The sequence below is a fragment of the Muscardinus avellanarius genome (genome assembly GCF_963383645.1).
Source record: "Muscardinus avellanarius genome assembly, chromosome: 3".
Taxonomy (NCBI): Eukaryota; Metazoa; Chordata; class Mammalia; order Rodentia; family Gliridae; genus Muscardinus; species Muscardinus avellanarius.
The window spans coordinates 162,312,947-162,457,125 of NC_137788.1; the positions used below are offsets into that span (position 1 = coordinate 162,312,947).

General features: G+C 45.3%; 1 protein-coding gene across 2 annotated transcripts; it reads right to left on the minus strand.

Moving 5' to 3' along the window:
- Positions 1 to 3,914: 3,914 nt before the first annotated feature.
- On the minus strand, positions 3,915 to 117,944 carry OTUD7A (OTU deubiquitinase 7A; the record flags this gene model as incomplete). Of its 2 annotated transcripts, none has more annotated exons than XM_080693042.1 (11): positions 3,915 to 5,294; positions 7,461 to 7,545; positions 7,639 to 7,753; positions 21,058 to 21,207; positions 21,658 to 21,785; positions 27,506 to 27,597; positions 28,329 to 28,456; positions 32,149 to 32,250; positions 67,869 to 68,087; positions 78,489 to 78,671; positions 117,794 to 117,944. In XM_080693042.1, the coding sequence occupies 11 exons, from the start codon at positions 117,942 to 117,944 to the stop codon at positions 3,915 to 3,917; spliced, it is 2,733 nt and encodes a 910-aa protein (XP_080549168.1). The 2 variants fall into 2 exon arrangements, with proteins under 2 accessions (XP_080549168.1, XP_080549167.1); XM_080693041.1 differs by having other exon boundaries at positions 27,506 to 27,618.
- Between the last annotated feature and the right edge of the window lie 26,235 nt (positions 117,945 to 144,179).

Below are 144,179 nucleotides of genomic sequence, written 5' to 3' on the forward strand. Positions count from 1 at the left end.
CTTTATTAGACACATTGGAAGAAAAGAAAAGAATGCTGGTGGAACTTAATTTGTAGAGTCCCCACTAAGATGAAGGGGTAAAAAAAAAAAAGAATAACGTCACAAAGCAAGAAACCTCAAACACGTAGGAGATGCCTTCCACTTTTACTCTAACAAAGGACTCACAGAATGGGACTTACACACACTGGTTTGGCAGTATTTTTTTTCTTGCACAAATTTCCCACCACTGAGAGGCACAGCCCTTTTCGTCTTAGCTAATGTAAAATATATTTTGCTAGGTGAAGTTTGGTTTTGCAGTGTAGTGTGCAAAAGAAACTTATGGGTGCCGAGGGGGAGGTGGCAACATACCCAGGGCCTCACTGCAGATATGGGTGGGCACACACGGAGGATTTCCACACCCTGTTCACCTGGAGGGCACGGAGGGTCCTTTGATCTCATGCCACCAAGTTCCTGACACTGTGATGCTAGAATTTGTAAATTAAGTCATGTTGGAAAACATTGAAATTGGTAAAGTAATAGATTCAAATGATACGGGGTGGTAAGGAAAGGTCCACAGGAGCTTAGTGAATATAAAGTATTCATTTACGAGGAAAGGTGCAGGTACCCAAAATTCACACACAGGAAAAGGGAAATCAAACTTTCCATGAAGAAAGAACACACATTTCCACATCCCCACATCCTGAGGGCATTTGGACAAACGGCAAAAAGCATTTAAATTCCAAGAACCCACAGCAAAGACCTTTCCATTGCAACCCTTCCAAGGGACGGCTCTGTGACAATGATGGTGAGAATATTGCTCTGCGGCATGTTCTGAAAACAATATAAAAATAATTTCTATAATACAATTTGAACTTGGCTCGTAAAATTTCACTGTAATATTGCATAAAACCCACAAACAGAACACACTGAAAAACACCTTTCCTTAACAATACATTATTATTAATTTTTAAAAATAATTTACCCAGGTAATAATGCATGTGCAGGAAATGTGAAATAAATGTCTGAAACAACCTCCACAGGTGTTTGGAAGTATCTGAGATCTTTCCAAAAACTTGCTGTTGCTTAGAGACACCAACCTCTCCTTCCCAGAAAGGAAAGTGAGACCAGATCAGATGTTGAATGCTGCTCACAGGCAGGGTCTGTCACAGTACGGTGGGACTCATCTTCCCTTCCCTTCTCCACCAAGCGCTCCCGAGTCATAGAAAAATATCGGGAGCTACTTGGCCCCCATGGAATAATCACTAGACTCTAACGGAGTGCTTCCTAAGAAGCCCTCTGGCCAGGGACTGAGTCTAAAGATGCTTGTGAACCACACGGGGCTCCAGCAGGGTTAGGTCTCAGGCCACAATCTGCTCTCCTTGTCCCCATTAACTCCTGTTCAGAGGCCGAGTCCCTCACAAAGGGCAATGGTTATTCTGCAGTGATGTAGACCGAGCTGTAAGGTCGCTCAGCCTGCAGCAGGGATCAGTGCATCCCCAGGCTATGGAGCTGACCGTGACCAAACGGAGGGGCCGGGGGGCCTTTCTCTTGGGCTGAGGCGCCCGGGGTGGCAGCCAGTAGATGGATCCCAGGCTCTTATTCATGACACATCTGTCCTCAGATAGAGGTGGGTGGAGGTAACTTGGCAATGCAAGGAGATAGAACAGGTCACCTTTTTTTTTTTTTAATATTCTGCCTATTTGGAAAGTTTTCCTCTATTACAGTGCACTGTGTTTATTTATTTTACTTATTTTTACCTGGCAGAGAGCATGAAAAAGATCAACGATTTGCATAGCCAGTTTTGGATATTTCTAGTTGGCTCTTTTAACATTAAAAATATGAAAAAAATAACCCTAAGCAGGAGTTTATTTCTCCTTGACTTTGTGTGCACATGAGATTGGTTTCTGAATGTACGTCTCGGCATTTTTAAGGTTGGCTGTTTCAGCCTCCTAAGGGTGAGCGGCATGAATCCGGGTGTCTACACTAGAAGCAACACTTGCTTGAGTGACAGGTTTGAAGGGCGGAGCAGCTGCTCAGAGAGACATGATCATGATGAGATGCATCGGTCCAAAGAAGCTGCCACAGACCCTCTTGATGAGAGTTTGTTTAAAAAAAAAGTACATAGTTTTTTCTGAGTAACAAAAGAAACCCCAGTACTATTTAGGGACATGGACGTTAATAGATATCTCACATTAAAAGTATTTTCTTCAGCAAGAAAAGTAAAACTTTGAAAAAAGTCTTAAAGATTCTATTTAATAAATAATTTTGATCTAAGGAACCACTTATGCAAAACTCGAATAAGTTACTGAAAACTCCACAGGCTGCGGAATAATTAAAAACAAAAGAAATTACTCAGAGGAGATAGAGTGTTATTTTATTACAATTCTTCAAACAAGTAAAAAATATCCCCTCTCCCCATATATTTTTTAAATATTATTTTTTATTTTTTGCTTTTGCTGCTCTTTACATCAGGGGGGTAACGCATCCTTTTGCAAGGAGAAGCCAGCTCTCTGGCTTCTGAAGAGATGGCCCCTTCCTGCATTTTCTGAGGATAAGCCAGGTGCTTCCTCCTCCCTTTCTTAGGATTATGGTGTGTGTGTGGGGGGGATACTATAAAGCTCTTATGGGCTTGAAAAATATTCTTTTGTTAGTGAGGATGTTACCTCTCTCCTTTCTCTTTCCCAGAGCAAAACTGTTCCTTCCCGAGGCAGGTGAGGCTCCTCAGTGTCCTTGGCCAAGAATGGGGAGTCTCCAGAGGTAATATTGGAAAAAAGAGGCTGCGTATTGCTGCTCGGAACTGGGTAGCTAAGGACACACACACACACACACACACACACACACACACACACACACACACACACAATCTTAATTTCCTCAAGATGGGTAGGAGGCACCGGAAAAGAGACCGCTCGGATATCGGGCTGTTCCCTCGGCGTCTTCTGGAGCCAGGGACAGGGGCTGGCCATTCCTGCCCTGTGGACACCCCAGTCACAGTGCGCCCTGTGGCCTGGCCGGGCCCCGTGGGGCTGGGGGGCGGGCTTCCTGCAGCCCCTCCCCTGTGTGTGGCCGGGGCGGGCGGCTCCGCAGCCACCCAGCAGGCCAGTCCCTGGCCCTAGACTGTCACCTCCCACGGGCCCGCGACCGTCTGTAATGGAAGTATCTTCGAGGGGGATGTGAGCAGGCTGTCATGTTTGCTCCTACGCGGGTCGGTCCAGTCGTGAGCACAAGGGCCTTGCTTTCGGGGTGCCAGGCGTCTGTGGAACGCTCCTGTCCCCCGAGCTGCCCGCACGGGGGTCCGCGCACCTCGCCGCGCCCGCGAGGTAGGTTGTCGTGCGGTTCTACGCTCGCCCACTTGCATGGCAGTGTGAGTGTGGCTCGAGGGGGGGCGGTGGGAGGAGGGTCTACTCATGAAACGGAGCCGCGTGTTCCTGCAGGGCCTCGGGGACCGCCAGCACGGCAGCCACGGGCCCCAGGCCGGTGGGGGGCCGGAGGCGGGGCCCCTCCAGACTCTCGCTCCTGGCCCCTGCGTGCTGCCAACCGCGACACGCGCGCGGTGACCGCCAGACCTGGAAGGGGTCAGTCGCTAGGCTAGGGACAAAAGAACGAAAATGAACAATCAATAATAATAGCCTGTAAAACACTCCCTTCTAAAAACAAAGGGCTGCGAATCTCTTTATTTTCTCTTATCGAGGAACAAAAATACTCTTGCAATGGCTATTGAGTTCCCACGGACGAGGCAGAGGCTAGGCTAGCCGACTCAGTTCCCACGGTATGACTTGATTCCTATCGGTCTACTACCTGAGTGGCGTCAGGAGGTTCAGGCACCATGAGGGACGTTGGACCGGACACTGCGCGGCGCCGACGGGCGGCGCCGCCGGGCCCTGCGGTGGCCGGGCGCGGGGAAGCCACCGACGCGCCGCGCACGGTCCGGGCGCTCAGGGCCGCGGGCCGCGCTCGCGCCGTCGCCGCAGCTCCTCGCGGTAGCAGCAGGAGCAGTAGTGCTCGGTCTCGGCGCGCCCGTAGAAGGCGCAGTTGTCCCGCAGGCAGCGGCGCTGCGCCGGCCCGGGCTCCGCGCGCCCCCCAGCGGCGGCGGCGGCCGGGGGCGCGTCGGCGTCGGCGAACTCGAGCGCGTCGCGGGCGGCGCCCGGGCCGCCGGGGCAGGTCGGCGGCGCCAGCGACTCCACCGTGTTGACCGTGCGCAGCGCGGCGGCGGCGGCGGCGCGCGCGGGGCTGTAGCTCTGCGAGGACAGCGAGCGGTTCTGCTGCGGGTAGGTGGCGCACGGCCGCAGCGCGCCCACCGCCGGCGCGCACGCCTCGTCCCGGGCCGCCGCCTGCACGTGGATGACGCTCTGGCGCCCCGCGCCCCGCCGGCCGCCCCCGGGGCCCGGCGACGCCGCGCCCCCCGCCGCCGCCGCCGCCCGCGCCGCCCGCGCGCCCCCGGGCCCCGGGCTCGGCCGCTCCCGGAGCTTGAGCACCAGCTGCGCGGGCGGCGCGGCGGGCGGGCCCGGGGAGGCGCGCTCCGGCCCCGCCCCCGGCCCCGCCCCCGGCCCCGCCCCCGGCCCCGCCCCCGGCGCGCCGTCGGGCTCGGGCCTGCGCGCCGGCCGCTTGGGGGCGCTGGCGCTGCCCGCGTGGCTGGCGCTGCCGGCGGCGGCGGCGGCGTCGCGGCGCCGCTGCTCCTGCTCGGCGCTGAAGCGCTCCTGCGCGCTGCTCAGGTAGTAGCCGATCATCTCCTCGTGGAACTGGTGGCGGTGGCTGGTGAGCAGCAGGCCGGCGAAGATGAACTTGCGCTCGCCCTGCATGGCGGCGCGCAGGATGCTGAGGCTGAGCTTCACGTCGGTGCTGTACCTCCAGGCGCCGCCGCGCTCGGCCGCCGCGCGCTCGGTGGGCGACGGCGTGGTCTTCTCCGACGGCGCCGCGCCGGCCGCCGCGCCCGGCTCCTCCTTGCTGCCCTTGCGGGGCTTGGCCTTGCGCTCCTTGGCGCGCTCCGCGTCGCCGCCGCCGCCGCCGTGCTTGCCGCCCGCCGAGCCGGCGCGGCCCATCTTGCCGTGCACCAGGCCGCCCAGGCCGCCCATGTTCTTCTTGAGCTTCACGCCCAGCGTCTTGCTGAAGCTGCCCAGCTTGTTGGCCACCGAGTCGGCGCGCGTCTTGTCCTTCTCCTTGCGCGGCTTCTCCTTCTCCTTCTCCTTGCCGTTCCGGTCGTTATTGCTGTTGTGGTTGCTGCACACCGAGTCCCGGTCCGAGTCCAGCGAGTCGGCCAGGGACTGCACGTCCTCGCCCGCCGAGGCCGTGGGGGACTCGGGCTGCGCCAGGGGAGCCTGTGCCGAGAGAGGGAGGGGGCGGTCAGGCCGCGCCACGGCCCCGCGCCGAGCCTGCGCGCCTGCGGCCTCGCGGTCCAGCCCGCTTCGGCCCGGGGGTGGACCGGGCGGGGGGGGGCGGGTGCTTATAGGAAAGGGGCCGCAGAGCCGGACCCGGCCTCCGGCAGTGAGGCAAAGGTTTGCAAGTCGGGCGTGGTGGCGCATGCTTGTCATCCCAGCATTCGGGAGGCCGAGACAGGAGGATCAGGGTTTGCAGACAGCCTCGGCTACTTGGCGAGGCCCTGATTCGAAATAAAGAATAAAAAATAGGGCTGGGGGAGGTAGAATGCCCCCGGGTTCCATCCCCGGTACTGCAAAAAAAAAAAAAAAAAAAAAAAAAGTGTTCGCAGAAGGCCGAGCGCCTTTCTGAGTGCAGACATGGGCTGGCCAAGTAAGGGGGCGCGGGAGGGTGCAGCAGCCCCCTGGCTCTGACCTCCCATTCCTGGCCAGGCTGCCTAGTGACCAGACCAGATGGAGGCCCCGGGTCTACACAAAGAAGTCGCAGGCCTTCAGAACCTCTGGGAACATCACCGCCTGGGTTCGTGATGACGCGACGCTTCAGGGGTTCCTTTCTTAGTTCGGAAATGGGAAGTGCTAATTTGAGAAGGATTCTGAAATAGATCTGCGCTCAGCAGAAAAGATGTTCCCAGAACGAGGCCTCTTGTGTGGGTGTGGGGTCAGGCGGGGAGACTCTGGAAGGAACACATTGGGTGACGCCGGGAGGAGATTCAGCCAGTCAGAGGAGGCCAAAGGCACTGCGGGAAATGGTCTCGGCCAATCACGGGGCAGGAGAGGAGGCGTGGGGGACACAGCTCCTCCTGCTGCTCCGCAGAGGGGCCTTCCTGGGCGAGGGGAGGATTTCCGCCCAGGGTCACCCTCCCTGGAGGGAGGCGAGGTCCCTGAGGACAGCAGCTGGGTGGGTGCGCAGGAATTGGCACAAGCCTGACTTGGGGTCCCCCCCGCCAGCCTCCCTCGTTGGAGGCTGGGAGAAGGCCAGCTGCTCTCCACTTTATTTTTGAACCTTTCCACCCTAAGCGGGCCTGAGAAAGGAGTGACCCCTCTGCGGCCAGGTCCCCCAGATGGACGGGCTGACAGAACAGGCCTCACCACCTTATAGGCAGAACCCCCTCCCCCCTCCCCCCCCCCCCGCCCCCAGCGGCCCTGGGTTTGAAAAGAGCCCAAAGGCTTATTGGTTTGCCTGTAGAGGGTGGGAGCTTGGTGCCAGGAGGAGCTCGGAGCAGACTTGAGGAACAGGACCCTGGCCAGGGGCTTCTGCGGAGAGCTCTGCATCTACCTGAGCCCCCACCCCCTTAGGAAGGCACAGGGCCCGCTCATGGCAGGGCAGAGCTCTGCTCAGGATCCGGGGCTGCTGCCATCACCCGCCAGCGCTGGAGCAGCCTGGGGGAGCCCTCTGAAGTAGGGGCGCACGCTGAGCAGTGCCGGCGCCCAGGCCCTGCGCTGTCCCAGCCCGCCTCCTTTAGCCTTGCTGAAGCGCCACACCGGACGCCTCGACTTTTGCCAGATCTTTCCCCTGGAAGTTCTCTGCTGAGATTACAAAAACATCAGCCAGTCTAATACTTAGACCGCGAGGTCTGCCCATGCGGGCCGGGCCGCGCGCACCGCCCCTCCCCAGGGCGGCCGCTCTCCCTGCGGTCCGCGAGCTCCACCCGCCGGGCGCCTGGGGCGGAGGGAGTGGGGGAGAGGAAAGGGAAGGGGCGGGCACAGAGCCCGCCCTCGGTCCGGCTTTCCCGAGACCCCCACACAGCTCATAATTCATTCCGCTCCTCCGCAGCACGGCGCGTTGATCTCCGGGAGCTAGCTTTGTGTTGGGACTTGCCGAGGTTTGTTTTCTGAGTGGGCGTGTTTATTCCACTCTTGTACAAAATAAGGGGACAAAAATTCCCCTCACCGGAGCGCACGCTCGCGTGCACGCATATACACACGCACGCACACGCACCAGGTTCAGTAGGAGCTATCTGGAGCCAGAATCAGGGTGGCTTTCCAGCGTCCAGCTGGGGCGGGGCGCGGAGCCCCTGGAAGGACGCCCCGGGCCAGGCCGCGCTGGGCAGCCCGCTCGGCCGCCCGATTGGGTGCCCACGCTCAATTGGAGCTCAGTTGGGAGCTCACCCGGGTCTCCGAGGGGATCCGGACCCACGTCACATTCATGTAGCTGTGGAGGAGGTTCAGCTTGGCTTCAAGCGACAGGATGAGGCTGGCGAGAGAGGAAGGCTTAAGGAAAGGGCCGAGGTGGTCGCCCGCCCACCGCCGGGAGCCCCGTCCAGCGCCCGGGAGGGGAGGGCCTTACTGGGCCAGCCGCGCGTTGTCCTTCTCGTCTTTCCCCCACTCCCAGTCCTTGCCCGGGTCCACGGCGAAGTGCAGGGGCAGGAGCTTGTGCTCAGAATCCGTCAGGGGGATCACGGCTGGAACAGAGAGAGACACGGTCGGTGCCATGGCGGCGGGAGGCTGGGAGCCCGGCAGTGCCGGGGGGGGGGGGGGAGCAAGGGACCCGAGGCCAAGTGCGCGGGTGGTAAGCGAACCCCATGGAGATACACACACCGTCATGAGTGGCGCGCCCACCGGTGGGGGCCCGGCGCAGAGGGTGTGTACAGGTGTAATTGGGACCCGCTAGGGGCTCCTGAGCTGCTGGCAGGACCAGTGAGACCCCAGTGATGCAGCCAGCTCATCCCCAGGGCAGGAGCATCCTCCAAAGATGAGGAGCAGGTGCAAGTGGAGGCACGCAGCCTGGTTGTGTCTCCTCGTGGGGACACGAGCTCCCGGGTGTCCCACCGCAGCAGACGCCCAGCCCAGGGCCTCTGGCCAGCTGCTTTGTCTGGCCAGAGCCCATGATTCATGCCGAGGGTCCCAAGGCCACGGCAGAAAGGCAAGTAAATACACGCAATAGTTGCTTTTCTGCAGATTGGCACACTTGACTCAATGCTGCCCTCTTGTGTTGCTAACGAGAAAAAGCAAGCAGAAATAATCTCTCCCTCCTGGCACATCATCTCCACTCCACAGAAGAGAAAGGCAGGCTGGCTGATCAAGGACCACCCCTCCTTTTCATTTAATCTGGGCAGTGTGATGGTGTCTGCCTTGGAGGTCAGGGGCTGCCCAGCCCGTCTCCACCCCAGCCTGCTGGACTCTGCGCGAAGTGGCCGCCCTTCCCAGGGAGGGCTGCAGGGCCGGCTCAGGAACAGGACGCCCTTGGGCGATGCCCAGGACACAGGAGCTGTCCGGAGGCTCTGTGAGTCACCACACAGAGGGTGTGGCCTGGCTCCCCACCCATGGGTTCTGGGGCAGGGGCTGCCTAGCAACACTATTTCCCAGCCAGGCTGGGGCAGTGCAGCTCCCCGGGTTTCAGGCCCCCATGCACAGATGGCCAGTCCAGGAAGAGACTTGAGGACTACACTTGAAATAAACACCCCTGTGGCTCTTAAAATCAAATTTGTCCTAGATAATAGCAACATGTGAGAAGCCGTTCTGAGCTGCTCTTGGAAAGACCGGTACAGCTCCATTTCCCAAGCCCCTCATTGGCGAGGGCACAGGTGCCCTGCTGCAGCCGTGGCTGTGGGCAGAGCTCTGTGGGAAGAGCTGGGGATGTGGCCTCAAGTGGGGGGCCTCTCTCCCTTTTCTCCATCCCTCCCCGCTGCAGAAGGTGATAGGAATCTCCACTTAGAGAGGAGCCATGCCCATCAGGAACATCTGTTTCAGACTTTTATTTGCAGGGGAATTCAACTTCCTTAAACCACTATGATTTTGGTTTCTTTGTTTCAGATTAACTACCTGAAGGAGGACAGCTCCACCTCCCTGTGGCCCTCAGTATTGGATTATCGGGGCTGGGGATTTCCTCACAAGTTGAGCGGGAACCGATTCCTAGGCCCGTCCACTGCCGAGCGGACAGCTGATTACACTGGGACATGCTGTTTCCTGCCCTCCTACAAGGGCCGGGCAGCGGCTCTGCCGGCCCAGGTCTTGTGGGGTGAAGTCTAGTCCTGAGTGTGAGGGACATGCCTGCGCAGGATGGAAGCTACTCAGGGGTAACAGGACTCATTTGTTCTCTGCAGAAGGTGAGCTGTAGCCTGTTCTAAGTGCAGGGCGGCAGGGCCCTGGGAACTCAGGGAGCATGCAGACTGCGGAGTCTGAAGCACAGGCCCTCTGCCTGGACATCCGTTGCTCTGTATGGCCCTGGCCCTCACCCCACACTGAACTTTTCCTGCTAGAAACCAGGCCTCAGCCAGAGAGTGCAGGAGTCACCAGGCAGGGTGTCCCTTGGTGGCAACGGCCTAGAAAGAGCAAATGCTTTTTAAAATAAATCCCAAAAGGTGTTTTTGGTTTGTTTGCATTTTAAATTAAAAGCTATTTTTTCTAAGAACTCTTTTCTATCTTTTCGTCTGGGAACATATATGCAACATTTCAAACTAGCTCGAGTTCACTTGTAGTACTTATTTTTTTTTAAATGGATATTTCTGTTTGAGACATAAAATGCCATCCCACCATTACAGTGATAAGTCTGAAAAGCCGCAAATTGACAGCTTGCCTTTAATCCACCAGAGAAATGAAATCACAGGGGACACAACTAACTGGAAACCTAGGGAAAGACGAGTGCTTCTAAGGAGAAATGTCTGGACGTGACCGTGAACTTAAGAGGGCTTGACTCAGCTGGACCCCAGCAAAAAGAAGCCAGCTAAAATGGGAGATTGGTAAAGGAAGAGTGCAGGGAAGTGAAATAGAACAGGCCCCAAGAAGGTGACGATATGAAGAAAATTCATATGCACTTAGAGGAAATTCACTTGCACTCACCTAACCTGGTGCTCACAAAAAAGATCTCTATGAATTCTATGAAAGTGTCTGCCACACAGCATCCTCTGCTGTCTCTACTGAGGAATGAAAACTCCAACTGCAGAAGGTAGGGTCACAAACACCAGGCACATGAGGTAATGTTCTGTTATTCTGATCGAGCAAGTCCGTCTGTGTTCTCTGAGACGGGGTAACCTTTCTCAGCCTTCTGGAATGATCCAAACCTGGATACTAAAGACCCTACAGAAAGAAAGGAGTGCCTATTTCCAGGAATAAAAGTGATTTACCTCCATCTTTATTGTTCTATCAAGATGTCTGGCTTTCTACAAAAACTATGAGTAATAAGACAAGAAAACAACAACAACAACAACAAAAGCACTCTAACAGTAAATCAAGAGGGTGACAAAATAAGGCTTAGCTATGACAAAATAAGGGTGTTGACACTATCGGGGAATTTAAATCAACTCATGGGTAAGTTAGGACCATAGGAAAGGTGGATACCATGCAGGATATGATGGTTAACTTCAGCAAAGAGATTAAATCTCTAAGAAAGAACCAAAGAGAAATTCTAGAAATGAAAAGAAGGAAAAATCCCACAATAATAGAAATGAAGGATGGCTTTAAGGGGCTGGTCAGTTGATGTTATACAGCTGAGAAAATGATTTGTGAACATCAAGATAAGTCAACTGAAATCACCCAAACTAAAATATCAAGAGAAAAAACAAGGGAGGGATGAATATTAAAACAGAACACATGGGAGCTATGGGGCAATAACAATCAATGCAAGATCTATCTAAATATAATCCCAGAAAAAATGAAAGAAAAAAAAAGCAGAAGAAATATACAAAGAAACAATAGCTGAGAATTTCTCCAAATCAACACCTAATGCCACTACAGCTTCAAGAAGCTAAGAAAATATCAAGAAGGAAAAACAACGACAGTAAAAACTTTCCTACATAAGCACCTTTTAAACTTCTGAAAACCAAAGCAAAATAGAAAAATGCTGAAGACACCCAGAAAAAAGATACAGAGAACAAGGATAAGAAATACAGCAGACTTTTTGAGATAAAACTGGTGGCACAGAAGACAATGGAATGGCATCTTTAAAGGGCTGAGAGAAACACGAAACCTGCTAGTCCAGTCCCTCTGGGTTACTGGGGGTAGAGCTGCAGGTGGGGTCACAGCCCAGAGAGGGGACCTAACAGCCTCAGCCATGCGCCCGAGGCTCTGGGCAGCCTCCTCTGTCTTCATGTCTCTTGGGAGAGTCAGATGAGTGACCAGGAGGTGAATTCCGCTCTGGTGGCATCAGGTGCCAAGCATGCTTTTCCAGGAGAGGAGGAGAACGTGACTGACAACTCAAATGGTGTGTAGCAGATAAATGAAGCACGCTGAATTCTCTGGCATCATGCACACAGGCACAGGATGCAATGTTCTGTAGACACAGAATGAGGAGCCTCTCTTACGAGCATTTTGGCATGTTTTGGGGGTAGGTTTAAGAAGAAACTTGATTTTGTCACAATTTTTTTTAGAATTGAGGACACATTGGTGTCCTGGCTTAGAAAATATAGCCAAATGCCTGCCCTCCCTCCCTCCTTTCCTTCATGAACTTACATGTGCATTTATTGCCAGACTGCTAGCTTCAAGTATGTTGGTTCAGCATAAGGGATGAACCTTTATCTTCTGTACATTTTGGTTATTTTTTTTTTTAAACAAGACAGTTTGAGTTTATTTCTTCTCTCCCTTTGGGTTTTTAATTTTCAAAATAAAAGCACTGGTGAGAGGCAATGGCTAAATTTTTTTCAAAGTGGCCATCAAGCATGTTTTACTATATGTTAAGAAAGTCTAATGCAGAATTCTAAATTAATTGAAAATATCAATCGTGGCTGAATTAGGAGTGACAGTACGATGTGGCATGAGGAGCACTGGACTGAGTTCCGAGGAGGTTGGGTTGTTCCCACAGCTCTTCCTACTGTCTCACGCCTCCTGCCGACTTCAGGGAGTTCAGCCTTCCCGAAGTCCTCTCAGTGAGGTAAGGGCAGCGGTTACCATGTTGGCTGGTCTCCTGGGTTCTTAGAACTCTGCTTCCTGTAATTTTCATCTCGTAATGAATCTTTGCTTTAACACAGCAATCACTAGATTGCAGTTGGTACCCAGGGGTGATGAGGTTAAGTCCTCAAGAGCATAGTGCCTGCTATGTGAGAGAATGCATCTGAAGGTGACTGGAAAAGCAGGGGGTGCAATAAAAGCGATGGAACTCTGACTTATTTTTTATTTTTACTTACTTTTGGTGCTGGGGATTGAGTTCAGGAGCATTCAACCTCTTAGCTATACTCCCAGCCCTATCTTATTTTTTATTTTGAAACGGTCTCACTAAGCTGCAGAGGCCTCACTAAATTGCTGAAGCTGGCTGTGAATCTGTGATCCTCCTGTCTCAGCCTTCCCAGTACCAAGATTAAAAGTGTTCACCACTTTTAATCACTGGCTGAGACAGGAGGATCGCGGTTCACAGACAGTCTCAGATACTTAGTGAGGCCCTCTGCAACTCAGTGAGACCCTGTTTCAAAATTAAGAATAAAAAATTAGGCGGGGGGTGTAGCTCGGAGGTCAAATGCCTCTGGGTCCATCCCCAGACCCGCAAAAAAAAAAAAAAAAAAAAAAAAAGGCTCCATGTTTGGAATAGACCATGTCAGTTTGTCACTGTTGCTAGAGAGAGGAGTATTGAGCTGACTGAGCTCCTGCTACAGACAAGTCTGTGTGGAAAATAGAAAAAAGAGGAAAATGAAGTCTCATGTGTGGTTTCCCACAGGTTTTAGCAAAACAGCCATTGAAATAAAGAAATGCACATGAGTACATCTATACAAAGCAAAAACTTCTTGTATGGCTTTTCCAGTTTCTAACAAGAGTAGACACTGCATATCAGTCATTAGAAATGGAGCCAGAGTCAGATCCCCACTAATTTCCATTTTTATTCTCTTCCTGGGGAATCTATTTCATAATAGAGCTGAAATTGAGGGCCCAGCCACCTCAATTCATGAATTAAACTTGCATTATTTGTTTAGGTAAATAAAAGAAAAAGCTAAGAATCCAGAATTTTATACCCAGCCAAGATATCTATAAAATATCAATGCTGGGCGTGGTGGTGCACGCTTGTAATCCCCGTGGTTGGGAGGCTGAAACAGGAGGATCACACGGGTTCGAAGCCAGCCTCAGCTACTTAGTGAGGCTCTCAGCAACTTAGTGAGACCCTGTTTCCAAACAAAATATAAAAAAAGGCCTGGGAGTATAGCCCGGAGGTAGAAAGCCTCTGGGTTCCACCCCCAGTACCACCAAAAAAAAAAAAAAAAAAAAAAATCAAGGAGACATAAAGGCTTTCTCAAATAGAAATGAGCAAATTCATTGCCTGAAGACCTGCACTAAAGAAAATGTTAAAGAGAATTCTTGAGGCAGAAGAAATATGGTACAAGTAGAAATTTGAGGGGACTTCCGGGAAGATGGTGACCGAGAAAAGAGGGGCTTAAGAGCCCCGCTAACAACCAGTCTCCATTACCACAAAATCACTGCTTTTCGTAGCCAGAAAACACCATCACCAGAGAAACAAAAAATCACCAGGCTCCAGAGAGGAGGGGGACTCAGAACGGAGCTCAGAGCCACAGAGGAGATACGCCGGCCTCATGCCTGAGGATGCGGCGGCAGTGCCATACTGTCAGCGGCAGCGGTGAGTTCACCGGACGGCTCCAGACCAATGCACTCAACAGCCCACCAGGCTCCAGAGAGAAGCGGCGGACAGCGAGCCGAGGGACTCAGAGTAGAGCTCAAAACCAGAGAAGAAATACGCCAGCCTCATGGCCGAGGGCATGGCAGTGGTGCCATATTGTCACCGGCGGCAGCAGCAGCGAATTCACCGAGTCCACTACAGCTCCATCTGCGTACTCAACAACAGTGAGTCAAATTGCGGGCCCCAGAGGAGAAATCCCAGTACTGCACTCCCAGGGACTTGACCCAGTGGGGGAGTGGCGGTGGCAGAGATATCACACCATAGGAGAACGCCCAACTTGGCACCTCCCATGGTCTAAAGCAGCCTCGATTGACTCCCAGGGTTGGAGACTCTGTGATACAACCCAGTAAAGGAGTAGTGGGGTCTGAGATACCACAGACTCGAGATCCAGAACACCTTAAGTGAAGTCATAGTGACCCAAGGGAAGAACCCAGAGAAGGCACAAACTTCCAAAATCATGGGAAAGAGGAATAACAATGGAGCAATGAATGCCCACAACCTCACAACATCAGAACCCGATAAAACAGAAATTCAGAGATTACTAGAAGATCAAATCAGGAAAATAACTGTAGAAATAACAGAGGTGTTTCGAAAAGAATTCAGAGAGAGCCAAAAAGAGATAAAGGATACAATTAATGAAGTAAAGGCCTCAATTCAAAGTACAAACAACTGATTAGACCACATGGAGAACAGAATCTTGTTCTTAGAAGATGAGCAATCCAAAAATGAACACATAGTTTCTAATCTAGAAAAAATATCTGAGAGCAGGAATCTGACATTGAAGAAATATGGGCCCATTTTAAGAGAGCTAACCTAAGAATAATTGGAATAGAGGAGGGAAAAGAAAGTGAAACCAAAGGGATCAACAATCTCTTCAAGGAAGTAATAGCAGAAAATTTTCCAAACATAGAGCAAGAGGTCGATACACAGGTCCAGGAAACTTATAGAACTCCCTTTAGACAGGATCAGAGAAGAGGATCCCCGTGCCACATAATTGTCAAAATGACCAATGTGGAAGCCAAGCAGAGAATCTTAAAGGCAACAAAAACAAAGGGCTAAGTGACATTCAGAGGCAAACCAATTAGAATCACTCCAGACTTCCCAAACCAAGTCATGAGAGCCAGAAGGGCTTGGAGTAACATATTCCAAACTCTGAAAGAAAACAACTTCCAGCCAAAAATTTCCTACCCAGCAAAACTTTCTATCAAATTAGATGGAGAAATAAGAAGCTTCCATGACAAACAGAAACTGAAGGAATTTATGTCTTCAAAACCAGCACTAGAGAAAATACTCAAAGAGATTAACTACAAAGAAGAAATAGGTAACACACACCAGAACCAGAGAAACAAGATTTTCCATCCAACAGACAACTAAGATTGATTATCTGTGGAGATTCATTATTTATGTTAGTCTTTTACCTATCTCTAAATTGTATTGTTTGCTTTGATTGTTGTTAATTTTTAGGATTTCTAGTTGGAATATGAACATACCTTCAGATATAGCGTTTGGAAATATTTTATCCCATTCTATTAGTAACTTTTAACTCTGTTTACATTGTCTTTGGATATACAATATTTTTTTATTTTTTAGGGAGTTTGTATACTCTTCTGTTGCCTGTGCCATTGAAATTATATCCAAGAAATCACTGCCAATTTCAATGTTGTGAGGTTTTATGACCCAGATTTTCTTCTAAAATTAAATTTATATTTAAAATTAAGATTTTAAAATTAAGATTTATATTTAGATCTTTTATCTATTTTGAGTTAATATTTGTATATGGGATTAGGTAAGGGTCCAATTTTATTCTTTTTCATGTAATTATTATTTTTCATCAATATTTAGTTAAAAGATTATTATTTCCTCCACCAAATGTTCATGGAAACCTTGTCAAAAATAACTTGACAATATATGGAAGAATCTAGCTCTAGGCTTTTATTTAAGTCCAATGGTTTATATATCTGTTTCAATTATTGTAGCTTTATATGGTTTGAAATCAGAAAATATATATCTTCTAGCTTTGTTCTTTTTCGAGATCGTTTTGGGTATCTAGAGTCCATATTCCATATTAGGATAGATTTTTTTCCTGAAAAATAAATAAATAAATATATGATAGTTTCACCTAAAAAAAAAAAAGAAAAAAATATTCTCTGGTAAGAAAGAAAGCAAAAAGAAATACTGAAATGTTATCTTTAAGTTATCAAAAGCTTGGTATCAGACAAATGAAACTGTTATGTGAGATTATCATTTTTAATTTTGGATAAATTGCTATAATACTAGATGTCAACCACTAAGCCAAGCATGGGAGGGAGGGATGGGGAGGGAACAGGGTGGGGATTGGGTGGGGGCTGACTGTGCATGTATGTCTACAAAAGTTTTTTTGTATTCCACTATGATGTATGAATACAGTGCACCAATAAAAAATTAAAAAAAAAGAAATTTGAACTTAAATAATTAAGAGCAATAAAGTGGAATAAATAAATGTGAAAATTAATTCATTTTCCTTTCTCTTTAATTGGCCTGAGATAAATGACTGCCTAAAACAAAGAATGTGCTCGTGGTTGACAGAAAAGTAAAATACTTCTTAATATAATAGCACAATGAATGAGGGAGGGATTAGAAACAGGTTGTAAGATTTTTATACAACACAGGAAATAGAAAATATTACTTGGTGATAGAATTATCATTAATTAAAGATGTTTAATATGAAAACACTAATAATTAAAACTAGAAATAATAAGTCAATAAATGGGGAAAACAAAACCATTAAAAACCTAAGTTAGAGCTAAATATGGTGGTACACACCTGTAATTCTAGGGCTTGAAAGGCTGAGATGGGAGGATCACAGGTTTGAGGAAAGCATCAGCAAGTAGTGAGACTCTCATCAACCCAGTGAGACCCTGTTTCAAAAATAAAAATGAAATAGGAATGAAGTATAGCTCAGAGGTAGAGTGACTTTGAGTTCGATCCCCAGTATCACACACACACACACACACACACACACAAAAAGGAAGAAAGGAAAAAGCAGCTCAATTAGCTAAAAAAATAAGACAACAAAAATAAGAGAAATAAGAAATAAAGAATAGATGAAACAAACAAAAGTTAGCAGGATGGTGGATTTTATTCTACCCATATCATTCCTATGATTAATTATAAGTAGTCAAAACTATTAGTTAAAATTGCTAGCTTGGATTTAAAAAGAAAAGCAAAATCCTTGTATTTTCTTCCTACCAGTACTCCATCATAAACATATCAAGGCATAGATAAAAGATATTCACTAATCAGAAGACAGCCAGAGAGGTCCATTTGAATGTGCAAGTACAGCCAAGAACAAGGATTGCTACTGAAGGAGAAGAAGAGCACTGCATAATGATAAAGGGCCAATTCTCCCCAAAGACGGAACGTGTGTGTGTGTGTGTGTGTGTGTGTGTGTGTGTGTGCGCGCGCGCGCATGCTTATAACAACCTTACTTCCAAGTCCAGGAAGCAAATACCATAGTCTCTCTTTATCTACACAAACAAGTGATTCTGAGCAAAAGTCACTTTGTTTTAAGATCGTTATTTAACATAAGTATGTTATAAAGTTTAAGTGGGATATTTAATAGTATTTGTAACATGTGAAGACAAATTATTATTTAAAAGGAGATTGGTTCTGTTTGTTAAAAATTAGTCCTGTAGGAAAAAGCATGGCCTGTGACCAAATATATTGGCAATAAGATGTTGTAATCAGGGTTGGGGGTGTAGCTCAGTGGTAGAGAGCTTGTCTCGCAGGCAAGGCCCTGAGTTCAATCCTCAGCATTGAATGAAAGAAAGAAAGAAAGAAGAAGAAGAAGAAGAAGAAGAAGAAGAAGAAGAAGAGGAGGAGGAGGAGGAGGAGGAGGAGGAGGAGGAGGAGAAGGAGGAGGAGGAGGAGGAGGGGGAAGAGGGAGCAGCAGCAGCAGCAGCAATGTATTTGGCTTGAGGAATGTTAAGCCACAGACTAGCATTCAATTTAACTATGATTAAGCATTAAATACAGATAAATAGCTGCTTCTTGGGCTGCTGGGTAGAAAAATTCTGGGATCTGCAGCTCATTTTTATAAACTTACTGTGTTGCTTCCAAGTGTCAAGAGGCAAAGGTTGAAAGCTGCTCTTTGCAAAAACTTTTTTCCCCCTCCAAACATCACATTTTGGATGTGCTGAGTCTCTGTTCCAGTAAGTGAACAGTGAAGCGTGGTGTGGTCCTCTGAGCCCCCATCCTGGCAGTCTGGAGCTGTCTGTCGGCTCCGCGGTCACCCCAGCCTCTCCCTTCCAGCTCTAACCAGTGGACTCTTAAGGGTTGCCACTCCACTCTCTGGGCTCCCAGAACGTGACCCCTGAAGGAGGCACCAGGGAAACTGTTGGGGCTCCTTGGCTTTGATGTGACCCTGGATGTGCCCCAGAGGCTCACGGGCTGTTTGCATTTAGGAGGGAAAGATGGTTTCAATAATTAACTGACATACTGCCTTTTAAAGAGAAGACTATTAACGGCATTAATACCTCTCATGAAGCAGAGCCTGCCCTGCCTCCACCTTTTCCATCCAACCCCGAAGGCTCCTTCCTGCTCAGCAGGTAGGAAATGCTGCTTATGCCAAGCAATCTTTGACTTGGGGTCTCACTTCCTGAACCTCCTGTCCAGGACTTGCATGTTCCCCCATCTCTATCCTCCTGGCCATGTCTCCTGTTTGGAAGCTCCCCTAAGTTCACCTACCAACCTGGCCCTGTAATGCGTCACGGCGGTGACCACTCGCTGGGGATACACCCTTCTTCACTTTCCTCCTCGGTAGAGTGGGGATAGGAAATGGGGAGAGTCAATCACCCTGGAAAGGACCTAGAACTCACCTGTGTCGGGAAGCCCATAGAATATGTAATTGTGAACAAGGGGGGTGCAGATCCAGCCTGCTTGGTGCCACCTGATGCCAGAGCCTTGAGCCAGCCTGTGCACAAGTGTAGCTACACACTCCACCCACTGATGGCAGTGGGGACGGGGCAAGGCTGTACTTGGGTTATTTGGAACTTTACCAAGAGTTAGTGGTCATATTGGAAAACCATGCCACCAGCTGTAACCATGCCAACACCTTCTGGGGTGTGTGAGGTGGCCGCACTGCATAGCTGTATCCTCCTGCTGTGGCTTGGTTCCTCCTGCTTTGGGGAGGTTCCATCTAGGTGCCAGAGCCTGATTGCTTCACTGTCTTCTCCTATAGCCATGCTGGAGTGCTTACAGGCTGAAGGGTGGCTTATTTCATTACACAGTAGTGCTGTGGCTTAGATCAGTTACCCCCAAAGTAGGGGCTCTGTGTTCCTGAGTCTCACACCCTCTGCCTCCCACCTGGCTCCTGCCAGGCTTGGTGGCTTTGCTGTCTGGGTGGCACACCCCAGTGGATTTGCAGAAAGCAAGGTCCCCAGTGTGGCAGGCTGGGAGGTGGGGCATGGCTGCAGCACTGGGTCACGGAGGCAAGGTCTTGGGGACTGTATATGTCTCTGGCTTGCTCCTCTTGCTCTCAGCTTCCAGCTGCCACGATGCTAGAGCAGCATCTGTCCACCCTGCCCTGCCATCATGGTCTCTGGCTTGGAGCTGGCCAACTGTGGACTGAACTCCACAACTGTGAGCCCAAACAAACATTTCCTCCTCTCGTCACAGAATGGAAAGGCTGACTAACACAGGGCTGGGGACAGCATCCTGGGTCTGAGGTCTGTTACAGTTAGATATAAAATGTCTCTGAAAGAGCGCATTTATTAATACTCAGGGTTGGTATAGTGGAGTAATGAGGGTCGTTAATCCCAGCAGCAATAACTCCATTGTGGTGGATTGACCTGGGTGGTACCTGGTAGATGGTAGGGTACGGATGGAGGAGGTAGATCCCTGGAAGTGCATCCTTGAGGATTATAGATGGCCCTTCCTACCCCAGCTTGGGCTCCGTGTGTCTCTCTCTCTCTCTTTTGGCCTCTGTTTTGTGAGCACAGCCCGTGTGTCCTCTCTCAGCCTCCCACCATCTCTGTTCCCTAAGATCTTCAGTCCTCAGCCTCACAGAGACTGAGCCTGAACCCATAAGAAAATAAATCTTCTTTCCTCTAAGTTATGTGGTCAGATGTTTCGATCATGGCCACAGAATGCTGGCGGACACAGGGTTCCTGGCACCTGAGCTCGCAGTGGCCACGTTCGAGCTGCCTCTGCTGGGTCTGGGCTGGCTGGTGAGGCTCTTCTGGGCTGAGGCTTGAGGCCGGGCTGTCCCCAGTCTTCCCCAGGGGAGGAGGAACAGAGTCCCAGGCACTCACTAGGAGTGGTCACATCTGTCGCCCCATTTAACTGTCACGGCATGGTGCTAGAATTGTGCTCATCACATAAACACGTTCCCAGTGAATATTTATTGAAGGGATGGCCCTGTGAGTCACTTTACAGAGGTGGTAGGCAGTGGCCCTGGCCCTTGCAGGGTGTGCACAGGTGCCCACATGGAGCCCATTCTACTGGCCATGACAGACGCTTTTCCCCAGTCCCGGACCCGGCTCTTGAGACACCTGGAACCACAGAAGGCTTTTGTGACCCCTACTCGTGTGTCCTGAGCCAACTCTGGCCCACTCCCCACACACTCTCCTTCTGAATGGAACTTGAGCCTGCCAGGCATACTTGTGTCGTGGCGGTGGGGTTGCTTGTTTTCCAGAGCATTCTCAGATGGGCATGCCGTCCCTGAAACAGGGATTCTCAGGCACTCAGCACGTGCTCACTGGACTGAGCCTGAGCACGGCTGCTCATGGGTCAGTGCAGTTCACATCCTTGTCCCCATCCTGGGACCGCTGGGCTTTGGGCCAGTACAGGGTGCAGGGCTGCTCCTGCCAGTATACTCTTTGTGATTTATGTATCAGTTAAAAATTAAATTAAAAAACATATGTATACACGTAAAAGAGAACAAACACAAAGGCCACTGGAGGGGGGTGAGTCCTTTGGTCACCACTGCACATGAGATGCTGCCTTTAACACTGTTACTTTTAGTGAAACATTTGCACATGCAGAGAGGAGTTTATGCAAAACCCACGGTTATGTGCACAGGTGCACGCCCTTCTAAGGAGCTGTCCACACCCCTCTGCTGATGGCCTGCCCCTGGCTCTGCCACGCCCGCCGCACCCGCCTCTCAGCACGCAGTACCTTGCTCTCTTTGCTGGTCTCTCTGCTCCATGGACACGAGGGCTGAGAAGTGCGCTTGATCATAGGCTAGAACCAGAGGTGAGCAATGGCATCGGTTGGGAGGGACCTCCAGGGGCAGGTAAACCCCTCCAAATGGGATGGGTGCGAACGCTGCGGACACAAACCAGGAGAGGCGGTCGTGAGCAGCGGGCCTGTGAGCAGGGAGGCGGGTGCCCCGGGAGATGGCCGTGCTCAGCGCAGGCCTTTGCTCTCTCCCCCTCTGCCCGTCCTGACTCTACTACCCTTGTGCCCAGTGATTCTGCGCTTTATCGCTCCCTTTCTTTTCTCTTTGAGGGCTGTGTACTCTGCAAAGGGGCAAGAGGGACTGAGTGGTGAGCTCCCCTGGGCCTTTTGGGGGTCGGGCTGTCTGCCAAGCTCTGGGCACACGATGGGGCTCCCAGCCACCTGAGGCCATGGACATGCAAGATGATGGGCAGGGATAAAAAAGAATCGTGTGGCCGTGTCTTCCCCGGAGCTCGGCCCCTCCATGGGTGTGCGTCCGTCCTCTTGGGGTGTGGAACGCTCAGGGCCACGGTTGAGTGCATCTCCCGTAGGACTCACCCTCTCCACCCGAGTCCCTCAGCATCGTGTCTGCCACCACCACGATTGGCCGCCTTAGAATGTGGGCTAAGACGAAGACGTGGAACTCCTCCAGGCTCTCATACACAGGGTCCTCGGCGTTATCCACGCTGGGGAGGGAAAGAGAGCGAGCTAGTCACCGGCATATGCTGGGATGGGGATAGAGACCCGGCAAGGGTGTCTTGCAGCTCCTCAAGGGGCATCCACAAGCATGCCTTTCCAGGGGAGAGGGTGAGGGTGGCCTGGGAGAGCCAGTCTGCGGGAACGGAATAGCACTGTCTTTCCCTTCAAAGATCTCAAATGTAGCCAGGCGTGGTGGCGCACGCTTGTAATCCCCGTGCTTGGGAGGCTGAGACAGGAGAATCGCGCAGGTTCGAAGCCAGCCTCAGCTGGCTTAAGAGACCCTGTTTCCAAATAAAATATAAAATAGGTCTGGGAGTGTAGCCCGGAGGTAGAAGGCCCCTGGGTTCCATCCCCAGTACCGCAAAAAAAAAAAAAAAAACCCCAAAACAAACAAACAAACAAAAAAACTCAGATGTATGTCTCCAGCCGGGTGTGGTGGCACACGCTTGTAATCCCTGCGCTTGGGAGGTGGAGGAGACAGGAGGATCGTGCAGGTTCGAAGCCAGCCGCTCTGGCATAAGAGACCCTGTTTCAAAAATCTAAAATAGGTCTGGGAGTGTAGCCCAGAGGTAGAAGGGCTTCCAGGAACCCCAGTACCACCAAAAAGAAGAAGAAGAAGAAGAAGAAGAAGAAGAAGAAGAAGAAGAAGAAGAAGAAGAAGAAGTAGAAGAAGAAGAAAAAATGTATGTCTCCAAGACTGCGCTTTGTAGAGTCCTTTAGAATTCTCAATATTTCTGACAAAAAAGGCAGATATGAAAGAAGTACAACAAACAAAATGGCCAGTGAAATGAGAGAGGGAGGAGAGAGAGAGAGAGAGAGAGAGAGAGAGAGAGAGAGAGAAGGGGAGAGGGGAGAGAGGAGAGAGATAGGTGAGGAAAGCCCGGGCGCGGGTGAGGAGGTGAATTGGGACGCCCACTTGCTCTAGTCTCTTTTCCTTTTTTCTCTATCAGCTTCTCAAAAACCAAAGTCCTTTCAAAATGAGAAACAAACAAGCTGTCCTTTTCAAATGCAGAGCCTCAAAGTGACTATTTTCACCGTGACCCTCAAGGGAAGTCGCGGGTCCTTGTCCCTCATCATCGCTCTGCACGTGGCCCTCACTCCCCGGCTTGGGTTTCGCTCAGCTCTACGTCTGAATTCTCGCTCCATCTCCTAGAGGCTGTGGGACACCGGGGACTGACCTGTGGAGGCTATTTTTACATGTCCACTCGACTGGGCCATGGGATGCCCAGATGTCTGGTTAACCATTATTACTGGGTATGTCCAAGTGAAGGTGTCTCTGGGAAAGTTCGGCACTGGAATTGCCAATTTAGTAAAGCAGAGGGCATGGCCCAGTCTGTCGAGGGCCGATTAGAAAAAAGACCAGAGAGAGAGGCTCATTCTCTCTTTTTCTTTTTTCTTTTTCTTTTTTTTTTGCACGGGTCTGGGGATGGAACCCAGGGGCATTGACCTCCGAGCTACACCCCCTGCCCTATTTTTTTTTCTTTATTTTGAAACCGGGTCTCACTGAGTTGCAGAGGCCTCACTAAGTAGCTGAGGCTGTCCGCGAACCGCGATCCTCCAGGTCTCAGCCTCCCAAATGCTGGGATTACAAGTGTGCGCCACCACGCCCGGCTCATTCTCTTTTTCTGATGGCTGGAGCCGGGACGTTGCTCTGCTGCCCTGGGTGCTCCTGGTTCTCAGGCCTTCAGACTCAGGCCGGGGTCCACGCCACCGGCCCTCAGGCCTTCTGGACCATGCTGTATTGATGACTCTGGGTCTCCAGAGTTCAGGTAGCAGATCATCGGACTGCTCGGACCCCATCACCATGCATGTGTGTGTGTGAGTACAACACATGTACAATAGGGGATACATATTCACAATATATACCTATATGTACACATATACACATGCACTCCTCTACAATAGGCTATGTATGCATTTTTCTTTTTCTCTGGAAAACCCTAATATATATCGCAATCCTTTGAATCTCAGCTTTCTTATCTATACTTGGTAGTGATGACATCTTAGTAGCCCCACCTGATGGCTAACAGGCGCTCAATAGAATAACACTGTTCTCATTCCCATCTGACCACACGGACCTTTCCCCAGTCCTGGGGAATCCTGGCCCTCTGAGAAGGCCCACACGCCCTGCTCTGGCTCCACATCACAGGCTGTGCAGGGAAGCGGGGAGTGCTCGCCCCCTCAGGGCTGGCCTTTTCTTCTGCCTCCTCCTGGGTCAGACGTGGGTGGTGGTGTCAGGACTGGGCAGGAACACCTCTCTTGGGTGTGTGAGGGTGCAGGACAGTGGTCAGCTCTAGGCCTGCTGGCTCTGCCCTGGCTCTTTATGTACACACAGCCCTGTGTCCAGCGCAGAGCTGGGACTTGGAAGAACACCTAGAGGAAGGATTCAGCTGGGCCGCACCATGCGGAGGCTACAGCTGCACGGAGGCAGGAAATACTCTCCAACGAACCTGCCTCAGGATGGGCTGCGTGTGCCTTAGGAAACATCTCTCTGGGCAGGGAACAAATATGTGGGACTGGAAGGAGACAGCATAGAGGTGAGATCTGCCCCAGCCGTAAGATATGGTAACCAACCCGTGAATCCCAGGTGCAGGGACTTTCATACAAACATGAGACAATGCTTGGACCACTTTAGAGATTCATAAAGGCACCAGGATTGTGTGTTAGAAAATACAGTTGACATGCAGACCCTACTGATGAATGCCTTATGAGCAGGCATTTGCATCGGAAGCTTTTAATTACAAAAATAATTCATGCTAGGCATGGTGACACATGCCTGTAATCCTAGTACTTGGGAGGCGGAGACAGGAGGGTCATAGGTTCAACGCCTATGAGCTCAGCAACTGAGCAAGGCTCTCAGCAACCTAATGAGACCCTGTTTCCAAAAGAAAAAGTAGGGCTGGGGCTGAGATGCAGCTCAAAGGTGGAATGCCTCTGGGTTCAACCCCCGGCACTAACACACACACACACACACACACACACACTCACACACACACACACACTCACACACTCACACACACAGAGTGATTCATGATCCTGATCCAAAAGAAAAAAATTGCAGAAGTATAAGGAAGAAGGTCTAATGGGAAACAGGCTGAAAAACGGACTGGTGCTGTAAGCGGTGCCTTAGCATGCCCGGCACCACAGTGGCTGGCTGCTGTCTCTGAGCAGCTCCTGAGATATACCTGCTGCTGGGATCTGGGCCACCCTAAGTGCTGCAGACACCAGTCAAGACAGCATGAACCCTGTGCAGGAGGGCCACGGCAGGGAGGGATTTCACCCCCTGGAACCAGACATTCAAGACCCAGGAGAAGCCAGCCAGGAGGGCTCGGACACACAGGATGGTGCTCCCTTGCCCTGCTTTGTGAGCTGTGGCCCTGGCGGCTGCTCGGGCTGCTACTGTCTGTCTTCCTCCAGGCCCTCATCCCTCCTGATGAGAGAGGACAGCAGTGGGCCTGGCCTTCCTGTTCCCCAAAGCTGCTGGTCCCCATGACAGTAGGGCAGAGGACTTGTAGGACCGGGAAATATCTCATTCATTGCTCCTGACAAGGGTCGTTTTATCATTGCAATGGAAGCCAAGTTGCAGGCCCGGGGCCTGCGGTGAGACAGCTCAGTCTCCAGAGGTCCTGGGGGGCAGGGGAGGCATATGGAGGAGCATGGCGGCTCGTGTCAGATGGAAGGTGGGGAGCAGGGCTCCGTGGCACCAGGGCTTCCTTTCTGTGGGCAGAGAGTGCCCATCTGGTGCACCATCCCCATTCTTAGGACTCGAGGGTGGGAGGAAGAGAAGGTACAACAGAGAACAGGGGCTGTGCCACCACCGGGGCCTTCTTCCCTGCCGCCTTGCTCTTTCTGTAAGAAGGGAGGTGGGATATTTCCTCCACCCCTAGTCCCATCCGAGCCCCCAGGGCCCCAGGGAGCAGGCTGCAGGGGCTGAGGCTCTGGCTTTGACGTTGGATGGGTCAGATCAGCCATGGGACAGTGGCAAAGCCCCTTCTGGATGGGGGGACTCAGGGAAACTGGAGTGTGGAGACAGCTACTAACTGCTGTGGTGGCATGTGGGTGGGCTGCGCCCTCCAAGGTTGGAAGCTTGGTCCCCAGCGTGGCAATGTGGGAGGTGGAGGAACCTTGGAGGGGTAGGGACTAATGGGAGGTGATTAGGTCACTGAGAGATGCTGCTCAAGAAGGAATTAAGGCAGCTCTCCCGGGGCCCGGAGCAAGTTCTCTCTAGAGAGCTGTTATAAGCAGCATGCGTCTGGCTCCTCCCTGGCTTTGGTTCCTGCCATGTTTCACCAGCTCTGATGTGTCTGAGTCACTACTATGCTGTTTGGACTTTCAGGCTTTAAAACTATGTGCTAAATAAACCTCGTTTCTTCACAAGGACCCAGCCTCAGGTGTCTTGTTATAGAAATGGAAAAAGAGTAATATACGCATCATTCCTGTTGCTGTCTTTTTTACAGTCACTCCTCTACCCTGGCAGAGATACCCAGTTTGAATCCAGTCCTCCAGCACCTGCAAGACATCTGCCCAAGGCAGGTGCATGGACACAAGGAGGGAGGAGATGCGGGGGGCACCGGAGACTCATTAGGGCGGGTCTTAGGACGTGTGGGCAGGAAAAAGGCCAAGTTTCTGGGACTAACAGAATCTTCAGAATGCCTGAACCCAAACATGCAACTATGCTTGTCCCTAAACAAGAGGGACTGTGGAGGCTCACGTGGCACATGACTAAAACACAGTTACACATGACTGTGCAGGGCCTGCGGGCCTGTGCTTTTGTCTTCCTGGGTCTTAAAGGTCTGGTCTCAGAATGTAGTCCAAGCTGTTGCTGCTGTGGGCCCTGTTGGAACCTGTCCTCGAGCCAGGGCCTCAAGCGCAGGCTGGACCAGGAGGCCTCAGGCCTGCTGCCGTGGGTGAGGCGCCAGATGGCTGTGTCCAGGCTGGGGGCCTGAGGCTGGCCAGGGGTCGCACATAGTCCAGGAATCTCTGATCCTCGCATGGGTCTCCTCGGTGACAATGGTCACACTCCCTGGCTTTTGGCTGAGACCTTCCGGGGGGGCAATACCTTTGCCTTCAGGCTCAGAAAAGCATGAACCAAACGCACACCCTTTGAAACGCCAAGCTCTGTTGGGCCATCGCTTCACTCCCACAGCGGATCATTTGAGCTGAGTCGGCAGGAACACGCTATTCCTAATGTGCGCTGAATGTGCGAAGCCTCCGTGCCAGGGGCATGCTGAATGCTCAGAGTCTATCTGGGAAAGGCCGGGGGAGGGCGGGTTCAGCCATCCTTGCCTTCCTGTGACTCGAAGCCACAAGTCAAATAGGTACTTAGATGAAGAAAAGACCCAAACCCAGCAACGAGAACCTTCAGAGCCTTGTTTGTGCAATGGTAGCATTGGCCTGACCTCCTCCTGGGTCTCCCCCAGGGCCTGGCTATGCCCCGAGCCCTCCCACCCCCACTGCCTGCTCTGCGCGAGGAGGCCCGAGGCCCTGGGGCTGGGGCAGCCTGTGAGAGGCAGGTGCACCTCGCCCGGGGTCCAGCACTCCCCAGCTGTCCCCCGCAGCTTCTCCACATCCTTGTTTAGGACCTGACATTTGAAGGCTGCAGTCTCTCCACCTTCTGAAGTTTGGGGGTGCCACGTAGCTCTGGCCCCACCCCCTGTTGGCGGGGCACTCAGGGTGACCCTTGGGGAGAGCCGGGGTCTGCACTTACCCCCCGCCTGTGCCGCTGTTCTTGCTGAAGTGCGTGCGCGGCTCGCTGGACGCCAGCTTCAGCAGCTCGGTCCACTCTCGCTCCCACTCCTCCTCCGTGTACACCAGCCCTGACTGGCGCAAAGGGAAGCCGGGTCGGGGGTGGGCCACGCTGCCATGGGGGGCTCCTCACCCTCCCCACGTGGGCAGCCGTACCCCATCACTGGGTGACCGAGGCCCCAGCAGGATCCAGGCGGGACACCGTCAGGGGCCCCTGATGACCCTCTTTTGTTTGCACGATACATTTTCAGAAGCCCAGTCTCTAATTTCAGAGGTGTTGGAAGTCTATCCCTAGCACCGGCTGTCCCCGGGGGCATGAACACATGAGGATTAATCTCATGTGCTCCTGGATGGGCGCCGCTAGTAAAAGGCCCAGGGGCCGCTTCAATCAGGAGGAAGGCGACTGCTCTGTTAGAAGAGCCAGGTGCGAAGGTGCAGCGGGGACTCCTGGCTTCCCTCTGCACTGTGCTCATGCACAGAGGCTGGGCCAGGGGTTGTGCCTGGAAGTAGGTTCCCAGGGATTTACTTCATCCTTTAAGTGGGGATGCCTCTGAGAGTGGGGACGGTGGCTTTCCTATTTGCGCCAGTGTGGGAGGTATGAGTGGTCCTGCTGTCTACCAGGGTGCGCCACTCAAACTGCTCTCCACGGCTGTGGCTTAAAGGGGGCAGGCTCCACAAATCCCAGAAGCCATCTCTGCCTGGCCTTCTGAGATGGACTTGGACTGGGGCCACACGTGGGCTCCAGCCTGGCTTGAGCTGTGCCTGGCAAGGCCAGTGGTACCAACCTCCTTGTTCTGCTGTGTCTGCTGCCAGCGCCACCTCCGCTTCAGGGCCTCCCGCTCAGCACCAGTCCGCATCATGGTGTAGAGAGCTTTCCGTAAAACCAGGTCCCGGTCATGAAACCCCCACATTCCTGCAGCCAGGAGGCAATGAGGGGTACAAAAGAGAGGAAGGACATGAGGAAGGGACAAAGCAGAGGCTACCGGGACCACCACAACCTGCCAGGCCGGCCCTTACATTGCAGACACGAAGGTACCCACGGCACTTGTCCTCATCACTGGCTCCTAGACGCCCTCCCTTTGCCTGTGCCTCCCATCTGCTCCAGCGAGTGAATGGACAACGCGCCCCCATCTTAGCAAATCAACAGTGAGTGAAGAATGAACACTGCCCCTCTCCTGGGATCTGTGACCACCTGGCCTCAACCTTGTGGCTTTGCTCTAAGAAACCTAATGTTTACCATCCAGTTCTTGCACTTGGGTGGGAGACCTAAGTGATGTGTTCTCACTTAATGCCCCACACCACGATGGTTGGTAGCATCCTGGCTTCCCCATGGTTTGCCAGAGCTGATGTCGGCCATCCTAGAGCATCTCAGCGTCCTGAGAAGTTTCAGTGGATATGGCTGCATGTGAGCGGGTGAGGGCACCTGCCTCTCGGGGAGAAGGTCTTCCCTGGGCTGGCTGCTGAGGGCGGGTTAGAAAGGCACACCGGCTATCTCAGTACATGCGCTGGGCAGCTCAGATACAGTCAAGGAATCCAACCAATGGAAGCAGCACTGGTGAGAGGCACAGCCCTGGATACAGGAGAGAGGATGGGGGAAACCCATGCATTCATCCATCCACCCACCCATCCACAGTGCTGGAGGTATGCATGGCAGGGACTAAGACACATGGAATTCCTCAACTCTGATGGCATATGTTGTAAGAAAGGGGAAAGTGAGGCAGACGTTAACTTAGCACAGAATATACAACGTCAAGACCACCATGTGCGGCATAAACATCACTGCATACAAAGTCAACACCCCATGTGCAATGTCAACACCATGTGTAATATCAAAACTACCGTGTACAATGTCAACACCATCACATGCAAAGCCAACACCACCATCAACGTCAACACCACTGCGTGCAATGTCGAGACCACCGCGTGCAAAGTCACCACCACGTATAATGTCAACACCACCACATGCAATGCCAGTACTGTAAGGAGAGATGCAGCAGATGAAGACAGTGGTGCCCACATCTGTGTGATGGGAATGGATGGAGACATCAGAGCAGAGATTGGAGCGCATGCAGGAGGAAGCTGAGCTGCCATCCCAGGGAGAAGGAAGGGCCAGGGCCAGCCCAACCAAAGGGCTGGTCAGTCCATGGGGGGCATTTCACAAAAGGCAAGAGGGGAAGGTGGCTAGAGCCAGGACAGGGAGAACAAGGCAGAAAGGGAATGGACAGGCTCTTGTGTGAGCCGGAGCCTCTGGAGAGTTTGGCCCTAACTGCTATTTGTAAAAGCTCAGACTGGCTTTGACCCTTGGAGATGCAATAAACAAAAACTGCTGGGACCCCTCCCTCATGCTCAGAGCTGTTTCAGCTGCCTTTGGGGACTCTTGGGTGGTGTCAACCTCAAGGCTCTTCCTGGGGGGCTCTCTCTCACGCACAGGGTCTCCTTGTCCCATACATGTTTGTCTACAGGCCTCACCCTGAGATTACTGTTATTTCTACATGTGCCCAATAATCCCAGCTCAAGGTCAGGCCTGGCTGGCAGGTGTTCAACAAGTATTGTGAGTGGGTGTCACACTGACGCTTTGGGCTATTCTGGTCAAGTTTAGCTAAGTAAGCACAAAATAAGAACAAAGTATAGACAGAGTATCCTGTATCCAAAGTGCTTGGGACCAGAATTAATTTGGATTTGTTCATATTTTGGAATGTTTGCATATAGAAAATGAGATATCTTAGAGATGGGATCCAAGTCTAACTCTGAAATTCATTTATGTTTCATATATACTTTTTATGCACACACAAAGGCAATTTATACAATATTTTAAAATAATTTTTATGTGAAACAAAGTTTCAAAGTACAGAGTTTTCCATTCGGGCTGCCATGTTGTTTCTCAAAAAGTTTCAGATTTGGGGGCATTTAGGATTTTGGATTTTCAGATTAGGGATGTTTGACCCGAACTGGCATAAAGGTGCCTTTGAACTCCAAGATCGCTGCTGTGTGGGGGATTCTCAGAGGAGGACCTTGCAGTCCTGGTCCCTCCTGCAGATGGAGCAAGGCTCTAGGGAGGCCCACTGCTCCAGGCAGGCCCAGGAGGCCCATCATGCCATCCGAGACAGTGGCATGTGGCCGTGGCCCACCTGTGGTACTGACAGAACCGTGACTGTACACTGCAGTACCTGAAGGCCAAGGCCGTTTCCATGCCTGAGACCGTGCATGGCTGCTGTTGGACACAGACGGGTGATTTCTGCTTTTATATTCCTTCTCCAGGTTTGATACGAATCACGGTGAAATAGATCCAATAACAGTGGGCGAGTTGGTATTGTGATGAAATACGACCCAACTACTAAATTTATGTTCTTGAAGAGGAGGAGCATGGGAAGTTCTCCATAAAAACTTAAGGTTGACTACATCCCATATGTATGTGTAATTATTATATGTTAATTAAAATGTAGAAGATGCATTTTTTAAAAGTTTCAATGGGAGCCGGGCGTGGTGGCGCACGCTTGTCATCCCCGCGCTTGGGAGGCGGAGACAGGAGGATCGCGCAGGTTCGAAGCCAGCCATGCTGGCTTAAGAGACCCTGTTTCCAAATAATATAAAATAGGCCTGGGAGTACAGCCCGGAGGTAGAAGGGTTCCATCCTCAGTACTACCAGAAAAAAATTTTTTTTTCAATGGGAAATGTTGGATTCAAAACTGTGTGCAAGGTGGGGTCATAATTTCACTTGAGGAGCACACAAACAATTCAAAGACAAGATGCTAAAATGTTAAATGTGGCCAGCAGTGGATGGTGAGATTATTGATGTTTTATTTTCTTACCATGAAGAGTGTAGAATACATTTTAATGCCACAAAACAGGATGTGCTGGTTTTGTTGTGGAAGGCAGGGAGGTGAGCGGATGGATGCCTTTGTCTCCCTGCCGTCCTGTCAAGCCCACAGCATGTCCCCCCAAACCCTTCACAGTCTTACACCTCTTCTTTTTAGTTTTTTGTTTTAAAACAATGACTTTCTAGGTTGCTGAAAGTCTCACTGTATTGTTGAGGTTGGCCCGGAACCTGTGATCCTCCTGTCTCAGCCTCCCGAGTACTGAGATTACAGAAATGTACCACCATGGCCGGCTCTGCCTGTCTTCCTGTCAGTTCGCATTCATTACAGACTCTGGGCCCTCTGGGGCCCCACAACTGCCCACCCTCAGGCATTGTTCCCCAGGCTCCTGCTCCAGCCTCACCCTGCTCAGCCCTGTCTCTTAGCACATCATGGATCCCTACTCTGGGCTCCGTCTGTCTCCCTGTCTGGAATGTTCAGTCTTCTACTCTTTTGAATTGTTCAAGTCTCACTAAGGATCCTGCCCCCTGCAGGAATTCCGCTCTGATTATTCCAGGGCACGAGCTCTAATTATCATCCCTACAGTTTCTACTGGAGGCTCCTTCTCTCATGACAGGACTTTGATCACGTGCGTTCTGCCTCTCCACCAACACATCCAGTTAGTTAGCCAGAAGGGCCAGGATTGTTGGCTCCATCTCACGATGGCAGGGCTGGCTCTTCTGAGCAGATGTCTGTGCTTTAACCACCAGTGCGCAGGCCTGCAGCCCTGCCACTCTGCCGTGGAGCTTACCCAGCGAGGCGGCATGTAAAAGGCAGTTCCCATCCCCTGTCGTGGCCAAAGGAAGAAGCCGTTTACAGCTCGTGCACACAGTGGACCACCAGTTCAGGCGACCTGGAACAGAAGTTCACTTTAGAATAGAAGCCCAGAGAAGGCAGGGAGCCTCGGAGAGATCACGGACATCAGAGAAGGGCTGAGAACCTCGATGGAAAGGGAGCGTTGTGGCTACCTTCATTTCAAGCAAAATAAAGAGCAAAAATATGGGCAAATATAATAGCTTTCTCTCTCCTCTTGAGTTTTCTAAATTATATCTGATGGTAGATGTCTGTCTGTGTGTCTCAATGTAAATACAGTAAATATTTAAGACAATCATATTATGAGTGCTTGAAGATAAAGAGGCAAAAAGCTGGTAAGATTTATAGGTGTCACTAAAAGTGGTTAAATGTTAACAGCTGAGGGTACATGCATACAATGTGATACTTGGAACAGCCACTAAAAGGGCTGTACAAAGAGTGAGACTCAAAAACCAGTCCTATGAAGTCTCTTCCAGAAAAAAGCCAGCACTGTCTTGACATCAAAACCAGATAAAGAAAGTACAAGAGAAAAAGAGTGTAGACCAGGATCTCTTATGAATGTGCTGCAAATTTGCAAATTTTTACATTAACACTCAGAAGTTTATGCAAAGAATTATACATCATGGCCAAGCAGGGTTTATTCCAGATACGGAAGGGTGGCTCAATACTTTAAAATAAATCAGTTAATATAATTCACCATATTAATAGACCACAGAGAAATAAATCATGTGATTACATAAATAAAGAAAAAGCATTTGATAAAGCTCAGTTCTCATTCATGATTAAAAAAAACTCCCATAAAACCAGGAATTAGAAGGGAACTGCCTGGCCGGGCATGGTGGCACGCTTGTCATCCCCGCGCTGGGGAGGCGGAGACAGGAGGAGCACGTTGGTTCAGAGCCAGCCGCGCTGGCTTAAGAGACCCTGTTTCCAAATAAAAAAATTGGTCTGGGAGTGTGGCCCGGAGGTAGAAGGGCTTCCAGGAACCCCAGTACCACCAAAAAACAAACAAACAAAAAAAAAGAGAAGGGAACTGCCTTAACTTGATAAAGAACCTTTACCACCACACAGCTAACATAATACTTAACGGAGAAAGACTCAACGCTTTGCTTCCACGTGCGGGGAAAAGGCCAGGCTGCCCACTCTCACCACTGCTCTTCAATAGAGTGCTAAAAGTCCTAGTCAGTGAAATAAGTCAAAATAAAAACAAAAGATAGAGTTCACAGGTATAGATTAGAAAGGAAGAAATAACAATGACCGTATTTTCAGATGACTTAATAGTTTATGTAGAAAATTAATAGGAAACTATAAACAACTCTATAAGGGGCCAGGAGTGGTTGCGCATACCTGTCATCCCAGTACGTGGGAGGCTGAGACATGAGGATCACAGGTTTGATGCTAACTTCAGCAACTTAGACTTTTGACATCTTAGCAAGACTCTGTTTCAAAAATAAACAACCCGGTGTGGTGGCGCACGCTTGTAATTCCTGTGTTTGGGAAGCTGAGACAGGAGGATCACACAGGTTCGAAGCCAGCCTCAGCTACTTAGTGAGGCTCTCAGCAACTTAGTGAGACCCTGTTTCCAAATAAATTATAAAAAAATATAAATTATAGGGCTGGGGGTATAGCCTGGAGGTAGAATGCAACAAACAAACAAACAAACAAACAAACAAACACTGCTGGGGGTGTGGCTCAAAGGTAGAATGCTCTGGGTTCAACCCCCCAGTACCAAAACCAAACCAAATCCAACCGAGCCAAACAAAAACTCAAAACCTATCACTAATTATTTTGTCAAGGTCACAGGATAGGAGATGATTATAGAATTCAGGGGCCTTCTACCTCTGGCTACACTCCCAGACCGGTTTTATATTTTTTATTTGGAAACAGGGTCTCTTAAGCCGGCTGAGGCGGCTTCGAACCTTCATGATCCTCCTGTCTCAGCCTCCCAAGTGCGGAGATTACAAGCGTGCGCCAACATGCCTGGCTTAGTTTTTATTTTGAAAGTGGGTCTCACTGAGTTTCAGAGGGCTTTGCTAAGTTCAGGCTGGCCACAAACCTGTGATCCTCCTGTCTCAGCTTCCCAAGTACTGGGATTACAAGTGTGTTCCACTATGTCTGGCTACCTCAGCATTTTTCTACTTTATATTGGAAACTGGGTCTTGCTAAGCTGCTAAGGGTCTTGCTGACCTGATGGGCTGGGCTTGAGACTGCAATCTTCATGTCTCAGCCTAAGTACCACCATGCCTTGCTTTCTCAGCATCTTTCAGTTGCTCGTCTAAAGGAGATGTCTTGGGGGCAGGTGAGCAGAGATTTGTGTCTCATTGGGGAAGGCAGAGAGCCAGCCTTGCTATTAGCTACTCTGTGCAGGAGGCTGCCAGTGGATTATTTTTTGGACAGTAACCCAATTTGCTTCCCTGGAATAAATCCAGCTTGGTTGCAATGTACTGATTGATGCGTTCAATCTGCTAAATATTTTGTTTATGATTGTTGTCACGATAATTCGTGAAAGAGACTCACGGGCCTATCACTTGTCAAATGGAATTGGAATAGCCGAGAATACAGGTGGCTGGGTGCCAGGGCATCTTGGGATTTCAGGAAAAAGTGGCTACTAACCCCTCTGGGGAAAAGTTTATCTTTCACACTGCTGCCCAAAGTAAAACTGCTGGCTCTTTGGGACTCTTGATACACAGAGTCCCCTCGATGTGTTGCGGGTTTCCTGAAGCCTCCTCTGAGCTGAGATCCGGGGGTGTTCAGCTCCAGCAGCAGCAGAACTGGAAGCAGAGCTGTTGTCTGTTCACGGGGTGGGAATTGAGGCTCTTCTCCCAGCTCTGGCCAGTGCTGCTTTGATGGAGCTTGCTATATTTTTACTGACCCTTGGGCTATTTGTCATGACCTGGCAGCTTGGTCTGTTATGTGGAAAACGACAGACCAGGAGATTAAAGAGATGCCTTTTGGGTGCCACAGATGAGAGAGAAAATTGTGGCTACTGGTCCAAATGTCTGGGTCACTCAGGTCGATTACGTGGTGAGCCTCCGTCCTCTGATGAGTTGGCTTGGGGAGCATCTTCTGGACTGCCACTGTGGCTGCCTGGGCTCTGCAGTGGCACACAGCAGCACTCTCATTGTCAGAGGGGAGGAGAGCGAAGGCTCCCTGTTCTGATGTGGTGCTTGCTACTGCCTGCCATACAGGTGCTCCTTGTCTCATGGTGGAGGAGGATGGGATGCTCGGGAGGCTGCTCCCGCCCGTTCCTGGGGGACTGATTCTCAGCGCCATTGGCATAGTCTCACTGCTGCTCACAGGCTTTCAGGACTGACTCTCAGCGCCATTGGCATAGTCTCACTGCTGCTCACAGGCTTTCAGGACTGACTCTCAGCGCCATTGGCATGGTTTCACTGCTGCTCACAGGCTTTCAGGACACAGAGCTGCAGTTCTGGTATGACTGGTCAACTCTGAGCACACTATTACGGCCCGTAAAACGAACTCGGGTGATGCCTGAGGCTTTCCAGACTGCCTTTAGCCTGATGACGGCGTGCCTTCTGTCAAAAAGCCACCTAACAGTGGGTTGATGGCAGAGATCTTCAGTGGGGTTTCTACATCCCTAACAACTCACAGGTACCTAATAGGATTGGGGATTGAGGTGACCTTCTAAAAATAGCCTCAAAAAAGATCATGGATTAGTTGGGCACGGGGACATACACTTGTAATCCTAGGCTTGGGAGGCTAAACCAGGAGGATCACAGGCTCAAGGTTAGTCTCAGCAATTTAGTGAGATTTCTTTTCAAAATAAAAGATAAACTAAGATTGGGGGTGTAGCTCAGAGGTAGAATGCCTCTAAATTCAATCTCCAGTACACAAAGAATAAAAAACACTGACTGCTGTGGTCTGGATGTTTACCCCTCCTAAAATTCATATGTTGAAGCTTAATCTCTAGCATGCGGTGGTGGGCATGGGGCATCTGGAGGTGATCAGGTCATGAGGCCCCTGCCCTTGTAAATAAGATGAGAATCCTCTAAAAGAGGTGTGAGGAAGCCTGCCCGCCCCTTTCACTGTGTGAGGACACAGCAGGAACCCTCTGTGAGGACTGAGCCCTCGTCAGACACCAAATCTACTGGTACCTTAACCTTGGACTTCCTAGCCTCTTGAACAGTAAGCAATACATTCTGTTGTTTACAACTTACCCAGTCTAAGGCATCGGGTTATAGCAGCCTGAGAGGACTGGGATGCCGGCCCCCCCCCCCTCCCGATGTGCGCCTGTCCTAGTCAGCTTGGCTCTACAGCTATAGAGGCCATAGACTGAGTGACTTAAACAGAGACACTGATTCCTCTCAGTTCTGGAAGCTGGGTGTCCCAGATGGAGGCGTTGGCGGATTCGGCTCCTGGAAGGGGCTCTCCTCCTGCCTTGCAGATGACTACCTTCTCACCAAGCCCTCCCATGGGAGAGTGTCAGCGTTGGTGTCTCTTATTCATATAAGAACACTAATCTTGTCATGGGGCCCCACCCTCATGACCTCATCACAACTTCATTTTCTCCTCAAAGTTCTATCCCTAATACAATCATAGCAGAGTTTCAGGCTTTCACCCGTGAAGTTTTGGGGAATACAGTTTAGTTCATCCTAGTGCCTTAGGAAGGCAGCTCCTTCCCCGTGACACGTGGCTCTTCCACTAATCCCCTCCAGCTGTGCCTCAGGCAGAGCACAGGATGCACAGGGCGGGGTTATGGAGACCTGCTCTGAAGATCTGGATTCCATGCTGAGCATTTCTGGTCATGTCCCCTGTTTCATTTCCCTTCTGGCAACCCCCAGGCTGGTCTGCTTTGGACACCTTTCGAGAGTCAGTTCAGACCTACAAGAATCAGGCTTCGTTGTGGTTCAGTTTTATAGAAAATGCTTTTGTCTTTCTTGTTGATCCTCATGGGTGAGAGACAGGGTCATAATCATGGGCTTTTTCTTAAGAAAATGGTGAGTTATATGTCACATGACTGTGAACATCAATTTTTGAGAAATGGGAGAGAAACAACTCCAGAAAATTAAGGAGGACAGCCTTGGACCCCAGAAAGTATGGGCAGAGAGGGTAGAGTAATAATGTTTTATTTTTTTAGAACTAACCCTGGAGATTTCTGCATAAAGGAACATGTCTGGTATGTAGATCTCCCAAATGTTTGCAAATACCTTATATATAACAGGGTCCTGCTCCCCTCATCCAGGAGTCCCAGGCCATGTTAGCATCCTTAAAAACCATGGCAGGTTAGTTTATCAGTTTGTAATCAAAGCAAAAATTGCCATCAGGTATTTCACAGTGTTTCACACAAAGCAGACTTTTTCACTAGCTCATGAGGTACAGAGTTCACTATCCCGCCAGGACAGGGAGGTCTCACGCAATGAAACAGGGCCAGGGGAATATCTTGAAAGGCCAGGTATGCTCATGAAGTAGATGAAGCCTTACTGGGATGGGAAATCAACCCCAGTCCAGCAGTTCCCGAATAGAGTACAGTGACCAGCCACCACAGGAGAGCGCCTCTCTGGAGAAGCGTAACAGCATATACAGTCTACAGTTTTATACACAGGGTGTCAGGAAGCCGATCAAAAATTCCTGCACTTATAAACGACAAAGTACCCTCAGGATTATATGGGTGAAAAAAACGAGGTCTCAACAAAGAAAGCACGTAGGGGCACCAGATTCTGAGATTATCTTGACAGGAACTTTGAAGGAACTTGGATCAACATGCTCAAGGAAATAGGGAAAAAGGGTCTGAAGCTGTATTTGAACAAATAGTGTTTAAGAATTTTCCAAATTTGCTGAAAGACAGATTTTGGAAGGGCTGTAAACCCCCTTAGCTCAATCTGTCTCTTATTTTACATCCATTAAACACATCCAGTGTGCAAGAAATGGAATGAGTAAATGTAGCGGGGTCCCTATGAATATTCAACTTGTCCCACTATTGTGAGGAGATTAAATGCAAATTCTACCATGACAAGGCAATAGGAAAATGATTAAAAAACCAAAGATGAACTCTTAAAAGTAGAGAAAAAATATTGCTGGAGGAACAATATAATAGAGGCCTACATGCAGTGAAAGGGGACATGAAGTGTTGGATACATACAACCTTCTCTTGAGTCTGTTCTCAGCAAAATTAACCTTCAAAATGAGGAAAATAAAGTAACTTCTCAAGTCGATAAAGGTCATCTACGCAAAACCTGTTGCTATCATGATACTCAACGGGGTGATACTGAATGATTCTAATCTAAGTCAGGAAATAGTATGCAGTACTGATGAAGGTCGGAGTCAGTGCAAATATAAAAGAAGAAACTGAAGGCAGAAATACGGGGGAGGAATGAGTGAAACTGTATTTTTATTAGAGGGAATAATTTTATGTAGAAAACACTTAGCAAGCTAAAAAAAACCTCCTTGAGCTAATAAATGCATTCAAGTTTATCAAGCTCTGAGGCCACAAGGTCAACATACAAATACTTAGGCGTAAATTTGTTGAAAGATATGTGATATCCAGATTGAAAACCCAAAAGCACTTTTGAAAAAATGTGAAGACTTAAATGTGAAGAGATTTACTATTTACATAGATGAACTCCTTGCTGATAAGATACCAAATTCTTCCTGAATTGATTTATAGCCTTAATGTAACCTTAGTAAAAAATCTCAGAGACACATTTTTAGAAAGTGACAAGTTGACTCTGAATGTACATGGTTATGCCAATAAAATAAACAACCCCCAGCCCCCCAAAAGTGATTGGCTAATATAATTCTGAAGAAAAACAGAACTGAAACCCTTATAGTTCCAGATTTCATAACTTTTTTGTGTTTTTTTTTTTTTGGTGGGGGTCTGAGGATGGAACTCAGAGGCATCTGACCTCCGAGCTACATCCCCTGCCCTATTTTTTCTTTTTTCTTTTGAAACAGGGTCTCATTAAGTTGCAGAGAGCCTCACTAAGTAGCTGAGTTTGTCTGCAAATTGCGATCCTCCAGTCTCAGCCTCCCGAATGCTGAGATTGCAAGCATGCGCCACCACACCCGGTGTTCATAACATAATGTTATGATAATCAAGATATTGTAGTGTTGGTATAAAAATACAGCTAGATCTAATGGAATAAAACATAGAGACTAGAATAGGCCCATACAATTATGGTCAAGCAATTTTCTATGAAGGCCCCAATGGGGGAAATGAAACTATTTTTCAACAAATGGTGCTAGAATTAGTGGATACATGAAAAAAACTTTTGATATCTATTCTACACTACATATACAAATTAATTCCAGCTGGATCACAGACATAGAAGTAAAAGCTAAGCTTACACAGATTCATAGATCTAAATGTCAAAGTTACATTTTTAAAGTATCTCAGAGAGAAAAGAACAGAATGCTCTTGGGATACACAAAGAAAAAATACTACATTTGATTTCATCAAAGTAGAAAATTTTGTATCTGGAAGGCTGAGACAGGAGGATCACAGGTTTGCGGCCAGCCTTAGCTACTTAGCGAGGCCCTTCATAACTTAGTGAGACCCTGTTTCAAACTAAAGAATAAAAAAATAGCGCGGCTGGGGATGAAGCTTGGAGGTAGAATGCCCCGGGTTCAATCCCCAGTACTGCAAAAGAAAGTAAAAAGTTTTCATCCCTTAAAAATTATTATTAAATGAAAAGGAAAGCCTCAGATTGGGAGAAAATGTTCACTAGATATATATCTGAGAAAGAACTTATAACTGAGTATATTAAAAACTCCCACCAACCAATAAGAACCAGAACACCAACCTAATAAAAACAGGCAGAGGACTTTAAAAAGATCTATCACTATACAGGAATAATGAAATGAATAGTCAAAAAAGATATGAAAAAGATGCCCAGTATTATTAGTCATCAAGGCAACACAAAACCACAATCAGTCATCACTTCATGCCTTACTAGCGCAGGGAAATTAATAAGATTGACAACAAATGTTGGAGAACTTTCATACTTTGCTACCGGGAATGGAAAATGGCACGAAGATTTTGGGAAACCTTTTGCCAATTTCTGACAAAGTTAAACGAATACATATCCTATAACCCAGAAATTCCATTCCTGGGCATTTACCCAAGAGAAATGAAATAGAAGAAGACATGTACAAGAACATTCATAGCAACCTAATTTCTCAAAAAAGTCAGTTTGCTAATCTGGGATTGTATCTCTAAAATAAGAATCACTTAGTAGAGTTTTTGGGCTCTGTTTTCCACCGAATCTGTATTATTCTGTTTTCTGTTGCTGCAACAAATTACTAGAGGCTGGGAGCCTTATAAGCAAAACAGGTTATTTGGCTCTCAAGTTTTGATCTCAAGATCAGGCAGCCACATCTCTTTGGCCTCTGGCGAGGGACTCAAGGTTGGATGGCATCATGGTGGACGCATGTGTGAGAGGGAGAGAGTTGTCACATGACCAACAGGACATCAGAGAGACTCCGGGGTCAGGCTGGCTTGTTTGTAACAACTTGCTCTTATGGGAATGAACTAGGATCCCGTAAGTACATCAGACCTTCCAAGGGCAGCAGCCCCGTGACCTGACGACCTCCCACCAGGACCACTACCTCACATATCACCACACTGGGGACCAAGCTTTTAACACACGAACTCCTGAAGGGACGAATTCAAGCCATATCCAACCACAGCACCATATGACTCCCCGATTCCACGTTTGGGTATTTACTCAAGAGAAATGACAACAGATTTTGTTCACTAAGAAATCTGGGATTGCTTATTGGAAATAACCAGCCTAGTGACCTCAGGCTCAATTTTCTTGAGAATCTGGGCCAAGACATCCTCATACGCCCCTTTTTTAGGATGCTCCTGAAGAAGGTGCTCCACTCAAATGAGGACAAAAACCCAGAGCAGGGCACTCAGGGACCAAGGGGGGGCTGGGAGTGAGGCCAGAGAACCTCGGGAGGAAGCCATGAGACTCCTTTCTACCTGTGCGGCAGGAGCGCTGGCTTTCACAACCGCTTTTCAAAAGAGCAGATGTCTGGTTTCTCTGACGATGGTGTCTTACGTGCTATCTAACAGATCCAAACTTCATTCACATGTTGTTTCTGGGTAATATTAAGATCATTCAAGTTCATGAACCAAGGTTTGATATTGTATATAGATATATATGTTTATGTACTTAGGTATGAATAAATTTATGAATCAAGTTTCTGCATTGTTTCTAGTATTATATGTGATTAGTGATATGATTTTTTTTACATAAGGGAAGAAAAACAGCAATTTATTTTCAAGACCCCCAACTCTGTGAATTTCAATCAAATGAGAATGTTTATCATAGATTGCAGATATTTCCAAGGAGGTGTGGAAATATATTTCAGTTAAAAATACCTTTTTTTTTAAAAAAAAATAATGCTCTTAGGATTTGAACAATTGGAAGGATGTTTTATTTACATTTCTTTATTTCTTTTGTCATTATTAAGAATTTTTGTTTGTTTGCAGTGCAGGGGGTTAATGCAGGGCATCGTGCACATAAGACAAGTGCTCACCTAAGTTACAGTCACAGTCCAAGAGTTCATTCTAAGTAAAAGATTTTATTGCTTTCAAAATAGAAATAATGAAACATAAAGGCTAAAGGCTGCAAGTAGCACTTGAAAATGAAGACTCTCAAAAGTATATTTAGCTTAAAGCTGGCAAGTTATTGCCTAAATATCACATTAAAAAGTTTAATAAACATCATCAGTACTTGCATAAACTGGGTCCCTGTCTGTTCTTTAGTGCTTTGTGGATAAGATGCAGCAGTTTCATTTTAATGATAAGTGGTTTTATTCACATAAATAACTATGCCCTTAATTCTAAATGAAAACATGCATTAAAACTAACACTAGAAAATTAAATAGATAAGCATCTATAATAGAAAGACGCTAATGCTTATGTTAACAATTGGCCTATTCCTACCACCTGCACATCATCTTATTAAAGCTAGATGAGAAATGCAATTAAGACCTTTAATTAACGCCACTGCCGCATGGCCTGTTGGAGATGTAATTGGAAACGACATGCAGCTTCTCAGTAACTTCTTTTCCTCTAGGCTGTGAAATACAAGCTGTCTCACCTGACTTTTAAGAAGTCTTTTTATAAACATACAGGCTGGGAGGTATTAAAACTGTATCACCATAAAGTGGAACAAAATGACTAGATTCTGGCTTACAGAGGCACAACACTCAGCCGAGCGTCTGCAGTACCCACAATCCTGACACATCTAATATTCAAGCAGACGGGCCTCACGCATCCTTTGAATGGGATCTGAGCTGCCACTGGCAGCAGTCAGTGGGTGCAGGGGTGGGGTCAGGGCAGGGGTGAGGGTAAGGAATAAGCTAACCAGGCAGGTGGTCCCAGGAGCGTGGCCGTCCTCATAAGCTGTCCGGCGCCACAGCCTTCCCCTCCCCTGAAATAGCTCATGGGTTGGCAATGAAGCCTGTCCAGAGGTGGAGTAACTGAATGACGAGGGCTCTCATCTCACCCTCGGCCGAGCCCACCGATGGGGTAATGGATCTCTTGGTGGGTCAGTGGATCTGCAGGCAGTGAGGGTGTCACTGGAGGCGGTCGGCCACTGGGGGTGTGGCCTGGGAGCTACACAAGTCCCTTACCCTCTCCCCTTGCACTCTCTGCTTCCCGCCTGATGTGAGAGCAGCGATCCTCCCACACACGGCCACTGAGTATGCTTTGGAGCCAGCCTCCTGGCCCGAAATTCCTGAACCCCAGAAACCTTTCCTCCTCTCCATTGATCTTGTCTGGTGTTTTGGTAACAGCATCGGGAAAGCTGTTAAACACGTCCCTTCCTTACTGATGGAGCCCAGGTCTTTTCCCTGGCTCCTGGAGCGAGCATTGACAGTGTCTGAGAGCATCCATGCAAGGCCATTTTCCTTGCCCCGGATGCTGCCGGCATGGCCACATGCTGTCACTGGCCCCTTGGGAGAAAGAGGGACCCCGTGGGGGCAGCTACCAGGAGAGTGTTCATCCTTCAAGAGGGCCTTGTCGGGGTGCAGATGTGTTATCTGCAGCAGTGACAGCCACACTGCCCTCCGCAGTGGAGCCGCGCTGACCTGCTGAGGAGGGATCAGGGGGCTGGTGCACGTGCTTGAGCCCTGCCTGGCTCCCTGTTGTCACATGCAGTGTGCTCTCGAGATGATGAATTCATGGGCTAAGCTCCTGCTGGCTGGGGCAGTGTGCCACGGCAGGACTCACGATGAGTCAGCCACCTCCGTGTATGTGTGTGTGTGTGTGTGTGTGTGTGTGTGTGCGTGTGTGCACGTGGGGTGTACTCCTGATTTACAGAAATGGAAACTGAGGCTGAGAGAGAGCAAGTAAACTTGCCCAGGGTTGACCGCATCCTAACAGGAGCCATTATTCATCCAGGGCCAAATCAGGTCATGAGCAAGGCTGGTCTAACTTAGATAACATTAAGTTTGTGGCCAGCTAATTTTAGTTTGGGCAGTACTGGGGATTGAACCCAGGAGGATTCTACCCCTGAGCTAAACCCACAGAATAAATAATTCTTTATTTTTAAACAAGATCTCACTAAGTTGCGGAGGTCGCACTAAGTAGCTGAGGCTGGCCACAAACCCGGATCCTCCTGTCTCCGCCTCCCAAGTACTGGGATTATAAGTGTGCACCACCATGCCCGGCTCCTGGCCAGCAGATTTGAACTTCTTTGAGCCTAGATGATTTATTCTTTGAGAATGGAATAAACATATTCTTTAAGAAGGCACAGAGTGGGAGCTCGAATCTAAGAATATCTGAAATCAGACGCCCACCTTCCTAACAAAGTTCTGTAGCACCGGGGGTCACTCACTGCCCTTCTTGACTCTCACTCTCTTTCCCTTGTTCCTGTTATTCTATTTTTCCTACAAAAATGTCATGAAGCACTAAGATCAAACACCCATCACCCAGTAATGAGTGCCAGTCCTCAGGCTTCTTTGTTCCTGCTCATTCCCTTAAACTTAATAAAATTAAAACATTAAATTTATTAAAATTATTTAGCATAATGTTACTGGTGCATTGTAATTATACGTCATAAGGTGGTGTAGAGTGATAGGAACATAGTTCATACAACACGAGGCTGTGTGAATTCTGGACTCCACCAGAGTCCATCCTGGAACCCTCTGGATTCCACCCCACGGCCCTCTTTCCCTGGACATGTCACTGAGGTTGGTATTGACAGTTCTGTGTCTGTGCAGAGCATTATTTGAACTGTGGCCTTCATCATGTCTCATTCCCTCGTTCTTCTCTTGAAAAACAACAGTAAAGACAGAGCTGACGTTTCCTTTATGAGCCTCCTCCACTTCACCCTCGCTCCTTCCTCCCCAGAGGTACCACCAAGTGAATTTGGTGAGTTTTTTTTATCATATTGCATGAAGGCAGTTTTGAAAACACATTATACCTTCAAATCTCGAGATAAACAATATTATTAGATGTTGGTATATATGTGTTGTGCACAGTGTTTATTGCTCTGCCTCTGGTTCCCAGCCTTGGCCTCTCCTCATGTAGGAAGGGTGAGGATTCTTCTCCAAGTCTTGGGAACTGCTCCTCTCCTGTAGAGTCACTGTCCTATGGGTCTGTGTGTAATTTCCTTCCCTCCATGTTCTCCCCTTTCCCTCTCAGGCTTAGTCTCTCTGCCCCGCCTCACATTTTGGGATTTCCAGTGTCCGTGGGTAGCAGGGGCAGACCCTTACCCCTCTCACCCCTGCAGAGCATGCAGATGGGTCAGCAAGGCCCACCACTGTGGCTTCTCCTTACTCCAGCCTCTCTTCCCAGCACTGGCAGGATGAGCCAGGTCCCTGGGGCTCCTGGATCTACATTTGGGAGAAGTGGGAATTAGCTCCACTGGGGGATTCAAGAATGGAATATGAGGGTGGGGCTTGACAGCCTGTGCAAGGCCAAGGGTTCTACTGTACTGTACAAGAGAACGTATCATGGCTGTTCAAAAAGTAATTTTCATAAAATCCAAACAAATGAAAGGTAGGGGATACACCATAAAGGACACCGAAGAGACATAATACCAAATGCAACGCATGATCTTGACTGGGTTTTGAAATGAAACAAAAGCTGTAAAGGAGATTATGAGGTCAATTGAATACAGACTGTATGTCAGTTAGCAATACCGAGTTAGTTCTAATTTTCCTAAGAGTGAAAATGTTCTTCTAGTTATATAGAGAATGTCATTTTTAGAAGATACATGCTTCAAGGGCAAAGTGTTTGCATTATGCATCCAAGTGTTTTAGAAAAATTGTATGTGTACAGCTTAACAGATACACATGGCTATAAATATCTATATATCTGTGTATTTGTCTTCATGCATATAAAAAGATACAAGTCTGACAAAATTTTGAGAAGTGGTGATTCTCAGTGAAAGACATGTAGGTACTAATCTTTAATCACAAAACAAAGATTACCACATGGGTTTGTGCCACAGTTTCAGAGAATGGAGACGATTCTATCCCGGTGCCAGAGACAATTTCCATGTAAATTATCTCATTTGTCTTGATTAAGTTTAAAAACATCCCTGAATTCAGTTAAATACTCTTTGGGGAATCTAATGAGTACATTTACTAGTTTTGCTGAATTTTTTTTTGCTTTTCTATAGATTAAGTTGTAATTTTTACTTAGTGGTTATAACGTTCAAATTCTTGAGAGGCACAGAGCCCTGAAGCTTTCAGATGATTTCTCCCAAGTGTCCCATATCTACTCCTCACACTCATGGCAGACAGCATTAATAAATCACTGTGCTTTCCCTGGCAGACATGCTAATCAATCACCACTCTTTCCACAAAGGAGGTAGAAGAAGTGATTACCCTTCTCAACTCAGAGCTCAATGCAGTAATGGCCAGTTGTCTCAAGCTGACAATGAGGACTGAATGAATTATTCACCCATCAAGTGGGCTTTGGAAAACCTACCCTTACAGAACCTGGAAACAGAGTGTCTCCAATAACTAATTCTGCCACGGCCAGCAAAGCGTTTAGGCACAGGGGATCCAGGAGCTAGACTTCCCAGGTTCCAGTCTCTGTCCTACCACTTAACAGTGACTTTACCCACGTTATTTAACCCCTTCATGTTTCAGTCCTCATTTCTGAAAGCTGAGAATAACAGTACTGATCTAAAAAGAGTTTTCACGGCCGGGCATGGTGGCGCACGCTTGTAATCCCCGCGCTTGGGAGGCAGAGACAGGAGGATCGCACAGGTTCGAAGCCAGCCACGCGCGCTGGCTTACGAGACCCTGTTTCCAAATAAAAATGTAAAAATAGGTCTGGGAGTGTAGCCCGGAGGCAGAAGGGCTTCCAGGAACCCCAGTACCACCAAAAAATAATAATAAATAAATAAAAAGAGTTCTCATGAACATTATTTTATTTGATATTTGAAAAGCATTGTCACAAAGGATGTGTTTTTTGTTAAAAGCCCCAAGTCTTTGGTTGAATAAAGGAGTTATAAATATGCCGAGGAGTAATGAGTGAAATAAAACTTCTGGCTGAAAAGCATCCTCCCATCCAAGGTGCTCCTCAGGGTAGCACAACTGCTCTTGGAAGACAGACTCACAAGAAGCTTTCTTCAGGGCCCTGCGCACCTGATGTCGCTCAAAGGGAGGTCTGCTCCTGCACAGTGAGGCAGGGACGGAAAGTGGCAGGGAGTCCCGGAGCCGTACAGTGATGAGCCTTGCTGCGGTGTGTTTTGTTGAATTTATTAAAGGATAGGTTGACCACCGCCTGGAAATTTTGGATAAGAAAAGGACCTTCAGTATAGATAGCTTGTGGAGCACTGTTGAGAGGTCCCAGAAACTCAAAAAATTACACTCCCGAATGGAGTAGGCATCTAAATATGGTGTAGCATATCTTTTGCCAACATAATTTGAGTTGTCCTATTCAGAGAAAGAGTTTTTAAAGAAGATTGAGTAAGTCTGAGGGAAAAACAGTCATGTTAAGAATATATGCGGAGACCTGGCTGTAGAGGTATTGTTAGGGCTCACTGTGTCCCACAGAAACCAAAAGACAAACGTCTTCATGGTGCTGAATGAAAGTAACGAGCAGCCTGGTATACCATACTCAGCAAAAGGGCTCTTCAGACACCAGGGTGATATGGTGGTTTCATTACCAGTTCCTTAAGGTACTTCCATACTGAACTCCACAGTGATTGCATTGATTTACATGCCCACCAACAGTGTACTAGAATTCCTATTTTCCCACATCCTCACTAGCATTTATTATAGTTTGCATTCTTGATAATTGCCATTGTAACTGGAGTTAAGTGGAATCTCAGTGTAGTTTTGATTATCATTTCCCTTGCTGCTAAGATGCTTAACATGTTTTCCTATATTTGTTAGGTCAGGTATTCCACTTCTTGATATCTATCTAAGAGAATTAGAGCCAGAATACCACAGCGGTACATGCATACCCATGTTTACAGCAGCACAGTTCACAAGAGGCAAATTATGGAACCAACCTTGGTGTCCATCAACAGGTGAATGGATAGAGAAAACGTGGTTTATACACGCAATGGAGTTTTTCTCAGCCAAAATAGGAACAAATTTATGTAATTTGCAGAAAAATAGATGGAACTAGAGAATCTTTTGCTAAGTGGGATCAAAGGGACTCATAAAGCCAAAGGCTGTATATTTTCTCTCTTTTGTGACACCTAGAGAGAAGACAGGAAACAAAAAGGACTTCATATAAACAAGGAGAGAACCAGTATGAAGGGGACTGGGGAGGGGGTTGGGGAGGAGAAAAAGGAAGCTTGAGGTAGGGACCATTAGATAATGCTGTCCATACAGGAGGCATCTCTGCCAATTGCACTAACAGGAACAGGAGACGGAGCGTGTGGGGTGAGGGGGATGAGGAAGGAAACACAAGTGCGTGTGCTTATGTCTGTGTCACTTTGAACTTCGCCGTGATGAATAGTTACAACACACCAACAAAGGCACACAAAAACCAGAAACGAGGGCAAAGTGGCCGAGGAGCAGTGTGGAGACCCTCTGTGCCCCTGTGGTGCTGGGAGCGGCCCGAGCGTGGGGCTGTGGCCCTGGCTGCTGAGGGCAGGAGACATCCGGAGGCTGAGCGGCTGTGCACGTGACCATTGTGATCCCAGGGTGGCAAATTCACAGAGAAACACGGGGCTAGCCACAGCAAATGGTACCAGAGTGAGTGATGGGGATCTGCAGTGTCTCGCAGGAAGCTTTGGGAGAAGATGCCGCCTGCAGCCTGCCCGAATTTGGGGTGAAAGTGAAACAGTGAGCTGAGTTGGTGCCCTGCAAGGTGCGAAGACAGCCAGTGGATGCGCTCTCCTCTGTCAGGAGAAGTGGCTGAGGTTATGAAGCACTGGCAGGAATCCCAGGCTTGTGAGCAGACAGGAGGCTGATACAGCTGACACTGAGCGACGCTTCAGAGCTAGGGGACCTGGTAGGTGAAGAGCACGTGAGAAGTCCAAAATATCTATCGAGGAAGCCAGGTGGGGCGCCAAGTGCCTGCAATACCAGTCTTGGGAGGCAGAGACAGCAAGAAGGCAGGTTCGTGGACAGTCTCAGAAATACACTGAGACTCTCAGTAACTTAGTAAGATCCTGTTTAAAAAAAAAAGGGCTGGAAATATAGCTCAGAGGTAGAATGCCACTGTATTTAACCCCAAATGTCATCTCGCAAAAATCTACTATAGAGTGAAAGTGGAACCCCTTAATAAATTAGTGTGAAATGACTTAGTCCAGCAAAGCGGACTTAACTGAGAGGTGGATAGAAGACCGAAAGGAACGACGGTTAGCAATCCCAGAGGAGGAGACAGACCTGCTCTCAACACTGCTCTGGAAGAAAATACCCTTTAACTTCCTAAACACTGTAGGTAAACAAAATATGTATCTTGTCACTTTTTTCTTTTTAAACACTACCTTAATATTTTTAGAGTAGGCCCTAGGCTCTGCTATTCAGAACTTGAGAAGTTATCTATGGTAAAAAGCCAGTTTAAAACTTATGTAATTCAAGGATAACGTTGTTATCATCAGCCATATATAATATTTTAATTTGATTACAACCATCCCTGGGTTTGGGCAAAAATTCTTAATGATCTTCCCCTTAGACATAACTGGGAGTAGAGGGACGTGTTTGCTGGTTGTACCGTGTAAGATGAAACGCCGTCTTGGTTTTATAATATACTGCATTTGTTGGTGCTATTTTTACATAGCAAAGCAACAGCTTTACAGGGAAACAGGAAGCAAAGAGAATATTTTACTTCTTCATTAAAAAAATGAGGGTGCAACAAGGATATTTTAAGACTAATAAAAATGGAGAGAGTGAAAGCAGACTTCCAAGGAAATTCTGAAGGCTGGACTCCAAACAGAAGGAAGGTCTGACAGAAGAGAAAAGAAATGATAAATTTAAGCAAACACTGGCTGTGTTCAATGAGATTGAAGCACAGAAGTAAAATAAAGCAAAAATAAATTAGGGCCCAGGGTGTAGATCAGCGGTAGGACACTTGCCTAGTAAAGGCGCTGGGTTGCATCCCTAGCACTGAAAGAAAAGTTGAATAATTAGAACTAGGGTAGGACTAAAGTAGATGGCAGTGACTATATATCAAGTTACAAAGTGCTGCCTAGGGTCTCTGTATTGTCGGCACATACGTTAAGGAGTCAACATGTTGAATATTCTCAGATATATGAACGTTGTATATCATGGAGGAAAAAAAATGAGGTGATTAAAATTAATTAATTGAATTAAATGAATTTGAGTAGAGAAAATAAACTTACATAAGACAGAGACAAATAGAAATGCCACTAAAAGTAATTGCGTATTAAAAAACAAAAGCTGTCAAATCGATTTTTGAAAATGAATGAATTCTATGCAGTTGACAAGAGACACAGGTAAAATATGGAAAAACAGTAATAAATTGCATCGGGCAAATCTGAGCCTATTTAACTCTGCGTAGCTGAATCAGTATCACATAAACTCAAGGGTAAAAGAGCATCACTAGTGTTAAGGGACCACCCTTGATAGTGTTCAGCAGCTCAGTACATGAGTAAGGGGTTAGCTAAATTGTTGCACCTGATCATACAGCATTGTATTTACACGTGTTTAAAAATCTATAGAAATAAAAGGAGATATAGACAAGTACACAATAATAACAAGTTTTTTTGTGTGTGTATGTTCTGGGGATTGAACCCTGGGATAGTCTATCTTCTACGGCCCTCTTTATTTTTATTTTGAAACAGAGTCTTGCCGGCCTCAAATCTGTCAGTATCCTGTCTCAGCCTCCAAAGTGCTGGGATTTTAGGCATGCACCTGGCTATAACAGATTATAATGAAATTAGCTTAGTAACTGAGAGAATAAGTTAAAAAATTGATAAACATATAGATTTGAAAAATGTAGAGCTCTGTGTGTTGGTATATTCCTGGAGTGCACCACTAAAATTATATTTTAAGAAATAAAAATGTATTCAGGGGCCAAATGGACATATGTAAAATGATGCAGTCAAAATAGAATTGTATACATTCTTTTCAAACACACATGGAACATAAAACAAAAACCCAATCATATTGTGGACCATAAAGTGAAATTCTCAACAAACTTAAGATCATACAGATCATATTGTCTGGCTACAATGGAATTAAGCTAGATATCAATAATAAAAACATAGATAGACATATTTCAGGTATTTTTCACGTCTTTGCAAACAAAAACGTGCTTTTGAAATAATTGGTCAAGGAATAAATAAAATTAAAATTAGAAAAATGTATAACAACAAAGTGCTACATTTTAAAACTGCGATGTGACTAAAACAGTAATGAGAGGAAAATTAATAATCTTACATTCTTGTGATATAAAGAAAGGCTAAAAATTAGTGAATTAAGCAACTATCTGGAGAAGTTAAAAAAAAACAGTAAATAAATCCAAAGTAGAAGAAAGAAAATAGTAGAGATGAGAATTCAGCAAACTGTGGTTTAGAAGTGTATGGAGTGGAGGTGGGAGAGGGTAAGTGATAGAGGTCCTACGTGACCTGCCAAACCTAGATATAGCCCTTGATTATGAATATGAAACAACTACATTTTCAGACCAGCAAAAACAGAGGATTTAGGACTAGCAGGCCTGCAGCTAAAAATAGAACTGAAGCTATCATTTGCTAGGACAGTATAATGATTCTAAATGGGTGCCTGCCTACTAACGTAGCTTCAACATAAAGCAAAAGCTGATAGAATTAAAGGAGAAACAGAGAAACCCATAATTACAGTAGGAAACCTTAACAACCCCTTTCTAGAGTTGGGAGAGTGGAAAAATCTCAGAGATGATCTAAATGAGAAAATTAACAAACTTGATAAAACTAACATATATAAAACATTATATCTGAGGACGGAATTTTAACTTTTTTCTAGTGGACATAGAATTTTTTTTTAAAAAAAGTATGTCTAGAAGCATTTATTTCTTTAAAATATTTTATATTATGTTTAATTAAAATGTACCAATAAATATGAATAAATTTAAAAGATTTTTGGTCTTTAGGTTTTTCACAATTTTTTGATGGCAGAAAAGATAATTTGGGGGATAGAAAAGTCAAAATATATGCTAGACACATAAGTAAATGAAGAGTATATAATATAGTGGGAAATCTAGAGGGATTTATTTATTCATTCACTCATTTAGTTCACATAATTTTCAAACGTTTCTGGGCTATTCTGTGCCTGAAAAGCTAATGATATTGTGTAGTCCCAAGGGGAGAGGGATGTCAGGAATCCAGCATGGGGTGCTGCAAAACAATGTTTTTATTTCCTAGAATGTATTTTTTCCTTTTCTAACTAGCTATATAAAATCCCGTAAAGCCATTTTATCGGTACATTGTAATCATACATTATAATAAAGTTCAGCGTGCTAGAGACACACATGCACACAGCACTTGGTGAGCTTTCCTTATGCCTCCCACGCCACTCCCTTCCCTCACACAGAATCTCTATCAAACTATAAAGCAAATTCTAAATGCCTGAAACCATTTGTTGTATAGTCTCTGACTTTAGAACAATTAAGGTAGAAAAAAACCAAAACCAAACCAAACAAAAATTTTTGTGGACATTAAGCATTATGCTTCTAAGTAATTTAGAGCAGAAAAAAATTACCCAAGAAATGAGAATATGTTTTAATTGAATGATGAAGAATTATAGGAAAAACTGTAGGATTTAACTAAAGCATTACAGAGACAGACAGAAAGACAGACAGACAGACAGACAGACACACACACACACACACACACACACACACACACACACACTGAGTTATGGCTACATAGAATTGTATCATAGAGCTGAAGAAGATATAATACACGCCTTCAGCCTCTGAAGCCAGAACATCATATTTAACCCAAAAGAAAAAGATGGTAGAAAAAATAAAGGTAAGTACAATGATTAATGAAATAGGAAATAAATATGTAATGAAAAAGTCAATAGAGACCAAGATAGGTTCTTTGGCTACAATAACTAATTCTTTGGATAAAATAATTCCTACCAACAATATTAACAAATGAATAGGAGGGAAATTACCGAGTACTAACACTAAAAATAAAAAGGGGCCATTACCATAAATTTTATAGATAACCCAAGATAGTAAGAGTTAACATGAGTAAATTTGGAAATTTGGGTAGAACAGGCAAATTAATTGGAAACATTTAAGAATAATAGAAGAAAAAGTGAAAATTCTACATAGTAAAACAAACTGAATCTGTTACTTAAGAATACTTGAAACCACAAGCCACAACCACATGGCTTCACAATGAGTCTTTCCAAGAAGTTAAGGAAAAAATAATACCAATCTTGTAGAAACTTTTATAGAACAGAAACATAGAAAGGACCTTTTTTCAAGGTTAGAATATTCTTGATATCAAAGCCTACCAAGGTAATTATTGGAAATCAAAATTAAATACCAGTATCTGTCATAAACACAAGTATCAACATCCTATGTATATATCCCAGATATATAAAAGGATAATACCATGACTAAACAGGGTTTATCCCAGGAACGCGAGCTTGGCTAAGCATTTGAAAATCAATGTAAATCTACTAATGTAGAGAACAAAATAAAAAAAGTATATGATCATCTTAATAAATGTGGCAAAAGCATTTCATAGTGTTTAACTTAATTCATAGAAATAAAAATCTTGGCATCCTAGAACTAGAAGGTCATTGCATTAATCTAACATATAGTTTCTATAAAAATCCCACAGCTAATATATTTCATGTTAAAGTGATACAAATTTTCCTCTGAGATTGAAAAATAGTCAAGAATATCTGCTATTAGCTTTTCAATTCAAAATATTACTGGACACCCAAGCCAATAAACAAGGCATGGGGAAAGAAATAATAATAGTAATAAACTACAAAGATTGAAAAGAAAAAATAAAACTGCATTCTTTGCAGTTCACAGAGGAAGGACTTAGAAAGTCTAAAAGAAGTTACAGAACCCCAGAATGTTAGAAAGACGTGAGAGCACAAGACTAATCAATAAAAATCAATTATATTTCTATTTCCTAGTTGTTGCTGATTTTTTTTGGTAGTACTGGGGTTCCTGGAAGCCCTTCTACCTCCGGGCTACACTCCCAGACCTGTTTTATATTTTAGAAACAGGGTCTCTTAAGCCAGCATGGCTGGCTTCGAACCTGCGCAATCCTCCTGTCTCTGCCTCCCAAGCGTGGGGATTACAAGCGTGTGCCACCACGCCCGGCTGTTGTTGCTGAAATTAAAAAATGATAATGTTTATAATTACAGAAAGTATATCAAATAAATGGAAATAAATGTACTATTCAAAACCTATACTTTGAAGATATTCATAAGAAAAATTAAGGAACATATGATATCCATGGATTAGAAGATATAATCTCCCAGTTGGTGTACAAACATAGAATTTTGTTTTGAATTTACATAGATTAACTGTATATTGAATTTACTTAGATTCTATATAGATTGATTTATGTGAAAATTCAAAAGCTAAGAAAAGATAATTTTTAATTAAAAAAACTAAGTTGGAGGCCTACACAGTATTAGACTTAGAAAGCTATGGTCATTTTATTCCAAGAATAGACAGCAAACCAGATGAGACTCCCACTCAAATATATACCCACGTATTCTGTCTGAAAGGTTGCTCTGATATATAAGAGGTAAAAATGTTTTCAATAGCCGGGCATGGTGGCGCACGCTTGTAATCCCCGCGCTTGGGAGGCGGAGACAGGAGGATCGCACAGGTTCGAAGCCAGCCGCACGTGCTGGCTTAAGAGACCCTGTTTCCACATAAAAAAAGTATTAAAAAATAGGCCTGGGAATGTAGCCTGTGGGAGTGTGGCCCAGAGGTAGAAGGGCTTCCAGGAACCCCAGTACCACCAAAAAAAAAAAAAAAAAAAAAAAAAATGTTTTCAATAAGTGGTATCAGGTCAGGAAAGGAGAATATAATATTTTATTACATATACCAAATATAAAGGTTTTTTTTTAGGTAGACTTCAGACTTAAAGATCAAAGGCAGGAAAATATCTCTAGGTAGAAAAATATTTCTGAAAAACAAACAGAAGCTCTCAAAATAAATGGGGAAAAGGTAATTTTAGCTAAGATCTCTTGTTCATTAAAGTTTATCAGTTCAGTAAAAAGGCAAACCAATAGCACAGTTGAAGATATTTGCAATACACATTTAACAAAGTTTCCATATTCAGGATGTATAAGAAACCACATATCATCAGAAAAACAAAAACAAAACAAAACAAAACAAAGAACCTGAAAAGGCACCAACAAAAGAGAGTACTCACATGGTTGGTAACATAAAAAGTATTCAACTTCTATTACTTATCACACTGTTAGACTTCTCACACAATTACTGACATGAAAAGACAAAATAAAAACACAGAGCCACCAGAACCCTTGATAGTGGGAAGGCAAAGTGGTGCGTACACTTTGAGAAAATATTCGGAAAACTGTGATAGCGCTGAACTTATATAAATCTCCTGATTTCCAATATCACTCCTATTATGGTTTAGATCTGGAATGCTCCCCCAAAACCTCATGTGCGGGAAGCCTGGTTCTCAATGCAGCCAGGTTCAGAGGTGGGGCATGACGGGAAAGGGTGAGGCACTGGTATGGCCTTGAGGACTAAGACTGTCCCTCGCTGCGTCCTGCCGGGCGCTCTCTCTCTCTTCCTAGATGTCTTGAGCTTAGCATCTTCCCTCCAGCACACTCTGCCACTGGGATGTTTCTGCCTAGAAGGCAGCCAGCCATGGACAGAACCTCTGAAACCATGAGCCAAAACAAACCCTCTGAGTTGCTTCTGTCAGGTATTTTGGCCATATGGGATCTGAAAGCTAACGTGACTGTTAAGTATCTACCTTCAGAAATGTATTAACTGAAAACATGTAGAAGGATCTTCATGGCAGCACTACTTGTCACATCGAAAATTAGAATCCAGACAGGATGAACTAAATGTGTCCCCTCCAATCCACATACTAAAACCTTAACCCGCAGTGTGGCTGTATTAGGAGATGGAGTCTCTGAAGAACTTATTCACATTACATAAGGTCATAAGGGCAGGACCCTGATCTAATACAATTACTATCCTCATGAGATACAACAGAGAACTATTCCTCTTAATTCCTTCGCTTAGCTTAGGCACACAGGACAGAAGGTGACTTGAGGCTCCGGCTAGAAGGAAGTTGTCTACAACCAGAAAGACCGTCTTTACCAGAAACCAAACTGCTGAGCGCTTTGATCAAGACCTTACAGTCTCTAAAACTGTGAGAAAATAGCTTTCTGTTGCTTAAAGCCACCCAGTCTATAGTATTTTGTTATTAGGTTGAGCTAGAATGTTGCATTAGTCCATTTTTTTGTTGCCAATAACATAACAACACAGACTGGGTAAGTTTGAATGAAAAGGCGTTTAGTGTGGCTCATGGTTCTGGGGGTCCGAGGTCAAGGGCCCACATCTGATGGTGGCAGTCTTGCTGGCAGAATCCCAAGGCAGTCCAGAGCCTCACATGGCAGAGGAAGGAGGAATGTGCATATGTGTACATGTGTATATGTATCGCATGGTGTGTGTGTGTGTGTGTGTGTGTGTGTGTGTGTGTGTGCGTTCTGATATCTCTCTCTTCCATAAGGATTCAATCATGGGGGCTCCATCTTATGATTATAATTTCTAATCACCTCCCCTTCACCCCTCCTCCAAACACCATAGTTGCACTGATTTCCACTTTCTTAGTAGCTCCTATAGGGGATTACATTTCAACACAAGAAACCTTAGGAGGTGCACTCAAACCATATGCACACCATAGCAGATACCGCAATATATTATAGCACCAAGAATACACTACATTACACTTAACTAGGTGGGTAAAGCGAAGAAGCTCCTTGTTAAGTAAAAGAATCCAGAACTCAATCCACTGATGATGCTGTTTATATGAAATTCATGGAAAGGTAAAATCTATACCGTGAGTAGTTTGATCTGAGTCCTTGCTGTAAGATCTGTTCTCTTCTACACTTAAGGGTTTGCGCTGTTTTTTTCCATGTATATGTTATGTTTCAGCAAAGGGAAAAGGTGGAGAGGCGAGGGATGAGCTCTGGAGATGATCATGAGGGAGACACAGCTGCTTGTGTCTGAGAGGCAAAAGGAAAGAGCCAGGTGGTGAAATTTCTGGAACAAAGGCCTTTGGAAACCCCTAGATGCAAATATTTCTACTCTACATTATTATATTTATCATAAAGTACACAGAGTATTTATGAAATATTTAAGGGGCACCTTAGAGATTCACTGAGCCTATAAACCCCCAAGGTTAGGTCATAAAACCCCAAATATATATTCTGTCACTGTAATACACTTTAATATCACATTTTTCTTATTTCAGTCTAGAATTGTTGACAGGCTGGTTTTTCATATGTCAGAGCCACCATCGATTCTACTTTACATTCAGTCATCTAAAAGTTGTTTTCTATTCCTTCCTTAGCTCCCCTCTTCCCACACCAAACAACTTTCTGCTTATTTCTAATAATTAGCATAAAGAAATAATCATTTTTTTGGTGCTTTTTCTCCCCCTTCACACAAAAATAAAAATTACACGGGGGTAATTTAATAGCAAATGAAAGACATTTTTTGATAGTATGAAATATGCTCAGCCAGATTAGCTATGTGACTTGCTTCCAAAATTTGGAGGTAAACAGGAATCATAAAATGTAATTTTTAAATTTTGTAATGAGATGCTTTAGGTCTTTGTCAGGATGATGCAGTAAAATGAAGCCCACAGCTACGGAGAAATCAGCTCACCCTGCTCTACTGCTCTGAAGTGAGTGATAACGCATAATAGCCAGTCACAAAAACGGTCCTCAGACGTCTCCCTCGATGCTTTACAAGCTGCGCTGTAACTGCTGAACGATGTTTCTTACCATTTTCTGTACAAAGTCTCCAATTTGTGAATTATTTTGTATGCATGATGAACTAAACATTTTTTTTTCCATCTTGATCTGATTTGCTTTTCTTTTTATTTTATTTTTGGTGGTACTGGGGTTCCTGGAGGCCCTTCTACCTCCGGGCTACACTCCCAGACCTATTTTTATATTTTTATTTGGAAACAGGGTCTCCTAAGCCAGCGCGGGGCTGGCTTCGAACCTGTGTGATCCTCCTGTCTCTGCCTCCCAAGCGTGGGGATTACAAGCGTGCGCCACTACGCCCGGCCTGATTTTATTTTCAACAGGACTTTAGAATCAGTTCCCATGTGTAAAATGAAGGCATGTCAAACATGAAGCCCGGGGACCTCTGGGCTGTAATTTGTGGGGCCCCTGGCTGGGCCCCTTCTCTCTGCCTGTGTCAGATGCTCATGCTCATGTTCTCTGCAGTGTCCCTTGGCTGCTGCACTTGACCGTGCACTTTAGATCCGGCCTCTCCAGGAGGGCTTCTTTGGAGAACGTCTCTAGCCTTGGGGACCAACTCTTAAAAAAACCAAGAAGTGGTGGCATTCCTATTTGGAAGGCAGTGGTCTGCATAAATGGCCTGAGGGAGAGAGGACAGTTCCCAAGGCCCTGAGCTGGCCTGCGGTGTCATTGTGGCATGTGGACAGAAAGGGACGTGCAGAGATGGGCTTCGACCTGCCTCCGCCATTGCACAGGCCGCGGAGGCCTGGGCGGACTGTTTTGCTTATTGGGTCTCTCCTTCCATAGTGGCAGTTAGGTACGGCTGATGTGAGACCTGGAGATAAAGAACGCACCTGGCATGCAGTGGACCCCCAATACATGATGGCTGCAATTACTGAAAGCACAGCTAGCGCAGTGCCTACCCACTGCAGATGAGCACAGGCACGGCTCTGACGGTCAAGAGAGCCCCATAACAGCAAGGCTGCATGGAGGTGCAGAGGCATGACATCTTAAGAGTAGAAGTCAACCCAGCCACAGCATACTCTACCAACAAGCGAAACGGCTAAAAGTGACACATCACAAAATTGCGAAACATGATTTATTCTCTCCTTCTGGATATTTTAGCATAGCAGGGTCGTTATATTGCAATTAACACCATCACATCTGTGGCAGGCAGACGTCTATGGAGGTCTCAAGATTCCCATCTCCCGGAGTACACTGTGTAGTTCTCCCCTCTCGGGTGTGGGTGGGACCTGCTCCTAGGATGGGATGTCACTCCCGCGATTAGGTCACAACACAAGGATTAGGCTGCAGGGTAGGGAAAAGTAAGAGGACTTTGTGGATGTAAAGAGCTGACTCCCTTGATCAAAGGGGAGATTATCTTGAGTTGCCTTAACTTGAGCTCTTTAAAAAGAGGGTTTAGTGGTCAGAGAAAGAGGAGGTCAGAGGGATTTGGAGACGGCGAACAGAATGCAGAGGGCAGAGTAGAGAGGAGAGAGAGGCTCTGGGGCTTAGCTGTGAAGTCTAAGCTGTCACATGAAGAGAGCTACGGGACAAGCACCCAGTGCAGGTCGGCTCTCCCAGTGGCCGGTGGCAGACCCAGTTCTCCCCTCTTTTCACTTGTAATTCTCCAGCAGCCTGTAGCATGTGCTGGGCATGGGCCATCCTGAGTTAGGGAGGGACCTGGCTAGAACAGCCCTACTCTGCCTCACTCCCTCCTAGAAGAGTGTGTTCTTTAGTGCCTCGCCCAGTGACAGCTATCTCCCCTGAGGCATAAAACCCAGAGAAGGCTGCTTTGGGTCTTGGCTGCAGAGCTGGTGTGGCACATGTACATGGCACTCTGTCATGGCAGCATTCCTGAGCCTGGGGCTGGCTTGCCAGGACTCCCAGGGGCTGTGGCCCCTCGATGCCTAGCTGTATGTAACAAACCTACATTGTGTAGCCTCTTGTAGATGGGGGTGCTTGGTCTCTCCCAACTCAGGCAAGTGCACAGAGACCCTGCTTTACGCCTAGGACCCTCGGGCCATCTTGAGGAACTAAGGAGCGTCTCTGGTCAATAGCTAGCAAGAAAGAAGGACCTTGTTCTTTCAGCTGCAAGGAACCCAATTCCGCCATCAATCTGAAGAAATCTTAAAAGTAGATCCTCCCCTAGACAAGACTCCAGGTGAGGACTTAGCCAGATGACTTAGCTCCAGCTCTAAGGGATCTGAGCAGGGTTCCAGACCTGGCTAGCACATGCCAGACTGCTGACGGGCTGACCGGCCAGATGATACATCTGTGCTGTTGTAAGCTGCCAAAATGTGATTTGTTATTCAGTAATAGCAAAGTATACAGCCTCCCTTAGCCAGAGGACATTAAAGTAGAAATTCTGTCTATTCAGTTCTCATTCCTATCCCAGGAGCACGTAGGATGCAGTGTCTAGGATGTTTGCCTGCATCCTTGAAGCTAAGGGGAGCTATGCATGAAGAAATGTGGGCACACAAGGGCAAAGGCCTAGTTCCTGGGAGCCGTGCAAAGATAGCTACGGCCCTGGCTGGCGAGGACACGCACAGCAGGCTCACAGACAGGCTGCAGCCGACAGAGAGGCTGCGTGGGGGGTGGGGTGGCTTAGTGCATTGACTCAAGCTGGGTTCCAGGAGCTAAGACCCTTACCCAGTTAGGAACAGTCGTGAGGCTGCAAATCAGGTGTGATCCATTGCTCTGGGCATCGACCCAGCTTTGAAAGCACCTTTCCAACCTCTGGATAACTCCAAACAGCCCAGTGCCATCCCAGTGTCTCTAGCCAAAGTGGGAAGGCATCGGGTGGGCTCAGAGGTCAGGCTTCCTAGTCCTGGCTCTGACATCTCTCCATGTCATAACTCAAGAGCAGAAGAAAGACATGGGTGCTGGCAGGGTGACTATCTTAAAATGCCGAGCTCCTGCAACGAAGGAAACTGCAGGCAAATGCCACGGAGCGAGGAGGCTGGCAGTTCCACGATTCCACACCTGGGGAGCTATCAGTCACTTGTTCTGATTTTTCTGAGCAACATTCCTCAGCTTTATGCATGATAATAGGACCGATTAACTTGCATGTTGTAACAGATGGTCACCCCACCGTTTAAAGTAAGATGTCATTTCACTCAGCACCCACTAAGGTACTTCAATGACAGAAAACAAAGTGTGACAACTGTCAGTGAGAAAAATGAGGGATTTCTTGCCCGAAATGTGACCCCGTGATTCCTTATAGTATTCAAGGAACACCCTCCCCACTGGAGCCACGGTCCTCCCTCTCTGGGCACTGCCGTGAGCGCTGCCTCCCTGGACTTTGAGGCTTGGCTTGGATTATCTCTCGGATGGCTTCGGAGCCCTCTGGATCAGCACCTCGTGTTCCTTCTTTGATGATCCTTGTCTTGGTGGTCCTGGATAGCAATGGTAGTGTTTGACACACATCAGTAGCTCAGTAAATGTTTACTAGATGAACACACAATTATAATCCATGAGAACATGACTTACTCTTCTGGTCAAAATAGGTTATTTCTATTGAAAAAATGTTTAAAAAAGACATGAAAAAAGAAATACATATCATGCTATGGTTCAGTCTTTAGTACAAAAAAAAAGAGGAGAAAATAAAACATTAGTAAAGGTGCTACTCATTGAATATTTGGTCCAGCACCTTGCAGACAGGACCTCCGTTAATTTTCATAGTCACCCTACCAGGAGGGCTGACTTGTTCCTCTGTCACAGGTGAGAGTTGGAAGCCTCATGAGGATGTCTTGATGAGGATCAGGCTGTGACCAGTGCGGTGCTAAGACATGACCCCTGACCTCGGTGCCTCTGAAACCTGGCCGGGCTCTGAGCTCAACACTCACCAGGGCCCTGAGGGAACCGGGCGCCTCCAGGCCTGGCCCCGGCTCTGCTGGGAATGGTGGGTGGAGGCCCTGGAGGCAGACCTGGAAGCAGGCTGTGTGTGGTGTGTGGAGTTCTCTTTAGGAGCAAGGAATGTCCTGTTAAGCAGGAGGCTGATGGAATCCTCATGAAATAGAGGAAAGGGGGCATCCTATAGTATGGACTTTGAATGCCCCTTAGGAGTGCACGTCGGAGGCTTAATCCCCAGGCTCGGGCTGTTGGGAGGTGATGGACTCTCTAGGAGGTGGGGCCTAATGAGAGGAAGTCAGGTCATTGGATGTGTCCTTGGTGGGAACATGGGCCCCAAGCCCTTCCCTTCTCTCTGTTTCCTGGCTGCCATGAGGTCTTCTTTACCATGCATTCCCTCCCTGATATTCTGTGCCAAGCACCGATAGGGACACTGACTCCGGCAGTGTGGCTGGCCTATGATGCTCTGGCTCCTGTGCTAAGGACGTCCAGCATGGTCAGCCCGTGATGTCCCAGCCCCTGCTACTGGGATGTCTGTGCTTCATCTAGAATCTTCTTGCCTGGCGTCTGACTTCTCCGTATCAGCCATCATGGCTGCCTTCCATATTGACGGTCTACTTGTTTGTGGGCTTTCCTCTCCGCTAGAATTTAATCTCCTCCAGGGTAAAGATTTTCATCTGTTTGGTTTGTGGAGACCGTCTTTGACCTAGACAAGGAGCTCCCTGGGAACATGGCCCAGGTGTCCGCCGGGGGCTCTGTCTGTCTGGCAGCCTCTCTGACTTTCCGATGGAAACGATGAAGCTCAAGTTTTCAATTTGGACAAGGGCTCCCCGGTGACGGGACTGCAGCTAGGTTGGGCTGACTGCGAAGCCTGTGGACTGCCGTGTCTTAGGACTTCACTGGCAGAGTCCCTCCGGACCACTATCCTCCCACAGCAACAGGACTACACAGCACAGTTCTACGGTGTCCCCTAAAATGATTTGGAATCTATATTCCAGTCTTCTGTGTGTGTAATAATTGCCACATTACACAAATAAGCTTCTGCCTTTCAGCCCATGGTCAAACTGGAGAACTTCATTCCCTCTATGTGCATGGCAGTTAGCTCCCCATGAGGCCGTGGGTGGTACTTCCCGAGTGTAAAGACCTCTGGTCTCTACATTGTGTGTGCATGTGTGTTATTAGGGATCAAACCCAGAGGCATTCTACCTCTGAGCTATACCCCTAGCCCTTTTATTTCTTATTTTGAAACAGGGTCATGCTAGGTTGCTAAAGCTAGCCTTGAACCCAAGCTCCTCCTGTCCCAGCCTCCAAGTACTGGGATTACAGGTATGTGTCACCATGCCTGGCTCTCAGTCTTTCTTTCTTTCTTTCTTCCTTTCTTTCTTTCTTTCTTTCTTTCTTTCTTTCTTTCTTTCTTTCTTTCTTTCTTTTCTTTCTCTCTCTCCCTCTTCTACCCTCCTCTCCTCCTCCTCCTTCTTCTCTCTCCTCTTCTCTTCTTTCTTTCTCTCTCTCTCTCTCTCTCTCTCTCTCTCTCTCTCTCTCTCTCTGTACTGGGAGATGGAACCCAGGGGCATTCAATCTCCAAGATACACCCCATCTCTATTTTTTATTGTTTATTTGGAAACAGGTTCTCTCTGAGCTGCAAAGGGCCTCACTAAGTCGCTGGGGCTGTCCACAAACCACGATCCTTCTGTCTCAGCCTCCCGAATGCTGGGATGACAAGCCTGTGCCACCAATGCTCAGCTGTCTCAGTCTTCTTTCTTATGAATCCAGCAGTCACCTGATGGGTTCCTGGATTCTCAGTGGCTGGTCAGTCATTAAAGAATGAAACTGTTCCTTCTTCCTCTCTCAGAGGGTCAGTCAGTTTTAGGTGCTGGTGACTGGCACCATCTCTTTTTCTTGAGACTCTCATGGGCTGGGGGCAGATTATGCCTCTGAGACTGTAAGGCTGGGGGAAGACTGGTCTCCCCCATCTGTGGGATCTGTGGGGCTTCAAGGCTGTACCCCATCAGCATGGGGGCCTGATAGATAGATGGGGCTGCCCACCTGCCCCAGGTACCTGGGCAGACACCTCAACACCCATAGTACACAGCAACTGGAGAGGGTGGCTTCAAGCCCCAGGATGGACCATCTGGACTGTGGGTGGGCGGTATGAACTGAGCAGAAGCAGAAGCCATCATTGGCGACTTCTCTGGATCCCTGAGCCCTGGTCATCGTATAGTCATGGGAAGGGGCAATTCCCCACCCCAAGTCCTTTGACAAGGGTGTTCTTCCTGTCAGCCATGCTAGTTTAAATGTTCTTAGACAAGCGGATTATTTTCACCAGATATTTTTTCACAACTACCTTCCCTTTTATATTTTTATTTACTTTTTTGTGGTACCGGGGATGGAACCCAGGGGCATTCTGCCTCTGAGCTACACCCCCAGCCCTATGTTTTTATTCTTTATTTTGAAACAAGTCTCACTGATTTGCAAAGGGCCTCACTAAGTAGTAGCTAAGACTGTCCTTGAACCGCGATCCTCCTGTCTCAGCCTCCCAAATGCTGGGATTACAAGTGTGTACCATCAATCCCAGCCTCCCAAATGCTGGGATTACAAGCGTGTACCATCAATCCCAGCTTTTTTTTTTTTAATTTTGAATCAAGGTCTCTCTATTTGCTGAAAGTCTTGCTATATTGCTAAAGCTATCCTTAAACCTGCAATTCCCCTGTCTCAGCCTCTAATGTGCTGGGATTACAGGCGTGTGCCACCTTGTACAGCTTGGGGTTTTTCATTAAATATTTTGGAACACATTTAGCCATGGGTAACCATAACCTCAGAAAGTAAAACTGCAGGTCAAGTGGGGGGTCTTCCGTGTACAGAAAAAATTAACAGAAAAAGATACTCAAAAGAAGTACAGGTGTTTGTAAGTGAGATGGGGCTAAAAGGAGAGGCCCAGCTTGGAGACTTGGGCTGTACGTCCTTAACAGGACTCCAGGTTGCGAATGCAGCTGTGAGATTCAGCTGGGGCTGCTACCCGAGACACCCGCGGTCCTGACTCGACCGCCTGCAGGTCTGAGCTGCTCCTGGCTGCTCTTTCCCTCAGCTGCGAGCAACTCAGGAAAGTGTTTTGTTTCCTAACCCAGGCTAACTTGACCCTTCCTTATGAAGCGCAAAGCCTTTGTTTAAAATACTTTATCTGAATGAGTCACAGGGAAGCGTGGTGCAAACATCCAGTTTCTAGAAATTAGCCATCTATCACAGGAGTAGGCGATGAAGATTCTCTCCTGCTCTGCCGGCTCTCTTCAGACGCTTGATGGTTTCCTTTGCTGTGCAGAAGCTTTTTAATCTGATGCCATGCCAGTTATTGATTCTCAGATTTATTTCCTGAGCTTTGGGTGGGTGTTACTGAGGAGGTCCCTACCAGTGATGAGATGTTGGAGAGTGGGTGCTCTGTGCTCTTATAGCAATCGCAAAGTTTCTGGTCTAATTTCCAGGTCTTGGATCGATCTTGAGTTAAAACTTGTGCAGAGCAAGAGACAGAGGTTTAACTTTGTTCTTTTACGTAAGGGGATCCTGTATTCCCAACACCATTTATTGAAAAGGCTGTCTTTTCTTCTGAATATGTGTTTTGGCACCTTTATCATAAATCAACTGGCTATAAGTATGAGGGTTTACTTCAGCATCTTCTAGTCCACTGGTCTATGTGTCTGTTTTTATTACTATAGCTCAGTAGTAAAATTTAAAATCAGATATTATGATGCATCCTGCATGGTTCTTATTACTCAGAATTGCTTTGGCTGTTCTGGGTCTTTTGTTCTTCCGGATGTATCTTACAAACAGCCCAATCAAAAAATGGGCAACCAAAGTGAATAGACAGTTCTCAAAAGAAGAAATACAAATAGCTTACAAATCTATGAAAAACACGTTCAATATTTCTAGCAGTCAGGGAAGTGCAAGTCAAATATACACTGAGATTCCATCGAACTCCAGTTAGAATGGCAATCAAGAATACAAAAACTAGCTGAGCCTGGTGGTACACGCCTGTAATCCCAGTACCAGGGAGGCCGAGACTGGAGGATTGCCAGTGCTAGCAGCACAGTAACTTAGTGAGATTCTGTTTCAAAATAAAAGTAAAATAGGGGTTGGGGGTGTAGCTCAGAGGTAGAATGCCCCCAGGTTCAACCCCCAGTATCATCTGCTCAAGAAATACAAACAATAATAAATGCTGGCCAGGATGTGAGGAGATAGGAACTCTCACACGCCTTTGGTGGGATTGTAAATTAGTACTATTAAGGAGGTCAGTGTGGAGGCTCCTCAAAGCCTAGACGTGGAACCACCATATGATCCAGCTGTATCAATCCCTACTGTCATCCCCAAAGAATCACAGTCGAGTACGATAGTGACACATGCACACCTGTGTTTATAGCAGCACAATCCACAGAAGCCACGCTACGGAACAACCCAGGCAACTGTCTATAGATAAATGGATAAAGAAAACGTGGTGTATGTACGCAAGGGAGTTTTACTCAGCCATAAAGAGGAAATCATGTTATTTGCAGAAAAATGAAAGGAGCTAGGGAACGTTATACTAAGTGAGCCAAGTCGGTCTCAGGAGTCTGGGGTCATGGCTTCTCCAAGGTGGGGAAGCTAGAGAGAAGAGAGGAAACTAAAGGACCAGAGAGAGGAAGAAACGGACCAGTGGAGAAGTAGGAGGAGCTTGGGCTGGGACTTGAGCCAGGAAATAGTTCAAATAACATGGTGTCCATTGGTCATCGTTACCAATCTCACTAACATTTACGGGAAGGGAGGGGGCTACAGAAGGCCATACACCATGTAATAAGTGCGTGACAAGACTCTGTATCTCACTAGAGTGTTTAATTAAAACACATCAGTAAAATTATCAAGATTAGCCAGCTTTCACAGTGAGTGGCTTAGATTACTGCCAATCCCCAAGGAGTGTCCTGTTTGGGGATCAGTGTATGGTGTGGAGGTGGGACACGGCAGGACCTTGCGTGCCAGCCACGAGTTTGAGTTTGTTTTTGACAGCTGGAGCAGCGGAGAGAACAACCTGTCTACAGTCACAACATGGGCGCCAACACGGCGATGGGGTGCAGACCCTGCTCTAGAACCAAGCCCACCGTGGAGAGGCTCCCTGGGTCCTGGGCTGTCTAGCACAAACAAGGTATCCAAACTACCACCCTTCCTTTGCCTGGATACCTCACCTCCGGCACTTCCTTCTTGGAGAAAGCGGATGAGGCTGGCCCTTGCATTATGTGGACAAGCGGTGACATGAAACCCAGTGTACCCAGAAGTGTGAACCAGTCAAAATGCCCGGCACGTAAACTTTCTAAAATTTCCCATCTCTTCCCTGAAGATTCACACTTCCAAATGCTTTCCCTGAACCTGGGGAGGCTGCGGGGGGCACATCACTGAGCTCTCTGCCCTGGGTCCTGCCGCTGAGAGGCGCTGGTCACACTTGCCCAGAGGAGGAAGAGTATGGCTGGAGTGAGATTTCTCCTGCATCCTCTCTCTCTGAAGCTACCGCTCTTTCTGTAAAGCCACCCCCACCCTTCGCTTCTTCCCCGGCCAAGAGTAGCATGGCACCACCAGCTGATGGGAAGAGAATCAGAAGGCCCTGGTGGCCTGTCCCAGGGCAGAACATTGGTCCCCATGGGCTGAGGACTCGCTGGCAGGTGCTCCACTGGGAGGTGCGTGGCTGGGAAGAAAGGCGGAGAGTCGTGTACACGCGTGTTTGAGAAGCCCCTCATTAGGTGGTTTGTAACATTTATAATGCAGTGATAGTAAGTGAAATAGCTATTTCTTGGTTTCAGGAAGAACCCCTGCTCGTTATAGACATCTGCTTTGAGCTCATTTTTCCCCATGGGGCCCCAGTGATGAGATGTGAGGCTTGCTCCCTCACTGTCCTCCTCGGGCAGGTGTTGGGGTTAAGGAGAAGGAAGTCGGCCTCAGGCTGGAAATGTTGGGAGTGCCGGGGACTTGTAGCTGCACAAGGCGCATGCTGCTTGGCACACAGAGAACTTCCCCAGGTCGGCAGAATTTTGCAGACGGGCAGCAGAGGCTCAGAGTGGTTACGTACCTTGCCCATGGCCATAGCAGGAGGTGGCAGTCTCCTACTTTTCTTTCAAAGACAGGATCTTTGGTATCTTGTTCTATACCCATGGAGGAGATGGGGGGGCAGCAAAGAGAACAAGGGAAGAAGTGGAGTGTTCCCTTGGGCAGGGGTGAGGCTTAGGTACATGGGAAACAACTCAAGAAACCAGCACCCTGCTCATCAGCCCCACGTCCAGCCTGCGCTGAGCAAGGGCGCAGTCGGTCTTTAGCGCAGGTTTGTTTGCGCCACCAAGAATCCCGGTGGGAAACTGCCCAGAGCCAGAGAATCCTGGTAGAAAACTGCCAGCGCCTGGGAATGCGGATCTCCCCTCAGCCCCGGAGGCTCTGAGCGCCTGCCTGGCCGGCCTGACTCACCTGCCTGCTCCAGGGCGACCATGGTCGCCTGCTCGATCAGGTCCCGCTCGATGAAGCTCCGGAAGTCCTCGCTGTACACGCTCAGGTCGGGCAGCTGGAACGTGTAGATGGGCATCTCCAGGGGGAACTGCTCGCTGCTGCACTCGCTCGCCACGTGGGAGCGGGCCAGGGACACGATGGCGGAGCTGGCGTGGGAGATCCCCCGTGAAAGCCGCTTCTCTGCAGGGCGGGAAAGAGCCGCAGGGCCTCGGTCAGCGTGAGTGTGGCTCTGTGTGTGTACAGAACACCTGACACACCTGTACCCAGCTCTGCACATGCTATACAAACTCAATGGCATGCCCAGATACACACAAGCACACACGCACACATCACACACGTGCACACAGCTAGACACACATGTTAGGATCAAACACGCAAACACACATGTGCACACACATAAAGATACGAATGCACACACATCCACATGTACATCCACATACATTGTACACATACATTAACATGGTATCCAAAAGGATGCATAGGTACTTATGCACCCATATAACATATACATGACACACTCATTCATACCTGTGCACAGTACTCACATACATGTACACTCACATACACAGGTCCACATACACTAGGTGCTCATGGACACATATACAACATATGAACATATCCAAGTAAGCACACTGTTCTCACTCTACAGTACACATATACACATAGTTGTGTGTGCATATAACACACAGGGTGCACACCACATACACATGACTGCACACACACATGCACACACCCACGTCCTGCCCACCCCAGCCTTCTGTTCCAAGAGCTTTTCCCCTGGTGGATCAATGTTCCCGCCATCTTGCCGAGGTGTGGCCCACCCTCACATAAGTCAGGAACTCACCGGGGGTGAGCTGCGTGCCCACTGCACCCACATGTATCAGCACCACCAAAGGGCGCCGCACTGGCTTAGAGTAAGCTCTAACTCGTCCTGTCCCAGCTCTGAACATTGGGCGGGAGGCCTCTCTGTGTTTTCACACACTTACATGTTTAGAAGACAGGCTGTCTCACTAAAGTTGCTGTGATAAACACCCCAGGACACGGGCATGAATCATCACACGCGCTATCTTCTGCCTGTGAATTCCTCGGTCACAGCCTCCTCAGTCCGAGGGTCCCTCTGGCCTTGTCCTTCTGGGGCCTTCCCACCAACAAGCGACAAATACAGTGTGGATTTCCCTACTGTGCCGCGTGTGCCCTTGTTAGGAAGCCAGTCGCCTGAGCGTGTACGTAGACAGCTGGTCTCGACACAGCAAAAGCACATGTGAGTTCTTAAGACCTGTGTTTAATGGCTAACATTAATCTCAGCGAGAGTTTTTCCACACATGATGTGGGATTTCCCTCCCTGTGACAGTGAGTGGGTGTAATCATGGGCATTCCTCCAGCTGTATTTCTCTTATTCTGCTCAAGAACAGAGGATCAGCAGTATTTGAATACAGGAATTGCCTAGATCTGTGAAATTCCTAAGTACATTTCTCTTGAGTCCTGAGAACACCCCCTTCCTCCAGCTCAGCCTGCTCACTCGTGAAGACGCTTCTCTGAGGCATCCTGCTGACTGTATGCAGCTATGTAAGACCCCAACCCAAGCCTTCTTCTAGAACAGGGGCTTCCTACATTCTCATTTGTAAGACTAGGGACAGAAACAACATTGATGTGATTGGAGTCTAGCAGGCGGAGGCTTTTGAAACTGTGCAGGTTAGTTTTAAACCCAAAGCTAATGCTCGGAAACCTCATGTATTTGCCCAAGTCAAAGACAGAAAATGTATCAGCACGGATGGCTTTGATTCACTTGTCCTTTCATTTGGAGACAACAGGGTTAAGTTACTCTGACCGCAGAGTACCTTCTGTGTGCGTCTGGGAAGAGACCGCCCCATCTTTGGGATGCAGTGGAGATGGACACCAGATATTAGGGAGCCAGCCGAGGGGCCATGGACACCCACATCCGTGGGAGCTGCCCCGGCAGTGGGGATCTGCTCGCAGGGACCAATTCGTTCCTCCTGCATTTATCAAGCAGCACCTGCTTACCAGTGAATGAGACCAGCTAGGGCCTTAGAAGCGTGGTATTTTGTAGTGAACTGTGATGGTATCCAGCGGATCCAAACAGGAAATATTTGCATAATAAAAACCATATGATTAGAAATATATGCTCCCAATTCGAATATGCTTTTCTACACTCGTCTCCATGCCCACCACAGGTGGGTAATCCCTCTCTCCTCCTCCTCCTCTCTTTTTCTTTCTCTCTTCTCTCTCTCCCTCTCTTTCTCTCTCTCCCTCTCTCTTTTTCTCTCTCTCTCCCTCTCTTCCTTTCTCTCTTCTCTCTCTCCCTCTCTCTTTCTCTCTCTCCCTCTCTCTCTTCTCTCTCTCTTCTCTCTCTCCCTCTCTCTCCTCTCTCTCCCTCTCTCTCCTCTCTTTCTCTCTCTCCCTCTCTCTTCTCTCTCTTTCTCTCTCTTCTCTCTCCCTCTCTCTTTCTTTCTCTCCTCTCTCTCCCTCTGTCTTTTTCTCTCTCCCTCTCTCTTTCTCTCTTTCTCTCTCTCTTCTCTGCCCCCCCCCGTGTGTGTGTGTGTGTGTGTGTGTGTGCTGGGGATGAAACTTAGGGCTTTGAATACTCTAGGCAAGCACTCTTCCACTGATGTACCTCCCCAGTCCTGGTTCTTTAAACACAAATGCAGTGATCCTTCTTTTAGAAGAATAAATAAAACATTTTATGAGAATTACCATGTTCCAAGTTGTGCCCCAGAAAAACAGAAGGATGAAAGCAAAAAACATAGATGGAGAAGATACAGACCCTCTCACCTACTGATAACGCCAACTCAACACTGGTGACTGAGGCCAGGGAAGGATATTAACTCCATCTTCTTGTTGTATTTTTTTTTTCTTTTGTGGTACTGGGGTTTTAACCCAGGGTCATTCTATTTCTGAGCTAGACCCTTGTCTTTATTTCACTTTTTCTTTTGAAACAGGGTTTCACTAAGTTGCAGAGGGCCTCATTAAGTTGCTAAGGCTGGATGTGAATCTGTGAGCTTCCTGTTTCGGCCTCCCAAGTACTAGGATTAAGAGCATGTGCCATCATGGCCCGCTCTTTGTATTTCTGATGCTCAGGCATCTGGGCCTTGCTGACTGGGACAAGGCTGCTTCTCCCAGGGCCAGCTGAGTCTTAGAGCAAATGACTTGTCCTGGAGTGTGCCTTTCATGTGCAAACCAGCTCACCCAGGGTCCACACTCTGCACGTGCCCTCTGCCTGCCTCTGCAGACCCAGGAGGTAATATTATTTTGCCTTTATTACCCCAGAGTCAGGGGATCAGAAACTAAAGACAGGCCCTGTGCCTGGAGCCCCCCAACCTGATTCCAACTGGCCAGTCCTGGGCCTGCTCACCCTGTCCTGGTGCCTCTGCCCTAGAACCCACAGCTAAGGCTCTGGCCACATCTCCCCTCGTCTCTCTGCCTCCTGACCCACCTGGTGCTTCTCTGGTGGCCCTGTGTGGTCTGCCATGCTGCACCCTAGTTCCCAGGGAGCTGTGAGTAAGCTTTTCTTCATGACTGTCCTTTCTGCATCTGTGTGTCTTACCATTCTTGATGAAAATAAATCCCGAGTATGTTTTAAAGTAGGTGGACAAAACTTCTATTACAGGGTGGGATGGATATAAATGTTTCAGGCTGTGCAGGGCACATGGTCTCAGGTGCCAGTGCTCAAGTCTAGCACTGCAGCAGCCATAGATGGATAGATACATGGAGGGGCATGGGGTGTGTCCATAAAACTAACTTTCTTTCTTTCTTTCTTTCTTTCCTTCCTTCCTTCCTTCCTTCCTTCCTTCCTTCCTTCCTTCTTTCTTTCTTTCTTTCTTTCTTCTTTCTTTCTCTTTCTTTCTTTTTTTTTTTTTTTGCAGTACTGGGGATAAAACCCAGAGGTATTCTATCTCTGAGCGACACTCCCAGCTCTATTTTTTATTCTTTATTTTGAAACAGGATCTTACTGAGTTGCCAAGGGCCTCACTAAGTAGCTGAGGCTGTCTGCGAACTGTGATCCTCCTGTCTCAGCCTCCTAAATGCTGGGATTACAAACCTGTGCCACCACACTGAATTCCATAAAACTTTATTTAAAAAGCAGGCAGTGCTCAGACTCAACTCATGGGCCACCATTTGGTGACTCATGATTTAGAACATGGAATTCTGCCTCTTCTCTCTCAGCACATGATGATTTCAGGAAGAACTCAATGAGGGAAGACATAACAAATTCAGAAACTGTCCAATCTCTGTTTTATTATGATCAGCTATGTCTGTCTACAGGCTCAATTCAGAGGACTATAGTATGATGCAATCCTGTTTTCTCCTTAAATGATATTTGATCACCACACAAGAGCACCAACTGTGCTGGGGTTGCACCAACCTCTCTGAACACAGAGAGGTTTTTTTTTTTTTTTTAGCATTCTTACCAGGGAGATAAGATAATGGGCTACAAACTCCCTGTTTGTGGCTGGCTAGAAAGAAAACCACTAGGTGTCCTCTGTCTAGATGGCTGTTTCCTGCAAGAGGCCGGGAACATGGGTCTGCGCAGTCACTGAGGATGGTCATGGAGGCCCCAAAGGTGGATGAGACCAAAGGCCTGCAAGGGTGGTCCCTCCCCAGCCAGATCTAATGACAGGAAGGAACAGAACTGAAGGATCATACGGCAAGAACAACAAGAGAGTGAGAATCCTCTCCCCAAGCCCCATCCGGGCATGCGCAGTGAGGGCGGGAGGGCGCACCTTGGTGGTCAGGGTGCTAGGGCATTCTGTAGCACCTCTGCTCTTTCAGCTGAGCCCTGCAGGTTCCGGCCTCCCTGTTATCACCTCAGTGTGTCAAGCACTGCCTGGGCCAGTGCCAGTGTAGGAGGAGGGCAAGGCTGGGGTGGGCAGCAGAATGGGTTTTGTAGCCATTATCATATGGTGAGAATGCTAGAAAGACCCTGGCTTGTGTCCAGGGAAGGTGGCAGAACCCAGCACAGTGGCTGCTGCTGGTACCCATGCTATTGTGTGTTTACCAGCTATCATTGAAGAAGAGAACAGGGTCGTCTCAAGGGCTGGCTGGCACCTGTAATAATGGTGCCCCCTTTCTCCAGCACACCTGGCAGCATGCAGATGCCACAGAGCAGGGGTCCCTGGAACACGGATGGTGGTGTGGGGGGTTCTCTGAGGGGAAGAGTCCACTGTGACAAGGAAGTAAGGGGCAAGTTTAGAGCCTGGGTGGAAATGTTCAAGGACCTGTAATCCCGATCCTGGGGATATACCCGAGGCTGTGTGGAGCCGCCCGTGCTTCCCCGCCTGCAGCACCGCTCACAGCCAAGAAACACAGTGATGGCACATGAGGCGGTATTGGAAAATGGCTTTGGTAGTAATTTCAAAATGTAAGAAGTAGTCAGAGCCTGGGTGCTACGCAGGCACTCAGGCAGGGAGGGGAGACCACCTGTGACCATGTAGAGTTCCCCGCACCTAATGTGATTACCAAGTACACAAAAGAGTGGTAGCCTAGGGCCTTCATATTTTAAAGACAAATTTATATAATAACTTCTAGCAGATAGAGATAAAAAAAATGGCTAAAACTCCCCAAGGATGCTGGAGGATGGTACAGGTCACCAGGGATGCTGGAGGATGGTACAGGCCTTCCTCAAAGAGGGCATATACCATGTGACCCCTGACTTTGTTAACCAAATAACACACCTTGGTCATAACAAAGGCTTGCACCAGAGATAATGAGTAGGCCCACACCTGCATCAGGAGCAGATAGAAAGACTGTTAAGCAGGATTGGAGATAGTGAATCCTTATAATCATACCCAAAGGCTTGCACCAGAGATAATGGGCGGACCCACACCTGCATCAAGTCAGGCAGATAGACTATTGGTTAAGCATAATGGGACAGAGTGAATCCTCATTATTATACCAAAAGGCTCACACTGGAGGTAATGGGCAGGCCCACACCTATGTCAGTCAGGAGCAGACAGAAAGACTATTGGTTAAGCAGGATGGGAGATAATGAAACTTATAAAAACTGTTCTATGCTCAAAAACCTCAGTGTCTTATTTTCAAGGCACTCTACTATGTCCCTCTCTCTGACGCAGTGCTTTATAATTCTGTCCCTTCTTTCTACCTTTGTAATAATAAAATTGCTTAAGCTTACAGCAGTATAGTTCTGGCTATTTTTTTTCTAAATTAGCTAAAAACAAGAACCCACGGCTCCATCCCACACCATTACAAAAGCACCCAAGTGCCCCTTAGCAGATGAATGGATGGAGAAAATCTGGTATGTAAGCACAGTGGAATACTATTCGGCCATAAAAAGAATATGATTTTTGTCATTTTTGATGACAAAGATGAACATAGAGAACATTATATTAGGTTAAATAAGACAGACACTGAAAGGCAAATACCGCAGAAGCTGGCTCACGTGTAGGAACAAAATAAATAGATCTCATAGAAGAAGTAGTGGGGCTGAGAGGGGCAGGAGAGGTAGAGTAAGGTTGGTATTTGTTATTAAATTATGTTAAGATAGAGTCATAAGTTACTAATAGGTGGTCTGTTTTGTTTTACATATGTCATATTAAGAAAACTCAATGAAACTATAAAAATAAATAAATTCTAATGTTCCATACCACAGTAGGGTGACTCTAGTTAATAATTTACTGTATATTTCAAAATAGCTACAAGCAAGGATTTTGAATGTTTCATCACAAAGAAATGATAATTTTTGAGATGATGGTATGCTAATTATCCTGATTTGATCATTACAACATCATATACATGTATCAAGATAGCCTATAAAGATGTTAATTAAGAGTGTGTTAGTTAAAAATAAGAACAACAAAACAATTGTGTCAATTAAATATGTGTCAATTAAAAGTAAAAGCAGCAGCAGCAACGCTCTCACGGGGGTAGGGCCACCAGGGTGCAAGGTCCCAGTCCTCCCCGGGCTGTGGTATTAGCTGGGAAGACTGATAACCACAGGCTCTACAGCTGTGGGTAATTCAGAAACAGCTGGAGAATGCAAGCATGGCTAAACAAAGTCAACAATCTAGCAAGACTCTGTTGCAAAATAAAAATAAAATAGGGCTGGGGATGTAGTTTGGAGGTAGAATGCCCCTGTATTGAATCCCTTATCTGTCTGTCTGTCTGTCTGTCTGTCTGTATGTCTGTCTCTCTCTCTCTCACACACACATGCTTGTTAAACATGTTCAAAGAGCAGAACATTAGTGTATGAAATGCTAGTAATGACACAGAACTCTTTTAGGTGCACCGTAAGCGCTGACTTGCAACAGGTGCACGTGAAGAATGGCGGGTCGAACGCCAGGTTTCAAGCAGATTTCTTTGAAGATGAAAATGCGCTAGAGGAAGACAATGAAGGAGTGCTTGCAAGTTCAAGGGAAATGACTTGAATTGAAAATTCGACTAAACAAAAATTTAAGCATATCACAGAAGTATGTTTTTAAGTATATCATGAAGGCATTAGGAGATTCGCCAAGCAAGAACACTCTTGGAAAGTAGCCTCTGAGGAACTCCTCATTCAGCAGAAGATAATCGAGTGGATACAGCACTGTCTCTTAAGGAAAGGGAAGGGCCCGAGGAACAGGCCACGAGGTGAACTTCACAGGGCCCTTACACGGACTCCGCATGATTCAGTCTCGATATTGCCTCGTGGAGCAACCGAGAGACACGGTCAATGCAAGAGGTGTGAGGCTGTTGCCAAGGATGTCAAAGCACTCTGTTTTATGCTAAACCACTCTTTGTAAGTGGAAGGCATATACCCTAAAGTGATAAGCTAGGCACGGGGGCGCACACCCATAATCCAGGTACTTGGGAGGCTGAGTGAGACAAGACGATCGTGGATTTGTGAACAGCCTCAGCAATTTAGTAAGGTCTCAGAAAATTAATGACACCCTGTTTTAAAATAAAAAAAAATAAAGCTGACAGTGTATCTCAGAGGTAAAACACCCCTAGATTCAACTCCTAGTACCTTCCAACCTTCAAATAGCACAGTGTAGCAAACATACAAGTCGGAAAACTCATCTGTTATTAAATATTTTGTACTTGATAGTACTTGTATTTATATCAACTACTTATTAATCAATACTTGGCATTAATGTGCCCGCTTTTACCCTAGTGGTAGTGCGGTGGGTTTGCTTACACCGCATCACCCACCCACAGGTGAGTAACCTGTGTCATTTCAATGTCTCGGCAGCACTGGGTGATGGGAATCCCAGCTCTCTTATAATCTGTTGTAAATAAACTGCCAGTGCTCAAGTGTTTTATGATGCAAGGCTGCAAAGATGAGCCATTTAAGAAAGACAGTTACTTCTTACTAAGCAAAGGCAGCAAAAACCACCTAACGACGGCTGAGGGCGAGGGGGAGGGAGAAGACAAGAGCTGGGGTGTAGTTTGAGGGTAGAATGCCCCCGAGTTCAATCAGAATACATGTAGACACACATGTATTTTTCAGGGTAAAATAGAGTTAACAAGTTGTTTTTAATCAAAGGAAGAAAAAAAACACTAATTATAGGTGTGTGTGTGTGTGTGTGTGTGTGTGTGTGTGTGTGTGTATGCGTGTGTGTGTGATACTGAGGACTGAACCCCAGGGGCATTCTATTCCTGAGCTACACCCTTAGCCCTATTTTATTTTTTTTATTTTGGAGCAGTCTGGCCATGTAGTTGAGGCTGGTTGCGGACCTGTGATCTTCTGTCTCCACCTCCCAAGTACTGGGATAGGTGTGCACCACCACGCCCGGCTTAAATACAGGTCTTAATAGAAGAAACAGCCACATAAGTAAAAGCAGAGTGTAATACTTCCAAATCGGTAGAAAAAAATTAACTATCTGGAGAAGATAGAAAAGAGAAAAACACAAAAAAGGTTGGCAAATGAAACATTTGATATAAAAATATAGAGAGGTAAGGTGACTATGGTAAACTAAATACATTAAATTTGCAGGAAAGTATTCTGTACAAGCCAAGTGATAAGGCAGGTGGGGCCATGGGACAGACACACACACACACACACACACACACACACACACACACGCACACACACCTGTGGTAATGTGACAGCCTTCATTAAGGATAAAGCCACAAGTCAATGAGGGGAAGCCAACTGATCACGGGAAAAACAGGGCAAATACGTAAGTAGGAGCGTTGCAGAATCCAAAAGCTGGCTGACTAGTAAGCAAACGAAGAGACTAGAGTCAGACTGAGCCCCTGCCCGTCACCCTTCACAGTGGATGCATGAGGCAAAATCCTAGCACTAACATCCAGCGCTGGCAAGCACGTTCATACCCGGTGAGCAGAAATGTGCTTAGAAAGACACCCTGATGTTAGGAAGGTAAACACACACCTGTTGGCCCACAAGCCCACACGGGGCCGCTACCTACAGAAGGAAGAGTCCCAGCAGGTAAGATATCACGTCAGCATTGTTTATAGTAGCTCAGAGAAAGAGGGGGAAAAAGTCTAGGACAGACCTAAATGTTTATGCGGGAGGTCTAAATAGTCATGTATACTAAAGAATAAAACGTAGCTATCAAGAAACTACGTTCCACACCGGGCGTGGTGGCGCACACTTGTAATCCCTGCGCTTGGGAGGCGGAGACAAGAGGATTGTGCAGGTTTGAAGCCAGCTGCGCTGGCTTAGGAGACCCTGTTTTGAAATAAAAAGTATAAAAATAGGCCTGGGAGTGTAGCCCAGAAGTAAGAAGGGTTTCCAGGAACCTCAGTACCACCAAAAATAATTTAAAAAAAAGAAACTAAGTTCCAGATCTACTGCCTGGTGAGATTTCCATCGCAAGGTCTGCTGTGCATTCAATGCTGATGTGTTTGCATTTTGAGCAAGTCTAGTCAAAAGAGCCCGAAGAAGCGAACCTGGACGACAGTGGCCATCACTCCTGTGAGCTCAGGGAAGTGGAGGAAGAAAACTTATTTTTTTTCTTTTTCTGGTGCTAGGAACTGAATCCAGGGGGCATTCTATCTTCAATCTATACTCCCAGTCCTTTTTATTTATTTATTAAGCCGGGTCTTGTTGAGTTGCTGAGAGCCTCATCACATCTCTGGCCTTGAACCTGCAATCCTGCTGTCTCAGCCTCTCATGTCCCAGGATGGCAAGCATGTGACATCACACCCAGCTAGAAGACAACCTTAAGTTTCCACTTAATACTACTGTATTGCTTCCTTTGTTACAATAAGCACATCTTACTTTTGTAATGAAGAAAAAGAATGACAGAAAAGATGGGGCATACAGAACAACAACGTGATGTTGAATGGATCTGGGGTCGCATTATTTGGGAAATAATGGAGAAAACTATAGATGTTTGGTCTGCAGTAACCAGGACCCCAAGAGGAAGGCTGGCCATTAATTCCCAAAGGACTTGCTCTCCTGCTTTTTGCTGGTTAGAAGTAGAACCATGAATAGATGCTGCGGAGGACATTTCAGCCCATCACAAGGAACAGTGTTCTGAGGGCCCAGCTTGTCTGCAGCTGGGAGGTGATGGCAGGCTGTCTTTGGACCACCCCGGTCTCTCTACAAGCTTTGGTGCGCTTTCCCGGGCAGCTGCACCAGGCTCAGCCCTTCCCTGGTACCTTGGGCGCTGTCGTCCTGCCGGTGTGGGCAGGGCCGCTCCACCTTGTGTCCAGGCTGGGGCAGCTCTCGCTCGGGCTGCTTGTGGCACCTCCCCTCGTTGAACACAGGCGGCAGGTTGGCGGTGTGCACCTGTCGGAGCTCTTCATAGTCGCTGAGAGCGGCTGTCAGGTCCCAGTTTTTGCCTATGGAAAAGAAACGACAGAAGGGTACAGTATGAATGTGAATCGCGGTCTCACTCTAGACAAGAGTCTAAGCGTGGCCAAGAGGGATCCCATGAGTGTGTTAACTAGTTAATAAGAACCTTTGCCCCAGCAGCTCTCATTGATTCAAAGGAGTAATAGTCTACTGCACAACTTCTAAAAGTAGAATTTTATGTCTGCAACCAGCGACCTTCTTACAAATTCCTGCCTCACTAGTCATTGTGCTTGACAAAGAAGCGTTATACAGGAAACCGCTCCTTGTACCTTACGGTGTAAAAATGCCCGCCACCTTGCAGGCCGCCACCTTGCAGGCCGCCATCTTGCAGGCCGCCACTGTGGAGCACATGCTCAAGGCTGCCTGAATTTGGTGTTTTCCAGATGACAAGCCTAATAAGTCCCCAGTATTGTAATTTTTCTCTGTTGCTGACAAGGTTGATTTTATGTGGGTGAGAAGGAACAGAGCATAAAATAAATATAAAATAAAATAAATCCCTAAAGTTTTTTTTGGCTTTTGTTCATAGTTCTACTCTTTCCTTTGATCTTTATATGAGCAAAGCAAATGCTTGGGAGGTATTCTCCTGTTGGAAGTCTTAGTTGTAGGCCCTGCCTGGTGAGATGGCCAGCTGAGTGCAAGTGTTCATTCTTTTCCCCCAACTAGGTGTCACAGCAGACACTTTGCAGGATCAATTAAAAATGGTAAAAGGCTTCCGGGTGTGGCGGGGCACACTTGTAATCCCCGCATTTGGGTGACTAAGACAGGAGGAGCGCACAGGTTCGAAGCCAGCCTCAGCTACTTAGTGAGGCTCTCAGCATCTTAGTGAGACCCTGTTTCCAAATAGAATATAAAATAGGGCTGGGAGTATAGCCCGGAGGTAGAAAGCCTCTGGGTTCCACCCTCAGTACTACACACACACAAAATGGTAGAAGGTAGAAAGTAGAATTCATTTGCAGTTGCCTCAGCTACAATACACGGAGATACAAGAATAGCGTTTAGAGCTGATACAGCAAATATGTACGTATGAGCATGTTGAACAGTACAAAGGCAAACTCTAGAAGAAGATTAAAAATTAAGAAAATTAAAATTAAATTAAATTGGAATACAGAAGGGAGAGAGGAGATCGGAACAAGAAGACATAGCCAGTTTATTACGGTCTATCATAGTAGATGGACCAATACTGTCTAAAGAAAAAGGGAAAAAGGATATTACAGAAAGGTAGATTTTTTAAAAGTAACTGATAAAGACATAATTTTTCCAAATACCAGAATTTTTAAATAAACGGATAAGAAAACATAATGAAAGATATTTGAATTTATTTTAAATAGAATATATGCCACAACTAAGATGAACTGTATCTATCATAGCAATAAGTTTAAGTTGGTTTCACGCAACTCTTTAAAGAAAAGTATATTTCTGTCTCAGAAAGAAAAGACCATCTGTTGTGGTTAAGAGACGGATCCAGAGCAAAGCGGTTTAGAAAGGTTATGACCAAGAGCAATGTGAGGGCTTATCAGGTCAACCAAAGACAAAGACATCACCGATGACAACCCGAGAGCGACACAGAGCTCCTGCTCTGCCCAGCAGCAGAACCCAGCCCCAGAGAACCCAGGAAGACGAAGACAGTGCCTCTGTCAGGGATAGGGTTGGATTTACAGTGACAATGTACTCACCATATATTTTATTTTCTGCACTTTATGCTACTTTGACGTCTTGGGGCCCCGCTGACCAGAAAGTCTTCCCTCCACAGCCTAGTTCATTCCCAGAGACAGCAAAGGATTTCTCCACAGGTACCATCTTTACAAGAGATGCCAATCAATCCATAGCCCGTGGCCCCACCACCTTCTTTAGCGGGCTGTTACACCAACAGCTGGGAAGCAGCCCCTACACTGCAGAGCTGCTGAAACGACTGAGTCTAGCCAATCCCAAACCCGCCTGCCATGCCTTGCCCTCCTCCCCAGTGAAACCATAGAAGGGCTGGCCTGTACTTCCCCATGCTCCTTCTGCCTCTGGACAGACCCTGGGGCTCCCCATGGGTCTAGCCCTGTGTGTGGTGTATTGTGATTCTGCTTCTAGGGAAAGTGACTCCCTTATGACAGTTACCTTGGTGTCTGCATACCTGAGTAAAACAAATCTCAGATATATCTTCAAGTAAAAGGCATGCGATGTATGGATATCAGCATACTAAATCGAGACGCAGAAATGACCACGATATCTTGATACATCTGTTACAGAGAAAATGCCATCAACCGCAGAGTAGTTATTATGATTTATTTTTAAAATTAATCCCAGGGCCTCACATATGCCAGGCAGGCAAGTGCTCTACCATTGAGCCATAGCTCCAGAATACAGTATAGATTCTAATAAAGTAACAGTTAATCTCTAGACTTCAGAGGTAAAAAAAAAAACCAAAAGCCTCTTCTTTGCTGGGACCATGTGTTTTCTATGGTCTGGCCTCATTCTGGGCCACCTTCTCAGTCCAGGACTCACACAGACAGGATGGGCACTCTTCCTGATGGCCTGTGAAGAGGGACAAAAATCCAGGGGCATCTTCTACCAACAGTAAAACTCTGGCCCGGAAGTGGCATCTCACTTCTGCTCATATCCCATGGCCAGAACCCATCACAGGGTGCTTTCTGACCCAGGGCCAGGAGGGGCATCTCCACTTGCCCACAAGGGGTGGGCAGAGAGCAGGAGATAGACCATGAACAGCACTGATGATGAAGACACTAGCTACAAAATTAGTATACTAAACAGCCTTCATAGATCAACATAATGGAAGAAAAACTTTTATTTACAATTGCAGCTAAGAAGATAAAATATCGAGGGATAAATGTCTTTGTACAAAACATGTATGTTGCTGTGTTTGGATCGAGAATGTTCCCTCAAAGCTCAAGTGTTGAAAGCAGGGTCTCCAGTGCAGCAAGGTCAAGCGAGGCGGGGCTTTTAGGCAATGACCGAACATAAGGACTCTCAGCTCATCCATGTATCAGTTCAACCAGTGGATAGCTACATGGACCACAGTGGTAGCTGCATGGACCACAGTAAACCAGCACCTGATAAGAGGAGGTAGGTCACTGGAGGTGGGCCCTGGAAGGGTTTATCTTACTCTTGAACCAACCCTTCCACCCTCTCTGTCTCTGTTTCCCGGTTGCCATGAGCTGAGCAGCTTTCCCTCAGCAGACACACTGCAAGAATAATAGCAAAGGGTTTGCCAGTAAAAATATTGAAATTGTAATCCCTGCGCTTGGGAGGCAGAGGCAGGAGGATCGCGCAGGTTCAAAGCCAGACTCGCTGGCTCAAGAGACCCTGTTTACAAATTTTAAAAAGTATAAAATAGGTCTGGGAGTGTAGCCCGAAGATAGAAGGGTCTCCAGGAATTCCAATACTATATATATATCTTTTAAACCAGGATTTTCCTGCCCACCACCAGCAGGAACCAATGCTTTGGTCTGATGCTGAGGAGTCAGCAGGGCCAGCAGACGAAGGGGCTACACACTTGTCAGCCTGGATCTGCAGGTGCGGGGCTCCAGGTCGGACAGTATGCTTACGCTTTGCTTGGTTAATCTCCTGGTGTGCATGAATCCCTCATGTCTGTCTTCTCTCCTTGTCTTAGGACATATGGTTGATGAGGAGGGCTTGAGTTCTTCACAGGTGTTTAAGTGACAGTTTGTTAGAGACGGGCTACGATTGAACCAGCTCACGAATTAACAAGGCTCAGGAAGGGTTTGGTGACTCCGGGACTTTGGGGAAGGCAGGCGCATCTCCAGTTGTGCCAGACAGCAGTTAGTGGGACGTAAAGTTATCACTGTTGCTTGCTAATTAAAATGTAGTTCCAAAAGTACAGACAAATAGATGGAAACCTGACAGAAGGGGGCAGACAGCCAGAGGGCCTCCTGCCAACCGAATGGTCCCCGACCCGCTCTCCTCTGTGTAATTACAGAGAAGCCTGGAATGGCACTTCCCAGAACTGCTTTTCTGGTAAGTTTAAGGTTCGCACATGAGAAGCATTCGTGCAGGGTCTGGAAGGTGCCAGGAGAAGCCACTATGCTCCGCGTCGGCTGGGAGGAGGCACAGCTCCGGGGCTGGCGGGCCCCAGGAGTCCCACTGGGCAGCGGCTGGCATGGTGAGGCACAGTGGGCGGAGGGCGGGGCAGCAGTGGCAGGGTCCCTGGCTGGCCTGCGGCTGAGTGTGACTCCGCTTCTGCACACGGCTCCCCTCTGCCTCCTCAGCCCTAGGAGTCTGGATGAAGACCCTTCTCTCTTGCAAACTAGAAGTATCTTATGTATTCTTGACCGAGCTCTGGCTGTCATCATAGGTGAACTTGGTACATACACAGCCATCCGTCCCTCAGGGGATACCACAGGGGATTGGTTCTAGGACTCCAAGATCCCAGAGCCCCTGGATGCTCAGCTCCTTTATAAAATTGACACAATATTTTCATTCAATCGATACACATTCTCCTGTATACTTTAGATCACCTACTGATGACTTAGACTATCTTGTACACTTTGAGTGCTATAAAAATTGTTGTGACACGGTACTTTTAGGGAGCAGTGATAAGCAAAAAGTGGACAGGTTCAGTGCGGAAACAATTTTTTACCTATTAATGCAAATCTACACACGTGTGCATACATTGATACATTAACATAGGAAATAGTAGGCGGGGTTGGGCATCTCAGCAGGAAGTTGAAGGCAAGGAGAAGCTGCTTCCCCAGGTGGAGAAAGGCTCCCAGCTAGCTACTGTTATGCGCCTGCAGTTTAGCCCTTAGCATTACTCTGGGAACAATGCTGTTTATCAGTTTTGTTTTGTTTTTTGTTTTTTTCTTGTTTTGCTCTGAGAGAGAAGGACTAAGGGAGCGCGTGGAGCTGAAGAAAGGACACAGACACTGTGCAGAAAGGGGAGCGTCACGGCTTCTGCCTTTACACTACATTTCTTGAAGTCAATCAAGTCTGAACTTTAAGTGTCACCTCTACGCCTATGCTGTGGCCAGCTCAACTGTCTGTCGATTCACAACAAGGCTACGGCGCATTCAGTGGCAAGTCCTAGAGCGCTATCCCGACAGCAGGGTTTTCTGCAGGAAACCTGGGCTGTGTGTCGCACGCGCAGGCAGTCAGGGTGTCCCGCGGCCCATCTGGGCGCCAAGAGGTGTGTGGCAGGTTCTGCCACAGTCTGGCTGGCTTTGTCACCCTGGGCAGGTTCCGCCATCTCCACCTCTGCAGGGCACTGCAAATCTTAAGATTCTAAAAGGTAAGACAGTGACACACTACAGGGTTTTACCGTTGTCCTGAGGTTGGGGTGGACACAAGCTGGGGAGCCAGTAATGCATCCTACTTTGAGGAGGCCACTGATCCAAGAAACTGGACAGGCACCCTGCGTGCACAGGGCCACCCAGTCAGTGGATGGGGTGGGAGTCAGGGGTGTTACCAGGAAGAACCCTAGACTAGTCTGCACAACCTGAGGCTGCCACGCCCCCTCCACCAGTGACAGCACCTCGTGACCAGCATGTGACCTGCACTCTGCCGGAGCCCAGGAGCTCTCCAGAGTAATCACTCCCTTCTCTACCACTGTGCTTCCATCTTGCATCTGGGACACACTACCCTCTTAAAGCCTTTTTTTTCCCCAAATTTTTATAACACATATCAATTGTATATTAACGGGTTCAGTGTAATATTTACATACAAGCATACATCATGCACCAATCAAATCCAGTCTCTTTTCCAACCCTTTTCCACCACACTTTTGTCAATCTCTAGTATAATCACCTTTAGACCGGCTCGTCTGTGCTGTACTTGTCTGTGTCTGTCTTGATTCCTTATCAGAATGTCCCCAGGTCCTATCTGCTTTGCTAGAAATGACGAGGTTTTATTCTTTGTTATGGCTGCGTAATACTCCATTGACTATACATACAACATTTTCTTTAGCTATTCGTTGATCCATGGGCACCTAGGCTTATTCTGTGTCCCAGCCATTCACCATACTCCTGTGGCTTGCCTCCTTTCCACGCACTGCTCTTCTCGGTCTCCTCTGCTGGTCCCTCCCTTCTCCACTGGCTGATGGGTCTCTAGTTCTGGGACCACTTTTCTTCTGCCAGGCTGCTTACTTTAAGTATATCTACATACTGACAAGCCCTGGATATGTGTGTGTGTGTGTGTGTGTGTGTGTGTGTGTGTGTGTGCAACTTTTTTGCAGTGCAGGGGATTGAACCAGGGCCTTGCACGTGCTAAGCAAATGTTCTACCACTAGGCCACACCCCCAGCCCTCCTAGGTCGACTCTGACTCAGCATCTCCACTTGGACGTCCTGCAGCATCGTGGGCATGGCAGGGCCTCAGCCAGGGCTGAGAGCTTCCTCTGTACCGTATCTACCTGCTTCCCCTGCTTCATGTGGGGCGAAGTCCGTGCACTCTCCTGGCTGCTGTTCTCTCTACACTTCACACCAGGAAATCCTTTCAGCTCACTGCAGGAGAACAGACAGCTACGGGAAAGGCGGCGCTGCAGGGCTGTGGCTTAGGAAGGCTGACTGCTTGGTGCAACAGGCTCACTGCGCGGACCCTCACGAGGCTCCTCGTGCCTGCAGGGTCCCTGGTGCTGCCAATACAGAGATGAATAAAGAGCCATGTGTGCTTCCTATGAGGCCTACAAGTTAAGGCAAGAGGGAAGCAGCTGTGGTGGCTGGGATGGCCAAGAGGTGTGTACAGAGTTCCAGGGAGTGTGCAAGGGGCTGATGAGCCTCGTTACTTGTGAGTGAGGAGTGGAGGTGTCCCTAAAGAGAGGAAGGGCACCGAGTAGGGAATGTCACACACACAAGGGGCCTGAGGCTTGCAAAACCAGTGAACTGCATGCAGGTTCCCCGGGGTGGGCGAAGATTGATAAACAAGGAAAAATGACATGGCCACAAGGTGGCAGTAGAGCACATGGCTTTCTCTGACAGGTTTTTAGGCTGAGTTGGTCATTGCTGAAGCAGCCTTTGGAGGAGGGAGGTTGCGACTCTGAGAGGAAGGGGGGCAAGCTCCCTGGGGAGGGACAGTCAGGGTGTGGGGTGGAGCTTACATGTGCTTGTTAACTGTACGTGTCAACTTGACTGGGCCATAGGGTGCCCAGATACTTGGTCAAACGTGATTCTGGGTGCATCTGTGGGGATGTTTGTGAAGGTTACCATGTGAGTCTGCGGACTGAGTAAAGCAAACTGCCCTCCCCAGTGCGGGTGAGCCTCAGTCAAGCGGCTGGAAGCCTGAGAGGAACAGAAGATAAATACATACGGCAAAGCTCACCCTCTGCTCGACACTGAGACTGGCCTGCAGGTTCAGATGGGAACATGTACCACGGGTTCGCCTGGATCTCGATTGTGAACTGCAGGTCTTGGGACCTGTTTATCTTCAGAACTGCATTACAAGAAGTCTAATCTGGGCGCAGTGGGATACACTTGTAATCCCAGCCCTAGGAGGCTGAGACAGGAGGATCACAGGTTCGAGGCCAGCTTCAGCAACCAGCAACCTAAGACTCTCAGAAACTTATCAAGATCCTATTTCAGGGTGAAGTGAAATAGGGGTGGGTGATAGCTCAAAGACTGCCCCTGGGTTCAATCCCTAGTACTGAAAAAAAAAATCGACTTCTCTTTCCTTTCTCTCTTCCTCTCTGTAATATAAATGTATGCATGTATTTTTCATGCCTATGTATATATGTGAACAGTAAGAGATATCGAGATGTCCCTACTCCCGAGAACCGAGGCTAATATTTACATCTAGAGGAGTCACTGTGAAGCAAAGAGTTGCTGAGTCAGAGTTCTTCCAAGGGCAGCGGTGACTGAGGGCCTTATAACCACAAGGCTCTATCTTATCAGTGGCCATCAGATGCTGGGAAGTTTGGCAGGTATGCAAAACAGGAAGTCTATAAATGGTTAAAACCCTGCTTATTTGGGCTATGTTTAAAACAAATGAGTATGTAGGGCTGGGAGTATAGCTCAGTGGTAGAGTGCTTGCCTACCATGGAAAAAGCCCTGAGTTGGAGCCTCAGGGCCGCAAAAAACAAGCAAACAAACAAACAAAAAGAATATGTAAAAGTTTGAGTTCAGGCTGTCAGGCTTTTGAGCTAATGGGTCACATCTTCTTCTCACAGGGTGGAATCACCCTCTTTTTAGCTAAAGCTGAAATCAGCACCAGTATCATTCACCTAAGAACTGGGGCTTCGTCTCCCAGAGTTCCATGTGGTAAAGGCTTAGCCTCAGTGTGGCACTAGGGGAGGTGGTGGGAACGGTCCTATTGGAAGTCCTCAGGACGCGGGGAGGGGCTGCTCCGGCCCTCCCTCCCTCTCCTTTGCTTCCACTGATGAGCTGGGTGGCTTTGCTCAACGATATGCTCTACTGTGACACGCTTTTCCAAGCCCGCAAGGATGGGATCAATCTGTTACTGACTAGAACCTCTGAGACTATGAGCCCAAATAAACCTTTTCTCCATGCAAATAAATGATACCAGGTATTTTGTTACGGTGACAGAGAGCGGACGGATACAGAAAGTCAGGTTTCCCGGTCTTTCATCCTAAGTGGTGCTTTTTGTTAAGAATCCTAATGTGGATTTCCATACAGTCTAAGATGGCTAAGTCAACTGCCAAATTGAATATGGTATTAAAAATTAACGTGCGCTCTGCTGAGATGGACAGCAGCCTTCTAAGATGACACTGGGCAGGGACCCTGGTGCCCTGGCCAGGCACCCGTGCTGCCAATCTACAGTGTTCAAGAAGGAGATCTATTCCTTCCAGTTAAAAATTCCTAAGGCAGCTTTTAAGAACCAAAAGCTAAATCCTTAAGCTCTGAGGAGTCAATCACTTTGTGTCCTGGATGTTTGCCAACTAGGCCTTGGGGAGGAGGCTTCAAGAAAGTGTTCTAGCTAGGTCTACGGGAAGCCCACCAGTTCCCCTTCCCACAGGGTCTGTGCCATGAAGTGAGCCGTGGAGATTGCCCCTCACCTGGGCCAGGGTCTTCCCTGGGGATCTAGGGACCCTGAGGAGGCCAGGCCCCCAGGGGAGTCACAGCCCAGAGCACAGTTAAATAGTTGGCCCTGGGTTGTCAACCCATCCACATGGCAATGAGAAGGGATGCTGGGCTCTGAAGATATTTTCTCTGTATCAGAGTCAAAGAAATAATGTCTGTGATTTTGATTCTATGTCTACACAGCAGTGGAGTGGTACCCACATAGGTGCCAGGACAAATGCTCACTGTGCCTGCTCCTCTCTTCCCAGGTCACCTCGTGGCGAGGCCAGGGTGCCTAAAGAATCAGGAATGGGCTGGGATAGAGCTGGTGCAGGGTGAGCCCACGGTGCTGGGTAAGGCTGGGGGCCAGGAGGCTGCACCCCCAGGAGCCCTGCTCATCCACACAGCTGAGATCCAGGGCCACCCACTCTCTGTGTTGGTACTGAATAGTTCCCTGATAGGATTACTTTAGGCAGAGTTACCCCCGACCCCACCAAGAAAAGAGGAAGGGGGCCCTGCCACTATTTGCAGGACAGCAATCTCTGCCATTAGAGCAGCCAGGTCCAATTGTAATGTGGGCCTGCGTGACTGTCACATCTCCACAAGGGCCCGGTGCTTGGAGTGTGTGGGGTGGGGCCCAGGTCAGGATGCATGGTTTTATTTCGGGAGAGACAAGACCATTGGTAGATTCTCCGCTGCAGAAAGGAATATTCCTATACTCCTTTAATTTTTTAAGAAAATGTTCATGGTATACTTGGTAGACAGAGGAATGACTGTCAAGACCTGTGTTCAGCTGGGTGGGTTTTGTCAGAGGCGTGATTGAGACAGTGGGCTCATTCACTCCGCCAACGTGCCCATCATGCCCTTCCATGCCCTTCCCAGCCGACCTCTCTGTCATTACTTTTACTGCTGCCTAACATGTTAGCACACACTCAGTGTCTGAAAACAACACAACTCTTTCCTAGTGGCTTTTGGAGGCCTACACATCCATCAGTAGATGAATGGATAATAAAATTATGGGGTATATATACACAATGGAATTCTACTCAGCCATAAAGAAAACAAAATTATGCCATTAGCACTACCACTGCCACTGCCTCCAGCCACACTCCACTGGGGTTTCTCCTCTTTCATCTGGAGTCCCTATTGTATCCTAATTTCTCCCTAGCTTCCACATATAAGGGAAAACCTACGATCCTTCATTTTTTGTGACTGGCTAATCTCACTCAGCATAATACTTGGTAGTTCTATCCATTTCCCTGCGTAATTCCATTATCCATTCATCTGTTGATGGACGTGTAGGGAAATTCTATTGTTAGAGATGCATGTATAATCTCTATAGTAACCACTGAAAGAACAGAAGAATGAATTAGAAGCTAATAGAAAATAAATCCCAATTTTTACTTATACAAGATATAGACAATACGAGAACACAGAATGAGTAAGGCAAACATAAAGCTGACGAGGTGGCGTTAGATGTTTCATATATATAACCAAAGATATCAATGACCACATCTACTGAAGGTAAACTAGATACTTCAACTTAAAGACAGATGGACAGACTGGATTAAAAAAGCCTAATCATATATTGCTTAGAAAAGCTATATCGTAAATACCAGGTGTCAGAAAGGTTCAAGTAAAAAGAGAAAAAAAAATTTCTACATACACTAACCAAAAGAAAACCAATGTGGAAATATTACTATGCAACAAGTAGACTTCAAGAAAAATCACCAGGCGTGGTGGCATATGCTTGTAATCCCAGCATTTGGGAGGCTGAGACCGGAGGATCGCAATTTGTGTCCACCCTCAGCTACTCAATGAGGCCCTCTGCAACTTAGTGAGATCCTCTCTCAAATTGAAAAATAAAAAATAGGGCAGGGGGTGTTGCTCAGAGGTCAAATGCCCTCTGGGTTCCATCCCCAGCCCCGCAAAAAAAAAAAAAAAAAAAAAAAAAAAAAGAAAGAAAGAAAAAGAAAAAGAAAACATTTCCTTTGCAGAATTGGATTTATTTTTTATTTAAAATTTTTTTATTGTTGCGCTGTAGTCATGCATCTTAATGGAGTACAAGATGGTAGAGCCATACATGCACACATCACCCAATTAGCCCTTACCCAGTTCCAGCCCCATTCCCTCCTCCTCCCTCCTTCTCACGTTTGATTAATGATTGACTTTGATATGTTTGTTAAAGTCCATCACAAACATTAGAGAGTTTCCCTCTTCCCTCCTCCCATCCCCTCAGTTAGGTCGCCTTATTTCCTCATCTCTAGTATTTCCTTCTTTGTCTAGAGTTCCTCCTAGGACCCATTTTCTCCCTAGCTTTCCATATTAGGGAGGGCATCTGATTTCTTACGATCCAGCAATACCACTTCTGGGTCTCTACCCAAAAGAATGGAAACTAAAAAAGAAACTAATGCATGTGTATCTATGTTCATAGCTGCACAATTCACCATAGCCAAACTATGGGACCAGCCAAGATGTCTACCAACAGATGAATGGATTACAGAACTATGGGATATATACACAATGGAATTTTACTCAGCCATTAAAAAAACACAATTATGTCATTTACAGGGAAATGGATGAAATTGGAGAACATTGAGATTAGTCAGTCACAAAAAACTTTAAGAGATAAAATTGTTTATAATGATAAAGACATCAGCCTGACATGAAGATATAACAAGATGAAAAGTAACCTCCAATCATATGAGAAAAAAAAACTTATGAAGATATGTTCAAGGCCACAATCATAGCCAAGTTAGAGACAGCACTTTCAGAAGCTGACGGAACAAGCTGACAAAAATAACTGGCGGGGTCTACATCGCACCAGTCGTAAACACGAGGCAGCCAGCGTTCATGGACCACTGCACTAGCACACTTCTTTCCCTGTGATCGCAGAACATTTACCAAAACCAGTCATATGCTAGACATCAGGCTAGTCCTGATTTTCAGAAGGCTGAACTCATTCCAAGCCTATTCTTTGATCAAGTGGAACTGAACAGGAAATTGTAGGGACTGGCTCTGCCCTGGTGCCTTGGTGCCAGGTGGCCTGCACCAACCCACAGGCTTTGTCGGTACAGGCTTGCACTTCAGCCTCAGTCTCAGCAGAAAGCCCGAGGATCGGTGGGAGGTTGGTAATGTGTGACTCCTCACCTCTCCTCCTGCCTGCCTCCCTCCCCTGGAGGGTGTCATGAAACAGTATCTGGGGGTCCCATGTGCCCTGTTGAGCATAAACCCTCTTACCACAGCACAGAACAAGGTCCTCAACACACTCAGTAGCAGCCGTGCGGTCCTGATTCAGTGTCCCCCTATTTGATATGTGGGACCAGGACCCAGGAGCTGGCACTTCTGGCGACTCTTCCTTTACCATCTATGTGCAAGTAGTGAACTGTCTGGATCTAAAAGTGGCTTGTTGTATCCACCACTGAATGAGGCAAACCTTGCCTTTGCTGGGTCTTGGGCAGAAATCAGTAAAAAAGATGATTACAAATCCTTACACATTTGGGAATTAAATAGAAACATGGTGGATCCGAACTATGGTGACTGGAAGCAAAAGGCTAAACCTCAATAATCCAAGTTGAGGGTTTGCAATTCATGGTCCATGCGCTAACTCCAGCCTGACCTTATTTTTGTACAATGTAAGAGGTGAGAACAGCTTTCACATTTTAAATATTTGTTTGTACACCAAGATCGTGTGCATGTATATCATTGTCAACATGATTTACATTTTGATAGGAGACTATAATGTACCAATAAAAGCACACACAAATAAATATTTGTTTGTTTATGCTGGGGGTTGAATTCAGGACTTCTGCATGCTAAACATGTGTTCTTTCCCTGAGGTCTGCTCCCTCTGCGTTTTTATATTTTTAAATAATTTTAAAAATATACAACAAAAACCACATGTGGCTTGCAAGCCCCAAGTACTTAATATCTTTCCTTTTATGAAAAAAGTTTACCAAGCCCTGATCTAAGTAGTCATCTCAAATAGTTTAGAAATGGCAAATTTAGCCAAAAGATAATAGAGAAATGAAACAAAAAGAGGGAACAAAGAGCAGATAAGACAAAGAACACAAAACTCAAGTGGTAACTTGAGCAGGACTGTGAAATAGTACAAAGTCAAGGTGGCTCTGCAAAACACCCAGAAGAATCTCTGCCCTCAGAAAGACTGATCTTTAGCTGTGTACAGCTAACCTTTGTTTATTTTTTATTTCTTAGCTTTTAATTTTAAATTTTTAAATTTTTTATTGGTGCATTATATTCATACATTGTATTGGGGTAAAAAACTTGTGTGTACACACATGTACACATCGCTGATTTAACCCCTACCCAATTCCCACCCCATTCCCTCCTGGTCCCTCCTTCCCTTGCTTGGCTTAGTGGTTGACTTTGATACGTTTAAGTACATTGTATGTTTTAGAGATTTTCCTTCTTCCCCCTCCTTTCTCCTCCTTTAGGTTGTCTTGTTTGCTCCTCTATAGGATTTCCTTTTCCATCTAGAGTTCTTTCTATGACCCATTTCTCTTTAGCTCTCACATACAGCTAACCTTTAGATCTATGCCTACATGCAAATGAAGGCAAACACCCAGGATTATGTGCGGAATGATTCCACGGACACAACTTGAAACAACAGGCAAAACTGACCTAAGGGGTGAGACTACTTGGGTTACCTCTGGGGACAAGGAGGGTGTAGAGATGAGAAACGGGCCAGCTGCTGGCTGTCACGCCCCATGAATCACATCAACAATGGTCATGCAGGTAAAGTGGGTTAGTATGCCTTATAGAATTAAACTATATACTTATCATTTTTGGAATTTTCATATTCATGTACTACTGCAATAAGAAACTTTAAGTTATCATTTTGTATAAGACTGTGGATACATTGTATGTCTTGCTGAACTTACTCTGAACTGAGTTTGGCAAACTGTCACATGTAAGGTAGCTCCTTAAAATGTATTTGTTTTTAAGAAGCTGCAGGTTCATAGGAAAATATAAATAAGCAAAAACTAAATGCACATGTACATCATTTTATGTATTTGTAACTTGTTAATTAGTCTAAAAACTATAATTTGTCCTTGGTCCAAATTTAATCTGAAAATAAACTCAATGATATTTACTTTTATAGGTCTGATTATTATTGCCAAAATAATTTGTGCATAAAGAAAAGGAAAGTATGTTGAAAGCCACGAGATCATATAGCAAAAACATTAGCATTTCATAAGAGACCCAGGAGAATGTGATTACCAGAGGAGCCATGACTGATCAGGCAAAGGACACATAGGAGAAATAAAAATTTCCCAAATATCAGGAACTGGAAAACATTATTTTAAAAGTATTTTTTCCCACCAAGGGCTCATCAGTAGTCTATTAGTTTCTCTCTAAATAGACTTTGGTACATCTAGTGCTCAAAAGCAAATGAGATAAAATTACCATGAATGAAAGGTTTAAAAATCGCAATTTGTATGAAAGTGCATGTGTCCACCATTGTCCTCTGTGGAGGCCTGCTCTTGCCCTGGGTTAGCACCGGTCCACATTTTCCACTCACTCACACCATCATTTGTCACTGCAGAAACAGGCTCAGACAGTCAAACTTCCTGTTTAACTCTGAGACCCCAGCAGCTCAGAAAGGGGAGGTAAGCTAGACTCTGATGGTGTAACTGGCTTCCACAAACGTCACAGAAACAACACAGCTGCCTGGCACCTAGAGTGGCCTGGGGTACAACGTTCCTTCCCTGCCAGCAGCTGCTTCTACCTTCTCCCTATGTGTTTCTGCAGGTTTCCAAGAGGATCCTCAGGTAGTGAACACGGAGACAGGTGTGGAGGGCAGCTGAGGCCTTCTGCCAACCACAAATAAAGAGCAGAAGCCCACCAGCAACCTGCAAATGAGACCAGAGGAAGCCTGTCCTTCAGCCCAGGCGACCTTCACATGATGGCATCCCCGGCTGGTCAGTAACTGCAGAAGAGACATAAGCCGTCTAAGCCACTCTGGTTCCTCATCCTCAGAAGTTCTGTGAGACCATATATTATTCTTATTTTAGGTTGTCAAAGTCTGTGGGTAACTTAGTATAAGGCAATAACTAAATACAGCATGATATTAGGTTGTGATTTTATAAACATTCTTCATTTAAAAACCAAATATAAGAATTACAACGGAACCATACACACACACCAGAATGGCTCAAGCAAAAGACTGAGAATACCAAGTGCTGACAAAGACCATGGATGACTAGAACTCATAAATTGTTACAGTGTGTGGATGGGGGCATAAAACAGTATGACCATAATGGAAAAGAGCCCATCTCCTCTAAAACCAAACACACATCCCCCTATGATCTAGCTACATATTTCTGTTATCCAGATTGTCTAATCAAGGGTATTTGTCAAATACCCCCCCCCCCAGTTGGAACTCCCTTGGGGGAGGTCTGTGGGGGCAGCACCCTGGACAAGCAGTATCAATAAAGGCTTTGTTGCTTAGTCCCCTGGCGGTCTCCCTCTTGCCCGTTGGGTGATTATGCATGTCCTGGATGGCTGCCCTCTTTATGTTGGACTGTGAGGTGTGCTCCCTTCTTCTCTCTGGGATGTCTAAGGAATAAACACTGCTTCTGTGGTTTCAAGCATTGTATTGCGTCTACATCATCGGAGTATGTAGCTGAGTCATTGGTAGATGCCTTCTCTGTGAGTTACCTGACTGCCACACCTCAACTTAGTGTCTGTTGCACTAGGGGCTCTCATGCGGAGTCACTTTCTTGGTGGGAATCAACTGAACTCAGTCACACAAGACCCTTCAGGGCATCTGCTCATATAACTAAGATTCCTATGGGAGGGACATGTGGGCACTGGTCAGACCCTTAGGCATTAGACTGTCCACCAGCCTGAAGAAATATCCTATAAAAGGCACCCTGTGAACATCCATGACCAAATCGCCTGGAATTCCATCAGGATAGGGCTAGAGCCTGTAGTACCAGTAGTAACTATGTAGGGAGAGACATCATAACAAAATTAGAAAGAAAGAACCACACAACACTGTCCCCTGCTACTACTGGAGAATTTGATCCTTCTAAAATATGGGTGTGGACCCCCCAAGTCCATAACCAAAGCCTTCCACATAGCATTGAAACCAGCCTGAGCTGGCGTCAGGCCTGCCCTGCTTCCTCTTTGCAGCTTCTCTGCACACACTTCTCCAGGTCACCCATACCCACTCTTGACTCTTAAACAACAGCATATATTTTCTAACCACCACATCGTGGTGCACGCTCTGTGTTCAGCTGAAATGGTCTCTACCCTTTTCTCCATTCACTCAGAGTCCCTCTTGTTTTTAATGGCCCTAATAGGTCTCTCTTATAGAAGTCCCTGCTTGTCCCCCTGGACTCTCATTTCCCTGGATCCCAGTATCAATCTCCCCTGTATACACTAAGCCATTTACCTTCATGTCTGCACTGGGGCGGCCACACCCCAAACCTTGCCACGCTTCCTGAATATCTTGAACTCCTGGAACCTAGACGGCTCTCTTCCCGATGCCTGGGACCTGCCTGCCACACCCAAGATTCCTAGCCTCACTGTGTTTGAGTGGATGGAATCACATTGATCTAGCTCTCTATAAATCACCAGGACACCTTAATCAAATCCCGTGTAGTTATGAGTCAAACCACAACATGGTAGGCAAGCATCCTATCACTGAGCTATACCCTCAGCCCCTCTAGTGTCTATTTTAAAGTAATTTTTTATACATGTGAGGTACAGATTAGTGTTCACTTTTGCATATGAATGTCCAATTAGTTTCATCATCATGTGTTGAAAAGATTATTCTTTCTGAACTGCATTGGCTTTTAATCTTTACTAATGAATCAACTGTCCATATATATAAGTCATATTTTCATTTTCTAATCTGTTTCACTGACATCTTTGTTTTAAAAATTATTTTATGTATATATTTAAGTATAAATGATATTTTGATATGCATGGTGAAATAGTGACTCTAACCAAGCAAATTAATATATCCATCAGTACACAGTTAACCCTTTGTGTGTGTACATGTGTGCACAAGTGTGTGCTAAGAATACATAAATCTACTCTCTCAGAAAATTTTCAGTATACGCTTGGGAGGTGGGGACAGGAGGATCGCATAGGTTCGAAGCCAGCCTCGCTGCCTTAAGAGACCCTGTTTCCAAATAAAAATATATAAAAAAAAATAGGTCTGGGAGTGTAGCCTGGAGGTAGAAGGGCTTCTAGGAACCCCAGTACCACCAAAAAAAAAAAAAAAGAGAGAGAGAGAAAATTTTCAGTATAAAAACCAGTATTATTAATTATCCTCCTCAGGCTGTATGTCAGCTCAATATCATACTTTGAGTAGATATTAATATCAGGTATTGCTGAACCTACCAAATTATTTTAACTTTTCAAAGTTGTTTTGTTTATTGTTTTAAAATTTCTGTATCGTTTTAATATCAGCTTGTCAGTTTCTACTGAAAAAATTCTGCTGAAGTTGCAATGGATTTAAGGATTGATTTAGAAGCAGCCGTGAGTCTTTTGGCCTGTGGGAATAGTACATTTCACCATTTATTTACACCTTAAGTTTCCCTAAGCAATGGCTTATAGATTTGGTGTCTGATCTCACACACATCTGTTGCATTATCCCTATTTCATATTTTTGACATGCTTGTTGGCACATCGTTATTATACGCTGTAATGAAGTTCAGAGCGATGGAGACATACATGTACACGGCACTTGGTGTTTCTCTTTGGATCCCGCCTCGCTCCCCCGCCTCTCCATAGATACGACTGAGTTGGTACTGATAGCTTCAGGTAAGCCCACGGTGGTATTGGAACTGCACTCTTCATCAGGCCTTCCTCTGCCCCACCTCCTTCCCCCTAACCTCCCCTCACTATTATACTCGTCTCCCTCCTCATTTGTCTGAAGTTCATTTTGTTTCCCAGTTTCTCTTAGCTCCCACGTACGTCAGAAAACATACAACTCTGCACTCTGAGTCTGACTTATCTCAATTACAATAATATTCTCTAGTTCCATCCAGTTACCTGCAAATGACATAGTTTTGTTCTTTACGGCTGGCTGAGATTCCGTTGTGTGTATATACCACAGTTTCATAATGCATCCGTCTGTTGAGAAATATCATAGCTGGTTCCATAATTTGGTTATTGTGAATTATGCTACTGTAAACGTGGATATACACATATTGCTACAATATTCTGATTTTGATTCCTTTGCAAAGGTACCATATGGTGGTTTCAGTCTCACTCTCTGAAAACCTTCACACTCATCTTGAGAGTGGCTATATTAATTTACAATCTCACCAATGGTGCTTAAAGGTTCCTATTTCTCCACATCCTCAAGAGCATTTATTACCGTTTTTATTCTCGATGATTGGCATTCTAACTGGAATAAGATGAAATTTCAGTATAGTTTTGCTTGGCATTTCTGATTGCTAGTGATGCTGAACATTTTTTTCGTATTACTTATGGGCCATTTGAATGTCTTCTTTTGAGAAGTGTCTCTTCAGTTCAAGTGCCCATTTTTGCTTAGGTTGTTTTTTCATGTTAAAGTTTTTAAGTTCGTTGTATATTCTAAATATTAGTTCTCTATCAGAGGAGTTGCTGGCAAGGATTTTTTCCCCATTCTGTAGGCTCTCTCTTCAGACTATTGTTTCCTCATACTATTTCATATTTTGGATGCTTATTGAACACATTAAAAACTTTGAATACTTTTAAAACTAAATTTCCAATTACTAATTACAAGTGGGTAGAAATACAACTAACTTATGTACCTTGGCCTCTTATCTTACATTACTAAACTGGCTTCTTGTTCTAGTACCTTTTGTAAGTTCTACTGGGCTGTCTCTATAGATCATGGTGTTTTCTGCAAATACAGATAGTTACCTTCTCCTTTTCCATCTAGGTGCTCTTTAAAATTATATATGCTTGTTGCCGGGCGTGGTGGCGCACGTTTGTAATCCCCGTGCTTGGGAGGCGGAGACAGGAGGATCGCGCAGGTTCGAAGCCAGCCGCGCTGGCTCAAGAGACCTTGTTTCCAAAAATAAAGTAGGTCTGGGAGTGTAGCCCGGAGGTAGAAGGGCTTCCGGGAACCCCAGTGCCACAAAAAAAATTTATATATGCTTGTTTGGCTGTACTGACTAAAATCTCATGAAAAAATGATGGATAGAAATGGTGAAAGTGGGCATCCTTGTCTGATTCTTGATCTTTGGTGAGAGAAAATTTTTTCCTCTCACCAGCACATATTATGTTAGTGTTAGGATTTTTTGTAAATACTCTATAGCAGATTAGGAAAGTTTTCTCTGAGCTTTCAAAATCAGAAATGAATGCTGGATTTTTGTCAAAGACTTTCGGTATCTATTGAAGTAATCACATAAGTTTTTAGTTTAATATGGCACATCACATTAAATGATTATTTTCTGGAATGTTAAACTCATTTTACATTCTTGGAATAAAAGCACATGGTCCTGATATATTAAATAATTTTGTTTGGAGTTTTCACATTGATCTTAAAAAATCTTTGTATCCTTTTGGGGGATTATACTAGGGTGATGCTGGTCTCACAGAATGAACTGGGAATTATTATTTCTCTTCAATTTCCTAGAATAGTCTATATAGAACTGGTATAATTGCTTCTTTATATGTGTGGTAGGATTTACTGGTGAAGCTATCTTTGTCTACAGTTTTTTATGTGGAAAGGTTTAAAACTATGACTTAAATTTCTTTCATAGATACGGAGATATACAGGTTGCTCTAGTTATTTATTTCCTTGCAAAGGCTTTGAGCCAGGGGTGGTGGTGCACACTTGCAATCTCAGTACTTAGGAGGCAAAGCCAGGAGGACCACAGCTTTGCAGCCAGCCTCAACAACTTAGTGGGGCCCTATGTAACATAGTGAGGCCCTGCTTTAAAATAAAAAACAATAAAATTTGGCTGAGGGTATAGCTTGGCAGTAGAATGCCCTGGGTTTCATCCCAAGTAACACACACACACACACACACACACACACACACACACACACCCTTTGGTAGTTGGCCCCTTTATGAAGAATTTGTCAGTTTTACTTGTTGTTGTACTGATCATATAATTATTTTTAATATTCAGTTACAATTCTTCTAATACCTGTAAAATCTGTACTGTAGTCATCTCTTTTATTCTTGATATTGTAAGTTTTCATCTTTCTTTACCTCATTGTTTGGGTTAATTAATTTTATTGACCTGAGAGCCCACTTTTGGTTTCATTGAGTTTCTCTATTAGTGTTTTGTTCTCTGTTTCATTGATTTCTCACTGTATCTGATTTGCTCTTTTTTTTTTTTTTGAGTTTTCAAAGGTAGAAATTGGAGTAATTGATTTCAGGCCGTGCTTCTTTGATAAGCAACATGTTTTGTGACATAAGTTTCCTTGAATGTTCTGCTACTATCTTTGATATTTTTCCTCTCATGCTTCTTTTTCTAGAACTCCAATTATACTTATTTTAGGCTGCTTGTATTTTGTTCACAGTTTATTTAGTTTGCTTTTTTTGTAGTCCTGGGGGTTGACCCAGGGGTGCTTTATCACTGAGCTACAGTCCCAGCTTCTTTAATTTTTCTTTTAAGATGAGATATCTCTAAGTTGTCTAGGCTGGCCTCGAACTTGCAACCCTCCTACCTCAGCCTCTTGGGCGTGATGCCGCATCTGGCTCAGTGCTGCTCTTTGAACTCCTCCAGTCTGTTTCTCATTTGGATGTCTCTGATTGCTCTATCTTTATGCTCGCTACTCGTTCTTTTTAATAACAGCCAGTCTACTCTTAGTTCTACGGAGTTACTTTTTCATTTTAGATGTTGTGGTTTTCATCTCTAAAAGTTCACTTTGGACTTTAAACATGTCAGTCATATCTTTATTTACATTTTGAGTTTATTGACAGTAGTTGTAATAACTGTTAATGCCCTTATTCCTAAAATCTCTAATATCAGTGCTATTCTCATTAGCCTTTGATTGAGTAGTTTCTTCTCAATTACTTGCTCTGTACCTCTCAGAGTTCTTGCAACCATAATCTAAAGATCTGACCACATATCTTAGAGCAAGCTTTCAGACTCAGTCCATGTGGGGCCGGGGACGGTGGATCTCAGGACACGGTGGCTGGAGGCAGCGGGAGCATACGGGCTGTGCTCTTACATCATGTGAGTCAGGAAGCAGGAGAGGGAGCAGGGGGAGGAGGAACCATTAATAATCTCCAAAGCTCCCACCACCTCTAGTCACACCCTACCAGCCTACCAGGTACCACCCAGGCAATTCCATTACAACAGATTTCGGATTTATCTACTTCTGTGATTACAACCCTCATGACTGAATTACATCCGCTCCAAACATCAATTTATGAGCTCTTCAAAGGGCCATTTTATATCTACCCACAACATGCTCCTTTGCATGCATTCCTGGGAAGTATTCGCCAGGTGCCAGGCATTGTCAATTTTCCATTGTTTGCTGCTGGACAAGGTTCATATTCTCTCAAATCCTGCTGAGCTGTGTTCTGGAATCCAGTTGTGTCTCTTGTAAAGAGTTTGATCTTTTCGGGCCTTGCTTATAAGTTTTTCTAGTTGTGTTCAAAGAAGCTTTTGTCCTAGGTCAATTATTCCCCTTGACTGAGTAGACCCTTGTGGATGATATCTGTCAAGCGCCGTTCCCCCTAACCTTTCATGTGGTTCTCTCCCAGTGACACACTGTTTCTTCTTACGGGGGCTGATCAGCACTGGGCTAAGTGGCAGAGACAGTCCCTCTGTAAATCACAGGGGCCGTCTGCCTGTGCGGATCTCTCCTCCTGTGGTCTAGCTTTGAACCCCGGCCTCCTGGACCCCCCACACTCTGCTCCATCTTGCATGTTATGGAGTCTGTGGACTCTGTCCGGATTCCTCCTCCATACATCATGTGTTAGCACCCCTCTCGAGGCAGTGAACTGGGAAATCACAGGACTCGCCTGGTTTGTCTCCATCTGCTAAGGGATCACCATCTTTTACTGAATGTTCCATGTCTTTTTAAATCCTATTTGTATTTTTCTGGGAGGAGGAAGAAGGAAGGAAAATTATTTCTTGACACTCCATTTTGTCTGAAGCAGAGGTTTCCCTCTGCTGCTTTTCAACTTTTTATTATAGAAACTTTCTCACATTTGGAGAAATAGACACAAGAGTACAACAAACCTGTCTGATCCCTTGCTCAGGCTTCCTGATAATTGACTCATAGGTAATCTTGCTTCATTTCTACGCTCATCCCGCTGCAGCCCAGCATGATGTCTGTTTGCCCATCGGTGGTTTCAGTGCATCCCCTTTTCTAAGCACTACCACATCTATAAGTACTTAACAATGATTCCTTAATAGCATCAAATATCCAGGAATTTCCCAGATGACGACTTCTCCTCCTCCTCCTCCTCCTCCTCCTCCTCCTCCTCCTCCTCCTCCTCCTCCTCCTCCTCCTCCTCCTTCTTCTTCTTCTTCTTCTTCTTCTTCTTCTTCTTCTTCTTCTTCTTCTTCTTCTTCTTCTGTGGTACTGGGGTTCCTGAAAACCCTTCTACCTCCAGGCTATACTCCCAGACCTTTTTTAAAATATTTTTATTTGGAAACAGGGTCTCTTAAGCCAGCAAGGCTGGCTTTGAACCTGCATGATCCTCCTGTCTCTGCCTCCCAAGCATGGAGATTACAAGCGTGCACCACCATGCCTGGCTTTTTTTCTTCTTTATTACAGTTGATATGAGTCCAAATTCAAACAACAGGCCTACATTACCAATGCTTGATTGACCTCTTTAAGTCTTTTTTTTTTTTTTTTTGGTGGTACTGGGGTTCCTGGAAGCCCTTCTACTTTTGGGCTACACTCCCAGACCTATTTTTACATTTTTATTTGGAAACAGGGTCTCCTAAGCCAGCGCGCGCGGCTGGCTTCGAACCTGCGCGATCCTCCTGTCTCAGCCTCCCAAGCGCGGGGATTACAAGCGTGCGCCACCACGCCCGGCTGACCTCTTTAAGTCTTTTAAAAATCAATAGCAGAGCAGAGTTTGGCAAACTATCGTCTGCTTGCATATTATTACAAAAAAGTTCTACTTGCACACAGCGTCCCGGGCAGGAAGAACCTTGAAAGTGGGGCCTCTTCTTCTTCCTTCCTGGATCTCTTACACCCAGCTCACAAGTGCAGCAGACTGACCACAGGATGGTTTTGCTTAAGTGACAGTTATTAATAGGGAGACAGCAGCATCCCTTTTCCTGCCTAATCAAAGAAAATATCTTAAGCTGATTTTAGTGTGTGTCCCAGCCATCATTCTTGGAGCTATAATCTAAGGACCTGACCACATAGCTTAGTGGAAGAAATATATATATTTTTATGGGTTTGGGTTCAGTCCATGTGAGCCTGGAGACTATGGGTCTCAGAGCATGGAGAGAAAGGGAGAGCACATGGGCTGTGATCTTCACATCATGGAGGCTGGAAGCAGGAGAGAGAGAGCAGGAGAGAAGGAACCATGTATAATCCCCAAGGTTGCACCTCAGGGACCTAGCTCCAGCCCACCCCACCAGCCTAGGACACCGACCATTGTAATGGGGTTACAACCCTCATGATTTAATATATCAGCTCCAAATATTAATAAATGAGCTCTTTAGGGGACACTTTATAACTAACTAAGTGTGTACATCTGCTTTTTATCTTCTCAAGAGTTTTTAACTAGGTAAGACTCTGGATGTGAGCTGCCATGAAACCAAAGGATCTTCTCCCAAGGCTGCTGTTCTTTTGATTCCATCCTCCTCAGCACCATTCAGTGTAGTCCACAATAGCCAGTGCCCATCTGGGCTGGCCATTTGCCAGGCTTGGGCTTAGGGTAACAAACGAAAAACAAAAAAACCAGAATGATATAGGCTGTTTTGGCTCTGACCTCAAGGAGCCCTGGAGGAATTTGCCCATGAGTGAAGCAAAGCAGATGAACACAGGTTGGGGAAACACAAGGTAGTGGAGAGCATCCTACCTATGCACAGACATCAATGAAGCCTCCATGACGTATGCTGCTGGCTCTCCAGAGAGGAAGCATTTAATTTCAGGCAACCAAGATGGGGTGAACTTTTGAGCCAAACCAATAAAATAGGCCAGAGATGGCACTTGGGTTACAACTTTCCCTTATAGAAAGGAAATGAGTGAAATAAGATCTACTTAATTGATCAAAGTGACAAAAGGCAACTCACCACAGACAGAGCTAATGGGCCTCAGGCTGTTTCCTAGAGTATTTACATACGCTCAGCTATCTAAAGCGAGGATGTGTCTCCTGAATGGGGCCAGGCCAGAGGAGGTAGCTGAGAAGTTTGACCACGGAGGGGCTATTTTTGTATTGTTTTGCCATTTTATGTGAATAATATCTAGGTTTGAATGTGTTTCATAGTGGTAGAACATGTGCTTGGCATGTACAAGGCCCTAGGTTCAATTTCTGGTGCACACCTGTGAGCATGGGTATATGCACACACACAGACACACACAGAAAGGGTCTAGTATAATGGCAGGGCTCTCCCCAGTGGGGACAGAAGGGTAGGAGGAAGAGCCAATGGTTTCCTTTTGGTATTTCCACAGTCATTGGTGAGATTGTTCCAGCTCTAGCAAAGGCTACCAGGCCTCCTACTTCTTCTTATTCCTGCTGAGGACTGGGTTCTTAGACCACACTCTGTTCTCCCTCAGGGATGTGGGGCTGTCCACAGCAGTCTTCTAATCACATACACCTGAGAAAGAGCAGTGAATTGTGGAAAACCAGAGGCCAGTGCTCAAGAACAGGTAGATCTAGTTTGACTGCAGAGAGAGGGAGAGGGAGAGAGAGAGCAGGAGAGAGAAGAGAAGAGGAGAGAGGAGAGAGGAGAGAGGAGAGAGGAGGAGAGAGGAGAGAGGAGAGAGGAGAGAGGAGAGAGGAGGAGAGAGGAGAGAGGAGAGAGGAGAGAGGAGAGAAGAGAGAAGAGAGAAGAGAGAAGAGAAAGAAAGACTACTCTGGCTACATATGTGTGGTATGTCTGACCTTAAGACAGATTTATCTCCATTTTAATGAAAAGAGTGGGCATTCCAGTGCCTACCTTGTGTGTGTGCAAGTTAGTGTGGTTAGTGGGGTCAAAGCATTTGGGGGAAGGAGCCGGGGATCTACAGGCAGAAGAAACTCTCTGTCCTTTCTGATCTCTGCTCCACCATTCTGACTTCCCCTCATCTCCCTTGGCAGGTGCTCAATGGACAACCATGTGGATTTGCTGCAGCTGGATACCATGACCAGCTGTTGGGCTAATGTGAGAACTTACTTAGTGCATCCTTATTGGCCTTAATTTTTTTCCCCACCTCTGGAATGAACTTATTTTTTGTGTGGGTCTGGGGATGAAACCCAGGGATATTCCACCTCCGAGCTACACCCCATGCCCTATTTTTTATTACTTATTTTGAAACAGGGTCTCACAAAGTTGTGGAGGGCCTCACTAAGTAGCTGAGGCTGTCTGCAAACTGTGCTCCTCTGGTCTTAGCCTTCTGAATGCTGGGATTACAAGCCTGCCCCACCACGCCCAGCTTGGAATGAACTTTTGGAACATTCCTGGAATTATACTCAAGTCAGTGGCTGGTGTCTCCAAATCATGGGGAAGATTTCAGAGGTTCACTGTAAATGTTACTGGAATTAACTGTCACTAGGATTGGCACTCTTGTGAGCTGGACCAAGAAAGTATACCACACGTTGATTTCTAAGTCACATATTCTTCACCAGGAATACAGAACTCTCACTACCACTGAGTACTCTCCCACAGTTTGGGGGAGAGTAGAATATAATTTAATTTAGTTGCCACCATTTTCCTTAATTTTGCAAATCCCACAGACAAAGATTCTGAAAAATTATACTAGCAACACGTGAGATGTTGACTTCTAGTTAACAGTTTTTCTAAATGGAGCCCCATTGCTTTGTTTGGGTATTCCTCATGGATTAAAAATAAGGAATCACGGGTTTGCTGGGACAATATCTTGGTAGAGCTCTAAGGCTTAAACATTGCCCAAGTGTGGGCTTTGCTTTCTCCTTATATATGGAGCTCACATTTCAAATCGACTTGTGTGTTTGGGTCCCACTCAAAAATCTTCTTAACTAACCTTAAATACACTGAAAGTAGCCAGACAGTGTCTAGCACATGGATGTTACCTATTAGATCTATTTTTGAATAATTTTGTAGTCTATAGAGTGTGATTTCTCTTGAAAACAAACATTAACATAACAGGGTTTACTAAAACACTGAGCTCATAGGACACACAAAGTGCTATTAAGTTCCAGAAAGGCAATGGATACAAATCCAATGAGGGGGTGACTTGGCTTTGCAGAAAGAACTTTGGCCTTCGGCAATATGAATGAGTTCAAAGACTGATTCTGAGCCCACAGTAGTGGGTTCTATTGTGTTCTGGCAACACAACTTTAGGAAATTTCCTGAAAAATTTTCTAATGAAAATCTCACATTTCCTTTGCTAATTAATTGTGAGAATTAAATGAGATATCACATTGAAAAAGCTTAGTGTTTGACATATAATACTCATGTTATCTATTTTATGAAGATCTACAAGAGAAAAATTAAAAAGCCCCAAGTACCAAGAAATAGTAAGGATAGGGAAATGCTAATTACCTTAATTGCATGTTTAATGCACAGGCTGAAAGATCACACTGTATCCAATTAATATGAAAAATTATTACATGTTAGTCAAGTTTCTTAAAAGTGCCTCATATATGCTGCCTACTGTTATAAAGGGTTATTTTCTTGATTTTATGATTTATGTTAGGAAGATATAAGTAATGGAGAAATTTAGAAGGGAGATGTATAAAGATTAAAAAACATGTGATGATATCCAACACTGGATAAAAGTACATAGGAGCCCATCATGGTGGCACATGCCTGTAATCTTAGTGCTTGGGGTTATTCACTTTAGTACTTAAAGTACGTAGTACTTTAAGGGTTATTTCCTTTTTTTATTGCGATACTGAAGATGGAAAACAGGGGCATTCTACCTCTGAGCTACACCTCCAGCCCAATTTTTTATTCCTTATTTTGAAACAGGGTCTTACTGAGTTGCAGAGAGCCTCACTAAGTAGCTGAGGCTGGCCAAAAACTGCGATCCTCCTGTCTCAGCCTCCCAAATGCTGGTATTACAAGTGTGCACCACCATGCCCAGCAGTTATTTCCTTTTGATTGGGGAAAAAGCCATGTGATTAACTATAATAGAAGGCAACCAGATATATGTTACAAGTCCATGAAGTTCCAGGGGATGATAAGAAATGACCAATTAATTCTAGCTCGTCTGAACATAGCTCACTTTCTTATCTCAATTGATTCTTTCATACTCACATCCTTTTACTAAAATGAGGCCTTCTCTGACCACGCTAGTTTAAAATTGCACCTACACCCCTCCACTGCATCTCCTCCCCTGATTTATCATTCTCCATACCGCTAACCACTGAGACACTATATTATTAATGTTCTTTATCTCCACACAGGTAAAGGCTTTTGCCTGATTGTTCACTGTGTGTCCCGGCAGCTAGGTCACTCTGTTGGAGGACCAACACCTGCCAGCTGTTGGGGACACACAGTAAATAAGCCTGGTGCTGTCCCTACTGTTTTGGTACTCGTGATCTTACTTGGGGAGCTGAATTTCACCAAAGGAGACAGAATGTAGGTATGGGTGAGGATAGCAATGGGTGTAAGCAAGAGCAGGGGGTGGATGGGGGGCCAGGCAAGGGTGGTTGAAGGCCCTCAGTGGGGAGAAGTGGGAGGGATGGAACAGGCCGCCATGGTTAGATACAGAATGGTCCCCTGAAGAGCTCATGAATTGGTGTCTGGAGTTGGCATAAGCGATTCTTGAGGGCTATAATCCATTCATTCATTGCAATGGATTTACCTGGCTGGTACCAGGTAGGCTGGTATGGTGTGGCTGGAGTCGTGGGTCCCTGGGGTGCAGCCTTGAGGATTATATGAGGCTCCTCTTCTCCCTACTGGCCCTACTGTTTCTGGCCTCCATGATGTGAGGAATGCAGCCCAGGTGCTCTCCCTCTCTCCACCCCCCTCCAACAAACCTGGATCCGCTGTCCCTGGCTTCATATTGACTGAGCCCCAAAATGTAAGGAAAGAAATCTTTCCTTTGAGTTACATGGTCAATCTTTTAGATTACAGCTGCAAGATGGCCAACTGGCCAGACACAATGGAGAGTTGAGTGCCACCAGAGGGGTTATTCTGCAGGTAATGGGAGTGCTGTGGTTTGATTTTGATGTGTCCCCTTCCCAATGCTTGTTGAAACTTGACTGCCACTATGGCAGGGTTAGGAGGTGGGGCTTTAATGAGAGAAGAGGTCATTCAGAAGGATCAATGCCTTTCTGGTAAGGATAAGTTCTTGCTCTAGATGGACTGGAGTAGTTACCACAAAGAACAGGGCCGCACTAAGTTGCTGGGGCTGATTTTGAGCCTGGGATCCTCCTGTCTCAGCCTCCGAGTACTAAGATTGCAGGTAGGTTCCACCATGACGGGCATGCATGTACCTTTATCCAGCTTTGGATATCATCACATTTCATTGTTCTTTAAACATCTCCCTTCTAAACTTCTCTATTATTTATATCTTCCCAACATAAATATTTCTGAGGCCTGCCGAGGAAAGTATTTCATCTTTTACAGCAGTGGCTTTTATTTTATTTATTTATTTTTTTGTGGGGGATTGAACCCAGGAGCATCCTAACTACAAGCCATATCGTCAGACTTATTTTATTTTCAAACAGAGTCTCACTAGGTTGATGAGAGTATTAACTACTTTCTTGGCTGGCTTCGAACTTGAAATCCTTCTGCCTCAGCCTCCAAAATACTGGTATTAAGCATTGGCTTTTAGAATAATCTTGACCCAAATAACAGTGATGCCTCAAAGAACCTACCATGCACATGCAACTACAGCTCCCTCACTTGTCAAAAAGGAAAAAGGATCCAGGCCTTGTAAGAAGAGCAAACACACTGCACTCTCTGTCCCACTGAATGCAGTCCTGACACAGGGTGGAGGGCAAGGAGCAGCGGGGGACTCAGGAGACAAGTCCAAGTCAAAACCAGGAGACAACAGCTAACTCACATTAGACTGACCACTATCAAAAGGTCAAAGGCAAGTGTGGTCAGGATGCAGAGGAAAGTGGATTCCTGTGCACCACTGGCTGGGATATCAATCAGGACAGCAATTACAGAATGATCGGGTGGAGGTCCCCCATTAAATTAAAATAGAACCATCATGTGATCCAGCAATTTCACTGCTGGTATGTACCTATAGGAAATGAAATCAGTGTATCCAAGAGACATCTGCCCTCCTGTGTTAATGTTGTGTTATTCACAACATCCAACGTATGGAATCAATCTAAGTGTTTATCGATTGATGAATGAATACAGAAAATGTGCTAGCCGGGCGTGGTGGCGCACGCTTGTAATCCCCGTGCTTGGGAGGCAGAGACAGGAGGATTGCGCAGGTTCGAAGCCAGCAGTGCTGGCTTAGGAGACCCTGTTTCCAAATAAAAATATAAAATAGGTCTGGGAGTGTAGCCTGGAGGTAGAAGGGCTTCCAGGAATTCTAGTACCACCAAAAAAACCAAAACCAAAACCAAAACAAAAAACCAGAAAATGTGCTAGATACACATGATAGAGATGAGGTATGAAAACAATCTGCGTGCATCAGTCAGCTGCTGAATGAATAAAGAAATGTGTTATATACACACAATGGGGCTGGGCGTGGCAGTGTGTGCCGTAATCCTAGCTACTTAAGAGTCTGAGGAAGGAGGATTGCAATTTCAAAGCCATTCTCTGCAACTTAGTGAGATTCTGTCTCAAATAAAAAATTAAAAGGCCCATAGGTGTAGCTAGTGGTAAAACACCCTTGGGTTCAATACCTGGTACCTACAAAAAGAAAAACAAAAGTTTCATTGGGACTTGGAATGTAGCTCAGTGGTAGAGTGCTTGCCTAGCATGTGTAAGGCCCTGGGTTCAATTCCCAGCACTGCAAAAACAAATGCCTACAATGAATATTATTCAGTTTTGAAAAAGGATGAAACCCTGCCATTTGTGACAACATAAATAAACCTGGAATATATTACGTTAAGTGAAACAAGCCAGGTACAAAAAGACATATCACATGATCTTGCTGGGGGGGGGCTTAAAAAATTTAAACTCACAGAGGTAGAAGAGTAGAATGGAGTTAGTGAGAAGGTTGTGGAGCTATTGGTGAAGGACACAAAATTGTACTTAGAGAGGATGAGTGAGCTTTAAAGAGCTATTTCATAGCACAGTGACTGTTTCAGTGTCCCCAGACCTCATGAGTTAGACAAGGCGGGACAGGAGTGGTAGGGATGAGTCCTGAGGGCATGGCTGGTATGGTGCATGTGATCCGGCCACCCTGCTCTTGCATCTGTTCTCTGACCCTCACTCTCTGCTCCCCACCGCGATGCCCTGAGGATCTGCAGCCCCGGCCCCTTCTTGGAAGCCAGCACAAGATGTACTACATTTATGACCTCTGGCAGACTCTCCAGACCTGTGTGCAATGAACCCTTCTTTTTCTATATTTTTTCTTCAAGTGTCTTCTATGTGAACATAATATAGCTCCTAACTCCAGAACTTGGCAGTCTTTGCAGGAGAAGCACTCCAGCTGTGGCTTGGGAAGCACACAAGGGATTCTAATATTGAAAAGTAGCCAGATGTAATGGCACATGCTTGCAATCCTATACTTGGGAGGCTGAGATAGGAGAATTATAGGTTTGAAGCCAGCCCCAGCAACTCTGAAACCCTCAGCAATTTAGTGAGACTCTGTTTCAAAAAATAAAATAGGGCTAGGAGTATAGCTTGGGTGCAGAATGCCTCTGCATTCAATTTCTAGTACAAAAGAAAAAGAATGTGTGGAAATTCCTAATTAACCTTTTTTCTTTTTCTCAGTTCTCTGTGCCATAGAACTCAATCAAGTTTGTGACAGCGATGGGGGGAGGGTCAGGAAACAAAACCCATTATGGTTCAGAGGGGCCTTCCAAGCCAGAGGCTCTGGGGTCATCATAGGGCAGGGAGGGAAAACCTCATTGCCTTTTTTCTCTCTGGCTTCTGGCTGTTTGTTTGGCTTAAGCATGTTGCACTCAAGTCTACCAGGCTGAAGGGTAAACAGAGCCCCAGTGACCAAAGCTGTCTGGGGGACTAGAAGAGTGGAACTCAGGCTGGAAGGTCATGATGAGGCAAGAAGCGGAGGAAGCAAGCTCTTAAAGTGGTTTATAAACTCTTGGCATGTCCTGGTGCTGCACAGGGATGCCTCTGCTCTAAAGAGATTACAGAGGAAATACTGAAATAGGCAACACACCATAGACAAAGTACCAGACTGGCCACTAGGTGGCAGCAAGTGGGACAGATCCAAACGGCACTTCATGAGGATTTCCTGTGGAACTTAAGTCCAGAGCTGTCTTGGGGTCTGAACCAAACTGGGGAGATTATCTTCTATAATAAAAATAACACATCTGGGTGTGATGGGGCACATTTGTAATTCCAGTGCTTGGGAGGTTGAGATAAGAAGATTGAAGGTTCACGGCCAGCCTCATGCCCTCCAAAACTTAGTGAGAGCTTGTTTCTAACTAAAATTAAAATAGGGCTGGGGTGTAGCTCAGAGGTAAAATTTCCCTGTGTTCAATTCCAAGTGCCCCCCCCTACAAATATGTTTGCTGTAAAGAGTTTAACAACAAAGAGAATTTCAAAACATAATTTTCAAAGCACCTAGGATATAATTTAAATTTACTCAGTATCCTGAAACAAACCAAAAATCCTATAGAAAACAATAACAACAAACTCAACCAAAAATCCCTCAATAGCCACATTGGAATAAAACAATAGAGAAAGTATCAGCAAAGAAATAGAAGATGAGAACTGCTGGGTGTGGTGGCGCACACTTGTAATCCCAGCACTTGGGAAGCTGAGACAGGAGGATTGCACAGGTTCGAAGCCAGCCTCAGCTGCTTAGTGAGACTCTGTTTCCAAATAAAATATAAAATAGGTCTGGGAGTGTAGCCTAGAGGTAGAAAAGCCCCTGGGTTCCACCCCCAGTACCACACACACACACACACACACACACACACACACACACACACACAAATAGAAGATATAAAGAAGTACCAACTGGGAATGTCAGAAATAAAAAAAATTAACAACAAAACAAAACAAAACAAAAACACCTTCTTGGATGGGCTCAAGAACTGAATGGAGACGATGGAGGGACAATTTAGCAAATTTATAAATAGATCAATAGAAATGACCTAATTTAAATAACACACAGGGAAAAAAACCAGCAAAGGAAATGAAACGAAACATGGGAAGGCGTAGCTGAAGAGCAGAAGGTCTGTCACAGCATCTGCAACTGGAAGGAGAGGAGGGAATTGAGAAGCAGAAAAACAAAATAGGTGACTAAAAGGCTGAATTACCATTGGAAGGCAACCAGTGTAAGCTTGAATGCTAACAGCTTAAAGGAGGAAAAGAGACTGGGTCATGTCACTGGACACAGAACATGCATCTGAAAGAATTCAACACAATTCATGGTCGAACTCTGAAAATTAGCAATAAAGAGAAATGTATTCCCTCCATCTGACCAGAGCCCACAGCCCACACTCTCTAAAATGGGAAAAGACTTTCCCCCTAGAGTAAGAACTAAGCAAGAATGTCTTTTACCACCATTCAAAGGGAGCATTTTGGGGGAAAATTCTAGCCTATGAACAAAATTAAGAAAAATAAGAAGGTATACAAATTGTAAAGGAAGAAATAAAACTGACTCTATTCAAAGACATGTGATTGTCTATATTGAAAACTACACACATACCTTTACTGCCTTTCTAGAACAAATAATTGAATTTAGTTTTAGTATGATTGCAGAATACATTAACAAAAAATAAATAATATTTCTATATACTAGCAATGGACAATTTGAAGATGAAAGCTTTAAAAATACTATGTACAAAAGATATAAAGCCCCCAGATAAAGTCTTACACAGCATATATAAAACCTACATGCTAAAAACTACAAAATGCTGTAAAAAGAAATCAAATGAAGCCAAAATAAATAGAAAACAGGGCTATAGCTCATGGAATGAGAGCGTTCAGACTGACTGGGAGAATAACATGATCTGATCAAATCCAGTAGGACATTTACTAGATGGAGGGAGGTGGCCGTATATGGAAAGGAAAAGGAAATGAAATAGTTAAAAACAGTCATGAAAAAGAAGAAGGGATTTAGAAAAATCACCCTACCTAATTTTAAGACTCACTCCAAAGCCACAGTAATTAATATGGTACACTATTGGAAAAGGAGTAGCCATGCAATCAATGGTACAAAACTGGTGTCAAGAAACAGATTCCCACAAATACTTTCAGGTGTTATTTGACAAATGTGCAGAGGCAATTCAATAGAGGAAGGATAGTATTTTCCACAATGCTTAAACTATTGGACATCCTCAGGCATAAAAATGGCCATTGACCTAAATCTTTCACATTGTACAAAAATCAATTCATAATGCAGCATAGATCTTAACATTTGTAAGGCATTAAAGTATAAAACCTTCTAAAAATCACAGTAGAAGAAAATCTTCATGACCTGAAGTTATACAAAGATTCTTAGCCATGTCACCCAAAGATGTGTTCCATAAAAGATAAAACAAACAGGACTGCATCAAAATTAAAAGCATTTTCTCTGCAAAAGACATTGTTAAGAACAAAGTACACACAGGGAGGAAATATTTTCAAATCACATGTATGACATATATGCAGTATATGTCATGAACTCTCAAAACCTGAGTATAGGAAAATGAGCAACACAAGTTAGAAATAGGAATAAAGTTTGAATGGATGTTTGACAAAAAAGAATGCAGATGAAAATAATAACATCAAAAAGTTTAAAATCATTAGGGAAATAGAAAGTAAAGCCATGAAGAAATATTGTGTAACTAGTTAACATGGCTAAAATAAACCAACACAAAGAAATACCAAGTGCTGGTGAAAACTTTGCCTACATTGCTGGTGAGAATGCAAAATGGTATAGCCACTCTGGAAAATTGCTTGGTAGTTGCTTATAAAGTTAAAGACACACCATATTCCACCTTTATGTATTTACTCTGGTAAAACTAAAACTAGATTCACAAAAACCCTGTTCTTAAATATTTATAGACACTTCAGTCTTAAGTGCTAGATATGGAAAACAAAATTGAAAAGCCTTCAACATGTGAATGGATAAACAAATCGTGGCCCATCTCTAGAATGGACTGCTATCAGCAATAAAAAGAAACAAACTCTGGATACAACACTTGGGTCACTCTCTCAAGAGTGCAGCAAACGAAAAGATGCTAGTTTTAGAAGATTAAGCTCTATATGACTCCATTTAGATGACTGTCTTGAAAAGATAACAAACTAGCACTAGAAGCCAAAGTGGTGGTTGCCAGTGGATAGGGACGGCTTTACTATGAAAGGCCCAGGATGGAGGACGTGGGGGTGAGGAAGTGGTGCTGTGTCTTGACAGCTTTAGAAGTCACACAAATCCATGCCTGTGTTAAAATTCATAGAACTCTATACAAAAAGGTCCATTTAAGGAAAAGAAAAAGAGGTAACAACTCTTACACCTGCTTATGGCTGTCTAGAAATTAATAGCAATGTTAGTACTAGTTATGTCAGCAACAATCATGATCTACTTCCACTACTTTTGGGGCATCTTCTACATTTTTCTTGCTTTGTCAGGCATTTCATATCACAGCTACTAATATTCATGATCACCCTGTAAGGTGAATTAGGCTCAACTTAATATGTGATAGGTCGGGTCCCCTCCCCTTCCCCTCATGCAGCTGGGACAGAAGGCCCGGAGTCCCAGAAAACAGAAGCAGAGGTAGAGCAGACTCCAGATATCACGAGAGGACTGGCATTATCTTGTTTCATTAGCCCCCATCCCCAAGACCCTGGATACTTGAATATCCTCATGTTCTCTCTCCTGCGTGACTCTGCTGACCGATCGGTCCCTTCCACCATGGTTGGCAGACCTTGCCTGAAGGTACCAATTAATTAAAAGTGCCTGGTCTTACACTCCTTTGCTGGATTTTGTCTCCCTTGCGACCCCTGACTCAATTTCAATGTTCTTTCCCTCTCTGAGCCCTTGTGGCTACCCGGTGGATCATCCTTGCTGGAACCTGGACTCTCCAACCCTTAACTGGACCAATTGCTGTCAGACAGGGTGAGTTCTCTTCCTTTCCTCTGGTCAGCAGGTCATTGTCTCTGGTTTCTCTGTTTGTCCAAATGTGTGGCTATGTCAGAGTTGCCCCTAGACAACCAGGTTGTCCTACTCCTGCCTTGAGAAGGGAGTGGAGATGTCCTTCCCATCCTCTTGGCTCCTCTGGCATTAAGAAAGGAGTAAAGACATTGCTCCCATCCTCTTGGCCCCATTCCTGGACACTGATCAGGATAATGGGGATGCCTGTCTCCTGTTCTTCATTCTCACCCACAGACCAGACATGGGAAACCAAAATTTCAAAATAGATCCCCATACCCCACTGCGTGGATTCCTTGCTAATCTCTGGGCCCTGGGGCTATGAAAGGATTTATGCCCTAAGCAACTCTGTTTCTATTGTAACATGGCATGGCCTTAGTATGAATTGGATAATGGGTGTCAGTGGCCCAAAAATAAAACCTTCGGTTTTAATATCCTAACAGATCTCAGCAACTTTTGTGAGCAGTCTGGTAAATGGTTGGAAGTCCCTTATGTCCAGGGAGCTCCTGTTCTTGAGCTCCCATCCCTTCTTTGTTCCCACTACTCTATTTCCCAGGTCTTGCTGGCCTGGGAAACTCCCAGTCATTCTACTCAGGAAACTCTTATCCATTCTACCCAATCCCCTTCTACCCCATCAGTCACCATCTTCTGATTCCACCCCTGATCCCCAGGATCTACCCTCATCACTCCAGCCACCACCTTACCCTACAGCTAATCTCCCTTCACCATTGGAATCCACCTCTCCACCCCGGTTCCCCATATCTACCCCTCCCTCTTTGATCTCAACCTGTTGTCGAAGCCTCCTCCAATGGCCTCTTCACCCAAATCTTCTCTTTTCTCCCCCACTATCCTTCCTTAAGAGACCAACCCTTAGCACCAACCTTGTCTTCCCCCGTAAGTCACCATACCTGCTCCAAGAACCAGCCCTCATCTCTTAGCCCCTCTCCATGAGGCATGTGGTCAGGAAGGCCAATGGAAAAGTGATTGCCCTTGGAAAAGCAGTGAGCCTCAGCTGCCTTAACACAGGGGGGCCACCCTTCCAGACCAGGCCCTGCCGCTGGCCCTATTCAGCCTGGCCAAAGACTGATGGCTCCCAGACTCGTCAATCTCATCACCCTTGATAAGCCCAGGGTGATGAGATTTACTATCAAGGTAGCGGGTAGGCCAATCTCCTTTTTGGTTGACATGGAAGCTACCTACTCAGTCCTTCCATCATTTTTGGGTCCCAGTTTTCCTTTTCCAATCTCAGCACAGGGGATTGATAATTTGCTTCTTATTGTGTTAAAAAATGTACAAAATTATTTCAAAATGTAATTTCAAGAAGAAAATCATGGCAGAAAGGAACCAGTATGTAGGGATGAGAGAGAAATGTAAAGAATGTGTATGGGTATGAAAAATTTTGGTGCATGTATGTCTACAAAAGTATTTTCTTTATACCATTATAATGTATGAATACATTGCACCAATAAAAAATAAAAAAAGAAAAATTTTGGTAAGGAAAAATAAAATAAAAAATAAAAAGTGTCTTGCATGGTAAAAAAAAAGTTTATCCTGCCGGGCATGGTGGCGCACGCTTGTAATCCCCGCGCTTGGGAGGTGGAGACAGGAGGATCGCACAGGTTCGAAGCCAGCTGTGCTGGCTTAAGAGACCCTGTTTCCAAATATAAAAAAATAGGTCTGGGAGTGTAGCCCAGAGGCAGAAGGGCTTCCAGGAACCCCAGTACCACCAAAAAAAAAAAAAAAAAAAAAAAAAAAAAAAAAAAAAAAGTTTATCCTAAGATTGTCCCAAATGGGAAAGGAAGAAATAGGATAATATAAAAAGGCTAAAAGCAAGTTGCAGAGGGTTTGAGCATGTTGAAGAATGATTGTATAGGATAAAGTTTATAGAAAGAAATATTACATGTGATAAAGATGGCTATATTTAAAATTATTCAAAAGGTTTACAGTGAGGTTCTATTAAGATAATTTCCTGTGTTTTCTACTGTATCTGTTTTCTATGGTTATCTAAAGTTCACTTCTAAAGTAAAAGTTAACTCCTGTGTAACCGTAAAGCTATATTTGTGCTTCCCAAATGCTATAAATGTATAAATGGGTATTATACAAAACACCAGTCAGTTTAATTACCCAGTTCATCACAGCTGCCTGAAGTCAGCAGCCTCAGAGCCATCTGTCCCAGATACAACCCACCAGACTGCTCATGAGAAATCTATACGGTTCTTCAGGGGTGGCATGGCTCCTACCCTTTCTAATCCCTTTGGGGGATTGATGGGGATTGAGCCTGTATTAATTGTTAATAAGAGCTATATTAATTGCTAATAAGAACAAGCTTTCATAATTAGGCAGAATAATAAAATCCCTTTCTCTGCCTCTAAGCTGTCAGCCAAGAGCTGCAGCCAGGATTGACCTTGGTCAGCTAAGGTTTGGCTGTTAGTCCAGCTGAATACTGACTGTTAAACACAAACACCTGCACTTAGAAAAATAATTCTATGGATTTTAAAAATAGTTTATGCTAAAGTTAAAGATAAAAAAGCAAGCTACATTAACCCAATATTAATTACTAATTACACAAAATAGCTATAGCACAGAACCTTCAGACTTTAAAAGACTATATTCCTGTGCCTTTTTTCATTTATTGTAAGACAAGTTTTTAACATAATAAGCAACTTTTAGCAGACAGAGATAGGAAAGGGCTAAAAACTCACCAAGGACACAGATGGACAATACATGCTGGAAAAAAAAACAACAAACCTAAAACCAAAGACAAAGGGGGCTTCTACCATGCAGCCCCCTGACCTCGTTAACCAAGTAACACATTTATTTTTGCAGGCCTGAGGATGGAACTCAGGGGCATTCAACCTCCGAGCTACACCCCCTGCCCTATCTTTATTCTTTATTTTGAAACAGGGTCTCACTAAGTTGAGGAGGGCCTCACTAAGTAGCTGAAGCTGTTCACAAACTGTAATACTCCTGTCTCAGCCTCCCAAATGCTGGGATTACAAGCGTTTGCCACCATACTCGGCTAAGAACACATTTTGATCAGTGATGTCAGAACTGTCTGTCCCCTCGAAGCCCCACCTTCATGGGCCCCTTTGAATTGCTGTATGGTCGCCCTTTTTTGCTTAATCACTCTCTCCCTTCAGATCTCCCTCCCTTGGCTCCCTATCTCCTTTACTTGCCTTTTCTCGGCACCTTCTTTGAGAACACACTGACTGGTATCTTCCCCAGTCTGGGATTGAAAAAGCAGCTTCATACCCTGCAGCCAAGGCCCTTAGGCTGGGAGACCAAGTCCTTTTCAAGTCTCCTCATCCAAAACATCTCCAATAAGACTGGGCCCTTCACCATGATCCTCACCACACCTACTATGGCCAAACTGCTGGGTGACCCCAAATGGCATCACCTTACTTGGCTAAAAAGGTCTCCATTACAAAAGCCTCATGAAAAATTTTCCTGTACAGGTTTGGGGCCCAGTAAGCTTCAATTTTCTCGGCTTGACTCTTTAATGCTTTTATTTTAGGGCAACCTTCAATCAAGTCCCACAGCAGCCATACTCCCGCCTGCCCACTTCCAAATGACCTGGCCTCTCCTGGCCAAGGGGCCCCTATAACAATGTCCCCTCTGCCAGAAGAACATAGTTATTGACTCGGTCATCGACCACTATCACCAAAAGGCCGGGATGATAGGTCAGGTCCCCTCTTAAGATGAGAATAACAAATATAACTTTATCATCATCAACAACGATTTCTGTTACTTTGAAAGAGGCCAAATGCTTGGACTTCCAGGACACCTTTGGGAATGGGAATCTCATGTTCTGTTGCTGGTTGGAAGGTACTCAGGCCCAAGACGGTGGTGTGGGGTGATGCAGAGGTCAGCTTACCTTCCAGCAGGTCTCTGGCCAGACCAGGTTCTGCCCCCGTGGACCGAACAAAGTCTGACAGGACTGCGTCCATATCAAGCGTCATAGGATCATGTAGAAGTGCTGCCCAGCACTCAGCCGAGGTGGGGTTTGGAAGCAGGCTAGAAACCATCCATCTGTAGGAAACAGAGGATGTCTCACAACGTGTTGGAAGCAAAGAGAGAGACCACATGTGCAAAGACCTTGTGGAGAGGCACAGCCACTGCTCCTTGCAATTGTACATTTGGAAATGGTTGGGAACAACATGCTTATTCTTCATGCAGGATGTTACAACATAAAACTCAACCAAAATATCATTCCCCTGCATGTGCTATATGAGATAAGGGATGCTACAGTCTGAATGTGTATCCCCCAAATTCATATGTTGAAATCTAGCCAAAAGGTGACAGTGTTAGAAGGTGGGGCTTTTGGGGGTGATGAGGTCAGGAGGGTGGAGGCCTCATGATGTATGAACACTCTTATAAAAGAGGGCCCAGAGAGATCCTGCTCCTTCTGCACATAAGGACCGGGCAAGAAGGCATGCCTATGAACCAGGAAGAGGCCCTGATCTGTTGGCAAAGGTGCTGGTACTTAACCTCAGACTTCCAGGTCCCAGAACTGTGAGAAATGAATTTGTTATTTACACACTTCCTAGTTTGTAGTGTTTTGTGATGGCAGGCTGGTCATCTAAGGCCATCTTAGATAGTCATCTTAATGTACCATCTCTCTATGGTTGATAAAGTACAAACACATTCAATTTTATGTAGAAAAGGGGCCAGCAAGTTATGGGTTGTGGACCAAATGTGGCCCTCCAACTGCTTTTGTGAATAAAGTTTTATTGGCATACAGCCATGTCCATTTACTTCCATGTTTATGGAGTGCTTTTGCGTATGGCTCAGTTGAGTAGTGAAAACTGAGATCATATAGTCCCCAAATCAAAATTATTTACTTGGGCCTTCAAAGAAAAAGTTTGCTGCACCCATCACAGACAATTAGCAAGCATGTTAATGATTTTATACACTGAGGGGAAGTTTGAATCCCCTTCTACTGATGAATGTCATTTGTTCCTTCTCTTTTGATAACCCTGGGGTGGGCTTTGCTCAGTGGGGCAGCGTCTGTAGCAGTTGCTGGGGCTTTAGAGACAGGCACATGGGTCTAGTTTGAGGTCAGTTCTGTGCCTGGACAGCTGTGAAATGGTCCCTAGCGAGTTCTGGGTCCACCTGCGCTTCCACAGGAATGGAGGAAGTTAGCAAATCTAACGCCAGAGACCAGGAGAGCAGAGGGTCTGGAGCAGGGAGGTCTGTAACCTCAGAGCTACCCACTGGTACTGCACCATCTTGCACTCAGCTCCCACTTGGGGGTGATTTTTGATTTGCATGGCTAAAGATTAAGAAAATTGTTTGACCTGATGTATATGGTACCAATTAGGAGACCGCCTTATCCTCTCCATGTACCGGAGCTTCGGCCCAGAGAGTCTCTCGTTCCGTCGCTGCCACCTGGGAAGCAAATCAGAGAACAAGGGTGTGTTACTCTCCACATTCAAGGCTTGGCTCTTGTTACGGGTGGCTGCTGGGGTGGGGCCTCTGCCTTCCTAGGTCCCACAGGTGCCTGCTGACCAGCTGGCCAGTAGCACCCACCCTGGGGAGAAGGTGACAAAACGGGAGGGAGCACTCAATGGTCCTCATTTAACAACACATACCTATCATTGACTATCACTTTCACAAGGTCAAGTCATTTTAAACCTTACTCATAAAAACCACATCAATACGTTGCATCTCAGCTATGGTAGTAAAATACTCAGAACACGAAATTTACCATTTGAACTGTTTTTAAGTGAGCAGTTCAGTGACATTACATGCATTTACACTGTTACACACCCATTGCTACCATCCATCTGCAGAAATTCTTTACCTTCACAAGTTAAAACTCAGTGTCCATTAAACTCTCACTCCCTATTCCTCTCTCCCTGTAACCCCTGGGAACCACCACTTGATGGTAACTAGAGGCTAACTCAAGGTAACTGGAGCCTGGGAAGAGACTGGAGGTTGGGGTAGGCATGGGGTCTAACCACTGGGGACAGATAGAGGGAGACTAGGGGAAAGATGAACGGCTGGAGGTTACTTCCTCTCTCAGAGCTGCAGACAGACTACTGAACATCTCTCCTATGATGTCATGTCACTCCCAAGGGAGGGCCAGGTGCCCAAGAGCTTGACCTTTGTGCTCCTCTCTATTCTTCAGGTCTTTCAGTGCCTGGCACACAGCAGGGCCAAGATATAAATGAGGCACCAGGCACAGGTGCAAAACACACAGGCATGCAAAAACATCCAGCAACCAGGATCATCTTTTTTATTTCTTTTTTTTTATTTATTTGCTTTTTTGTGGTACTAGGAGTAGAACCCAGAGACTTTCTATCTCTGGGCTATGCTCCCAGACCTATTTTATACTTTATTTGGAAACAGAGTCTCACTAAGTTGCTGAGAGCCTCACTAAGTAGCTGAGGCTGGCTTCAAACTTGTGCGATCCTCCTGTCTCAGCCTCACAAATGCTGGGATTACAAGTGTGCACCACCACACCCGGCGGGGGATCATCTTTTTTAAAAATGGGAGCAAACTTATCCTCAGTCCACATGATTCAATGTTTTTGATGAAGGCAGGATTCACTTGGTGAATCTCCCTTTGCCCCAGGCTCTTGGGGGCTGATGGGCACACATTCACAGCTGCTGACTGGTACCTGGGTGGGACACCTGTCACTGCTGGGGAGAGCAGTGTTCAGAGGGGTCCAACCTCAGTTCAGGGCTTCACCAGTAAGTATGGAGCAGAGAACTCTCCCAGGTCTGACTGATGATAGAGCCCACTGAAAAGGCAGAGAGAAGAAGAGGTCTGAGTTGAGCACACCTGGGAGCTGATAGGGGACTCGGTGTAAACTCCACACCACATCCTCACTGTATAACCTAGGCCAATTGCTTCACTCTTTGAAGGCTTGGTATTCTTGTCTGAACAATGAGAGCGAGAGCAACCTTACCTCTCAACATTTCTATACTACTGTACTAGTTTGTAGTACTATCAACAGTGCAACAGAATCCTATTTCCCTGCACCCTCACCAGCATTTATTATTCTTTGTGTCCTTGATGATTGCCATTTGAATTGGAGTTAGATGGAATCTCAATGTGACTTTGATCTGCATTTTCCTTGTTGCTAAAGATGGTGAACATTTTTTCCTATATTTATTGGCCACTTGTACTTCTTCTATTGAGAAGAACTATTCAGTTCAATTGTCCATTTCTGATTAGGTTATCAGTGTGAGGTTTCTCAGAAGACTGAGAAAGGAACTACCATATCACACTTGAAAGTGCTCCTGGGCATCTTTTCAAAGGAACTGAAATCTGAATACTAGCCGGGCGTGGTGGCGCACGCTTGTAATTCCCGCACTTGGGAGGCGGAGACAGGAGGATCGCGCAGGTTCGAAGCCAGCTGTGTGAGCTGGCTTAGGAGACCCTGTTTCCAAATAAAAAAAATATAAAAATAGGTCTGGGCATGTAGCCCAGAGGTAGAAGGGCTTCCAGGAACCCCAGTACCACCAAAAAAAAAAATACTATGGTGATAATCACCTGTGCATGTTCATAGCAGCACAATTTACAGTAGTCAAAATATGGAGCCTATCTAGGTGTCCACAATGGAACTTTACTCAGCCATAAAAATAACGAAATCATGCCATTTGCAGGAAAATGGGTGGAACCCAAGAATATATGCCAGGATTAGTCAGTTCCAAAAAAAAAAAACAAAAACAAAAACAAAAATACCCAATGTGTGTCTTCTCTTATATGTGCAGCTAGAGAGAAATTTAAAAAATAAGGGTAACATCAAGTAGAAAAGCAGGCTCCAGTGTAGTGATGGAGGAGGCTTAGGGAAGGGAGGAGGAGGACCAAGACTTAAAAAAATTAACAGTTGAAATGACACTACATATGTGTACAAAATTACTAATCCTAATATCAATTACATGGGAAGGGGGAGCTGGAGGGGGGGGTGGGACTCAGAGAGAAGTGCTCCCCGAGCTGTGTGTCTGCACATGTCTATCATTTTATACCTCCACATGATATATAATTAAACGCACCAAAAGACTTCTATAAGGATGAAATAAAATGATTCCAAAAGAACGCTCACTATTATTACTGTCATTAACTTAGATTTACAATAATTAAATAGATATATTGTTCTGGTGTCGAGACTCCTCATTCTAATACCCGTTCATGTGCTCATTCCAACTGAAAAGGACAAAAACTGAAAATGTGCCAGGTTTGATTCCATCATGTCCTGCCTAGTGACGAAGCCTTCCCTGGGAAAGCGCTACCAGGTGTAGGGATTCTATTGGTGGGTTGATAAAATTCTCACTAAGATTCCCAGGTTGGTTTAGAACCTACAATCATCTTGTCTCAGCCTTTCAAGTACTAGAATTATAGGCATACACCACCATGCCTGGCATGTTTTTTGAATTTATAGGTTTGGATATCCTCTTTTTTTCTTTCTGCTTGTTAAAACTCTGATAATTTTTCTTGCAGAGTTTTCCACTGTCTGGCTTTGACTGATTGCTGTTGTGTCCTGTGGCCTCTATATTAAACTGGATGTAGAGACTGGTTCAGATTCAGGTTCTATTTTGTAAAAATTTTGATGCTGTCTCTTTCTACCAGGTAGAATTAAATGTCTGATCATCTTTGCCTGTGATGGTATCAGCCAGTAATGATCTCTGGAATTCATTTTGGTTGCACACACTAACAGTCTAAGTCTTTCACTCCTTCATTTACTAGCTGCTATTCTTACATAAAAAACTTACATTTGTCTGTAATTTGGTCAACTAAGTGGTAGGCTTTACAGAAAAAAAGGGAAGGTAAATGCTTTCCTTTCTTCTTTTCAACTCATTTTATTGGTTGAGCTGATTTTCTGGCTTCCTCCAATTATCAATTATTTTTTAAATATAAATTTGAGTGGTATAGCATCAGCTTATCATGCATGAGGCCCTGGGTTTAATCCCCAGCAGCCCCACCATAACAACAAAAACTTATTTTGCATGCACAGATTAGAATATATTTGATGCATTTCAATACATCCGATATAGATGCTATTATCATCTTCACTGGAGCTCAACTTGGTAATTTCCTAGGTTAAAAACACTATCTCACTTAGTTTTAACTTGCATTTCTCTTTCTACATGCAAGATCATGTATCTTCTCCTATGTGGCCAAGAATAATAATAATTTCATTTTATGTAAACTGTCCAAATCTCTACTTCATTTACTCCCTTATGTATGCTACCATATTTATTGTGATTATTTGCTCACCACATATTAAATAGAAAAATCTTTCCTTTGTTATCTGCATTGAAAATATTTTCCATATTTTGTCATTTGCCTGTTTCCTTTGCTTTTGGTGTCTCTTTTCTTACAATAAAAAAATTATGTTGGGAGGAAGAAGAACTGAATAGGCAGAATGCATAGGATCTTTAGAGCAGAGGAACTATTCTCTATAATACTATAATGGTGGATACATGTTTTTTTGTGTGTGTGGTACCCGGGTTCCTGGAAGCCCTTCTACCTCTGGGCTATTTTTATTTTTGGAAACAGGGTCTCTTAAGCCAGCGTGGCTGGCTTCGAACCTGCGCGATCCTCCTGTCTCCGCCTCCCAAGCACGGGGATTACAAGTGTGTGCCACCACGCCCGGCCTGGATACATGCCTTTATACATTCATTCAAACTCATGGAACATGCAGTACCCAGGATGAACTCTGAGTGAATGTGTTATGTCAATGTAGACTCATCAATGGTTATCAATGCAAGAGCTTGATGAGGGAGAGTAATAGGGAGGGAGGTTGTGGAGTCATGGAGCAAATGGGAATTATTTGTACCTTCCACTCAAGTTTTTCTTTTATTTTGTAGTAATAGGGATTGAATCCAGGAACTTGCATATGCTGAGCAAGTTTTATATTACTAAGAAACATCCCCAGACCCCTCCCACTGAATTTTGCTATGAACCTAAAGATACACTAAAAATAAAGTCCTTTAAAAGTAGTTTATACAGAACTTTTGAGAAGATGATAACTTAGGGAATCAGCACTTCTCAGTCCTGCTGACAATCTCATCATGAAAATAGCATCTTAACAAGAGAAAAAAAAAACAGAAAAAATTGAACAAAGTAACAAAAAAAATGAAAGGTGGTGGAAACAAAGCTAGAAGAAAGAACAAAGGACAGAAAAGTGCCCTGCCCACCTCCCCTGGGGAGTGGCTGTGGCCATGGCAACTCTATCTTGCCTTACTGCATTGAGAATGCTGGCACTGGGGACGCCAGAGTCCTCCAGCAAAAAAGTCAACAACTCAATGTGAAGTAAGTGGCTAAAGTTCCTCAGAATTGTGAACAGTTAGCACCTTGCTCCACGATACAGAGATATTACTGCCCAGATGTCTGTTTAGAACTAGCAGCACTGGTAACCAAACTCACTGTGTCCTTCAGGAATCCAGAGTGGTGCTCAACAACACCATAAATGAACTAGCTATCTCCATGGGAGACTGCCTACATGGCTACAGGGATTCACTCATCAAGTGATAGACTGGCAAGGTCTGGAACTTTGAGGTTCAACCTGGTGAAAGTAGGTGTGAAGTCTGCTGTCAGACACAGCAGAGGCATAGATTATCAGAGAGCTTCCAAAGGCAATTGGGCAAAGAAGCCTGTATCCTACAGGGTGCAGAGCCCTAGTAGGGCCTTTGGAGATCACCACAGACCACCAATCATGGTGATCTGGGAGAAGTCAGACCAACCCAGCCCCACCTGGAGAATACAGACTCCTATGTATACACTGGGTCTTGTCCCAGCGACATCCACCACCTACATAGGCAGGGAGAAAGGTAGGCTCAGAGTCTGTAGCAAGCATGGAAATCTTTGCTTATACTAGATTCATCCCCAGTGATACTGGCTGCCTGTGTAGACAAAAGGAGACTCAGAGACAGGCCCTGTGGAGAACCCAGAAACCCAGGCTTGAAGTGGGAGAAGTGCCAGTGGCACTCAGCACTTATGCAGACAGAGACACCAGGCCAAGGTCCCAATCATTGAAGGAGATAAAAAAAAAAGTGGGGTTACAAACTGACATCATTGCTATAGGTTATAGAACAAATGAGAGCACTTGGGACATGCTTGAGAACCTAACATAGAAAGTGAATCTTAAGCAGCTATAAGAATCCATGCAGATCCAGAAGAACTGCAGAGGCCAAGTCTGATCTGTACTCATATATTTTTAGAGTTGTTTTGTTGTTGTTGTTTTTGTGTGTATTTTTATTTTCTCTCTTCCCCACCACTTTTACAAGCCTCTTCCACTTTCATATTTATGTTCTTCTCTCCATCATTTTTTTCTTTTCTTTTCTTCATCTTGTATTCAATCCACTTCATATCACTATACCTAAATACTCTACACTGGTTACCAGCAACCTCCTATACATTCACAATAGTTTCTATTACTATATATTACCTTACTACACTTAAACTCTTATTCTACTTGATCCTATCTGCTACCCTACCCTATTCTTGCATTTACTACTCCAGCACCTTCCTCTTCAATCAACCTTCAGAACTGAATACAACACAACTTGCCTTTGCATATGCCAGTTGACACCTACAGACTAAGAGAAATCTATCAAAAGCAACAAAGATAAAAACTCATGAAGCCTGAAATCATGAGAAGGAAGAATAGCAAGAAAGCAATGAGCTACCTCAACCCCATAATAACAAAATCCGGCAATACAGAATTGCAGAGAGATTGTCAGAAGTACAAATCAGAGCTTTAATAGAAGAAATGATACAGAATTTCAAAAAATAATTTAGAGAGAACCTGAAAGAAATAAAGGAACAAATAAATAAAAAATCTGACACCCTGAACAGGAATCAGAAAGAAGCTGTGAAGGAAGTGAAGGATGTAATCATTGAACTAAAGTAATCAATACAAACTCTAAACAGTAGACTAGACCACATGGAAAATAGAATATCACTCTTAGAAGATGACCCCTACAAAAATGAATATATAGTATATGATTTAGAAAAAAATAACTTCACATTATAAATTGAACATTGAAGAGATATGGGCCAATTTTAAAAGAGCTAACCTAAGAATTAATAGGCATTTAAGAGGAAATAGAAGGTGAAACCAAAGGGATCAACAATTTTTTTCAAAGACGTAGTACCAGAAAAAATTTCAGAAAGAAAAAATAGGTAGATATGCAGGTACAGGAAACATATAGAACCTCTTTTAGACAAGATCAAAGAAAAGGTTCACCAAGCCATATAATACTCAAACTCACTAATGCAGAGGTAAAAAAAGAGAATCTTAAAGGTGACAAAAGCAAAAGACCAAGTGACATTCAGAGGCAAACCAATTAAAATCACTCCAAACTTCCCAATCCAGTCATGAAAGCCAGAAGGGCCTGGAACAACATATTATAAACTCTGAAAGCAAACAATTTACAGCACAAATTTTCCTACCCAGTAAAAATATCTCTCAAATATGTTGGAAAAATAAAAATCTTCCACAACAAACAGAAGCCAAAGAATTTATGCTCCAAACTAGCACTAGAGAAAATACTCAGAGATTAATTACAAAGAAGAAATAAGTAATAAATGCCAGAACCAGAGAAACAATAATTTCCATTAAACAAACAACTAAGCACAAAAGAACAAACACTACCTCAAAAAGAAGGTAAAACTCAAAATATTAGGAATTAAAGCTGGTTGTGGTGGCATACACCCAGCATTTGGGAGGTTGTGATGGGAGAATTGTGGTTCAAGAACAGCCTCAGCTACTACTTAGTGAGGCCCTTTGCAATCCAGTGAGACCCTGTTTCAAAATAACAAATAAAAAATAGGACTGGGGGTGTAGAATGCCCCTGGGTTCCATCCCAAGTACCACAATGAAGAATTAAAAATCATTTCTCAATAATCATGATCAATATAAATGGCCTTAACTCCCCAATAAAAAGACATAAGGTAGCAAAATGGATTAAAACCCAGAAGCCATCTATCTGCTGCCTTCAAGAAACACCCCTTATAAGTAAAGATAGTCACAAACTAAAGGTGAAGGGCTAGAGCAAGGGAATCTATGCCAATGGAACTTGAAGACAAGCAGGAGTAGCAACTATGATATCAGACAAATTAGACCTCAAGCGTAAGCTTATCAGAAGAGACAAAGCACATCTTTTATATTGGTAAAAGAAATAATACAGCAAGAGGAAATAATGATAGTCAACATTTATGCCCCAAACACAGATCCAGCCACTTTCATAAAACAAACTCTTTGTAACTTCAAGTCACACATAAATTCCGATACAATAATACTGGGAGACTTCAACACTCTGTTCACACCATTAGACTGATCCTCTAGAAAAAAGATCAGTAAAGATGCCTCAAACATAAAGAACACCATAAGCCAAATGGACCTATTAGATATATCCAGAATATTCCACCCACTATAGCAGAGTTCACCTTTTTCTTAACTTATGGAACCTTTGACAAAATAGATCACATCTTGGGCCACAATATGAGATTTAGCATTTTTTAAAAATGTGACATACTACCCTGTGTTTTTTCAGACCACAATGGGTTGAAACTAGAAATAAACTATAAGAAGACCCAAAGTAACCACATAAATACATGGAGAATGAACACCACACTGCTGAATGAGGAATGGGTCACAGAAGAAATAAGTGTTGGAATCAAGAAATTCATAGAAATAAACACTCAAGATATCAAAAGTTCTGAGACACCTTGAAGGCAGTATTAAGAGAAAAATTCATAGTACTGAGTGCCCACCTAAGAACAAAAAAATTCACCAAATAAATAACCTAATGACACACCTCAAAGCCCTTGAAAAATAGAAACAGTCTAATTCCAAAGTCAGTAGCAGACAGGAAATTATTAAAATCAGAACAAAAATCAGTGAAGTAGAGAATAAAAAATACAGAAAAATCAACAAAAACAAAAGCTGGTTTCTCAAAAAAAATTAACAAGATAGATAAACCACTAGCCAACCTAACAAAAAAAAAAGAGAAAATCAATCCAAATTACCAAAATGTGAGATAAAAAAGTAGGTATTACCACTGAAAGCATGGAAATCCAGAGAAGTATTAGAAACTACTTTGAAAAATTATACTCCAACAAAATGAAAAATCTAGAAGAAAATTTAGAAAAAACTGACAAATTTCTAATTACATACAATCTTCCTAAAATTACTTAAAAAGATATAGAAAATTTAAACTGACCAATAGCAACCAAAGAGATTGAAACAGCAATAAAGAGCCTAGCATCAGGCAAAGCCCAGGACAAGATGGTTTTCCATGTGGATTTTATAAAACCTTCATGGTAGAGCTAATCCCAATACTCCTCAATCTATTCTATGAAAGAGAAAGAAACAAGACTTTCTCAAATACACTATATGAACCTAATGTCACATTAATACCAAAACCAAATTAAGACAGCTCAAGAAAACTATAGGCCAATATCATTGATGAACTTAGATCAAAACTGCTAAACACAATACTAAGAACATGTATTCAAAAGCACATCAAGAAAATCATACACCATGACCAACTAGGGTTCATCCCAGGATGCAAGGCTGGTTCGACATATAAAAAACAATTCACGTAATTCATCACATAAATAGAACCAAAGATAAAAATCACTGACTCATTTCAATAGATGCTGAAAAAGCATTTTATAAAAACCAATACTCATTTATGCTAAAGCACTGCAGAGAATCAAAATAGATGGAACATACCTCAACAAAGGCAATATACAATAGGTCCACAGCCAACATCATATTAAATGGTGAAAACCTGCAAGAATTCCCTTAAAAACAGGAATAAGACAAGGATGCCCATTTATCACCACGTCTTTTCAAAAGAGTACTCAAGACTCTAGCCATAGCCATAAGGCAAGAGAAAAAAAATGAAAGGAATACATATAGGAAAAGAAGAACTAAAACTATCCCTATTTGCAGATGACATGATACTATATGTAGAAGACACAACAATCTCAACCAAAAAGCTTATAGAACTGATCAACAAATTCAGCAAAGCATCTGGATACAAATAAGTCTTAAAAAATCAGAAGCAAGCCAGGTGTGGTGGTGCACTCTTGTAATTGTAGCATTTGGGAGACTGAGACAGGAGGATCACAGTTTGTGGACAGCCTCAGCTACTGGTGAGGCCCTTTGCAACTCAGTGAGACTGTGTTTCAAAATAAAGAATAAAAAATTGGGCTAGGAGTGCAGCTTGGAGGTAGAATGCCCCTGGGTTCCATCCCCAGTACAGAAAAAAAAAAATCAGAAGCTTTCCTGTTTGCCAACCACAAATCCACTGAAGAAGAAATCCAGAAAACAGTTCTACTCAGGATATCTCAGAAAGCACTTCCACTCAGGATATCCCACAAAAATAAAATATTTAGGAACAAACCTTAAACACTGAAAAAATAGAAGAAGACCTTAGGAGATGTAAAGATTTTCCATGTTCTTGTGTTGGAAGAATAAATATCAAAATGGTCATTCTTCCAAAAGTGATCTACATATTCAACATAATACCCATTAAATTACCAAAGTCATTAGAGACATAGAAAAATAAGTTTGTAAATCCATTTGGAACAACAAAAAATGTAGAATAGCCAAAGTAGTTCTCAGCAACAAAAACAATGCAGGAGGAATCACAATACCTGACTTCAAACTATATTACAAGGCCATAATAATAAAAAGAGCATAGTATCGGCAAAAAATAGATACATAGACCAATGGAGAAGAATAGAAGTCTCAGAAAAAATCTGCACACTTACAGTCAGTTGATTTTTTACAAAGGGGCCAAAATACACTAGAAAAGACAGCTTATTCAACAAATAGCAAAACTGTTTAACCACCTTCAGGAAAATGGAAAATGGAAATAAATCCCACTTTCTCACCCTGTGCATGAGTCAGTTGAAAGTGGATCAAAGACTTGAAGATCGGACCAGAGACCTTGCAGCTCCTTGAAGAGGGCATAGGTCCAATACTTCAACACACAGCCACAGGTAAAAACTTTCTCAAAAAGACCCAAAGGCACAAGAAATGAAAAAGAGGATCAATATGTGGTATTGCATTAAATTGAAGAGCTTCTGTAAAGCAAAGGAAACAATCAGACAGATGCAAATCAAAACTGCTCATAGATTGAGAGTGACAATCATTAAAAAGACAACCGCAAATGCGGGAGAGGATGTGGAAAAGCGGAGACTCTAGTACATTGTTGGTAGGATTGCAAATTAGTGCAGCCAGTTTGGAAAACAGTATGGAGGATCCTCAGAAGAATGGGAATGAACCTGCCATATGATCCAGCAATTCCACTTCTGGGTGTTTATCCAAAGGAATGGAAATGAAGCTACCAAACTAATGCATACATATCTATTTTCATAGCTACATGATCCACAATTGCCAAACTATGGAACCAGCCAAGATAAACACTAACAGATGACTGGGTTACAAAATTCTGGAATATACACACAATGGAATTTTACTCAGCCATAAAGAAGAACAAAATTATGTCATTGCAAGGAAATGAATGGAACTAGGGAACACTATGCTGAGATTAGTCAGTCACAAAAAGTAAAAAATCAGATGCTCTCCCTAATACGCGGAAGCTAGGGAGAAAGTGGGTCATAGGAGGAACTCTAGACAAAGGAGGAGATACTATAGATGAGCAAATAAGAGGACATAACTCAGGGGGATGAGTGGGGGAAGAGGGGAATTCCCTAATGTACATGACGTACATTCACAAATACATCAAGGCCAATCACTAAGTCAAATATGAGAAGGAGCTAGAGGGGACAGAATGGGGTTGGAATCGGGGAAGGGCTGAATGAGTGATGTGTGCATATATGCCTCTACCATCTCGTACCCCATTAAGATGTATGATTGCTCTTTTTAGGATTTATGTCTCTAGCAGATTCAATTTTATTACATTATATTTTACCAAAGATTTATACGTATAACCTTGGCTTTCAATCTTATTTGAATAGAATGAAATAATAAACATTTCCATGGGCCTACGTCCTTCATGTTTAAATGAGGAAAACAAATACTCTTTGCAAAGTGTCCAGAATAGTAATAGTGCTGAGTGTTTTATGGGTAAGCTAGTTCTTATATAGACAACAGACATGTAGCTTTGTTCCATTTTACTTAAGGCCAGAGACTTTAGTGGCAGAATTGAGTCTCACAAAGACTTACTTTGATCCAAAGGTCACCACCTTTCCATCACACAGTGTTATGTATTTATAACAGAACAAAATATATTCAAACATTTTCAGGTTAGCCAGGTGTGCTACTGCACACTTATTATCCCAATGACTCAGGAGACTAGGCAGGAGGATTGCAAGTACAAGGGTAATTTAGCAAGACCTCGTTTCAAAATATAAAAAGGGTTGTTGATATAGCTCAGTGGTAGAGCACCCCTTGGTTTAATCCCCAGTACCAAACACTAAAAAGAAAAAAAAATTCTTCAAGTCAAAAATAGATGCATCAAGCCAGGCATGACAGTGCACGCTTGTAGTCCTAGTGCTTGGGAGGCTGAGACAGGAGGATTGCGCAGGTTTGAAGCCAGTCTCAGCTACTCAGTAAGGCTCTCTGCAACTTAGTGAGACCCTGTTTCCAAATAAAATAGATCTGGGAGTGTAGCCCAGAGGTAGAAAAGCCCCTGAGTTCCACACCCAGTAAATACACACATACACACACACACACACACACACACACACACACACACACACACACAATAGATACATGGTTGGAAACAAGATATTTCCTTAGTTGACACTTGATTATACTATTTATGATTTTCTCCCAGTATGGAAAGAGGAAATGTTTTCTTAAATTTATCTTTGGGCCAGGCGTGGTGGCGCACGCTTGTAATCCCCACGCTTGGGAGGCAGAGACAGGAGGATCGCGCAGGTTTGAAGCCAGCCGCCCTCGCACCTTGGCTTAGGAGACCCTGTTTCCAAATAAAAATGTAAAAATAGGTCTGGGAGTGTAGCCCGGAGGTAGAAGGGCTTCCAGTAACCCCAGTACCACACAAAAAATTATCTTCGGGAGTAGCAGTAAGTGTGGTATCCACTGAAGTTTTCTCTTGTGTTCCCTGAGATGATATACGAACCTATGACATCAAATTCCTCAAGGTTTCACTCATACTGTGAGGGCAGATATATAGCTGCCCTTACTGCTCATGATGAAGACTGCTCTTCCAGGCCACTTCCTGCCTTGAACTTATACAAAGACTAGGACATTATTAAGGAATCCCAAGGAGTACCAATCAAAATGCTCAAGGAAAGATTTGAACCTGGAAATGGCGTCTTTCCAGTCATGAAACAGGGCGATGCGTGTTCTGACTAGCAGAGATCTGTGACCCTGCACCAATGTGGCATGAACACTCTCTGGAATGACCTCACGCCCTGCCAAGGGGACCTGGGTGTCAGAGGCATTATCTCATCTTTGAAAACCCGCAGCAGAGCGCTTCCTTGCACAACTCTAAACCTCCAGCCGTGGAATGTGTGTAAGACTCCCTTGCTTTGAAAGATTTATGTTTTCATTCTCCAGGCTCACAAATCCAGCTGTTACACTGGCATAAAATATGTGTCTGAGTCAGACCAATGTGCTCTCGGCAAGGGTTTAAGAAGATCCAAACAACTCACTAATTGGGTTTCGACTGCTGCTATTGATTCTGGTCATTTTATTCAGGTTTTTGTCTGGGTAAAGACACCTTCCTTACAAAGGAAAAACAGCCTCATGGTTCTTTTCACAGCCCCTGATGGTCACCGTGGCAGTGGAGGGGACATGTTTAGCAATGACCTACTGCATCCAAATGACCTCTTCCCGTTATGTGTGTGGCTCCCCTGGGAATCAGGGCTCATAGCTTATTTATTACCACAAGTTGGAATGTACCCCATGCTAGCTAAATATTCTGAGTAAATAAAAAGGAAGATAAAGACCCTAGACCCAACTTTCTACTCTACTCTGATGGGTAGACATAAAAAATAGCTTAAAATTCAACTCAGATTGGAATGAATATGATAATATTTTTTATAAGCAAGTCTATTGGAATTTGAGAAAAAAAAAAAGCATTGCCCTATGCTTGAGAGAAGGAAGAGAAGAAAACTGGCGAAGGTAAGATGAGTCATTTTCTTTTTTGTTTTGTGGAGCTGGGGATTGAACCCAAAGACCTCACACATGCCAAGCAAGTCCTTTACTACTGACCTGCAGCCCTGGCCCAAGATGACTTTTTGAGGAGGTAATCTAGGAAGGTGGAGAAGAGGTTATTACAGGCTGGATCAACTTACACAAGCAGAGGCCACAAGCACAAAGACCTCTGCCTGTCCAGTTGAGCCTGTGGCCAGGAAGGCTATGGGGGAAGATGAGGCCAGCCACCCACACTGTGGACTCTCAGCAGCCTGGACTCTCTCATAGGCCAACGGGCGCTTCTGAGGATAGAACTTACACGAGTGACGCGTACTTTAGAAAAATGCACAGAAACTTGGAGACAGAGTAAAGTATGTGACCAGAGCCTGCCAAGATACGGGAAGACACTCACTAGTGTACGTATCGCTCACCTTCCACCCTCAGCCTACTGTGGACAGAATCTTGGTCCGACAAGCAGCAGTAGCGATGCTGGATTCTAGAGAAGACAGACAGCGGTTCTGGCACCAGGGATGTCATAACTGGTCAAAGCAAGTCAGTGGTGATCTCCTTCCCTCAGGCACGGCTACGATGAACAGTTCAGTCCATCCAATGGAAAGCCAATCAGCCAGCTGTGTCCAACTTGTGAGAAAGCATTTGCTTATCTGATAAAAAGGGACAAACTCAACTGTGATGGCCCTTTCCTACATTGACTTCCCTCTTTATTTTCTGTCTTAAGCAAAGGAGTAATAGCTGCATGTATACTCGCTATCTTGGGAGTATAAAGTATAAAGCAAGATTTATAAAGTATAAATCAGCTCTTTAGTGGAGTAGAAACACTATCTGTGATGGGGTCACTGAGCATTTTTCAAGCCTTAGGCAGATTACCTTTGGACTTTAATTCTATTTTTCATACTAAACCCCTATGTGTTTAAGCCAATTAAGTCAAATGTTTGAACTTTTTTCTAATTAATGGATGATGGAGATACAGAACTGCTATACCTTGGGTCCTTGATAAAGGAGTTCGTTGAAGCAGGAAGGGTGAGTGTGTGGGAGTTTCTAGAGATGCTAAATCCATCTTAGGCACACTCCACTCCAGCTTTCATGAGAAAGAATTCAATACCCCTCTTAATACATTCTCCATTATTCTTATCCCTGATACAACCAAACATAGTTCTACTGGAAATATATTATTTTAGCAAATTCATAGAGAAAATGCATAAGATCGTCTCAAAAGATGCCCAAACGTCCCCATTAGTTCATTATACCAACTCCAGACAAGCCAGGAATAGAAGGAGCTTTATTTTACTAAAGGATATTGATCACGAACTTATAGGAAAAATACCTCCTAATGAAAGTTTTAAAATATTCCTATTAAAGTGTATAACAAGCTCATAAATATTAGGCTAAATAAAAGTTGGAATGTCTGGAACAAGATCGACATACAAAAATCAATATTTTCTCTATATACCAAAATTAGCCAAGAAAGCATTTTCACAACAATTAGTGACCCATTTCATAGTAGCCAAAAGCAAAAGAACATCCTAATATCAACAAGTGGAAACAACAAAACTGAGGGATGTTAATTTTGCTCTTTTGCAGAAAACACTAAATCTTCACTGGGGGACAGGAAGACAGTGTCTATGGGTGGGAAGATTATATTTTAAAGATGCCAATTCTTCTCATATTTTTAATACATTGAGTGCAAACACCACATAATTTTTCATTAAGAAACAGTTTCTAAAACTTGAAAGATTAAAAACTGGGAATGGTAACACGCGCTTGTAATCCCAGCACTTGGGAGGATGAGACAGGAGGATCACAGGTTTGTGAATAGCCTCAGCTACTTAGTGAGGCCTTGCACAACTTGGGTGAAACCGTTTCAAAATGAAGAATAAAATAGGGCTGAGGGTGGAGCTTTGAGGTAGAATGCCTCCGGGTTCAATACCTAGAAACTAAATACACAAGAAATTCCAAGATAAACTGGGCACAGTAGCACATGACTGCAATTCCAGGTTTTGGGAAGCTGAGATGGGAGGATAATATGTTTGAGGCCATCCTCAGCTACTTAGTGAGAGAGACCCTCTGAAACTTAGCAACTTAGCAACGTAGTGAGACCCTCTGAAACTTGGTGAGAACTTGTTTCAAAGTAAAAAAATAAATAGGGCTGGGAGTAGCTTGAAGGTAGAACACTCCTGTGCTCAATCCTTAGTATCACACACACAAAGAAAATTCCAAGGTGATGATAGAGAACAAGTGGATACAGATGTTTGTCCTTCCACATATGAAATTTGGGAGTACCATGATTAAAACAGTGGTATGAGAGACAGAGACAGACTGATGTGAGACAAGAGAAAATAAAGAGGGGTGTGTATGAGAGGAAAAGTGAAAATGAATCTGGTATATGATGGTGGTAGATGTTCTAAACTTTCTATCCAAGCCCACTCCCTTTATTCCTCATTAGCAGATACTTGTTTTTGTTTATGTCTGCATAAATATAACTGGACCCCATGTTATGATCCATGATTGCCCTAAGTGATGAATCAAGACAATTCCTATCTCTGTTCTGTGCCAATATTAAAAAATTGCTCGGGTATTGATTTCCAAAGAAATGTAAAAGGCAGTCAGAGTCTGGGTGCTGTACAGGTACTCAGGCAGGGAGAGACAGCAGCTGTGCCTGTTTCTCTGCAGAGCTACCCCTCCCCTCTGAACTCTGTCCTAATGTTTACCCATAGTAAAGCCGTTAGCCTTAAAAATACGTAGAGGCATTTGAAAACCTTAAGATCACAGTGACTCCGCCTGGCACATTTCAGAGCTGTGAAGATAGCAAAAAGCTTTGCTTTTAGGGCCAGGCGTGGTGGCGCATGCTTGTAAGCCTAGTACTTGGGAGGCTGAGACAGGAGGATCACACAGATTTAAAGCCAGCCTCAGCTACTTAGTGAGTCTCTCAGCAACTAAGTATGACTCTTTCCAAATAAAATATAAAATAGGCCTGGGAGTGGAGCCCAGGTAGAGGGTCCCTGAGTTCCATCCCCAGTACCAAAACTAATAAAAAAGTTCTTGCTCTTAGAGATTACATATAGGTATACTGTCTGTAATTTATGCCTCTGCTTCTCTCCTACTTGTTGGGAACTGGCCTTATTAAACTATATGGGTTACTTCAAAGCACACATAGATGGTGACAACCTATATAGCCTGATACAAGAGAGGTAGAAACAAGGTAGCTTATGAAGAGACACCACCTGGCTATGAGATGGGTTACTAGCCCACTGCTTTGGTAAAGCGGATAAGAGCATACCAGTAAGAAAACTGTAATTAAAGGCTGGGGTCTAACGTGGGAGCATGTTTCCATTTTTAGGCTCTCCAGGATGTCTGCCAGGCACACTGCTTTTCTTTTCTTCCCTTTCTATTTCCTACTCACTTTGTAATAAAGAACTGTTTGAAGCTGCAACTGAGTTACCTGTTAGTTTCAACTTCCCAATTCAACAAATTTTAGTTGAATGGAGGGAAATAGTCCTCAGTGCCATTATAACTATAACATGTTCAGCTAGCTTTTCTTGCAGCTAAATGTATCCAAGTGGCCAGTTCTTCTTCCATAAGACTCTAAAACAAAACAAAAAATCTGCTAGGCTAGTTTTAGCAAACATCTTACTCTTCTAATAAAAGGGGTATGCATAGAAGCTGCTCATTTGTCCCCCACCTGGAAGACATGGGACATAAGAAGCTATTCTAGCCTGTGACCAGGAAGAAAATGTCAATAGAAGCTGAGCGGTGTCACCCCAATATCAATGAGCAGCGACCTCAATATCGGCACCAACTCCAGGCCATTGTGTAAAAATAATTACATCTACTATGAAGGTCCTACTGGTCAACCCTCTTGTCAACTGAGCCTGAGAGCACTGTTAGCTAACAGAATAATAAATGTGGGGAACTCTGAATTGACAGCCGTCCCATGAAGGAAAGGCTCAAAATAAGTTGGCCCTTCACTGGGAAAAGAATATTCTCTACATCATACCACAAACAATAAGGAATTAAATAAGAAATATAAATATGTCCTTTCTGCTATATTAAAAAACAAAACAATAAGTGTGTTTGAGGGAAAAAGTATAGGTTGGCATGTTTGTTTTTCTAAAATATGCTTTGATTATATGTTATCATATTATATAAATTTACATGCACACAGCACCTGGTATGTTTCTTTCCTGATTCTACCCTCCTCTCCAGCATGTTAGTGAGACTGGTAGTGATATCTTCATACACGGACATAACATACTTGAACTCTTTCTTCCTCAAGCCTCCTTTCCCCCTCTCACTTCTCTCCCTCAATCCCCTTCCAGTATCTACTAGTCTCTCTCACTTATGTGCTCTCCATTTGCTCTCTAACTTCCACATATGAGAGAAAATGTAATGACCCTTGACTCCCTCAGACTGGCTGATCATTATATTTTCTCTCATAATCTCATGGGTGGGACATTTTAGGATAGATGGAATTCTTAAGAATCCACTCGGGTTTCTATAATCATAATCCCCTGTCAACGTTACCGACTGTTTTCTTCCTTAAGTGCTTGTGGATTTATACTTCTAGTCACTAGAAACACTTATACAAATATAAATGCACAAGGCATTCGGAAAAGGCCGGGGCCACATTGACTTCCAGCATCTAGTTCTTGCAGCCACTTTTCTGGAACATGGCCAGCACCTCCTGTCTTAATGAAGTTGTGGTGGTGACTCCATCACACAGCGCCTGGTGTGAAAAAAAGGTTGGGTGTGGCTATGATTACGGATACTGTCATCTATGTACTCACTTGAAAATATATTCTTAAACAAATAACCTTAGAAACCTCATAAAAACCCTCTGGCCCCAGTACCACAAAAAATAAAACCCGAACAACAACAAGAACAAAAAACACCTCTGGAACGAAGATTTGCTTTCGGTAACTTTTGCGTCACACCGGATGCACTTAATCCTTAAAAGGTTGTTTCTGCAGAAAAACTGATGAATAGGAAATTTAGGTTTGCAGGATGAGTTGTTTAAATCCAGAAAGAAACTGAACGTTTTAAGCAGAAGGTTTAGTTGTCCACAATTCCCTGAGCAAAAAGAATAAAATACAGTTTCTTCCCAACCTTAGGTGCTGGCCGCAGACCACATAAGAAGCACCGTGGCCCTGGGGAAATGGTCGCAGCCAGTCTGAAGCCATTGAGGCCAACAAGGAAACACTGTTGCTACTGGCCAAGAGTGAAGTTTTTCTCCTGGACCTGCACGCTGTCTCCACAAGGAAGCTGCTTCTGATTTCTGCCTCTCTATCAATGGCCAAGGACACAAGCCCAGCCTCAGAGAAGTGGGATCCAAAGAGAACAGAAATCAAGAAAGGAAGATCCATGCAGTAAAGGATGAAGGTAGAGGGAGGGGCAGAGGAGAAGAAGGAAGGTGGGTAGAGCAGAGAAAGAGATGAGTTTGAGTGGTGGGAGGCACACACCCATGTGCAACCCAAAGCACAAGTTTCACAAGCCATCGTTGACTCCAGCCCCCATGAAGGGCAGGGCAATGTGGGAGTGGAACACAGGGGGAAGGGGTGTTTGGGAGCCGTGTCACAAACTGCCAGCTTGCACACCTGTAATCTCAGTACCTGGGAGGCTGAGACAGGAGGCTCACAGGTTTGAGGTCAGGCTCAGCAATTTAGTGAGGGCCTCAGCAACTCAGCGAGGCCTGTTTAAAAATGAAAAATAAAATAGTACTGGGGGTGTAGCTCAGAGGTAGAATGCCCCTGGGTTCAATCCCTAGTCACACACACACACACACACACACACACACACACACACACACACACACACTTACATCATCTACATGATGACTCAAATTCACTGAGCAGGTAAAAAAGCTGCACCTTAGGATGACCACTCATAACCTAGCAGCCACTTTATTGTTAATTATTACAAAAAACGTATCCCAACCTCACAAAAGAAAAAGATGGGGATTTCTTAAGTTTTTGGTACCCTGCAGAGACTAATAAGCCTGTCTGATTGTCTTCTGAAGCTCTCGAGAAGCATCATCATATTTATGTGCTAAGTCACAATTGATACAAACGCAAAGCGCTTATAACCCAGTGAGGTTAGAGGTTAGCCTATAGAATCGATAATTTATTATGATTTTTATTGCCTAGTAAAAATGTTAACCCCAAATGCAATATTGTTTTTATTGGTCCATGGAGTGAGCTTGACTTGGCGTCTCATTTCTGCATTTCTCATCCAACTGACTATAAATTCCCATTACTCAAATGCTCTTAGGGCCAGGCCATTTGTCTTCCTGTTGGTTCCTTTATTAACAAATAAATGAAATAAAGCCTTGGCACCCGCTGACAGATGATCCTGTCTGAGAACTGAGCTCTTGCAGGCTCAAGGAATGCCCAGTGTGCAGACGGAGCTCGGCAAAGTGCGGAAGGACAATTTCAATGGACATTGGCCTTAATTTGAAAGCTGGTTGTTTAAAAACTTCCCAGGTCTATGTGCCCTTGAAAAACTTAAAGTGCTCCCAGAGCTGCTCAGGGCTCAATAACAGGGCTCCCTATCCTTTTCTTAACTGTCAAACTCATTCACACAATCCTGGTGACATGTTTATGTGGACAGCGGGCCCCCTCGTCCTGGGAGATCTAAGAATGCCCACAGGGAGTGTGCAAGCCTGTTGTGAATCCACTCTGGCGTTCTCCTGCAGGAGGCTTCCTCCTGGCTCTGTACTGGCTCCAAAGCCAAGCGGGAGTCCTGCTGACTAGGATGTTCCTGACCCACGCTATGGTATATAGCGGACAGTCACATAGTGCAGGTGTGGACAAGGTGGAAGCAGGCTTGTGTTGACCTCAGGAGAGAATGATCCAGATGTGGCTGTTACTTACTTCAAAGCCTCGAGACCAAATGCCCTCTTTGGATTCCTCTGGGAGAGCCTCAGTCCACCTGGACTCTCAGATGTCCCCACAAAGGACACCGCTGTGTTCTGGAAGATTCCATGGTTCCCAGGGATGCTGCAGGAGTGAGGAGTTTGGCAGTCATGGAGTAGGCACAGAGGGGAGCAGCAGTGGGGGTCACGAGAGAATGGTCCCTGCCTGGGCGTGGCCTCAGGCCCACTGACCTCGGCAGGGGTGGAGCTGGGCCTGAGCAGGGAGCAGGGGGAGCCCTGGGTGTGTACAGCAGGTGAGCCCTGAGCATCCCTGGGGGACACAATCAGCTTTTCAAGGTGGCAGGTGCATGGGAGGCTTTTTAACAATCAGATTTCAAATCTGAGTGCATCTATAATGTTCCCTGACATTTATCTTGGGGAAGGTGGTCTGCCCTACAAGTCCCAGTCCTCTTCCCCACGGCAGAAAGGGCAGGAATGGCAGGAAACCTCCAGGCACCACACAGAGGACCAGCCAAGGATTCCTCGGGAGCTCCATGCAGAAGCCTCTGCTGTCCCTCTCAGGAGAGAGCCTTCCTGCAGGGTGGGGTGGCACGCACCTGTAGTTCCAGCTAGCTCGGCCCAAGGAGCAGCGAGCAGCAGAAAGCATACTAGACGCAGGGCAGACACTGCTAATTAACCTTTATTATGAATGTCAGCCCTCGTCTGCTTTTAAGAGTAGGGGGGAAAATTAGGCACGTATATTTTTCAGAGGAAGCATTTTTAAGATACATATTCTCCAAGGACAATCTTTATTTTTTAAAGGCTCTCTCTAATCTATTTTTGTATATAAAAACTAACCTGCATTCTCACAATCTGCTTTCAAGGTAAAATTTTCAAAATGTTCCCAAGGAAGATGCATTCTGTGCCAACGGAGTGCACGCAAAACCATAGGAACTTGGTTTAAACGGAGAGAAATGTAAGAATCTTAAACAAAAGTCCAGTTGGCTGCTGGGAACCGAAAGGCAAATCAACAGCAGGACAGGGAGGCCCAAGCAGACGGGGGAAGGAGCGGAGGGTCACAGAGTGGGTTAGGAATAACCAGAATCGTGGGCATGGTAGTGCGTGCCTGTGATCTCAGTAGTTGGGAGGCAGAGAAAGGACGATGGCAGTATTCAAGGTCAGCCTCAGCTATGCAGCAAGACTCTCGGCAACCTCGCGAGACCCTGCTTCAATACAAAGAACAGCGAGGATGGGTCTGCAACTTGGAGATAGAATGCTCCTGGGTTCTATCCCCAATACTTCGGATGCACACGCGCGCGCGCGCACACACACACACACACACACACACACACACTCTAAAAATACAAAAACAGAAACGAGAAAATGAAGGCGGGTGCACTTCCTCGGGATGTAGCCCAGCGATGGATTCTTTTAACATGAGTGAGTTTCCTTCTCTTTTCTACCTTAAACATGTAGGGACTTTAATGTGACCACTTAGGCCATGGGGAAGCTCTGCCCCATCACTTAGGTTTATAAGCATTTTTGCCAAGGGTCCAGCAGATCTCGGCAGTAAAGCAGATCCAGCCCATCCTTCCTGCCTCTGGTAATGATCAACAGCTGGCCCTTGGCGAGGCCAGCCATGGGCGCCACCCTGCACCAGATGTCTCAGGCAATGGCCGTTTTGGTCTCCTAATTTCTCTAAGTTGAGACCTTGTGAGGTGAAGTGCTTGCTCCGGGTCTTCTGGCTAGTGTGGGGCAGAGGAAACGTGGATACTAGATGGGCCAATTCCAGAGTCCTCTTCGTGCAGTGATCTCACAGACACAGAAAATGTGAAAAATAAAGTCTGGTGTCCTGATGAAGGGATGAGTTAAAATCCCAACACAACCATGTAGGCAGATAACACTTCTTGGAAAACTAGCCCAGAGAGCATACCCACATGGTCTCACAGTTTGCCCCACTCCAACCTGTTGGTTGCAAGGAATAAGAAGATGACACTATAGAGGGGCTCCGGCAGAAAGCACCTTAGCAAGAGGATGGCAGCATGCCCACTGACGTGGGATAAAGACGAAAAAGGGAATGTTTTCCTAAATCTAAGCATGAGAAAACTGCCAGACAAGTCCACACTGTGAGGCAGTCTATAGAATAAATGACTTCGATTCCTCAAAGATATTAGTATTCTGGACTGAGGTACAGCTCTGTGGAGCACTTGCCTAGCTTGTGTGAGGTCCTTGGTTCAATTCCTGAGCACCCCCTTCGCATATGCACGCATGAACGACTCAGCCTTGCTCCTGAGTAATATATATTGGGAGCTGAGTGTGTAGTTCAGCTTGCCTACCAAGTGCAAGGCTCTGGGTTCAATCCCCAGTGCTGCAGAAGAGGAAAAGAACCCAGGAAGGATAAATATCAGCATTACAAAAGATATAAACAAAAGTTGGGGTTTGGTTTAGAATTAAATTTAATCAAATTCAAGAGATCCATTAATTGAGTGCTAGACAGAAAACAGTTAGTGATGAATATTTTTGGCATAAACAAGGGTATCTAAATATAGACAAGGTATTGAAGAATTCTACTTTTCAGCGTTAGATTTCACAGTGATAATGGTGACTATCCTAATTTTGTAGGAGATGGCTATATTCTTAGGCTATCCATGCCAAAATTTGTTATGATTTACTTTCAAATGTTTATTTACTTATTTAGTTAGTTATTTTTTGTGGTACTGGGGGTGGAACCCAGGGGCTTTTCTACCTCCGGGCTATACTCCCAGACCTATTTTATATTTTATTTGGAAACAGGGTCTCACTAAGTTGCTGAGAGCCTCACTAAGTAGCTGAGGCGGCTTCGGACCTGTGCGATCCTCCTGTCTCAGCCTCCCAAGTGCTGGGATTATAAGCGTGCGCCACCACAGCCACCTTACTTTGAAATGTTTCTGACACACATTTCTGACAAAAAACATTGAACACACATACGCATACATACATACTCACAAATATATAATTACAACATCCGTGTATGTGTGTGTGTGTGTGTGTGTGTGTGTGTGTGTAAAGAATTGTTAAATCCAGATACAGATATATGGATTTTCACTATATTCTTTCAACTTTTCTGTGTATTAAAGTTGTTTTGCATAATAAAAATAGGCAAAAAAGTGAATGAAAATGTTTATTCCAAGGAACATTAGGCAAAAAAAAAAAAAAAAAAAGACCAGGACATCAACTACAATGGAATGAGTAGTATTTTTGAACAAATACAAAAAGGAAATATTAAAAATAAAAATAATTGGTATGCTAGGATGCAAGAGTATTTCCTTTTGCTGAGAGTACTCCTGTGTGTGTGGTACTGGAGACTGGACACAGGGAAAATCTACTACTGAACTGCACTGCCAGTCTTTTTTTAAATTTTTTTTTTGAAGTAGGCTGTTGCTCGGTTGCTTAGTGTCCTGCTGATTTGCTAAGGTCGGTCTTGAGCCTGCGATCCTCCTGTCTCATCCTCCCGAGTGCCAAGATGACAGGCGGGCACCAGCAGGGCCTGCTTTATTAGTTTTCCACTACTTTAAAGTCAATCACAGGTCTCACAGATGGCAACAGAGTTAGAAAGTAAATTTTGTATTGATGTCAATCAAATCACTTGCCAATATTTTTATATTTTATATATTTTATATTATATATTTATATATATTTTATTTTTATATGTTGCTTATTATTCTCAACTCAAATTCTGATGCAATGTGAAATACACTTTGTAATTCTTTCTCGCTGGACGTGGGTGGGTCCGCTCTACTGGGGTGTGGATCTGACTTCTAGTTGATCTGCTCTCAGAACCACTCCAAGCTCTGTGGTTAGAGATGTTGACGGCACCCGCCCCTCTTGCATGGTCCCCAGGGCCCCATGAGCACAGGACTTACTTTGCAGACACCGGATTCTCTGGTGGTGAGCGGGGAGCGGTGGTCAGGGGTTTGGGTCAGCTCTGCAGGGTCCCTGCGGGAAGCTGCCCATTATTGCTGCAATGGAAGGCATGCAGTGCGAGGAGAACCCTGGGAAAGACAAGATGACAGAATGTCCACACGGCGTGAAGAGTGAGGATTTCAAACCTCAACGTCAAGAATTAATTTTTATACTGTATAAATATGAATATGTCAAATATAACAATAATTTTAAATACCCAATAGGCATGTGAAGTGTTCTGGGTCATGAATTCTATTCCCTGCACACTGTCCGACCTTTACATTTACAATGAGTGCTGGCACCGTATCAAAGTCTCCTTCCTGTAGACAATGAAGAGTGGCTAGGGTCCGGACCCTG